Genomic DNA, 144179 nt, shown 5'->3' with positions numbered 1-144179 from the left:
CTTATCTTCGAAGAATGGTAGAAATTCTAGTGGTAGGAAGAGTGTTGGCTTACATCAAGTCGACCACTCCAATGAAATTGCCTCCGAGATGAAATCATTATCTCAAAGGTTTGATCAATTTTTGATTAACCAAAACTCGGCGAATCAAGTATCTTCCTTCCCTAACCATTCTCATCATGCATCTAATGAGACATGTATGACTTGTTCAAATGTTTTACATTCTACTTCTAATTGTCCCCATGGACATGTGCAAGGTGAGCATCATGAACAAGTAAATGCAACATTTGTGAATCAAGGGAACAATCCTTATGGAAATCACTATAATCCTAGTTGGAGAAATCACCTGAACTTCTCTTGGAAAAACCAAGGGGAGGGCTCAAACCCTTCCCAAGGTGGTTTTCAAGGAAAGTACATTCCACCTCCAATGCAAGGCCAAGGTTCCCAAGGTTTTAGATCATCATACCAATCATAAGGAAACCAGTTTTCAAATTCTCATTTTCCCAATCAATCATATTCCCAAGGAAATGTTAGAAGTCCCGCTTTGAAGAGAAAGTTTTGACTGCTCTAGGCACTTTAGAGGCAAACACTCAATTGCTTCATTCTCATTCTCAATCTATTGCAAAGCTAGAAACCCAAGTAGGGCAAATAGCTAGTACTTTAAATGCTAAAGAGAAAGGGAAAATGCCTTTGAATGCCCTACAAAAGCAACAATGTGTTGTGGAGACTCATTCTTCATCAGAAGGTCACACAATAGAGCATGTCAATGTGGTGACTACCTTGAGAAGTGGGAAGATTGTGGACAACTAAGTAGGTATGTCCAATGAAGAGAGTGAACCGGTGCAACCAAAAGTTGACACCCGTCCCATTTCATACCATATTCCTCCTTCATTGCATATGCATGATCTTTCAAATGAGAATGTGTTGAAAAGTGATTTTGAAAAGAAAGATTTACAAAATGATTTGAAAACTTCTTGTGTTGAAGAAACTTCAAAGAAAAATTCTGAAAAGGTTTTTGAACCAAATGCTCCATTTCCGAATGCCTTAAAAGGATCCATTTCAAATGACAAGCAAAAGGCCAAAGTAAATGAAATTATGGAAGTGTTTAGGCAAGTGAAAGTCAATCTTCCACTTTTGGATGCAATCAAGCAAATTCTGGCTGATGCCAAGTTCTTAAAAGACTTGTGCACCCAAAAGAGGAAGAATAAAAGCCAAGCACCTAGAAAAGTGGTCTTAACCGAGCAAGTAAGCTCAATTTTGCAGCATAACACTCTTCCAAAGTTTAAGGACCCCGGTTCACCTACTACTTCATGCATCATTGGTGATCATATCATTAATCGGGCTCTTTTTGACCTAAAAACAAGTGTTAATCTTCTTCTATACTCGGTATAAGTCAAATTAAGCTTAAGAGACTTGAAACTGACGTTGGTGGTTTTACAACTTGCCGACCGATCAATCAAAAAGCCAAGGGGTATCATTGAGGATGTCTTGATTAAAATTGATAAATTCTTCTTTCCCGTTGATTTCGTTGTCATTGACACGGAACCGGTTCCAAATCTTAAAAGCCAAATTCCCGTTATCCTTGGCTGTCCTTTCTTGGCAACCTCGAATGCCAACATTAATTGTAGGAAGGGGATAATGAAGATTTCATTTGGCCACATGAGGTAAAGTTGAATATTTTTAATCCAACCCCCAACTCATTTGACAAGCATGAAGAGATTAATGTTGCAGAAAAATGTTATGACCTTAAAAGTGAAGGAATTGAATTTTTGTGTGGGACCAAAGTTCCAAAAAGTCCATCTTCAAACTTGAAACTAAAGAAAGTTGTTTCAAAATCTTGTTTTAAAAGGGCGTGAAAGCCCAAAGATTGTCTTGACCAAGGACCGAAAACGTCTTTTGAGCTTAATCCAACAAGTTCCTTAAAGAACCATCTGTTGGGTGGAGTTCAAAGCACTTATCACCCCATTGAGGAGGGGGATGAACTATAAGATGTTTGATCTGGGCTAAAAGAGCCCAACGTCTTGCTAGAGACGTTAAAGACTAGCAAGACATTTCGTAGGGTGTCAAAACCTTATTCCTCTCTCATTTATATCTTTAATTTCATTTCTTACGAAGTTTAGATATTGGCTTTGGGTTCATATGCATTGTTAGGAACTGTGATTAGGATTGCATGCACTTTTATGTTGAAATTGAGCATTTTGCATAAGTTCGATTGATCTCAAAATGAGTTCGATCGAGCGAACTTCCCACCTGCATCCAAATCACTCTCTATCCAATAGTTCAAACAAAACCTGCATATTTCAGCTCTCTGTCGCATCTTTCGAACTTGTTCCTAGATTGATCTAAACCTTTTCGATCGATCCAACTTCATCTTGGATCGATCTGCAGTTCCAACACTTAGAAAAATTTCCAACCTGCATCCACCTGCATCCAGAAGCCTCTCTGTCTCATCGATCGAACATTTCTTCAATTCTATGCATTTTCGATCAATCGAAGGTATTCTGTGACCGATCTTGGGGAGATCGATCTTTGTTCTTTGTTTCTCAACCTTGACTTTGTTTTAATTTCTTAATTTCAAAAATTTCAAAATATTTTTATTTTTTATTTTTCAAAAATAATAATAATAATAATAATAAATAAATAAATAATTTAAATAAATAAATATTTTTTAAAAATCCTAAAAATATTTTTTTTTATTTTTATTTTATTTTACTTTTCAAAAATCACAAAAATACTTTGTCACTTAAGAGGAGAGATCGATGTCAATTCGATCGATCTGAGGATTCAGTTCGATCGATCGAACTGGCAAGGGAATGTTTTTAAAATCGATTTAGGGTCATTCGATCGATTCCACAAGAATCGATCTCAGACCCTCGTTCCCCCTTCACCGCTGCATCCCAACTCTTCTCCATCTCCAGCGAAACTCCGGTGAGCATCCCACGCGTCAAATCACTCTCTCTCCTCTCGGATCTTAATTCGAATCTCACCCCCTTCGCATCTCCACTTCTCTCTTGATTCCGGAGAGATCCGAACCTCACCTCTTTGATTCAAGCTTAGATTTGAGGCACACATGCTCTAAATGTTTGATCTAAGTTGTTTTCATGATGAATAGCTCCATTGATGAAGCTTTGAGCTCTTTATATATATGTGTGTATATATGTATATATGTTTTTGTATTTTTCATGATTTTGATTTGATTTTGGAGTTATGGGCCGAACCAAGTGACCCAATAGGTTGATTTGTTATGTTGATGGGCCCAAGACCATGTTCTTGAAGGCCCCATGCCATCCACGTCACAATTATGTGACTTTTCGAGTTTCACTTCACAGTTCGATCGATCGAACTTTTTATTCGATCGATCTATCATAGATCGTTCTCACTTATTCTTGATCGATCGAACTTGCATCGATCTCACATTTTTGTGATCGGAACTTCACAGATTTGCTTCACACATCTCACACACCATCTCTTGTGTTTCATGCTATCTCATACATGCCCAATGCCTGTGTTTTCCATATTGGATGCATTCCATACTTATATTGTCTAACATGCTTCACATCATGTCACTCAATTCTTGTCACTTATATAGATTCATATTCCTTATCTACGATTGTCTATCCTATTTGAAATACATGATTCTATAAATTGTATTTTAATTCTTTATACTGGTACTGACTCCCATTTTGTAAGTTTTGCTTTTATTTTGCAGGCCATGGCTAGGGTCAAGACTGTAGCTTACAGACACTATCACCATAGGGGCAGGCCGAGTTTGGATGACGAGGCCGGTCCATCTCATGGCCAGGAGCCCACTCCACCTCAGTCTCCCTTATCTGACACCAGATTGCACTCTTCAGCCGAGGCATCTTCTTCACAAGGTGACGCTGAGGCTGAGCAGATACCATCTCCACCACCATCGCTAGCTCAGCCAGCCCAGGAGTTAGACTGGCCATTACATAGATACTCACGTCTTCGAGTGGCGCATGAATTGGTCTTTGACATAGACTTCTTTTCCTAATCGGTGCTTACCCGGTCAGCATATGATGATATTTTTCGGAGGGGCATCTCAGCCATACTAGCCCCCGTCTCATACCCAGTGTACCCGAGGTTGGTCCGGATGTTCTTCCAGAACCTCTGGCCTGCCCTGAGTAACCTGGCGGAGCTGCGGACCACTATTGAAGGCTACCCGATCCGTATCACTGTGGACGCATTGTCCAGATCTTGCTAGTGTCCACACGTCTGCCCTCTAGAGCTACAGGACACTTATCCCACTCTTTACAGGCTATCATATGCAGACATGGCCATTTTACTCACAGGTCACTATGTCAGTGGCGAGACTTATGCCACCCGGACCTATCTTCCAGATGACCTGTGGTTTTTCGACTCTGTCTTGTTCCGTAACATCTTCATGGCTGGCCACAAGACACAGAGGCGCGGCGATTATCTGACAGCTTTGTACGCATTCTATACAGGGCATTGGTTATCTATCCCAGGGCTCATCTGGAGCGTCATGATGAAGCTATATGTCGACCACATCAGCAAAGCCAAGCCCAAAAGGGCAAAGTATCTCCTATTTGGCCACCTCATCACCCAGATTCTTCATAATCAATGCTATCCCTTCCAGCCACGAGAGCAGACTGAGTCTGTGGCCTGTTCTTTCAAGAAGAATGACTGGGATAAGAGCTATAACGCTCTTATCAAGAGTCTGCAGGATGATGTTGTAGAGGCCGCTGAGGATCTAGAGGCAGAGGAGCAGACGGCAGCAGCAGCAGTCCCAGCAGCGGACGATATACCAGTCGATCCGGCTGCCATACACATGGACCTTAATTTAAAGCAGCCTGTAGAGGCCCCAGAGCTGCACTTTCCAGTTGGGTCGCCTGTTCACGATGAGGAGCAGGCTCAAGATCATCATTCTCCCGCTCTAGCAGCACCTGAGGCTCCTGCTCACATACCCGACTTTGGAGAGCGACTTCAGACTTTGGAGGACGCCGTGGTATCTATCCGCGCAGAAACTGTCTCCATTAAAGCTGACATTGCTTCCCTCCGCACGGATGTCATGACCGTATTCAGAGATATATCCAGAGACATCCACGAAGTGCGATCTACCCGTCCTACTTCTTCTTTATGATTTCCATATTTTCTTACTCCTCCTCTATATCTATGATATTTGCATACTTTTGATATTGCTATATTATTTTTGCAGTCGTGTCTGTCGGCTTTGATATTGGATATACTGTACTTTATTTTTGGTTTATATATGTTTCTTTATGGATGTCCTATTTTCATATTCTTATATCTATCTGTTTGACTCCATCAGGTGCATCCCAATGACATCAGTGAGAGAGAGTCCTGCCCAAAATTTTCAGGTGCACCCTTATACCTCTCTCTATTTTCAGTTGCTATCCCATTTACACTTTCATGTCCACTGTGCACTGTTATTATCCCTTTTTGTTATCTGATGAGTTTTATCCAAGTACCAAAATATCAGGACCACAGTTAATCCCAAGTTTAGGGGGGGGGGGCTATGCCACCCACTTTGGATACTTCTGTCCTAGCCATTCTTTGCCTTAGTTGCATTGGTATACTCTTTCCCTTTTGTTCTCTTTGCACATTAAGGACACTGTGCCATTTAAGTTTGGGGGTAATGGTACTTTGCAGTGTTTGTTTTTAAATTCAAAATATTAAGCATGACTTGTGTATTTTTGAATTTTCTATGATTGGTCCATAACTAGCTATGATTTTGATCTTTTGAGGACTATATTGTTTAAAATTTAAAAATTGCTTGACTTGAGAGTAATACTCCTTGTATGCCTTGTGGATGCCATTTAGGAGTAAATTTTTCGAATGATTGATATCTTACTTGCATATGTGGTCCACATCATCCTGATTTTGTGATTGTTTTGAGATTCACTCTAGGATTCTACACTAGCATAGGCGCACACTAGCACTCATTTGTGGGGTACATGCTTTGTTGATTATTGAATTGGTTATATCCCAATTGAGCTAGTAGTGCATTGAAAGCTTTCATTCTTGATAAAGGTAGATAACAACCCATTTTCACTAAGTAGCCGGAATTCTATCCTCATCAAGCACTGAACTTCTCGAGCTGAAAGGTGGAGGGCCCAAACTCTAGGTTAATAATTGAACTTGCTAAAAAAAAAAAAAAAAAAAAAAATTACAAAAGCAATAAAAAAAGTTAGGACTTCTCCCAAAAGGTGAGAAGTGAGAAATGATTAGATGGAGATTGTTTTGATTTGTAACCTAGTTGATTTGAGCTTGTAAGTCCTTAGGAGTGTTTGAACACCTAGTGCCCTAAAGCCGTCTGGTTTGGGAGTCATTGACCTAACGCTCAACCTCATGAATCGCTAGAAAACTTAATAGATTAACACATTGCACTATGGTTCCATCTTTGATCTTATAAAATAAATAAATAAATAAATAAATAAAAATCGAGTGAAAAGAATAAGCGCACCTAAATGAATAAAGCTTTAATAAAAGGTCCACTTTTTGTCTTGATGATCGGTACTAGATTTGTGTGCTAGTTTGAGGGTAAAAATGTGATCATTTCTTTAGTTGGCTAAGATAGCAACATACTTGATGCCGATCTACTCAAAAAGGATTCTAGAGTTGTTTTGATTTTCATGATCATTTTCTTGATATGTGGAGGACCATACTTGCTTGCTTGATGTTGAAATTTTGGGAGATTGCTTGGAAATGGTTAAAAAATTGCATACTTGAGGTAATTTTCTCCCAATACTTGTTTGCAATATTGGTGCCTCTTTTGAAATAATGAGCTTAATGTTTGTGGGTATCATTTCAGGAAACCCTCACGAGACTTCACTCGTCCACTAGGGGTAACCTAGGGGTTTAAAAGGCTTGTTGCATATGCTAAATGTAATCGTGTTCCCTACGAAAGTGGCGTTATCCATTTATTGCTTTCTAGTTCATAGTTGTATAGGTGTTCATTTCATTCCTTTACTTTCTAGTTCATTGCTAGGGACTAGCAATATTTAAGTTTGGGAGTGTGATGAGCACTAAAAAGTGCATATTTATGCCCCTTAAGCTTAGGTGGGCTTAGGTATTCTAAAACCTTTATCTATCTTATTTTCCCGTTTTGTATTGATTTCGTGTTATTTCCATTTTCAGATACTTATCCCCAAAATAAGCTAACTCAGCCAAATAAGAGCATAATTGAAGTAATTCTAGGATGAATCAAAGAAATGAGCAAAGTAAAGCAAAAGGTGGAATTTCAGCAACTTCAATCGATCTCAAGAAAAGTTCGATTGATCCAACTTTCATCGATCTCAGCACTTCAAGATAGATCCAGGCCATGATGTCATTTTCAGAGATCCCAAAAGTTCGATCGATCTAACATCATTCTCTAATCGATTGAACTTTCTTGTCCTTATCCACATGCCAGATTTTATCCAGCTGTACCACCCTACCAACCACTTTTGTCCTTTTCCCAAAAATATCTTCAAAATATCTCAGAATGTTTTTATCTAAAAAGGCACCGCTATTGAGGATCGATCTATCTCCAATTCGATAGATCTCAGCCATGTTCGATCGATCTCACCACAAGTTCGATCTATCGAACTTCCTAAATCCTGAGAAAATTCCAAATTTCAGCTCATTAAAAGTTGTCTCATATCCAATCATTAGAGGATTATTGGTGTACGAGCCCAGCTTATTTGGGATGATTTTTGACCTACCTATATAAGGAATATGAGCCACTTTTTTGGGAGAGACTTGGAGACTATATACTTTTATACTTAGAGAGGAAAAAAAGGGGAGGAGGAGGCTAGAAACGCCATTGGAGGCTCTTCATCAAACAAGGAGCAGATTTCTTTCATGGAACTTACCCTTGAGGGTTGGAGGAAATCATCCATGAGTGGCTAGACATCCTCTTGAGGCTAGAGTTAGCCCTAAGCATGCTTTCTACTTCTTGATTTATGTATTTTTTAGAGGATTTGTATTGTGATACATGTTTTAACACTTTTATATATATAGATCTTGTTTATTCAATGATTTATATGGTTGAATGCTTCCAATTGATCATTTCAGTTTATCCATATGTCTATGTATGCTAGAATAGATATTCATGTGCTTGTCTCTATTTCTTGTATTGTTGATGCATGTCTATGTGTATTAATGCTATAGATCTAGGGATTGTCAAGACATGGGGCTTAATGGCATGTTCTTATGGTTTATTTGATGGTTCATACTCATTTCTTGATGGATTGTACCTCTCCCTTAGTTTAATTAGTTTAATTTCATGTCATTAGCTTAATTGTAGCGTAGTTGTAGTTTAGATGTTAAATGGGAGGACAATCCATGCTTGTTGTTTGATGTTCCATACTTATGAAAGCAAGTAACATATATCTCTAACCTTGTGATATGTTTGGTTGTGAGCTTAAAAAAGGGATTAATGGCTTAATTTGATATGTTGTGCTATTCACCATGTTGCTTAGACAATATATGCTTAATTTGTCATCCATGCTTATTGAAACAACCACACACACACTCTTTGTTGCAATACATGTTTTTTCCCTCATTAATCATTCATTAAGGGTGTAGAAAAGTATGCTTAGTGGTGATCTCTAAACCCCAAGATCTCTTTCTCTCTTTTATTCTCCTTATTGCATTATTGTTTTCTTTAGTTTAAATTGCATCTTAGTGTAATTCAACCACTAACCACTATTTTGATCACTCGACCTACTAACCCTAATCTTGATTCCTCAATCTAGTACGACCCACAATCCCTTGGGACGATCCCTACTTGTCCTAGCTATATTTTTAGTAAAAGGTAGTAGTGGCAATTCTAAATGTAAAACTTGGCCACATTCATCATAGCTCTACACTGCTATATCTTTTGGCAGTGTGCACAAACTTTGGGTCGGTGTGCGACGAAACCACCACTCAATGACACTCATAGTGCCCTGATAAAGACCTGCGAACTGTGTCCTCATCTCCCGCCTCATAGCCCTAAGAAAGAAGCGCTCGAAGAACAAATCTCTGAACTCGTTCTAGGTCATCAACTCAACATTGTGGACATTGGTCATATACCTTCACCAAATATCTGTATCCCCCATGAACAAAGAAACAGTCGAGGAAATCCTCAACATGTCTGTAGGTACCGCCATACTGTCCAACTTGCGAACTATAAGGTTTAACCAAGCTTCTGAGACTAACGGATCTGAACTCCCCGCAAATTGATCAATCTTGACCCTCTGTAGTCGCATAAAGTACTCTAGTGCCTCATTGACTATCGGTGCCGGTGCCGGTGCTGGTGCAGGAAACTATATCCCTGCCACCTGCCTGCGTATCAACTCCTGTAAGGATTCAGCAATCCCCTGATTGATTCCCTGAGCAACTCGCTCTTTGTAAGTCGGTGCCCGTAGTGGATTAGCATTCATGCCACGAACTAGAATCCTGGGCCTCCTCGGACCCCTCGTGAACTACGTGTCGGCCACCTGCTCCTCAGTGCCCTGACGTGAAGACTCTCCACATGTGACAACCATGGTGCTAAATGTACACAAGGAAAGAGGTCAACTATAACACAAGTTATTATGACCGAGTGCAACTCACACTATGAATGCACAAAACATGAAGCAAGACATGGTATGCAACATACAGTCATGCTAAAGCAATCAAAGAAAGCTGTGTATACAATTAAGCACTTAAGCAAATAAATATACATGTCAAACAAAGATGCTCTTAACCATATAGGCATATAAGCATAAAGACATGTCATACTACCAAACGTGAAATCAAGAAACACATAAACATGTTATAAAGCCAAAACATGTTATCAAAAGCATGTGAACATATCAAAGTAAATCAATAAAAGCATGATATGCACCCAAAATCTGTCGTCCTAAGGTGTTCAAACCTAGGAGCTCTGATACCACTTGTGACGGCCCAAGTTTTTCAACCTGGTGCGTCAATGATGAACCGAAAGTTAATCCGATAACGGATCCGAAATGCGGAAGCAAAAGATGAAACCATAGTCCTTTGAGATATAAACCATCTCCAAGACATCAATGTGACATTCCATGAGGTCACGGAAGTTAAAGAGAGCAAAAGAGGAAACTAGAGTTGAAACGAGCAAAATCTGATAATGAAGGGCAAAACAGTCAATTCATAATTAAAGAGAGAAACTTGACTCTAAACAAGTCAAATAAGGTGAATACAACCTAATCTAATCATTTCAAGACATTCTAAGAGGTTTTAAGAACATTGGCCAAGAATCCCACAAATTGCCCTTTCCCGGTTGAGGTGAAAACTGAACCTACCTCACTAAAACATGAATAACTTTCACTGCGTTTGGAATCTTAGAATGGCATGAGTACCATTGGAAATTTGATTCAAAATCCTTGAGTTTAGGCTCAAGAATCACCCCATTTGGATAAGGAACAAAGAAGTTATGTCCTTTCGAAGTTGGACCATCAGTGCTGAATTGAAATCTGGAAGTGCTGGTGCACAGGGGCTATTTCGGTTGACCGACTAAGAGTTTCGGTCAACTGAAACTCACAGAATGTTTTCCGAAGGTTGATTTTTACTGTTCATTTGGTCTCAAAAAGGGATTAGTCGACCGAGACGGAGTTTCGGCCGAAACTCCTCGGAATGCTGCTGAAAGCTCCTCCAAACATATAGAATTGCAATGGAACCTATGGGATTCATTCTACCCACATGCATAGATCAAAAATTGATTCATTTTAAGGAAGATTGAACATATGAACATGTCATTTACAAGAATTTCATGTGGCAAACCTCCAAAATGGTTAAAATACATTTTTAAAGAAAAGTTGGCACCTAATGGATACAAGTACTAATATAAACATGCTTGGCCCTTGGCCTCCATACATATATGCTTCTAATATCAAAAGTAAGTACTTAGGTATCATTACATATTAAGGTAGCTACATTAGCCTCAAAAATACCATACATCCATGGTATGCAAAAATATAACATCAAAAGAAAAGCATGTTAAACACTTGCATGTCAGTATACAAAAATGTTCCAAATTTCTCATTAGCCTCTAAGGATGATGAGCATCCAAGAACATAGTCTTCTTACCTGAAAAACAACCCAAACCATTAGGGTGAGTAATCAAGTTACTCGTAGGAAGAAACATATGCATATACCCTAAAGTTTCAATATCATTGCAAGATCAATATAGATGAATACAAGGGAGCATTCCACTTAACGTATAATGACCCGGTCATTTTCCTCCCTTTCTTTTTTCTCAAATTTTGTAGATAAATTTTATTCGTTTAAATTTCTTTTCTGAGTTCAGTTTCTCATCTCATAGTGTCGTCTCGAGTGCTCAGAAATGGTTTCTGAGACTCTTTCGTTTGGATTGACAACTTCTTTTGAGGACCGAGTCATTTCCACATTTTCACTTTTCGGACACTATTCACTTTTCGTCTTTTTCCCTATTTCGTCATTTTCTCTATTTCGTCTTTTCCCGTATGTCACTTTTCAGCATAACCTCACTTCTCATACTCGGAGTTAGTTTTTGACTTCACATATCTTCATTCTAAGTGGTTTCCATGAAATACGTATCTTTACTTTTGCAGAAAAGTACTCTGGTTACTCCCGGTGTCCATAGGGGCATGAATGCACAGTTTTTTGGAAACTTTTTCTTTTCTTGGGGTGTTTTTCATAAATATCTTTTGAAGATATTTTATTTCAGGGGTATCTAAGAAAATATGTTTGGAAGATATTTTCATTTTGGGTCATTAGTGTAGTTTTTACTTTTTAGAGGGGTCATTGTGCAATTAATGAAAGTTATTGCAAAAATACCTTGTCTGGAGCCTGGATCCTCGTACAGGATTTATTTTCACATTTCGTTGAGTCGTGTACTCCTATAATTTCCTTCTGGTCATTTTTCTCCAGTTTCGGAGTTTCTGAACCCGATTTGTGCTGAACTTGTTCGAGGCATATCTCTTTGTTCGGGACTCAGTTTTTGACGCCGTTTCTTCCATTGCTCATGTTTCTCATTTTGAATCTTTTTCATTCATGGAGTTTTTCCGTTTGAGCGCGTCTGCTCAAATTTCACTTTTCCAGACCAGGCGGGGCCCTTTCGGGGCACTTTTTGAGATTTTCTATAAATAGGGGACTTAAAGAAGAAAAATCAGATTTTCTTCTTCTTCTTCCTCTCTTGGCTGGCAGCCACAGATGCCCATGGGGCTGCCACCTTTTCTTCTTCTCCTCCACTTGATTTCTTTAGTGAAAAGTCTTCGGCCTTAACGTTTGTTGTTCCCCTCGACGTGCTCTACCTTTCACCCTTATTAGAACCCGTTTTTGGCCAAATTTTGAGTTCAGGTTTGAAGTCAAGTTGTTATTTTCATGGGGCTTCTTGGGGATTCTTGTTCATCGTGTTGTCCCCGACCAAACCCTTCGGTATCGTCTGATTCGGAGCACTTTTATTTCGGTGGGCCTTTGAGATTTTCATCTCAAATCGAGGTAAGGGGTGTTATAATTTTTTTCTTGTTATATAGCATGCTTGTGATGCTTATACAACTTGTTTATTTGCTTGGATATCAAATCTAGAGATTTTATTTAATTATTTTCTTGTATGAGATTTGATTTTCCCGTTTGCTCATAATTTGGTTTAAACATGTGACATGATAGAATATTACTCCATGATATGGTCATTGACATATATTAAATTTAGAGCATTTGGACAACTAATGAAGTTTTTATTTAATATTTATCTTAAGTGAAAGATTAATTCATGTGGCCTTAACTAGCTTGAAATCAATGTGTCTTAGCATATTATATTAGGCCCTAACATGCTCTTCAACATAGGTGAATTTGAGACTAATTGAAGGTGTTTTGAAATCTAGGGAATATTTAATTAATTGATTAATTAATTTATTCCATGTGTACTATTCACTTCATTTGAATTGCGACTTGATATTCTTGATATGTATGCCATATAGTTTCATATATATTAAATTTAAAATATTTGATTAGGTTTTGAAACCTTACATTTATTATTTTTCTAGTATTAAAGTTTAATACTCATGGCCGTATCTTGAATGGAATGTACTCGTATTGTGTCCTTAAATCTCGTCTTGGCATATTGTATAACACATATTAATTTGAGATCATTTAGATGAGTTTCAAAATTTAGAGATTTTAATTAAATGAGTTAATTAAAATCCATTCAATAGTCCCTTGTACTTGATTAATTTTCTAACCTTGTATTCATGATTTCCTTGACAAGTTCCTTCACGTGTATCAAATTGAGAATAATCGGATAAGTTTTGAAACTTATATTTAATTATTTCCTTTGTATGGGACTTAATTCACATGGTCGTATATTGTATGAAATGAACTTGAAACTTGACATTAGACTTGGCCTTGATATGATCCTTGACTTGCATTATAATCTTAACAATTTAATCCCTTAAGTAGATTAAATTACCTTACATGCTTCCATCGCGTTAATCATGTTTTGATATTGAACTAGTGTTAAACTTATGAATTGGACTTGTATTTCATGTACTTTCATCTTTTTATCAAGCATCGTGACTCCTTGTAACTAGGTTTTATTAATGTACTTAATGAACATGCACATTTGTCTTGGAATGGTTTAATTACACATGTGTTGCTTAGTAAGTAATTGAATCATATATCTTATACTTGTGGTATATTTACTTCAATGGATTTCTTATGCTATATATCTTGGCTCCAATCTATATAGATGCATACTATGATTTCTTGACATTTCACATGCCATTATAGTTGATGAATTTAGGGCATGACTTGTGTGTTCCTAAATCTTGGTTGTGCATGAAATGTGGTTAATGCATTTCTTGTATTTTGATACAATCTTGGTTGCACAACTTGTTGATTTTGGGACTTGGAATATCAATCAAGAATTGACATGGCTAGGACTTGGTTCTAGTACGGGGGAATGTCCTCCTACACTATAGTGCACACTAGGGGAAAGGTACCTATGGGTTAGTAGCCCTAAAGTGATCTCAAGAGTACGGTTTTAATCCGGGCGATATCCGATTTTTCCACATTGGTTGATTTCACTCTTTAAATTTCAAGTTGCTATTCCTTGAAGATTTAAACTTGTCGTGTATGTGAAATGCTCCAATCTTGTTACTTGCATAGATATTATGCCTTGTTCTCGACTTCATGTATTACTTCTATCGTGTTAATTAGAATGCTCCAATCATGTTAATTGCATTGATAATGTAATTCTTGTTAACTTATATCCATGTATACTTCTTATCTTGTTAAATTGGAATGTTCCAATCATTTAAATTGCCTTGACAATTTGATCCTTGTATTCTAGTATCTTCTTGTCGTGTTGTGTAGATTATTCCAAACCTTGCTTAACTGTATCGATAATGCAATTCATGGTGATCTATATTCAATCATCCTTTTTGTCGTGTTCTTTGGGTTATCCGAACCTTGATTCATTTCATACATGTATATGTATATATATGCCATGATTCATGTTGAACTATACTCGTGTAGCTTAGGATGATCCCTGAGTTTCACCTTGACATAGACGCTAGGTGGCATGATCCCTTTTGAACTGTTTCATGATAGTCTAAAAATCTCTAAAGAAATCGAGTCGATGCATGCTCATTCTCTACGAGTCAACTTATTTACTCACCTCGAAGTTACTGGGGATTTGTTCAGGTATGAAGACTTGGTTCGTGATGCTTGTCATTCATTACGATGGCTTATAGCTTCGAGTTTCCATTTCATGCAAGTGTTAGCACGAAATATCATTTGGTAGCCTTATATATCAAACTTGTATTCTTTGATTCCATTTATGTAATGTGTACATAAGTATACTCTTTTCATTGTATTCAACATGTATAATATGAGGCCAAGGGCCAAGCATATTTATATTTGCACTTGCACTCATTTGGTGCCACATTTTGTTTTGAAATATATTTTTATCAACCTTGGAGGTTCGGCATATCAAATTTTGTAAATGGAATGTAATGAGGCCGTAGGCCATTGTAACATGTTTAAAATGTCATATTACACTTGCGTGTATGTTCACATCATCACACAATAGCATATAATGTAAATTGATCATGCCATGGGGGATTCAAATAAGACTTAGGGTCTTTTCTTCATTTCAAGTGCATAACAGGCTCGTATGCACATTCTCGAGCCATTTCGGTCGACCGAAATACCAGTTCGGTCGATCAATTCTCCTTTGGTTTCAATTGTTCAGCAAAAACTCCAATTCTAGTAGTCTTTTTCACTGTAGAGGCTTATTTCGGTTGACCGGTTCTCTACTTCGGTCGACCGAAGCACCATTTTTTATCTCAAGCCATAAACCGGTCGGTCGGTTTGTTATTTCGGTCGACCGAACTGAAGGCTCATTTCCCTTCTTTTCTTGGCACACTTCGGTCGACCGAAGCTCCATTTTGGTCGACCGAAATAGAGCTGTCTTGTGTGTTTTGTTTGGTTTGTTGCCTAGACAGGTTAACTTCATTTCGTTCGTTCCCACTTAACCTTGTTGATCTTGTTCAAGCTATTTAATGGCGTACGTGGCCTAGTTTGAACTAGACTTTGTTCCCTTGGTTGTCATTGGTACCATAGGGTACCATTTAACCTTTTTATCCTGGTTTCTGCTTCCGGTTATTTCCTTGGGTTCCGTGACTTCATGGGAGGTCACATTTGCGTTTGAGAGATGATCTATACCTCTTAAGACTTTGGTTTATCTTTTGCTTTCGCACATACTTTCTTTGAGTTCCGTGACCTCATGGAGGGTCATCCTAGGGTCTTAGAGGTGTTTTGTGCCTTGGAAGACCATCGTTTTGTTTCTTGCTTCCGCATCTAGATCCGTTAACGGGTCAATCTTCGGTTCATCACTGACGTACTGGGTTGAATCAAAACCAGGGTCGTTACATAACGTCTATGTTCAAGGTGTTCTAAGGGATCATCTTAAGATAACTTAAATATTCCTTAGCTGTTCATATCAATATCAATGTACTTAACAATATCAATTCGCCAATAATCAAAATCACAAGTTACAATTAAGCATTGGTTGTCAACTTGGAATTTAATGCGAAATCAACTAGTGGAATACTTGGACATCATGTCTCGGACTAAACCAAGATCAAAATGGTTATTTCGGGCATTAACCCGCTAGGAAAACCACCCTAGTGCACACTATCTCAATTGGGGAGAACTCATACCTTCCGCACTAAAGCCAAACTTTAGCCATGTCATTGTAACAATGTCCCAAGAGAATCCAAAATATATCAAGTTCAAACTTATACATAGATAATAAGGCATATCAACCACCTTACAAGCACAAGTACTTTGAAACCACACAAACCATGTCTTAGGGTTCCAAATTTAGAATGGCATGCTAAATCACAAGTCATCATCATAATATTATGCACAATACAATACCACTAACTTATCAATTTCAATCATGCCTCAACAATAAGTTTTATACACTAAATATCAACATTTAAAGCAATAAGCTTCTATAATAATTACAATTTGTAGTCCACAAGAATATAGAATTATTATCTCAACAAATATAGCAATTCAAGTCAATGGAAACTACATATAACATTAATAATTCCATAAGAGTTCTATATCATCACTACATATGAAAATACAAGAATTTAGCATACTACTAAATTATATAATCCTTCTACACATGGTTTATACATATCATAGATGCTTAAATCCATAAACCCTAAGTCCAGATGTGAGGGTTTCCTATAATATGCAAGACTATCATATTAAAAGTATGTATACAATATATATTAAACCCCAAGGGTTATAAAACACTTAAAATATAAATATACTACCACCCCTACCTCAATAGAGAATTGAATCTCTATAATCCAAGCAACCAAGCTCAAAATGTAAAACAAGTTTAAGGTTAATGAAGAGGAGAGTGAGGAGAAACTTTTGTGTTCCAAAGTTTTAAGTCTAAGGTGAATGGAAGGAGGCCAAAAATGAAGTCAAAGCTATTAACCAAGCTTTTCTCCAATGGTGGCTAGGCTAAGGTTCTTGAAGAACATGTGAAATGAAAAAGATAAAGTGTGAAATGGTGAGTGGAAGGGCTAGAAATCCTCCATTCACTATGTGTTCTTACACTACCTCTCACACACACACAATGCAAGACTAAATCATGATCTTACACTTGTTACAAATCCAATGCTCCTTCCTAAGCTCAATCTTAAGCCTACATTTGTCAACCATCTAAGCTAACAAGTGCACCAATCCTAGGCCAACACGTGGGTGAATCTCCACCCTCCAAATGTCAAAAGATTACACATCCAAATCACTCCACCCCATTGCCAACAAGTGGCACCATAAGAATATGACACTTGTCACAATTTTTAAAAATTACAAAAAGGTCCTTTTTGAAAATATCTTCCTAAATAAATTGCAAAATGGTCCCTAAGATGAAAAATAATTACTTTAGGTAATTATACAAAAATCTCAAAAATAATAAATAATTACAAGAAAGTATGCACCCATGCCTTTTATGAAAAAGTAAATAATTAACATGTTTTTCTACAAAAGTAAAAATACAAACATCATGGAAATCAAATATCATGGATGCATGCAAAACCGGAATCAAACCCGAGCACAAAAGGTGAGGTTATGCAAGGAAAAATTGATAAACGGGAAAAAGACGAAATAAGGAAAAGACAAAATAAGAAAAAGACGAAAAGAAAAAAAATCACCGAAAAAAGAAAAGGACGAAAAAGACCGAGTCATTACATATTATATGCCTATGCTTTTAAATTGCTATGAAAAGTGATGTAGTAATTATGAAAATGAATGATTATATTTTATGCTTTATCAATTTAAGTTGTTGGATTTGCTAATTGAAAGTATGTAAAATGCCATGATTTAGAAAGTATGAGAATGTGATATTGTGTGGGAATTCATATTTTAAGCATTCTTGATTGATGTGGATGAAATGTAGGAAATTTCTATATTAGCATGGCATTGAAGGATTTGTATAGTTCATAATTTATCATTGGGAAAGTAAAAAGGGAAAAGTTTGTTTTAAAAACAAATGAAATTGTTTTTGGGGAAAAGTTTTTGAAAAATGTTGTGAAAACCCGGACGCCTAGGAGGCGCCTAGTGGTCCGTTGTGTTAGTGTGATCTAGAGGAGGGCTAGAGAGAGACTCTAGTGTGGTTGAGCTACCTAGGCCCAGACGATGATGGAGGTGCCATGTGGTCGGGGAAAGCTAGCTAACCCCTCCCTCGTGACGCCTTGGAGGTGCCTTAGGTCGGATTGCACTAACGGTTTGGAGGATTGAAATGGTGTCATTTTGGAAATGGGGAGTGACATTGCATGGCATGGCATTGCATTGGCATACAATGTACATTTGGTGGTTAGACGACTTAAGTATGCATTGTTGGTATTATCGTTGTTTTGCTTGTTTTTCCCGAGGCATGACCCCACTTACTTGTACTCTATTCCTTATATGGATTCACAAGGTCATAAGAAGTGTGTCTTAGACACTTCCTACTGAACTTATGCTCACCCCATTATTATTAACATTTTTCAGAATACGGAAGGAAAGTGGCGAACGAATCCTCCACAGGATTCGATGGGTTAATGGACTCTTTTGACATATTTTATAGCTATGATCTCTTTTTATTATTATTTCTATTACTATTTTTTTAAAAACCCTGGGATGACACGTATATTATGTATTGACACAAGAAAGGACTGTAGTGTCCTTAGTTGACTTTGGGTTTGTATAAGGACCCGGTTAGCGATTCGGATCCTCGGGCACAGAGTTATTATATTGTGACCCATTTTTTTCTCATCACAAACTACAAGTTAAACTTGTGGACTGGTTGATTCTCTTATTTGGATCTGAAGGCAAAGTTAAGGAATTTTGTAAAGATGACCCATTTTTTTCTCTTCACAAACTACAAGATAACTTGTACACTGGTTGATTCTCTTCTTTGGATGTGAAGGCAAAGTTAAGAAATTTTATAAAGATTTTCAAGCAACACATTCTCTACAACTGACTAATATTGGGTATGTTTTTTATTTTTTATTTTTGGAGTCTATTAAATGTTTTATCTGTTATTTTGCCCTAATAAAAGTTGGGTATAATATTTGCGATCGACTATTGATTCCAAATACTTGTATGAATTCATATTGTAAAATAAAGTAAAATATGGGATTTTGTATATATATTATTGTGTAGGCATGTTAGAATAGAGTTGGGATGAGGTAGTCTTGGAAATGGGGATTAATTATATTAACACGTTGGGATGTGCACTCAATATACTTTTTTGGATTATTCAATTCAAATTAGTTTTTCCTTTTTTGCTTTGCATAGTTATAAATGTCAGATTTTTTCGAAAAGATATGTGTATTAATTTGTATGTTGAAATATAAATTTCATTGCTCAGGCATGTTAGAACAGAGTTGGGATGTTGTACTCTTAAAGATTGGGATTATTCACATTGATATGTTGGGAAGTCCACTTCAAACACATTTTGGGAATATTCAATTCAAATCAATTATTCCCTTTTTTGCATTGTATAATTAAAAATTTTAGAATTTTTTTTGAAGAAATACATGTATCAATTCATATGTTGATATGAATTTAAAAAAAAAAAAAAAAAAAAAAAAAAAAAAAAAAAAAAAAAAAAAGAAGTTGATTTTGTATATATTTCATTACTCAGGCATGTTAGAATAGAGTTGGAATGTGGTAATCTTAGAGATGGGGATTATTCACATTAATATGTTGGGACGTCCACTTCATACATTTTTTGGGATCATTCAATTCAAATTAATTTTTCCTTTTTCTGCATTGTATAATTATACGTATTAGATTTTTTTTGAAGAGATACGTGTATCAATTCATATATTGAAATGAAATAAAAAAGAGGGGAGGGGAGGATTTTGTTTATATTGCATTGCTTAGGCATGTTAAAACTGAGTTGGGATATGGTAGTCTTAAAGATGGGGATTATCCAAACTGACATGTTGGGACGTCCACTTCATACACTTTTTAGGATTATTCAATTCAAATCAGTTCTTCCCTTTTTTGCGTTGTATAATTATAAATGTTAGATTTTTTTTTTTTTAAAGAGATACATGTATTAATTCATATGTTGAAATGAAGTTTAAAAAAAAAAAAGGGTAAAGTACAGCCACACCCCCTGAGGTTTGATAAAAGGATACTAAGAGGAAACTTACCTATTTTTTGGACAAAGATACCCCTTAAAAATTCAAAAATGGACAAAGACACCCCTTTACATGAAGAATTGACCAAATTACCCTTTGATCGTTTAGGGGACTTTTTTTAACTTTACGATTTAATAAATTTGACCAATCTACCCTCATGAAGAATTTATGCATAAAAAAAAACTTTATATTGTTCAATATTTTTTTTTTATTTTTTATTTTTATATATAAATGTCCCAACTTCTTAAAAATGTAGACGTCTAAAATGATTTTTAATCCAATACATATATTTCAAATAAATTATATTTTGTTATTACTTATTTTCTTTTTTATTTTTAAATTAAGATGCTTAATTCTTTCATCTAAAAAAATTAAACCAATCTTTTTTCCTTAAAAATAAAAAATATTGTACCAGTATAACTTTATGCATCTTAAATTATATATCAAATATTACGCATTTCCCAATATAAAAGAAAATAGGTACCAGTATAACTTTATGCATGCCTTTATTTTTATTTTTTTCCCCCTTTGTTTTATTATTTTTTTTCACTTTTATGTTGTGAAATGCATAATATTTGATATATAATTTAAGATGCATAAAGTTATACTGGTACAATATTTTTTATTTTTAAGGAAAAGAGATTGGTTTAATTTTTTTAGATGAAAGAATTAAGCATCTTAATTTAAAAATAAAAAAGAAAAAGAAAAAGAAAATAAGTAATAACAAAATATAATTTATTTGAAATATATGTATTGGATTAAAAATCATTTTAGACGTCTACATTTTTTAGAAGTTGGGACATTTATAAAGTAAATAACAAAAAAAAAAAAAAAGTTAAATTGTTCATGAGGGTAGATTGGTCCAATTTATTAAATTGTAAAGTTAAAAAAATCTCCTAAATGGTCAAAAGGTAATTTGGTCAAATTCTTATGTAAAAAGGTGTCTTTGTCCTTTTTTGAACCTTTAGGAGGTGTCTTTGTCCAAAAAATAGGTAAGTTTCATCTGAGTGTCCTTTTGCCAAATCTCAGGGGGTGTGATTGTACTTTATCCAAAAGAAAAAAACAAAAATGATTTTGCATATATTTCATTGGTGAGGCATGTTAGAACATAGTTGGGATGTTGCTGTCTTAGACATGAGGAATATTCACATTAACCCATTGGGACGTACGCTTCATATACTTATGGGGTTTATTCAATTCAAATCAGTTCTTCTCTTTTTTGTATTGTATAGTTATATATGTTATATTTTTTAAAGAGATGTTTTATATAGTTCATTACTGATACATGACCAAACTAAGTTGGGATGTGTAACTCTCAAGTGGTCGTTAGTGTTCCTATATTTTAAATTTAAGTTCTACCATTATCTTTTCTATTTTCCATTATATACCTGGAACAAGTTAGAAAGAGAATTGGATTTGGTTTGAATTTCATGGGTGACACATTATGTTACTTGAATTATGTTGTAGGTTCAAAATTTTATTCCTTTCGATGGAAGATGAAATGAGAAATATTTAAGACACAACAAATGCTCTAGTTATAGAGCCCCAAGTGAATAAATGGAAACCAAGGTTTACAATGGATTTTGATACGGAACAAGACGCATACGATTTTTATAATGTATATGGGGGTAGACTTGGATTTAGCATCCGGAAGGAGTGTTTTAATATTAGTCATAAAACTATGAAACTTTTAACGAGGTTGTTTACTTGTTGCAAGGAGGGTGATAGGAAGAAGGGTAGAAGGGACAAACATACAAAGACTTCGCGAGCTAAAACAAGAACTAGTTGTGGTGCACAAATGCATATTAAATATGATGAACCAAAGGGAAAGTACTTAGTTGATAAGTTTGTAAATAGTCACAACCATCCCTTGATAATTGATTAATGCACCTACATGATGTCGTCACAAAGATGTATTTCTAGCATCCAGGCCATTGATGTAGAGTTGGATTCAGATTCAGGAATTGTTGCTCGCAATTCATATGAGTTAATGGTAAGGCAAGCTAGTTGTAGAAAATCAGTTGGATACATTAAGTTGGACCAACAAAATTATATAAGGACCCGAAGACAAAATGAGCTTCAATATGGTGAGGTAGCATGGCTCACCAATTATTTTGTCAGTCATACTTGTGATGATCCTTCATTTTTCTATGTCTTACAGTTGGATGCTGAACAGTGATAACCAATATATTTTGGGCAGATCCTATAATGATAACTGATTATGGCCATTTTGGAGATGTTTTAACTTTCGACACTACTTATGAACTTATATATGGCAACCTTCCATTTGCATTGTTTTTCGGGGTCAATCAACACTGGGAGACGGCTGTGTTCGAGCAGCCCTTATGTATGATGAGACGGCAAATTCTTTTGTGTGGTTATTTGTGTAATGACCCAGTCATTTCCTTCCTTTCATTTTTCCTCAGAATTTCACGGATGAATTTTTTTCGTTAAAATTTCTTTTCTTAGTTCAGTTTCTCGTCATTTAGTGTCATCTTGAGTACTCGAAAATTGTTTCTGAGACTCTTTCCTTTGGATTGACAACTTCTTTTAAGGACCGAGTCATTTTCACATTTTTCGTTATTCGATACTATTCACTTTTCGTCCTTTTCCCTATTTTGTCTTTTCCCCGTTTGTCACTTTTTGGCATAACCTCACTTTTCATGCTCGGAGTTGGTTTCTAACTTCATGTATCTTCATTCTAAGTGGTTTCCACGAAAAACGTATCTTTACTTTTGTAAGACAGTACTCTAGTTGCTCCTAGTGTCCATAGGGGCATGGATGCATAGTTCTTTGGAAATATTATCTTTTCTTGGGGTATTTTTCATAAATATCTTTTGGAGATATTTTATTTCAGTGGTTTTTAAGAAAATATTTTTTGAAGATATTTTCATTCTGGGTCATTAGTGCATTTATCACTTTTTGGAGGAGCCATTATGCAATTAATGAAAGTTATTGCAAAATGCCTTATTTTGAGCCTGAATCCTCGTACGGGATTCATTTTCACTTTTCGTCGAGTTGTGTACTCTTAGAATATCCTTCTGATCGTTTTCCCCCAGTTTCAGGGTTTCTGGCCTAGTTGCCGCCGAACTTGGTCGGGGCATATCTCTCAGTTCGGGACTTAATTTTTGATGTTGTTTCTTCCGTTGTTCATATTTTCTCATTTTGGTTCTTTTTTGTTCACAGAGTTTTGTCCTTTGAGCGTGTCTACTCAAATTTCACTTTTTTGGACCCGGCGGGGCCCTTTCGGGGCACTTTTAGGGTTTTCCTATAAAAGGGGGGTGAGACATTTCATTTTTGACCTTCTTCTCTCTTCATGCACGACCAGCAGCTGCCATGGCAGCCCAAGGGGGGCTTCCACCCTTCTTCTCTCAATTAAACCTCTTTCCCTTTGTTATATAGTCATAGGGCCTTTGCGCTTTGTGTTTGTCTTGACGACGCACATCTTTCCCCCTTATTAGAACCCGTTTTTGGCCAAATTTTGAGTACAGGTTTGAGGTCAAGTTAGGATTTTGGTATGTCTTCCTTGAGGTTTATTGATCACGGCGTTGTCCCCGATCGCAAAGTATTGTCGGATTCGGAACCGTTTCATTTTGGTGACTTTTGATATTAACATCTCAAATTGAGGTAGGGGATGTCTTAGGTTCATATTTATGTTGTATTGATTGTTATATAAGCATATACAACTTGTAAGCATGCCTTGTTTAAGTTTTAGAATTTAATTTAATTATTTTCTATGTTTAGGATTTAATTCTCATGAAGGTGTGTACCTTAGAATTAAATTATGGCATGCTAGTAAATTAAGCCTTGGTATGTATATCAACATATATTAAATTGGGAGTATTTGAATAAGAAATGCAAATTTTATTTAATATTTATTTTTTGTGAAAGATTAATTCACGTAGTTGTAACAAGCATGAAATCAACTTGTAATGTGATATTAAAATAGGCCTTGGTATGTTCTTCAACCTACGTAAAATTGAGGATATTTGGAGTTATTTAGAAATCTAGAAAAAATTAATTAATGAGTTTAATTAATTTTATTTTAAGTGTTTTAATCCCTTGATTCGATATTTGATGTGATATATGTGAATACTATAATATGTCCCTTAACATATATTAATTTGAGATTATTTGGGATTGATTTGAAATCTAGAGAATTTAATTATTTTAGTTAATTAAATTCTATCTACTTGTTCCATGAATTTAACTGTCTTTGAAATTGTTTTTATGTTTAAATCAAGGAATTGGACTTAGCATGATATAGGATATCATTGTCTTGCATTACTTGTTTAAATATATCTTGTGTAGGTATATAACTTGTTATAATATTACAATTGTTTACCTTGAAAGCTAGTTACTAAATTGTAGCTTATTTAGTACTTGTGGTTTAGGATGGTAATTTGGTTCAATTATTGTAAAATATTCTTACTTTGAGTATAAATTGCATATTGAGGACATGAAATGTCATTTGCTATATAGACTTGAATTCTATGACATGGTTTGTATGGATTCACCTTACTTGTGCATGGAATGTGGTAACTTGCATTTGATTTTTGTATAAGTTTTGAACTTATTGATTTTGGAAAGCTTGTGAGGACATAATTTATGTAATGGCTAGGGTTTGACTCTAATACGTGGACAAGTGTCATTTAAGTCATAAGTGCGTACTAGGTGGTACCTCGTGGGTCGTAATTACCCGAAAATACTTGCTTGGTCTAGCGACCACATGTCCTAGTCTTTCCACTATTCGATTTCGCGTTTAATTTTAAGTTGTTAATCATGGATTTCTTGTAGCTTAAGAATTGATACTTGCTTTGGCTATTTGAATCTTGTTTAGTATACTTAAGCTTGTATACTTGTTCCGTGAGTTTAAAAAGCATTTAGTATACTTGTGTTCTGTAGTTGATATACGAGATTCCACATTAAATGTATACTTGTGTGAATATACTTAGACATTGCATGATTTGTCTTAATATGGTTTAGTATACTTGGAAATGTATGCTTATATATTGCATATCGTGTTTTAGTATCGTTTTGTATACTTGAGTATGTATACTTGTATGCTATTGTTCGTTTCAATTGCATGAGTAGCTTAGGATGATCCCTGAGTCTCACTTATGACATAGACGTTAGGTAACATGATCCTTGAATTGCTTCATGTAAATGTAATAACCTTGTAAAATGCTAGGTCGATGCATGCTCATTTTCTACGAGTAGCTTTATGTTACTCACCCCGAAGTTACTGGGGATTTGTTTCAGGTATGAAGACTTGGTTCATGATGCTCATCATACTTTGGATGACTTATAGCTTTTAAGTTTCCATTTTATGCAAATGTTAGCATGAAATGTCATTTTGTAGCCTTATATGTCAAAACTTGTATCTTTGATTCCATATATGTAATGTGTACATAAGTACACCTTTTGTAATGTATTTGACATGTATGAGATGTGGTCGGAGGCCAATGGCATGTATTTTGTATTCTAGGTAACTTTTGACTTCACGAAATATTATGAAAATATTGAAAATCACAAGCCATTGTTTCACCATGGTTGCATTGGGTGTAGGAATTCCATTTTTTGTCTTTCATAGGATCTCATTAATCATGTTTGAAGTGTGGCCAAGGGCCAAACGGTAATTTGAAATCATTTGTTAATTTTGGTTTTCAAATTTCCCATTTCGTGTTCATTTTCGCCTTTTTGATCGTTAGGGGGTCGGATTTTGCATCGGCGGTATTTTTAAGCCGTGGACCATTGTAGCACGTGCAAATAGGTAAGTAACGTTTGCGTGCATGATCGTTTTCAAAAAAAACCTCATCCTTGGTGATTTGAGCCTCATATGGACTCATTTTACATTTTTATTGCATAATCTGATTTTAAGGCATTTTGGGGTTTTCTTCTGAGAAATAAATTCTAGTCTTTATATGGTCACTTAGAAAACGTGATTTTAGGGGGGGTTTCTTCTTCATATTTTTCCAGAAAATGTCATCTTGGTACCGGAAATCCCTCGCAAAGTTCAGCTCTCAATTTTGTATTTTAGCAGCTTTTAAACCCTCATGACCACATTTCATGGAAGGGCATTTTGGGCATTTTACAGCAAGATTTTTCATTTTCTCTCATGTTGCTGAGTAGAAAATTTGATTCCGGGAGGGGTTTCTTCTTCGTGTTTTTCCAGAAAAATTCGTTTGGTAGCCAGTTTTTGATCTCAGATATGGACAGTCATTGTAGCATCTCTTGACCTCTTCTGATCTAGGGGCATTTTGGGTATTTTAAATAATGTTTTTTTCATTTCCTTTTACGTGGTCGGGTAGAAAGCTCAATTTTCGAGGGGGTTTCTTCTTCATGTTTTTCCATAAAAACTCGTTTTGACCTCCGTTTCAAGCCTCAGTTCTGGAAACTCATTCTTTTTTTTTTTTTTTTCTTTTTTTCTTGTTGTCAGCATGTGCATGCCATTGGGCGCCGCATGGGGTGCCGGTGGGCTCGCGCATGGGCGCCGGGCACGCCATGGCCTTCGTCGGGCCGCCGCGACGTCTCAACTTCAAACCGTCGTTTCTTCCTCGTTCGGACTCCAAATCGAGTGAAGTTTTTTTTTGAACTTGACTAATTTTTCGCTGTCTTTCCAACGGTATACTCGGTTGTACCCAGATCTTCCTGAATAATTACCAGTTTACCCTTTTTGCCTTAAGTGCTCGTTTTTCTTCGTCATGTCGTTTCTCTTTTGTCCAGACTCCGAATCATGCAATTCTTGAGTCCATCTTGATTAGTTTTTCGTTGTCTTTCCAGCGGCGTGCTTGGTGGCACCCGAATCCATAGTTTAAAAAAATACCATTTTGCCCCTGGGGGCTTATTTGTCATATTTTTTATCTTTTACTTCCACATCAGTTCGCATTGAGTTCCACGACCTCATGGAAGGTCACTTTGACTTCTTAGAGTCTTATTTTCTGTTTTTGCCTCCGCATTCGGATTCATTATCGGGTCAATCTTTGGTTCATCACATGACGCATTGGCTTGAAAAACCAAGGCCATCACAATTTGATACTTTTTTGAAAACGATGTCCGAAAAAACACCAAAGACAATTTTGACTGATCAAGATACAGCAATGGCGAAGGCTTTGATGCAGGTAAATTGAATTAAGATCTCTACTCCTTTTCATTTACTGAAAATACCTGTAATGCCTAATTGATACAATGAAGTAAAGAATGGACTGACAACCGTTAGTCAGTATATGAAAAAATGTTGATTATTCTAACCTATCCTTTACTGTGAATATGGTTGAAGTATGTATGTACACATAATGATTATATGGGGAAGTACATAAAACATGTAGTATAGTTGATTAATGATTTTAATAAGCCTCTATAAGCGAATGTATTTTCCAGTAGTTTGAGAAATTGAAAACAACCAATAATATGATAAAATAAGAATAAAATATATCTTTTATATGTGTTCTCCTACTATAGCTATAAATTGGTTGTTATATTTGATTAAATTTAAATGCATTTAATGGCCCGTACATGTTTTTAGAACAATGTTGGAGTTGGAAAATATTACACTGTTTTGGAATATTAAAATTTGGGGTTTAGGGTTTATTTTGAATGTCATGACTCAAACATGATTTTATGTTTTAGGTTATGCCTGGTACAAAACATCATCTATGTACGTGGCATCTAATGCAAAATGCACAAAAGCATGTTGGGTTCTTGTTTAAACGTGATGAACGCATCAAGAATGTGATATCTTAATTAATGTTCGGAATTGAGGGGGAGAAACAATTTATGTCAGAATGGGATTCAATACTAAGGGTGTATGATCTTGTTGGTAACACATGGCTTGACCATTTGTTTATGTGGTGTGCGGGAATGCGCATTACGCAATTGAGTGAAAGTTTCAATGCTCGCTTGAAATAGTACTTATCGAGGCAACTCATTCTTCCCGATTTCTTCACTCATTTTGATAGGCTATTGTCTGATAAGCATTAGAAGGAGAATAAAGCTGAGTACGGTTTGCTACAGAGGCTTCCGTAAGTTAAAACAAAGTGTGACATGTTAATTAAAGCGGGAGAGACGTACAAAAAATTTATATTTCAGCTTTTTCAGGAGAAGTTTTTAACAGCTTGTGTCAGTGATAATGTTAATAGTTGTAGTGACATGAATAACAATGGACAACGGGTTTATAAAGTAACCAGTTGTAATGGGATGCAACGTTGTGTGACTAGAACAGTTAAGGATGAATTATCTTGTTCATGTGGTAATTTTGAAATGAATGGATTTTTGTACAGTCATATTTTAAAAATCCTCAAAGATTACGTGAACATCACTGAATTGTCTTCTCGATATATATTAAGAAGGTGAACTAGGAAATCCAGAGATCGAAACTTGGATGAGATTCTTGCCCGTGAAGTGTTGATGGATCATAAACTTAAGGTAAGGCGACGACACATGACCTTTTGTCGTATTCTGACCGAAATATCTTCCATTACATTGGAAGACAATGAGGGATACAATGATTTATTAGTAAAAGCAATGAAATGGAAAAAATTTACCCAAAGAAGTTGTACTCGTACTTTGGCTGGCACTACAAAGGGTGGTAAAAAACAGAATAATAAGGAGATAAAAACACTGGAATAATCCCCATGGGCGACAAGACTAAAGATACATCTAAAGGACAAATGCGTAGGCGCAAATCGCCAACTGAGAAAAATGCCAAGAAGAAGACCAAGTGTATGAAACGAATAGTTGAGGTATTTACCAAAAGTTTTTACTTTACTTTTCAAATTGTACTTACATAATTATGGTTCTTGTTTTACATTGATGTTGTGGATTTAATTGTCATTTCTGGTTGTGCACTGAATCGAATAAATTCACAATTTTATTGTGTTTTAGAAAGCTAATGATAGCATGGTCTCCAGAGTGGCAGGTGGCAGTTGTAGTCAGACAATCCCCTCATATATATTAGTCCATGTTAGTATTGTTACAACTATATCATATCCGACAGTTTATTTTCATGACATTTGTGTAATTGGTTAGTTTTGTTTACAAGTTTACTGTAACCTAATTGAAGTACACAATATTTGTTGAAGGGCAATGAAAATCTAGCTGAATGTGTACATCATCAATGTTATATGTCACCACCGCCTATAATGCACAATAGGCAGGCTTTCCAACCTCCGTACAGCCCCGATATTCATTTTCCTCAACCCATTACTCCATTAAGTAACCAAGTAATTATGTTGAATCAATTGCATTGTATTAGTGGAACATGTTTTCTAGATTTAATTCCTATAATTTCTAATTAACACTATAAAATGTTACAGAGTTATATCGGTGATTCACACTTATTTTCATTTGAACTATTTAGTACTCTTTCTTCGTATAACGAATTATGCACGGTTAATTTGGGAAGTCAAATGGTATCCATTTAAAAAAAAATTGTCAGCCAAATCAATATTATTATCTATTATGAGTTATTTCTTATTTTATTTAACAATTCAAATTTATTTCCTTGGTCATAAATAAAGACACCTGATCCCAACCTCGGGTAATCGACTTTCATAGTAATGTCGCAGCTACCAAACTCAGAGATTAGTCGTCCAATTTAACAACAATTGTTCAAATATTGAGTAAGCAATGTTGATGTATTTTACTTTATCCATGTCCAATTCGTCTAATTCTCTACTACTGTATCGAAAAGATAATTTTAGCGTCTTCCTGCTTCTAAGTCTTCTTAGATCACGTTAAATTACTTTTCTCTAATGGGCTAAGAGTCCTTATCAGTTCACTAGCAAGTCTTCCAAGAAATTTTTTTATGCAACTTGCAATGAGGCAACATCCAAAGAGCAAGGCAAAAAGATCTTTCAAGAGCCTCTTATCACTAAAGCAAGGGAAAACTAATATAAGGGATAGGTGAATAAGGAAGGAAAGTTTTTAATAGTACAACCCAAATTTGAATCTTTTAAGTACAACATCTAAATTAAGAGATAACAGTAGGTTTGAATAAAAAAGCTTCTATTCTGACTCAAATTACTAAAAAGCAAATGGGCAACTATGCCTTCTGCTTAAATAATCTTATTATGAGAAGTACCTAGTCAAAAATATCCTAAAGAAATTGTTAAAATGTTAAGGACCTGTCATGATCATAGGACTTTAACAGAAGGTTTCATTATTATATAATGTCATTATTCTTAGGTTTTTATTTTCTGTTATTATTTAAAAATTGGAATAATATAAATTGTTTTTTAAGTTACCACAACTAATATATAATAATAATCACAATGCAAGCTTAAATATACAATAATAATCACATAATAACTAATAAATAACTAAATCAAAGCAAATAAAAAGTAAGGATCTTACAGGAACACTGGTGGAAACAACATCATTCTGAACGGCCTTTTGATCCATAATTAATCTCTCTCCCTACTGGGCATATCGAGGCTATAATACTAATTAAATAGCCCACTAATGGGTATATCCCATGTGTCGTCATCATTTAGAGGTGCATGTTATTGCTCACCAATTATGTCCATCTTTTCCAAAACAAATTGTTCCCCCTCACATGTGTAAATGGGGGAGGCAATGTTTTCCTTCATGCATGTCTCTTCATCATTTAGAGGTGCATGTTATTGCTCACCAATTGTGTCTCTCTCCTCCCCAACGAATTGTTCCCCCTCATATGTGTAAATACAGGAGGCAATGTTTTCCTTCACGCATGTCTCTTCTTCGTAGTCCGACGCGTCTTTCCCCTCAACAGAACCTTCCCCATCCCCATCACCCATGCCCTTCTCATTCTTCTTACCAAATACTCTTGGAATTTTCTGGGTACGATGCTACCTCAATAAAGACTCTAGTCTATAAAGCTTCTTTTTTAATTTCTTCGCATTCTACATTATTTCCATCTGAAGATCTTTGATGTAATGCTGCATAAAGAGACCATTGTATTCATTTTAAATTGACAAGAAAATGTATTAATAGTTCGTTAGCATAATTGAATGTATTTTTATCTCCAACATGGTGTCCAAACAACTATCATTGTCAGACTCAACCTGAGAAGGGGACAACCCATGTAGAGATGGGTCAACATTAGCATTCCTACAATATGGTCTTGCCCAAATTGTGGCCAAATTTTTTATGTTATAAAAACATAATTGGTCAATCTTCAATCATAACCAAATGTCATTCTCATATATTGAACTGCATGTTGGACAATTAAATATACATAATGCAAATTGTAGGTACAATGCAAATAAATAAATTTTATTAATACCTGACCGTGTCCATAACCTCCCATCTCATGTTCCCATCTTAATCATTCACATACAAGCTTCGTGTCCCAAAATCCAAGGCTTTGGGTATCTATAGTGTCACTTCACATCTCATTAAATAAAGAAGCTGATTTTCATTTAACAAAACATATGAGACGGGATTAATATTAGCAAATAATGTCAGTTATAAAATGAAGTACCTAATGTAAATATATCTATTAATTTATACCTGCAAGAAAATCACGCATCCAATGTACATTTGCTTCCCATCCCCATCTTCAGGGGTTTTCAACGATTTCACCAAAAAAGTATGCACATCGGTGCACCAATTGTAAGATGTAATTGCATTCACATCATCAACAACTTTCCACAAGCCTACTTGTGTATGATATCATCCATTCGGAGAGAGTATAGCTACACAAACAAATAGTACAAAGGCTCTCTTGAAATCTTTGCCAGCCTCCAAATTCTTTACCCTATCCATCAGTTGGTCCACATGCATTTCTTTATCATTGCGATACCCACCTTCGTCTACCCAATCAGAACCAAAATTTTTACAAATAGGCACTGGGATAATACCAGCAGATATGCCAAGAATGGACTGGACATCAATTGCATTAATGGGCAGATACACATTCTCCTCTTGAAGTCTAATCTGACATTTTTGCCCTTCAAAATTTTCTACCAAGTAATTGAAGAGTTTAGTTGACAAAAATGAACATTTCAGGTTCAGCATATTGCCAATATCAATATCCTCAACATTTTTCCTCTTTTCCTCGTTTATATTGGATACTACTTCAATGAACTTCGACAAAGAACATCTATGGCTCATTTTTCCTCTTTTCCTCATTCATATTGGATACTATTTCAATGAATTTCGACAAAGAGCATCTATGCCTCCCAACTTTTAATTTGAACTCTTCATTCTAAATCAAAAAATAAATTCTTATTAAGAATCAGGCATTATATATCTTCAAACAAAATCACATCTCATTTAAAGTATTACCTTCTTTTTTCGAATTTTTTCCTTCCCTGTCTTCTTACCCATTACAACCCTAAAAGATATGGTTTTTCAATTTGTAATAAGAGGTAAATTTAATATATATATATATATATATATATATATATATATATATATATATATATATATATATTATAGATTGCAATTACTCAACAGTATCCTGGCTAAAACATTTATCAATTACTCCAATCCTGAAACACAGTAGAAAGCAAAGAAGAAATAAGTTAAACAGCAATAATAGATTGCAATGTATGGAAATATTACAGTAAAAGCATCCTATATTTTTATAAAGATAATTTAAAAGTTCATAAGTGTGTGCTTATTATAGGAATTCATAAATACAATTAAAGATATGAGTGTGTGCATAAAATGTAAACATTGCCAAACAAGAATATTCCTTTAAGAAGAAAGCTAGTGAAGTGCAGAAATGCTGATAAAAATGAAGGGTTCAATTTTGATACACCGGGAATGTGAAAACTATTGCACAAAGCACATGTCGACCTAGAAATTAGAGATGGAGATCAATATAGTAATTGCCATGATTCACAACTCATTCCAAGTATAGTACTAACTTGTCAAATTGTATTTTAGTGGAATAAAAGCAACCTATGAATTCAAGGTGGTCTAACAGTTGAGGTTTCTCATATCATATTTATGTGCCATGAGACATAATGAAATGTGATCTTGAAAATCTAGATGACCCAGATAAATGAATTTTGGTGGTTTTTTTTATTTTATGATATGGCAACATACAAAACCTTTTTTTTTTTTTTTTTGTCTTTTTATAGGGAACTTGTCTTGGGTTTTATTTATTTTTATTCCGTCCTAATGCTGCCTTATATCAAAGATTCATTTATTTGAAGTATGTATCATCATGAAACAAAAAGGAATCTATATTAATGATATTAAAGGAAAGGTCAATGTAATATGAATATAGAAATAATAAGACAGCCTTTTCTTTAATTTGTGATCCAAAAACAGAAAACCTAATATCTTCCACCATAAAGATGATACATAAACTTCCTAACAAAAGGTTGTAAAACTAGAAGCCATGAAATAGAATATTACTTATGAATAATACTCCTCTTATCTCGGTAGACAATGTCAATATATTATGAAATATAATTCTCTATGACAGTATGATCATCTATGGTCAATTTACTAATACATTTTAGAGAGAGAAAAATCGATAATTTCTTGTCAAAATATATATACACACAGTTCTACGTATAATGGATTTTAGAGAGAGAAAAGTTGATGCTATACTACATTATAAGAGAGCACCATCAACAAGTAACACTTCCTCTTCCTCCTTCTAACAGGTATTTTCTCTCTCTAAAAAATATATATATATATGTACATGTATATGTATCTATATATCGACATGTATGCCCGTAACCTATCATTCCCTAATTTTTCCCGTATCTACATTGGATTTTGGGTTTGGTAGAAAAATCTGTTCGGATTAGGGCTTCTGATTGGGGATTTTGGGGATTGGAGAACTAATTCGAGAAAGATTCAATCTTTTTTGTTGCTGGTTTGATATGGGCTTCAAGATTGGGAACAAAATATAATAGATCGAAGCTTACTTTCTCTCTCTAAACGAAACCCTAACACCACTCACAAGACAAATTTTGATACAAATCATACCTTGTGGGTTTGATACGGCTTCAAGATTGGAAACAAATTCCTTAGGATCGAAGGCTTCTTCGGTTCATCCACCTTCAGTCGCTTCAAAATCGGGATTTTCGTCCACTTAGTATCGTTGTAGAAATGGAAGAGGAGAAGAACAACAGAATAGTGGAAGATGAGAAAAACAAATTATACTATACTACTGTATAAAACACTTTGTCTGTATACACTACTAATACGTATTTAGTAAAAACAGATTTACTCACTTTTTTGTCTTTTATTACTAACTGATGTGGTAAAATCCTATAACACATCACTCACCGGTTGGGACATATTCCTTGTGACGCCAGAGAGGATTTTAATCCGAATTGAAGAATGATGTTATATCATTGGATTACTTGGGGGACATAAATATTAGATTTTCTATTTTATTTTTGTAAGTTTTTAACCACACATTTGTTTACTAAAGGGCTTTCTGTATATATGTGGGGACATAAATATTAGATTTTCTATTTTACTTTTGTAAGTTTTTACACACACATTTGTTGTAATGACCCGGTTATTTTCCTTCTTTTCCTTTTCTCAGATTTTCACGGATATTTTTTTTCCGTTGATCTTTTCCTTTCTGAGTTCGGTTTCTCGTCACTTAGTGTCATCTTGAGTGCTCAGAAATGGTTTCCGATACTCTTTCATTTGGATTGATGACTTCCTTTGAGGACCAAGTCATTTCACATTTTGACTTTTGTGACAGTATTCACTTTTCGTCTTTTTCTTGGTTATCACTTTGTTGGCACGACCTCACTTTTCATGTTCGGATTTGATTTCAGTTTTGCATACATCCACGATATTTAAATTCCATACTATGTGTATTTTTACTTTTGTAGAAAAGCATGCTAGTTGCGTACTTTCTTCCTTAGGGGTGTGGATGCACACTTCTTTGAAATTTTTCTTTCTTTTGGGGTCATTTGTGTAATTACTGTACAGTAATTATTTTTTGTCTGAGGGACCATTTAACAATTTAATTTGGAAGATATTTTCAAAAATGACCTTTTTGCAATTTTTGAAAAATGTGACAAGTGTCATCATACTCTCATTGGTCCACTTGTTGACATTTGTGTGGGGACACTTTGATGCCCTGGATGATGACATGTGGAGGGTAGAGATTCAATCACTTGTTGGTCTAGGATTGGTGCACTTGTTGGCCTTGATGGTTGACAAGTGTAAGCTTGAGATTAAGCCTAGAATGGATGCTTAGATGAGTGACAAGTGTATGCTCCAAATTAAGTCTTGCAATTATTTTTGGGTTACTTTGGAATTATGGTTTGAAAGAAGGGTTTTTGTGCAATTGACCAAACTTGTGTGTGTTGACTTTGGTGTAAGACCACATAGTGAGTGGAGGATTTCTATTTCTTCCACTCACATTCTTTCACACTTGATTTTATTATTTCCCTCTCTTGTAAAGAAAACCCTAGCCTCCATGGATGGAGCTTGAAGCCTTAGGCCTTGACTTTGATTTTTGAGAGCCTTCCATTGATTTCTAAGCTTGACCTTGGGAATACTTTTTGCTCCCCTCATCCTCCTCTTCATAACCCTTGAAGGGTTTGCCATTTTGTGTTGATTTGCCTTGGATTCTAGAGAGAAACTTCTCTAGTGAGGTATGGGGTGTTATAATTTACTTTCCAAGTGGTTTTACTTGCTTTTGTATGAAATACAAGTTGTATGCATGTTTTATATCAATTTGAGAAATTAATGATATATCATAACTTGCATATAACTCATTTTAGACTTGATATATGGCATGGCCATGACTTGATCTTTGTTGTATATTAAATTGGGATGATTTAAATGAGTTTTCAAATCTAGAAATTAAATGAATTTAATTTGATTTAAATTCTAGTAAATTGTGTTTTGCTGGTATGACCATGACTTAGTCCTTGTTATATATTAATTTGGGATTGTTTGAACAACTTTTGAAAATTAGAGATTTAATTAATTTAAATTAATTAAATTCTATATAATGATGTCTTGCTTATTTTGTTCTTTTGATTAGATATATGTAATGAGCATGCTATGTTGTTTAACATATAATAATTTGAGGTTATTTGAAATTGATTTGAAATTTAGAGAATTTAATTATTTTTGTTTAATTAAATTCTATCTAATAGCTCCATGGATCTAAGTGTGTTTTAGAAATTATTTCTATGTTTAAATCATGGACTTGGACTTGTTATATATTCACTTGGTTATGTTTTAAGTATAGGATAACATTGTTGTTATATTTATATTCATGAGAGTATGTTTTCTTTATGGAATATATTGTTGCCTTGTGTAATGAGTTGCACACCTTGTATTTGACATCTTTCATGCCATAGTAGTTGTGGACTTAGATCATGTATTGTATGTGTTTCCAAATTTTGTTGTGCGTGGTAGATAGTTGATTATCATATATATACATGTTGTTATATACGTTGTAGCACAACTTGTTGATTTTGGAAACTTGGGGATGTCGTTGTTTGACTACGGTTAGGACATAGTTCTAGTACGGGGGATTGTCCTCCTATAGTCTAGTGCGCACATAGGGCGGTTACCCGTGGGCCAATAACCCTAAAGTAACTATGGTGTCGGTCTGATTCGGCGTGATGTCCAAGTATCCACCTTGTTTGATTTCGCATTTCATTTCAAGTTGATAACTATATGATATTGTAACTTGTTGTTCCTTATTTGATTTCCTATTTTAAGTTACAAGATGTTAACTTTGAGAAATTGTGCTTGATGCGTTGTATTGGAAGTTCCAATGTTAGTTAAATTGCATCGATATGATGAATTGTGTTTTAAATGTTCAAATATAGCTTAGGAATGAACCTATAGATTCATTTGGAACATAGACGTTAGGTGGCATGACCCACTTTGTTGTTTTCATATTTTAGATTTCAAGTGGATGGCTTTGAGAATCTATAACTTGTTGCTTCGTATAACATGCTTCTATGTTGTTTGGAATTGTATGAAGGATGTGAATTATGCTAGAAATGATCTAAGATAGCTTAGGATGCTCCCTGAGTCTCACCTTTGACATAGACGTTAGGTGGCATGATCCTTTTGAATTGTTTCAAGTTAATGTAAAAATCTTTAAAGAAATCGAGTCTATGCATGTTCATTCTCTACGAGTAAACTTGTTTACTCACCCCGAAGTTAATGGGGGTTTCGATCAGGTACGAAGACTTGGTTCGTGATGTTCATCATTGCTTGGATAATTGTAGATTTGAAGGTTTTAGTTCTTGTAAGGGTTGGCTTGAAATGCCACTTGTAGCATTATTTGTCAAAACTTGTATCTTTGATTCTATAAATATAATGTGTACATAAGTACACCTTTGATATTGTATTTGACGTGTATGAGATGAGACCGGAGGCCAATGACATGTATTTTTTTTTTTCCAATGTAATTTTCGACTTCATGAAATATTATGAAAATATTGAAAATTGTTAAGTTAATGTTTCGCCATGGGTGCATCGGGTGTGGGAATTCCATTTTCATTCTTTCATAGGGTCACATTAATCATGCATGAAGTATAGCCAAGGGCCAAACGGTAAATTGAAACCATTTTATGATTTTAAGTTTCAAAATTTTCATTTTAAGTTCATTTTCACCTTTTTGGCCGTTGGGGGGTCGGATTTTGCATCGACGGTATTTTTAAGTCATGGATTATTGTAGCGCATCCTAATAGGTATGTTACGTCTATGTGTATGGTCGTTTCTGTGAAAAAACCTTTCATTGGTGAAATGAGCCTTCTATGGACTCATTTCACATTTTTGTTGAAAATTTTGGCTTAAGAGCATTTTAGGGATTTCCTTTGGGAAATAATTTCTGGTCTTGACTTTGTCACATAGAAAATGTGATTTTAGGGGGAGTTTCTTCACGACATTTTTCCAAAAAATGTCATCTTGACTTCAAAAACCGCGTTCCAAACTCATTTTTCTGCATTTTTACTATTTTTACAACATTTTTTGGGTTCTGCCCAAGTTGAACCGGTTCATGAATGTTGAACCAGTTCAAGAATGCTAAACCGGTTCAAGTCCTCCAGAGTTTTCAGTTTTGGACTTCCGACTTCAATCTGACGTAACTTCTTCGTTTTAACTCCAAATTGGTCTGTTCTTGAGTCTAAATTGACCGCGTCGAAATAAGCTTTCCAATGGTACCAAATTCAGCTTCATATTTTTTTCTTAGCTCAAGATATCCTCATTTTAGTGAGAGGGTGTCGGATTTGGTTCGAATCGGGATAGGGTTCATTCGGGATTTCTCTTCCTTTGGCCTTAGGACTTCATGTGAAGTTACCAAAGGATGTTTTTAGATGTTTTTGATCTCATCTGACTTGTTGGAAGTCAAATTCCTTCCTCTTAGGGTAAAATGATCATTTTACCCTTGGTCCTTCTTTTGGTAGGGTTTTGATACCCTTATCTTTGTTTTTCTTCCGTTGAGCCTCGAAACTCTTTGAAAGTCCATTCTTGTGTCCTAGGGATAACGTACATCTCTTTAGACTTGTTTTCGTTTTGGTTCCGCATTCTGGATCTGCTTCGGGTCATCACAAGACACACTAGGTTAAAAAAATTCAAGGTCGTCACAGGTAGTATCAGAGCTCATAGGTTCGAAAACCTTAGGACGACGGGTTTTGGGTGCATATCATGCTTGTGTTGCCATGGTATATGTGTTTATATGCTTCATGATAACATATTTTGGTTTGATAACATGTTTATGTGCTTACGTGCTATATGTGGTATGCTATTTGTTTAGCCTATTTTGATTTTATGGTAAAGAGTATGACATATGATGTATACTAGATTTGATTTGTATATGCATGATTGTTTTGCATATTTGACTGGACTTGGGATTAGTCACAGGATGTTTGAGTCAAGGTTAAGTTGCTTGGTGAGTTGGCACTTAGTGCGATGGTTGGTGTGTTTAGTTTTGTTTAGGTACTCTTCTTTGAGGTTGTTGGTGATTGTCCACATAGTTTTGTGGTAGTTTAGGTCATTGTTGGCCTAACGTTGGCTTGGGATAGGTGGAAAGTCACCTTTTGTTTGGGCTCTTGTGAGTTGAGTCGTTAAGCGTAGCCTTAGAGATTTTGGATCGATTGTGGATTTGTTGGTTTTAGGCCATGATGAGGTTATAGACCTCTTAGGATCCTTGGTTGTTCGGGATTGTTCCTCTGAGATTGCAATTTCGTGGGTAGGTACGTTGGTGGACAGGTGCATGGCACTGTCATGTTACCATACTGGCTAGCTACGAGCGCAGTTTGGATGGAATCAGCGTTGGTTTTTGTTCCGATAGGCGTAGTCCTTTTGGTTGGCGATGATGTGAGTTTTGTTTTGAGTGTCTAGTGTTGAGACGGTAATTGATGGTCATTTTGGGGATGATTTAGGAGATCGATTTGATTGTTTGATTTTATGGCTAGAGTAACCATTTTGTTTGAGTTATCCTTGCGTGATGATGCTTTTGGGATCAAGTCAATTGATTGATGTCTTAGGTAGAGAGAGCATTGCACTGTTAGTGTCACTTGTAGTGTCACCTCTAGATTCGGAGATGGATTGTTAGAGTCTTACTATTGTGGTAAGGGCTCATGTTTGTTTTGAGATAGGTTGTTGTCGCAGTGGTTTTTGGAGTCAGTTTATGGCTAGGACTGGCCTTTCCTTTTACCTGGACACTCTTGGACATGATGTCTATAGAGTTCATTATTGCATTATTTTTGTTTTCTGCAGTTTCATTTATTACCATGTTAGTAGTATGATGTAGGATATTATGATGCATGAGTAGGTGGAGGTGTGTCCACATTTGCTTTCTTGTTGTGTGGCATTAGCATGCCTTCTTTATATGCTTAGAGATGCTATGTTGGTACTGTACTTTAGTGACATGATTTTGTGCTTACGTGGAGACGTGCTGCATATACCCTTGATTTCATCTATGTGAGTAGATTCGCCTTCATAGTTGTTGCATTTCCTTATTATTTGCATGACTTCCATGTTAGTTATCCCTTTTTGTTCCCTTTTCGTATTTGTCATGTTGACACTTGTGGGAGAATAGGGTTTTCTCCTTCTTTCTTGGTTCGAGTAAGGGATTTCACAAGGAGTGAGTCTCTTCTCTTCATTACATTGTGCACAATCTTGGCGTTGGTTGGTCCGTGAGGATCACCATTGTTGTCTTGAGTCCTTGGTAAGGATTTAGTTGATTTTGGTCGACTTACTTCCATGTAGGGGGTGAACCTTGTTGTCTTTTGTTTCAAAGACAGAGTCGTGATGTTGTCCTTAGAACTGGTGGTTCCCTTTCTTTCGTGTCTTCCCTTGGGGAGTTTTACCGTGGTTGTTGTCGGGTTGTGGTGCTCAGAGTGAGTGGATTGGTGTGAGATCATTTACGGGGACTTGTGTCCATATCATTGAGGATTTGTTTGATTCGTGAGGTGAGCTCGAGGCTCTTTTGAGGATGTATTTTGGAGACTTGCTTTGGTTTTGAAGACCTAGAAGTGGTTGACTCTTAGGAGAGTTTTTGGAGGATTGCTGTTGGATATGGCTTGTTTGTGGAGTTTTCTCGTCTTAGTTATAACTAGGCGTGGTTTTGAGGAATCGTAGTTCTAGTAGTTGTTTATAGATCGATGAAAATTGAGGAATTTTGATTTAGCTTGGTGTTGCCAAGCACGGTTTCGAGAGATTCATTTTGTGACCTTGATAGTCGGGATTTTGATGTGTGTGCCACACGATGGACTTGTTTTTCGAGGATTTAGTTATCTGTGATAGGGATTTTGATCCGATGTTTGATTACAATGAGTAGTCTAGTAGTTGATCTATTTCAGGATGATATCTATGATTTTGGAGACGCTGTTTTGCTTATCAGGCTTGGGATTCATGATCAAGGTCATTGATAATGGTGTTTTGCAATGTAGGAATACGTTGCTGGCTCTACTTGCACTGAGGATTTAAGGCCTTAAGCATAGCGATGCCTATAACATTGTTGTCAGAGTTTTGGGATTGGACAGAATGGTCCAGCCGGACATCTTTGGACCATATCTCAACTCTCACAAAATGTTGGTCTCTCCCCAATTGGTCTTCATCAAATGCATGCATGGAACAGAGCTGAAATTAAAAAATGGATTCCCTCCATCTTTGATGACCCTATTCTCAAGCTATTAAATCAAATAAAAAATGCAAAAAATCAAAATTTTTTTTTTTTTTTTTTTATGGAAATACTACAAAAATGCTATTGCAGTGAACCATAACCTTGTTAATCGAGTAGTATAGGTGCTGATCCTATTTGTCCTAGATGCGGTCGTGATGTGAATCCACCGTTCCATCTATTTCTCTTGTCCTACATCAATTGCTTTTTGGAAATTGTTTCCATTCCGCTTTGATTTTTATCTTTTCAACCTGATTTTATTTTTTTTAGTTATTACTCACATGTTTATTTTTTTTAGTTATTACTCACACGCATATGCTTCCATGAAAACACTCAAACCCTGACCTTTCTTTAAAAAATAGGCTGTCTGGTTATTGGTCACTTTGGAAATCAAGAAAATGCATTGGTTTTCAATAGGGAGGCGGTGGGATTATTGTCAAATTGCGAATCGAGCTGTCTCTCTATTTTGGGAATTTTAGCATGCAGTAATGTGGACGCTTCTTTTGCAGCGTCATCATCATTAGGTGGGGGTGGTGCGGTCTTTCATGAACCCTTGGGAAATATCATCAAGGTTTATTGTGTTTAACCCCTTCCTAGCTAAATATGCTACTGTAGCTGAGGCGGTTTGCCTTCAGAAACTATCCCTCACCCCCACCAAATGAAAAGAAAATATAGATGAAAACAACAATTATAAATTTTAAAAAAATAATAAAAATGAAAACAGAGAAGGAAAATGATATTAAAATTGCACTTTCTATTTATTTTTTTCTTCAAAAATTAAATGAAACTGACCTGAAAATTCATTCACTCCAAATTGTCTTAAAATTTACACTTGCACTCCACTCTTAAAGGGTGGTTGTTCCATTTCTTTCATTAAGAAAAACAAATGAAACGCAAGAATACTTTTTGTAGAGTTCAATGAACAAAACGAAACAAAAAACAAAGACTGCAAAGAATCCCCAAAAAATCACTATTATTGAAATATTTACAAAGAACAACAGTGAAAAATTGGCCTGGTTAGATGACTAGTACAAGCATTTGACCTTGCAATATATTCTGCTTCCCAACCTTTGTTTTCCTTCTTGTAAAAGGATTATCAGGATCAATCTTTTCTAGGTTCTGCGGCAGGTGAAAGAAAGGCAAGAAATTTCAGACAGTATTATGGTCAAGTGCCTTAAATCTTGATGGGATTAACACTAGAGCTTCTGAAATGGTCTCAAGACAGTAAAAGCTCTCAGACGATTATCCCCTCTTCTCTAAAATCTTCTTTGAAACATTTGTGACAGGAAAGAGGCTTATCTGATAAACGGGATAAAACCAGTGACCCAGTATAACATTTAGGAGCTGAATGTCTCTGTAAGAGGTGCTAATTCAGACATGGGTTGGTTGGTATCTTCCATGATAGAAGTCAGCATTTGGTGCCTCTTTAGCTCCTGGGCTTTCCTTCTGTTGGTTTCCAAAACGATAAGGAGGGCAGTTATGTCAGCAGGGCTAACTCCACCAACTCTGCTGGCCTGACCAACTGTTTGAGGCCTGACCTGGAAAAATAAAAAATAAATAAAGTGAGAATAAAACAGCTAAGTGGTCGATATCCATATCTTTGCAGTGTTATACTGCAAAACTAAGACATAAAGCACGTGTACAAGCGGACACCCAGTTCTTACTTGTATTAAAAAAAAAAAAAAAGGAGGATTCTAATATTTTACCAGTCCAAGAAGCACTTTTTAACCAAGAAACCTCATTGGGTGATATTAACACTACCTTCTCTCTCCTCTTTCTCTCTTTATCCGTATCCCCATATTCCATGTGAGTCAGTTGACTTCGATTAGACCAGACCAACCCAGAGAGGAAAACGCCCACGAGGGCACCACCAGATGTTGTAGATGAACCTACTAAAGACGAAGGTGAGTATATCATAGGCTCATAGCTAATGGCACCATGGGCTAGCCCATACACCCACTGCACGAGTGGAATACTATACTAATTAGTCGAGTACAAAGGCCAACCTGAGAGCGAGGGAAGCAAGCTAGGAATAGGCTGAGAGTTACGCTTCAAAGGCCAAGTCCTGGACGTCTCACAGAGCGACTCTCAACAAGGACATTGAGACTGAAAAAAAAAAAAAAAAAAAAAAAATTCTTTTTTGGCTTAATCCGCCTTAAATAAAGATCAAGGAGTACACTTGCACTCCAGCTATTTAAATCCAAGTTTGATTCTAATTAGATCCTTAGCGCAAGCACTAAGTAAGCAAGCTACTTTATGTAATGTAAAAACAATTTGCAAGGAGGAGGGCAATCAAAACAAAGGAGATTTTACTTAATCAGGTCCAACTGATCACCACGTCTGTTCCACAGGTCCTCACTCAATCATACAAAAGAATTAGCAAAAATGTTGTCAGTGCACCAGTGCATACTTATCCGTACTGGTGCATTATTAAAGTAATTCCAACGATTTTCTTTCATTTTTACAATAAGTAACACTTTTTAGTGCACAAGAATTGCTAAAAAAAATTGGTAACCTTTGCCTTGATTTGAATGCTCATTTAGCACAGAGAGTATGCCAAAACTTGTGAATGGACCTCGAAATATAGTATTAAAGTGAATTCCATAATTTTCTTTCACTTTTACAAGATGTGGCACTTTAGGCCTGTTTGGCAGCCACAGTTGCTTTGTGCTTTTACTTTGATTCGAAGCAGAAGTAATGTTTTTGCTTTTAGAGTGTGTTAAACACTATTTAGAAGCTTGTTTGGTAACGTAAATTTGTTACTATTCAAAATCATGAGATAGAGAGAGAGTGCAGACATCTGTATATCATATATATTGCTTAACCCTAAGCCTACATAGGCTTATATAAAGATACAAGACTAACCTAATAACACAAGGGCCCTACCAACTATATGTAATTACATAATGACCCAACATAAGTGTGTGTGTGTGTGTATATATATATATATATAAACATTCTAACACTCCCCCTCAAGCTAGAGAATATATATCAAATAATCCTAGCTTGGAACAGATAGTCCTTAACTAATTATGACCCAATGCTTTGGTAAACATATCAGCTAATTGATCTTCAAACTTCACGAATGGAGTAGAGATGCTCCCACGTAATATTTTTTCTCGAATAAAGTGACAATCAACTTCAATAGGCTTGGTCCTCTCATGAAACACAAGATTTGATGCAATGTGAACTGCTGCTTGATTATCACAGAACGGAGTAGGAGCTTTAACTGTCAACCCAAGTTCTTTTAGAAAATGCTGTATCCATGTCAACTCACTAGTGGTATGGGCCATTGCCCTGTACTCAGCTTCAGCACTAGATCGAGCTACCACCGTTTGCTTTTTACTTCTCCATGTAACAAGATTTCCTCCTACAAATGTGCAGTATCCTGTAGTAGATCTCTTATCTGAAGGAGAACCAGCCTAGTCAGCATCTGTAAAACCTTCCACCTTGAGATGATCATTTAATTTATATAGTAACCCAAAACTTGGAGCTTGCTTGAGATATCGAATAATTCGAAGAACAACAATCCAATGTGGCATTCTAAGAGCTCCTATGAACTGACTTACAACACTAACTGCATATGAAATATCAGGTTGAGTGATAGTGAGATAAATTAATTTCCCAACAAGGTGACAAAATCTGCCCGGGTCATTAAATAAATCACCCTCATCAGACACAAGTTTTGCATTTGAATCTATAGGAGCATCAACCGGACGACCACCCAACATACATGTTTCTTTTAATAAGCCTAACACATATTTTCGTTGAGATAAACTTATACCCTTCTTGGATCTAGCAACTTCAATACCCAAGAAATACCTAAGTTTTCCCAAGTCTCTAGTGTGGAATCGATGTTGCAGAAACAACTTCAACTTAGCAATGCCTTCAAAATCATCACCTGTTATCACAATATCATCTACATACACCACAAGAAAAATGAAGCCAGCTTTAGTGCGCTGGTTAAATACCGAATGATCGGTCTGACATCTGTTAAATCCAAATTTAATGCCGCCTCAGAGAATTTTCCAAATCAAGCCCGTGGAGATTGTTTCAATCCATACAGGGCTTTTTTAAGGCGACAAACAGTGTGACGATACTCCCCCTGAGCAACAAACCCAGGTGGTTGCTCCATATAAACATCTTCTGCTAAGTCACCATGCAAAAAGGCTTTTTTAACGTCTAACTGAAACAGAGGCCAATGTCGATTAGCAGCAAGAGAAATCAAAACACGAATAGAAGAAATCTTAGCAACAGGGGCAAACGTCTCATCATAGTCAACACCATAAGTCTGGGTATAACCTTTGGCAACAAGACGTGCTTTTAAACGCTCAACGGAGCCATCTGGAATATACTTCACAGTATATATACCCAACGACAACCAACAGGTTTAGCACCTGGAGGTAATAGAACAAGATCCCACGTGCCATTCTGATGCAAAGCATCCATTTCATCTTGCATTGCTTTCCTCCATCCCGAATCAGACAAAGCAGCTTGCACAGTCTTAGGAACAAATGTGGTAGGCAACTGAGATGAAAAACATGAGAAGAATGGCGATAAGGAATTATAAGAGACATAATGGGCAATGGGATGATTAGTGACACAAGATCGAGTACCTTTACGAAGTGCAATAGGCAAGGAATCAGACACAGCAGATGGTGTTGGATCCAAAGACTCTGAAGACGACTGAGGAGGCATGACAGCAGACAGCTTCGGTCTTCGAGTACACCTGTAACGGGGCAGTCGAAGGAGATTTAGGTTGAAGAGAAAGTGAGGGAAGAGGAACCTCAGGAAGAGGCGACTCAAGAGTGATATCAAGAAGTGAATCAGTATCTGAAAAATATGGGGTGGACTCACAAAAAGTTACATCAGCGCTAATAAAGTACCGTTGAGAAACAGGACTATAGCAGCGATAACCTTTATGAAAACTAGAGTATCCAAGAAATACACACTTTGTGGCACGTGGGTCTAGTTTATCAAAACCAGGACCAAGATTGTGGACATAACATACACATCCAAAAACTCTAGGAGTAAGAGAAAACAAGGGAGAATCAGGAAATAAAATAGAATGGGGAGATTTGCCATCTAATACAGAGGATGGCATACAGTTAATAAGATGACAGGCAGTAAGAACAGCATCACCCTAAAACGTTTAGGCATACGCATGTGAAACAAAAGAGCATAAGTAACTTCTAATAGGTGTCAATTCTTAAGTTCTGCAACTCCATTTTGTTGAGGAGTATAAACACATGAATTTTGATGAATAATTCCTTTATCACTCAGATATGTATTAAAGGGGGCTGAAGAATATTCCTTAGCATTATCAGAACGTAGAACATGAATTGGGCATCCAAACTGAGTTTTGATTTCTTTTCGAAATTTTGACAAATTAAAAATAACTCCGAACGATCTTTTATTAGAAATAACCAAGTTAGGCGAGAATAATCATCCACAAATGTCACAAAATAATGAAATTTATTGATTGAAGAATGCTTTATTGGACCCATACATCTAAATGAACCAAATGAAAAGGACTAGAGACACGATTATTAACCTTAAACATGAAAGACACGCGATGGTGCTTGCTAAGTTGACAAACTTCACATGACAAGGACTTCAAATGACTAAGACTAAAAACTTGACGCTGCAAAACTTGAAGTGAGGGGTGACCAAGACGACAGTGCCACTGGAATGGAGACAGAGAAGACTGAAGAGCCATATGATAAGGTGCAAAATCAAAGTAATATAAGCTACCAGCTTCATGCCCTGTTCCAATCTTCTTCTTCGTGTTGAGATCCTGAAACACACAAGTAGGATAAAATGTAACAGAGCACTGGAGAGATTTAGTAAACTTACTGATATAGACATTAAATTAAAGGGAAACTGAGGAATCACTAAGTTGAGTTGTCCCCAAACCTGAAACTTTAGTGGTTGAACCATTAGCAAGAGTAACACTTTGAGAAGGAGGTACATAATTAAAGTCAGATAGAATAGAAGAACATCCAGTCATATGTTTGGATGCTCCAGTGTCTATAATCTAAGGACTGCGAGTGGAAGACAATAGACATGTGGGTGCAATACCTGACTGGGCAAAGGTAGCCGTGGAAGACGAATTAGATGCTTGCTGATAAGACAAAAACTGAGTATACTCATCGCGTGGAACAGTGACCGTATCTGATTCAGCTACGTGGTGAGATCCAGAAGAAACATCATTCTTAGAGGAAACTTGATTTGCATAACTAGATGGTTTGCCATGAAGGTCCCATAAAAAATTCACAGTATGATTAGACAAGCCACAATGAGTACATTTTCGTGATTCCCTGCCACGGCCACGTCCTCCCCGTGAATCACAACCACCACGTGTGGAATGTCCCCCACGACTTTCACAGTAAGCAGTATGTTCACCCTTTGAAACTAGCAATGCTAAACGCTCACCACTCTGCCCATTATTCAAATTTGAGTTGCCACTTGCAAGTGTAGCGCGCTGAAGTCGAGAAAACACATCAGCAAGAGATGGAAGTTGGGACTGCCCATAATCTGCGCACGAAGAGGCTCATATGTTGACGACAAACCAGTAAGAAAACGAACAACATTAAAGTCCTCGCGTTGTTGTTACATACTTCGAACATCAGAAGTACTGGGCTGATACATATTTAACTCCTCACATACTACCATAACTTTTGAATAATACTATTCTATACTGTGATTACCCTGTTCAAGATTGAAGTACTGCTTACAAAGCTCATAAACACGGGTGATATTACCTGTCCCAAAATACAGTTGCTTCAACCTCTCCCATATCTCCTTGGCAATATCCAAATAAAGTAAAGTTGAACTGATTTGGGGTTCAATATTGGTTAACATCACAGAGATAATCTGAGCATCTTCCTTTTCCCATGCATCAAAAGAAGCATCAATGTCCTTTAGTTCATCTTTAGTTAGATGACTACCAAGACCTTTACCTTTGAGAAAAATGGCAAACGATTTAGCCCACAATATGTAATTGTTCCCATTGAGTTTAACATAAGTCATGGGAGAATTAAAACTTGATGTGGGAGAAAGCAAATCTGAATTGGACGACTTGTTGAACCCACCAAAACAAATAGGCCGAATCTAGGCAAACTGTAATGACCCGGTCATTTTCTTCCTTTCCTTTTTCTTAGATTTTCACGGATATTTTTTTTCCGTTGATCTTTTCCTTTCTGAGTTCAGTTTCTCGTCACTTAGTGTCGTCTCGAGTGTTCAGAAATAGTTTCTGAGACTCTTTTCTTTGAATTGACAACTTCCTTTGAGGACCGAGTCATTTCCATATTTTCATTTTTCGGACACTATTCACTTTTCGTCCTTTTCCCTATTCTGTCTTTTCCCCGTTTGTCACTTTGTTGGCATAATCTCACTTCTTGTGCTTGGAGTTGGTTTTTGACTTCACGTATCTTTATTCTAAGTGGTTTTCACGAAATACGTATTTTTATTTTTGCAAAAAGTACTCTGATTGCTCCCGGTGTCTATAGGGGCATGGATGCACAGTTCTTCAGAAACATTTCCATTTCTTGGGGTGTTTTTCGTAAATATCTTTTGAAGATATTTTATTTCAGGGGTTTTTAAGAAAATATTTTTGGAAGATATTTCCATTCTGGGCCAGTTGTGCAGTTTTCACTTTCTGAAGGGGCCATTGTGCAATTAATGAAAGTTGTTGCTAAATGCCTTGCTTTGAGCCTAGATCCTCGTACATGATTCATTTTCACTTTTCATCAAGTCGCGTACTCATAGAATTTCCTTCTCGTTGTTTTTCTCCAGTTTCAGGGTTTCTGGCCACGGTTGCCGCCAAACTTGTTCTGGGCATATCTTTCTGGTCGGGACTCGGTTTTTGACGCCGTTCGTTCCATTGTTCATCTTTTCTCATTTCGGTTCTTTTTCGTTCACAATGTTTTGCCATTTGAGCGCGTCTGCTCAAATTCCACTTTTCCGGACCCGGCGGGGCTCGTGCGGGACACTTTAAGGGTTTTTCTATAAATAGGAGGTCTTAAGAAGAAAAATCAGATTTTTTTCTCTCTCCTCTCTCTTGGCCGGCAGCCATGGCAGCCAAGGGGCTGCCACCCTTCTCTCTTCTTTTCCGGCCACTTCCCTTAGGTAAAAAGGTGTAGTGCCTCAGTATTTTATGCTCTCCTTGCCATGCTCTACCTTTCTCCCTTATTAGAATCCGTTTTTGGCCATTTCTTGAGTTCGGGTTTGAACTCAAGTTGTGATTTTGATGGGGCTTCCTTGGGGGTTATGTTCATCGTGTTGTCTCCGACAAAACCTAGAAGTTACGTCGGATTCGGAGCGGTTTCGTTTTGGTGGGGATTTGAGATTTCATCTCAAATGGAGGTAGGGGGTGTTACAATTTCATATTTTGTTGTCTTGCGTGTTTTTGATGCTTATACAACTTGTATACATGCTTTTGTTCATAATCTAGAATTGAATTTAATTATTTTCTATGGTTAAGGTTTAATTCTCATGATGGTATTCAACTTAGAATTAAATTGTGGCATGATAGGAAATTAAGTTTTTATGTGTTTGTTAACATATATTAAATTAGGATAATTTGAATAAGAATTGCACTTTTTATTTAATAATTATCTTTGTGAAAGTTTAATTCTCATGGATGTGCCTTGCATGAAATTAACTTGTGATATACTATTAAATTAAGTTTTGGCATGTTCTTTAACATACTTTAATTTGAGAACATTTGGATGAGTTTGAAAATCTAGAGACTTTAATTAAGAGAATTAATTAAAATCTATTTTTATGGTTCCATTGGTCTAATTAGGATTTTGAATGAATATATATAATGACCATGCTATGTCCTTTAGCATACATTAAATTGAGGCCATTTGGAAATGATTTGAAATCTAGAGAATTTAATTATTTTTATTTGATTAAATTCTATCTTGTTGTTCCATGGATTTAATTTTGTTGTAGAAGTTGTTTCTATGTATAAATCATGGATTTGAACTTTTGTGTATTCACATAGTTGTGTTTTGAGCATTGGATAACATTGTTGTTATATTTATACTCATGAGAACATGTTTTCTTTATGGAATATATTATTGCCTTGTGTAATGATTTGCACACTTTGTAATTGACATTATGTATGTCATTTTAGAATTGAAACTCTAAGGCATGGATTGTGTGGTTTCAACCTACTTGTGCATGGAATGTGTTTTCATGCATTATATAAATTATGTATAAGTTGTGAACTTATTTGGTTTATTTTGGAATCTTGGGACATTGTTATTACAAGTGACTTGGCTAGAGTTTAGCTCTAGTGCAGGAGGTATGAGTTCTCCCCAATTGAGATAGTGCGCACTAGGGTGATCTTCCCAGCGGGTTAATGCCCGGAATAACCATTTTGTTCTTGGTTTAGTCCGAGACGTGATGTCCAAGTCTTCCACTATTTGATTTCGCATTTAATTCCAAGTTGACAATCATGTTTAATTGTGACTTGTGGTTTTGGCTATTGGCGATTTGATGTTGTTAAGTACATCCATACTAAATTGTTATATTTAGTTGTTTTCACACTTTTAGATTTCAAGTTGATAACTTAGAGAATCTATGTATTGATGTGTGGTTTTAGAAATTCTAATTGTACTAAATTGTTATATTTAGTTGTTATTGCATTTTAGATTTCAAGATGGTAACTTTGAGAATCTATGTCTTGATGCTTAGTATAGCATGCACCTATGTTGTTGAAATTGCATAAAGGATGTGTTAAGGTAGCTTAGGATGCTCCCTGAGTCTCACCTTTGACATAGACGTTAGGTGGTATGACCCTTTTGAACTATTTCATGATAGGCTAAAAATCTGTAAGAAATCGAGTCGATGCATGCTCATTCTCTACGAGTAAACTTGTTTACTCACCCCGAAGTTACTGGGGGATTTGTTCAGGTATAGGATTCAAGATTTGGAGATTGCACTTGCCTTGGGTGGTTTAGAGATTTGAAATTTCTTTTAAAGCATTCTTGTTCACATGCAAATGTTAGCATGTTTAAGTTTCACTTTTAGCGTTGAAATACTTAGTTAGGTGCAATTTTGTCATTTTTGTCTTATAACATGTAAAGTGTACTTGGATACACTATTTGGAACCTAATTGATATGTATGACATGAGGCCAAGGGCTACAAGCTTTTAAGTTCAAGTGTATGCATTTAAATTCTAAGTTTTGCCTTTGAATTGTAATTTTTCTAACTTCGAGGTTTGGCATGTCAAATCTTCTAAATGTGATATAATGAGGCCGCAGGCCATTCTAATATGTTTAAAATGTCATATTACACTTGCGTGTATGCTCACATCATCACACACTTGCATACAATTCAATTTGATCATACCATGAGGGATTCAAATAAAGCTTAGGGGCTTCCTCTTCATGTTGGTGCATAGCAGGTTCATTTTCACATTTTTAACCTGTTTCGGTCGACCAATGCTCTTTGGTTTTCAATTGAACAGTAAAAGTCCAATTCCAGTAGCCAAATTCGAGTTTCAGGTCCATTTCGGTCGACCGATGGTTCATTTCGGTCGATCGAAGTGATTTTTCTTCACCTTCAGGATTTTAGGAGAGTTTTTGGTCATTTCGGTCGACTGAAATGGCTATTTCAGTCGACCTAAATAGCTTCCATACACAGCACTCTTCAGTTTTGTTTCAGCACTGTTGTTCCGACTTTAAACGGCCATATCTCCTTCATTTCTAACCCAAATGGGGTAATTCTTGAGTCTAAACTCAAGGATTTTGAGTCAGCTTTCCAATGGTACCTATGCCATTCTCAGATTCCAATCACAGTGGGAGTTATTCATGTTTTAGTAAAGTAGGGTCAGTTTTTACTTAAACCGGGAAAGGGCATTTTGTAGGATTCTTGTCCAATGTTCTTGGAACCTCTTGGAATGTTGTGAAATGACTAGATTAGGTTGTCTTCACCTTGTTTGACTTGTTTAGAGTCAAGTTTCTCTTCTTAATTGTGAATTGACCATTTTGCCCCTTGGTTAATGGATTTTGCCCATTTTGACCTCTGTTTCCGCTTTCGTTTCATTTGAGTTCCGTGACTTCATGGAAGGTCACATTGGTGTCTTGGGGATAATTTATATCTCTGTAGACTTTGGTTTTATCTTTTGCTTCCGCATTTCGAATCCGTTATCAGATCAACTTTCAGTTCATCACTGATGCACCGGGTTGAAAAACTTGGGCCGTCACACAAACGGTCCAGATCTGGGCAAACGGGCCGGATCTAAGCAAACGGTCCAGATCTGGGCAAACGGGTCGGATCTAAGCAAACAGTCCAGACCTGGGCAAACGGGTAGGATCTAAGCAAACGGGTCGGATCTCTGCTATCCCGATTTTAGTAAACCAGGGTTGGAATACATAATCATTTAGCCAAACACGGTTCTTCTTCTTCACAACTTCACAAACACCAGGGAACAACACAGCGGAGGCGACGGCGACCCAGTCACAAGCAACAGCCGGATCAATAAGCAGCGACCGCACCGAATCAGAACCTCTGCAAATAACGATGGTAGATGTCGGCAAGCTCGCTGACAACCAAAGTGGCAATGACGACGATGAACGAGGCTTCAGATCTGACGACAACGAACGAGGAGCTCTTAATCCTACCAGCGACGACGAACGAGGTAAAGATACCAACACCAAAATTGTGATTCCGATCTTATACAAGAACAACACAATTACAGTATCCCACACCCATGTATTCGTATTGCTCTGATACCATGTTCAAAATCATGAGATAGAGAAAGAGAGAGAGAGAGTGCAGACATCTATATATCATATATATTATTTAACCCTAAGCCTACATAGTGTCACGCCCCGCCTATGGAGGTTGTGCCACGCAGGCGACACGCAGATGCTGAGGAGGACGCTGTATGGCAACTGCATGGCAAGTGGAGTTTCTAGAGTCTTCCGGAGTAGTCTAGAGTTGTGTAAAAGATTCTAGATATGTGTAGAAATGTGTAGAAGTGTGTGGAAGGTTCTAGAGTTCTCCAGAGTTGTGTGGAGTAGTATGGAGAATTCTAGAATGTTGTAGATACTAGTAGATAAATATGGAAGTGTGAAGAGGGTGGGAGAAGATTCTAGATAATCAATCTCCACCGTTGGTTAGAATGCATCCTAGCCGTCCATTAGGGATGGGGATGCCTATAAATAGAGGTAGGACTTCATTTTGTAGGGAACAAGTCCTAGAGTGAGTCTTGAGAGCCTTGTAGAGAGCTTGAGTGTTAGCCTTGTACAAAGCATTCTTTAAAGTAATAGAAGTGTTTTTTCCTTGCCAACTTAAGTGCCTTAGTTGTGTGTGAGTGTGCAAGCCAAGTGAGGAGAAGGCGAAGGCAACTACAACACTAGTAAGCGCACGAGGGGAGTGTGTTGCCTAAGGTGTGCACGGGAGTTAGGCTGACCAAGTACTTGCGAGAGTGGAAGCAACGTCTTGGTGCCGCACGGGAGCAGCTAGAGTGGTGCTGAAACTCTAAGCTCGTGACAGTTAGTATCAGAGCAGGTTCGTCAAGGGAGCTTTGTTGGAGTAGACATGGCTAGCGGAGGAGACCACCAAGTCCACGTCTTGGAGCAGAGCTTGGAGGAAAAGCTTGCCACACACTTGGTCTACACGGAGACCAAGTTTAATAGGCTCAAGAGAAAGATGGCAGAGCTCTACGAGCTGATTGATGGCATCGCTAACAAGGCACAAAAGAAGGAAAGGGACTTGCATGATCTGGTAGACGACTTGCGCGTGGAGATTGCCGAGTGCAAGAAGGAGTTCTCCCAGGCGCGCGAGGTCATGGTGAAGCCAAGGAAGAAGAAAGCGCCAGAGCCCAAGGAGTATGATGGGGCAAGGAATGCGCGCCAGATTGATAACTTCTTCTGGCACATGGAGCGGTACTTCGAGTGCATGGAGATTGAGGATGATGAGGAGAAGGTGCAGACAGGCACCATGTACCTCACGGACACTGCCGCTCTATGGTGGAGGCAGCGCTTCACCGGTAGAGGCGCAAGAGTAGTTGACACATAGGAGGAGTTCAAGAGGCAGCTCAAGAGGTAGTTCTATCCCGAGTGCGTTGAGGACCTCGCCATGATCAACCTAAGGCGCCTGAAGCAGAAGGGCAGCATAAGGGAGTATGTGAAGGAGTACTCCAACTTGATGCTGGAGATCCTAGAGATGCCGGAGCGGCAACGCGTGTGCTTGTTCATTGATGGGTTGCAGTCTTGGGTAGCCACAGAGCTGAGGAGGGAGCCTAGAGACTTGGCATCCGCAATGGCTATAGCGGAGCGCCTTGAAGACTTTAGGCGCGATGACAAGAGGGCCACGTCTCCCAGGAGGGACCACGGCAAAGGTGGGGGAGACCGTCACTTCAAGAAAAGGGGCTCGCCCAAGTCAAGTGATGATGAGCACAGCGATGAAGAGAGACGCCCACGCCATGATAAGGGCAAGGACCATGGAGAGAGGTCTAAGGCTAGTGGCAAAGGGGAGCGCCGCGATAAGGGCAAGTGGGAGCCGAAGTGCTACTTGTGTGAAGGGCCGCACATATTGCGACATTGCCCCAACAAGAAGACCATGAGCGCCCTTATGAAGGATAAGGGCAAGGGCAAGGGCAAGGTGGACGATGCGGGCAGCGATGAAGATAGGTGCATGGGGGCTATGCAGATGCTGAATAGCATGGCGCATGACACCAAGAAGGAGGGCAAGGCAAAGAAGGTAGCTGGGGTGCGCTATGTGGATGCGCAGGTTGGTGGCAAAGCCATGCAAGCGTTGGTGGACAAGGGCGCCACACACAACTTCATTACCCCAGAAGAGGCGCAACGACTTGGCTTGGAGATGCGCAAGACGGAGGGATGGATCAAGGCCGTCAACTCCGAGGAGGCACGCGTGAGTAGAGTGTGCAAAGAGGTGGAGCTATGCATGCAAGGATGGAAGGGCAAGGCCGACTTCCAAGTTGCGGAGATGGACGACCATGACATGGTGCTGGGGCTGGAGTTCATGGACAGGAACAATGCCGCACCACTACCATGCCTTGGTGCATTGATGATACTTGGAGGTGAAGAAGGCAAGGCCGCATGCATGGTGCCGCTCATGGGTAGGAAGGAGAGTCCAGAGGTGGCAGTTAACACGATGGAGCTCGTGAGGACTTCACATCTCCCGAAGGGCGCTCGTACGTTTGGGCCAAGGACATATGCGCAAGTGCTGATGACCTGCGAGAGGCTGGGTCAGCTGAAGAAACCGTGACGAGGGCGTCACAAAAATGGGTGGGGGAGAATATCACGCCCCGCCTATAGAGGTTGTGCCACGCAGGCGACACGCAGACGCTGAGGAGGACGCTGTATGGCAACTGCATGGCAAATGGAGTTTCTAGAGTCTTCCGGAGTAGTCTAGAGTTGTGTGGAAGATTCTAGATATGTGTAGAAATGTGTAGAAGTGTGTGGAAGGTTCTAGAGTTCTCCAGAGTTGTGTGGAGTAGTATGGAGAATTCTAGAATGTTGTAGATACTAGTAGATAAATATGGAAGTGTGAAGAAGGTGGGAGAAGATTCTAGATAATCAATCTCCACCGTTGGTTAGAATGCATCCTAGCCGTCCATTAAGGATGGGGATGCCTATAAATAGAGGTAGGACTTCATTTTGTAGGGAACAAGTCCTAGAGTGAGTCATGAGAGCCTTGTAGAGAGCTTGAGTGTTAGCCTTGTACAAAGCATTCTTTGAAGTAATAGAAGTGTTCTTTCCTTGCCAACTTAAGTGCCTTAGTTGTGTATGAGTGTGCAAGCCAAGTGAGGAGAGAGCGAAGGCAACTACAACACTAGTAAGCGCACGAGGGGAGTGTGTTGGCTAAGGTGTGCACGGGAGTTAGGCTGACCAAGTACTTGCGAGAGTGGAAGCAACGTCTTGGTGCCGCACGGGAGCAGCTAGAGTGGTGCTGAAACTCTAAGCCCGTGACAATAGGCTTATATAAAGATACAAGACTAACCTAATAACACAAGGGCCCTACCAACTATATGTAATTATATAATGACCCAACATAAGTATATATATATATATATATATATATATATATATATAAACATTCTAGCAGTTACAAGATTTTTAGAAGCAAAAACATGAAAGCATGTTTGGTAAAAAAAGTTGCAGGTTTGAAAATTTGAATGGTTAGTTAAAAATGTTATTTTAGGAAAAAATAAAAAATAAAAATAAATTATGAACCGTGCTTTGCTACAAACAAAAGCATCATTTTGATGCTTCCGATTTTGACCTTAATTTTGGAAGCGCTTCGGTACTATTCAAAAGCACAACAAATATTATCACACATGTTTCGCGCCTTTGCTTCGTTACAGTACACTAGCAAAAACAAAAAACACGAATCAAAAACACTAGCCAAACAGACCCTTAGTACACGAACGTGACAATTTTACTTCACAACTCCACCACTTGTACTTCACAACTGTGACACTTTTACTACCAAAAAGAAAAAAAGAAAAAGAGTTTTGAGTGCACCAGTGCACCGGTAAGGTTTTTTATTTTAACTTCTACCGTAACTAGTGGGCAGTATCCAAGCACATCTGTGCACTGCCTTTTATTTTTTATTTTTTGACTTCTAGTGAGTTGAGTTGGCCTTTAGGCAGAGCACATGCACTTCTTAAATTAGTTTAGGAGTAGTGATAACTGATAACCCCTTCAATTGCTTATATACATCAATTTGGTCTTCACACAGATTTATTTATTTATTTATTTATTTTTGATAAGTAAAATTGTATAAAAGTGCTCAAAAGGGTAGCGGAACCCAAAAGAAATACACAAGGCCACAAAGGACCTCTAAGCCTTCAAAGAGGCCAAAAAATGGGTCTTCACACAGATTTATGAAGTCCGGATAGAATTAATCTGTCCTTCACATAGATTTATGAAGTCTGCTTCTCCAACAAGAATTTATCTGTTTCCATTACAATTTTGGGTCGAAGCAAATGATTTCAAGCAATCAAAAATCCTACCAACAACACAGTGGTGGCGGCCACCAGAGGTCTCATTCAATGTCACTACAGTGGTAGGCGGTGGTGAGACAGCCAACCACCGATTATCTCTTCTCCATCCACCATCTCCCACCTCCATCTGTGATCCTCAATTTCAAAAAGCCAAAAAACAAAAAGAACTTGATCATATACCAGAATAACTCCCTAACCCTATATCTTGATCAATTGAGAGAGATAAATAGGAAATTGTTGAGTTTAATTGACGATAGAAGTGAAGGGTCAAAGGAAATTGTTGAGTTTAGTTGTAATTGAAGTGATTGTTTTCCCTTCCAATTCCACTGGTCAGTGGTGGTTTTGCGTAAAACTGGGTTTGTAGTGTTATACTGAATAAACATGCATATATATATATATATGCATGTTTTGTATATAATAAATCTCACGATGTTTTAGTAGAAATTAAGAAAAATATGTGGTGGGAGAGCTGGAAAAGAGAGAGAGCGTCTAGAGATAGAGATGATGGTGGAGATAAGGGGCGGCAGAGAGAGATGGAGTGGCAGTGGCGATGGTGGTGGAGGGGATGGTGGAGAGATAGAAAGAGGGGTACAGTTAACTTAATTGGGATCTATTTCTCTCTAGAAAAAAGGAATTTATTACAAAAGCTGCTGAGGACACTTTGGACCAAAAGAGTAGATATTAATGTATTGCTAGTTACTTTTAAGTGACTTTTTCACCCAATAGTTTTTGATGTTTGTTGTGTTTTGAATTATGCCAAAATAACTTGTCAAAAATAGAATTGTCCCATATTTCAATGTGTTTAAGTTCATTATCTTAGATTATTGTTATTGTTGTTGTTATTGTCGTCGTTGTTTTTTCTGTTGATTTAATAAGAACCCATATAATAAATTTATTGAGAGAATAGACAAGGAAAACACATGATATGTTTTGGCCAATAACAGTAGTTGGCCCTGGATTTGAAGTCCTAGGTTCAATCATCAATGCCTTGTTTGCAGTCCCCTTGAGTTTAAATGGCTCTGTCCACTTTCTATATAGCATTTGGTCTAGAGATCTAACATTTTGAATGGATGAGTAGGAAAATTAATATATCTTGGGCTGTGATCAATTTTTATGTTCCCTACACACAAGAAGGTTGCTTCAATGCTTCATTGTGAAATTCAGGGGGCGGGCCTTAACGCAACAATAAGGTTGCTTCATTGTGACTTGGAGACTCGGGTTCAAAACTGGAAATAGCATCACTGAATGCGGAGGTGAGGCTGCAAACATCTAAACCTTCCTAGACCAATGACGGGAGTTTCGGGCACTAGGCTTGCCCTTCAATTACAAAATTGAAAATTTTTAGCATCATGCTTGAGATGGTTGCCATTTATCAAAATAGTTTCATTTAAGATGATGAATTATGCATCAGAATGCAATGTAGCAAGGCCATCCAAATTCAAGGAGACATGCAAAGTTGAAATAAAATTTAGAGGTCTCTTGCTCTTCTCAACTCAGCAAAGTTTATGCATTGTGTTGAATGTAATATGTTATTCGATGAAATGATCATGATATATAAGATCTTCCTTTTGCACAATGGCTCAAGGGGATTTTTGTCATCACGGAGAAAATTCTACACTGAATAATTCTATTAATTAATTAGATATGCCTATATTCATTATTAGAACATAAATTATAGATGACTCAGGCAATAAAATTTGGAAGTTCAATGTGACAGCTTATAACAATCAAACAAAATACAAACATAAGACCAACCATAACTTATGAACATCTTAAAGCTATTTTTTCTTTTTCAACAAACAATTGACAGATATTTTAACTAATTAAGCATATATTAACTAAGTGTATTATTTTATGTAATACGGGTCATGTAACAGCCCACTCCACCACATGGTATGAAATTGTCCGCTTTAGGCCTAAGCCGACGTGGTTTTGTTCTTGTGTTTTACCCCAAAATGCCTCGTACCATTTGGAAATAGCACTAGTACATTTAAGCTCTTCACCTTCACCGTTCCCAAGGGATGCGAGATTGTGCACCCGTAGCCTGCCAGTGCCCCCCCCCCCCCTACACACACAACCCAAAGGGGCCAACATCCTTGTTGACCACTTTCGGCTCTGATAGCACTTATAACAACCCACTCCACAACATGGTATGATATTGTCCACTTTGGGCTCAAACCCTCATGATTTTGCTCATGGATTTTACCCAAAAGGCCTCATACCATTTGGAGATAGCACTAGGACATATATACTTCCCCTTTCCACACCCAAGCAATGTGGGATCCTGCCAACATGGTAGCTTGCTAGTGCCTCAAACTGCCCACAAGGTCGGCACAAACCAACCCCCCCTCTCCAAAGAGGCCCAACATCCATGTCGGCGCAATTCCGGCTGGGTCAGGCTTTGGTACCATTTGTAATAGCTTACTCCACCAAATGGTACGATATTGTTTGCTTTTGGCTCGAGCCCGCACAATTTTGTTTTTGGGTTTTACCCCAAATGGCCTCATACTAAGGACTTCACCTTCACTTTACCCAGGCAATGTGGGATTGTGCATTCGTAGCCTACCTGGTAGCCATACAGTGCCTCACACCCACAAGTTTGCCACGATTACCCCCTTGTAGGGGTCAACGTCCTCGTTGCCACACATTCGGCCGGGTTCCGGCTCTGATACCATTTGTAATAGCCTACTCCACCACATGGTATGATATTGTCCGCTTTAGGCCCGAGCCCACACGATTTTGCTCTTGGGTTTTACCCAAAAGGCCTTATGCCATTTGGATATAACAATAGCACATACATACTTCTCCTTTCCACACCCAGGCAATGTGGTATCATGCACCCGTAAAGTCGCCACAATCCAGCCCGTAAGAGGCCCAACGTCCCCGTCTTGAAATGATGACATCAAGCATTCAGGAAAGTATCTCTCTCTCTCTATCTCTCTCTCTCTCACACACACACACACAGAGTTAGTGTCATCCTGACACACTCTCTCTCTCTCTCACACACAGTGTCACCATGATACACTAATCCTTCAATTAATTCTTTTGATTCCAACAACATTTACTGAAGAAAAAAAAAAAAAAATCAAAAATAAATTTGTCCTACTTACCTTGGACAGCTTCTCACGTGCTTCAAGGGACAAATTTGTCATCGCATAGTAATCCAAATCTTTTGGGAGTGGTCTATGTTGCTGGTGAACCATCTACAAGAGAATCAAGGACAAAAACTGAAAAATGAGACATGTTTCAATAATCATATCTGTGAAATGCTCAATGAATAAACCACACCCATGAATGTCAAATAAAATATGACATTCCAAATGCATATGTGATTCACACAGTATCGTTGATTGCACACTGACATGTTCAAAACAGAAAGGTAAAAATAAAATCAAAAATAAAAAAACATATCACGACCATATATTAGAAGTAATAACTAATTTGACTCATTAATGTTGATGATTATATTGATTTTTAACCTGTTGGAGTTGGTTCTGCTGGCGCACAATAAAGCCCTCGTACTTGATATCAATCTCCACACATTCTTTCTCCACCCTAGACAGGAGTTCATTTCCAAAGCCATGTTTATCAAGAACGTGATATTGGATGTGCGGTTTCTTAAGAATACTCTCTAGCGTTGAAGAGTCCTTCACTGGCTGACCAGACAAAAGAGTAACATCAGCGGCCAAATCTCCACCTGGAAGTAAACACCAGAGAATCACTAGGTTTCATATATAAATATTAAAAATCGGTGTGCAATTCATTTTACCTCTAATAAGTCAAATTACTTAACATAAGAAGATATGGCATTTGAAAGTCGATCTTAAAGTGACCATATATTACTGCTAAGATTTGTTTAAAAAAAAGAAACATCTGAATCAAAAGGGACTGACATATATGTTACATGAATTGCATCCCTAGTTGGTACATACGTTTATTGTAAGCGTATGTATGAATTGTAAATATTGCCCGTTTTCTGCCCAACACAAAAAGATCATAATTTATGTCTTTTTGTCTCCAATCGTATAATACTCAGCTATTCATCTACTGTCTAAGAAATGGTCATCTAATATGAAATTTAGATTGCCCCCGGCTTCCTAACTCTATTGTCAATTGCATTCTGTTCAAACATTGAATCGCCTAAATAACTGTGTTATCTTTCAGTCTACATATTCTCTCATTCCCTCACCGCAACCGTAAACCCATATTCTCTTACTGGAGTGGTGACCTATGGAAAAAATTGCACTCCTCCAACTAATAGATGGATAAAGCCATGAACATCTACAATGGGGAAGAAGAAGTGCCAATCGACCCCGAGGATGTGAAGTAGTCTGTCTCTACACTCCTGTCCGCCCAAAGACACAAGGACTCAAGCTCCTCTCTCTCTCTCTACAATTACATACATGTAATTATAGTATATAATTTTCACATAGCTGCATGATGTATTTTAGTGATCACGAGTTGTGGAATGGCTTTCGAGATCATTGGGAGGAGCCAAGAAGTGAAACAGCAAAGGGAAATATAAATTATATATAAAGTTTCCTTACAAAGTTCATGTAACAGAGCAAATGTAGACATCAGGCTCATTGCAAATCAGTCAAAGGTTCCTGATTGCAGAATTTATCCAAAATATTGCAAAAATGAGTTAATGATTAATTACTCTGATGAATATAAATATCATATATAAACTTTTCTCTGGCATAAGAGTAGAAAAATAATACATAGCTGAATTTTTGGTCCCGAAATTTAACTGGAAAACGTATTACACATGAATATATCTGCATTCATACTTTTCCGATTCCATTTGTATGCCGAAAATTTTAATGTCTTACTCAACCATAATCAAATTATAATCGTATGTATTTGAACATGTATTTTCTCCATATCGTATGTTATTAACTATGATTGCGTCCATCAGTTGCATATGAGCAGAAGTCCTGGTTTTAGATATAAAAAATCCAAATCTTAGGATATTGTAACACAGTTAAAAATTTGTTGACTTGTATGTCTGACGACATGGTGCTCCATTTATGTTCTCAACAATACAGACACTTTGTCATGTCTACAAGGGGTACTTTACATTTTTTAGTATGTATGTGAAAAAAAAAAAAAAAAAACACTGGCAGAATTAAACAAGTGCACCTTATTCTACAAGTGAAGGAAACTTTGGCCTTATTTTAATTCTCTGTTGCGAAATACATTATTCTATTTGGATCAAGACCCCCTTAGCTGGATAAGATGTATTTCAATTTATCGGCTGTAAAATGCTGTCCAGAAATGGGGTACACTGGTTTTGGTCCACAATAAAGGGTGGCTTATTTGAGTCTGTTTGCTCTTACTTTGGTTGTCCATACTCTTTAGAACATATCATTTAACAAACCTTGAGATGATTATCTTCCTGAGTTTTCGCAATCAATCATCAGAGTACAACTAATAGAGGACAGCAAGTGGAACAAAATATTAAATTTTATGTGCATAGATACTACCCCTCTAAATTTGGAGTATCTCCTACATTTTTTCCATTGGAATATGCTAACTATAAAATCTAATCCTTAACACAGAAAGGGAAGAGGCCAACCTGAAATTCTGACAGTTTTCAGTCGTTTTTTTTCCTCCGAAATTCGAGCTTGTTTATCCTGGAATATTTTCCAGCGTCTATCATCTATCAATCCAATTTCACGCCCCAGAGGTGTGAGACGGCTATCAGCATTGTCGGATCGAAGTAGTAAACGATGTTCTGAGCGGCTAAGAGGAATAAAAAAGATGTGAAACTGCTAACTGTTGGATAACGAGAACAAAGACAATAACTGAATAAACTGTAATGCTATCATGAGGCTGACTTCATGATAGTTGTCATGAGCTCTCTTTTAAATTATCACATTTTGACCACAAAAAATAGTGCACAAGTTAGATCATCACATAGCCAATATTAAAATGATCTCACAGTAAATAAAATAAAATAAAATCACCTCAAAATACCATTAAATATAAGTTTGGTGTTAGCTTTAATGAATTTTTATACGAAATTTTGATTGTATGATCTCTATTGGAAGATATATATTGTTTCCCTTGATTTTAGGGATCTGATTGATTTCTGACTATTGTAAATTAGAACAAGATTGTAGGACAGATTGATTGCAGTAAAATAGGATAGATTGATTGCTTTAAATTAGGAACAGATTTGTAGGAAGATTTTTTATTCTTTTCCTTGTATAGCTTTCTCTCTTTCCTATATATACTTGTACAAGATGTTAATATATGAAGCAGAATATTTTACACAGAAAATTTCTACATGATCTCCAAAAAATCCTCTTTTAAATGGTTGGATGCATGTTTCAATATATGTATATGATCATGACAAAAAAGACAGAAAGCTCATGACAACTACCACGAGGTATGGAATTATTTGTTTGAGTAATGCTACCATGAGGTCCTCATGGTAGCATTACTCAAACAAATAATTCTTTCCCTGATTTAAAATTTAAGAAACAAAATGATTATCATCTGAGACAAACTCAAACAAAAGCTAGTTAGGTACTATACCGTAAATTTTACACCTCTGTTTACAAACACACACGCACACACACAACAACAATAATCTGTACATTTAGAGAAAGAAACACAGAATCTTTGGGTTGCCAAGATATTAACAGTTTAACAAGAAGTGCAAATCTCTCATATACATAGGAAAATGTAAAAGAGTGGACTTCCTGTAGTAATAGATAGGTCAAAATCTGAGACATTCTAGTATATCACAGAGACGGTAGCCGAAAAAGCTAAGTGCTTGAAGGGAGAACTCATGTCAAGAGCTGATAGAGAGGGGTTGATTAAGTGTGTTCTGAGATGCAGAACCGATGCGAAAACTCTCTCTTTTATTGGCGCCCGATAGGTAGGCTATTCCTTACCAACATACTCTCAACAGAATCATTTTAGATTGGGGTCCATTATAAATGAGTCTACAAGTATAAATTATGCATGGAGCATCATTTCAAGATTTACGAATTAACAAGTTACTGACTTTAAAATATCATTTGTAGTGATGATTTGCTTCTTCCATGGCCCCATTGCAGATATGAACTTGTCTCCATGGGGACATAAACACACTCAAAGTCAAACTTAATAAGAACTTAGATATATCAGCATCTAATTATGCCCTCAGAAATATTGGTTTCACAAATTTTTAAAGAAAATCATTATTTACTTTTAGTACTATATGTCAGTACTTGCAGAATGAGGAGGTCACATTCTAAAAAGGTGACGAACAACTTGCCACAATGAAATAATGGTTATTTTCTATCTTGAAACAAACAAGCATTTTAATTTTGAATATGCAAAGATGACGTGCAGTTAGTGCCCTTGGTGAAATCCACCATTACCGATTTAGATTCTTATTTTCAATATTTAAAGTTGGTAGTATTGTGTTGGTCACGTAAATACAAAGGTGGATGGATAGTGAAATAGCAGCAAAAGGCATATATATTGTTATCCTGGTTTATCAAGGGCTTGCATTATGTGATAATGTTTTTTTTTTTTTTTTTTTTTTTTTTTTTTTTTTTTTGATAAGTAGAGATTGTAGAAACAGCGTTCAAAAGGGGAACGCGCCTCTCAAAAGATACACAAGGCCAAAAAGATTGCATTATGTGATAGTGTTTGCATAACGACCATGATATGGCAATGTAAACTACCATAGTTTCACACAGAGAGGATGATGATACATAAAATAAATGGCGTAGAATAGAAGATGGAGAATTATATTTATTTCAACTCCTATACTTTCATAATCTTGATGCAAGAAGAAACATAAATGCAAAAGTAATTGTGAATGGAACATGCTTTCCGCAAGAATATGAATGGAACCTCATTGCACTGTTCATCAATTTTTTTTAAGTAAAACGATACCTCAATTTTCTTAAAAACTTGTATAAATCTTATATCATACTTTTATCACCGTAATAGTATGAAAAACAAATCCCATGATATCAGTATTTAAGCAATAAATTGCTCCTTATTACCTTGTCAACATGCGATAAGGCTCTCGGAGGTCTTTGGTAACTAGATCATCAATCAGAGTCCCTATATAACTGCTTTCCCTCTCGAGAACAATCAAAGGTTTACCCTCTGAATGCCTGGCAGCATTAATTCCAGATATGATTCCCTACATTAACAGATAAACTGAGACAAATCTCTGCCAGGTACACATATAGCCACAATAATTTTTTAATAGAAACAACTTATTTTTCAACCGTTGGAAGCCACAAAATTATATTTTCTTTGTGCAACTAATAAAACAATCAATATCAAGATGAAGGAAGAATAAATATTCATCTGGAAGAGAAACGAAAAAAGGCAGAATTAATCATGTTCTAAATATGAAACCTGTGCAGCAGCTTCTTCATAGCCTGTTGTTCCATTTATCTGACCAGAGAAGAAAAGTCCTTCAATTTTCTTTGTCATAAGAGACCTAAAGCACTGATGAGCAGGCAGAAAGTCATACTCCACAGCATAAGCAGGCCTCAGCATTGAACAGTTTTCAAGTCCAGGTAAAGTTCTCAAAAGTGGTAACTGTAGTCTCTCAGGTAAACCAGTCGAGAACCCCTGGAAGTACAGAAAGGTTATAATTTAAATGTAAAATGTTATAAAGAAGTATTAGATTTCAATGTATATGATAAAAAAAAAAGGTATATCTGTACTTCCTTGTCTCTTGTTTGATCAGATAAGTGGGCTACATCAAAGCACTGTTCTTACAACTAACCCCTCGCCCCCAACCCACTTTCTCTCTTCTCCCAAAATATCAACACCAAGAAAATTAGGGAAAAAGAAAAGGCAGCAAATCTAGCAATGCATCCGTTTTAATGGAATTAGCAGATTTCAGTTTAGAAATGCTTATAGACACTTGATGGAATTCGCATCAATAACAGTTTCTGTGAGTCTTTTATTCCCACTAATTTCAGCAATTTAAGTATTCGACATGCAGTTATATTTTCATCGATATTATCATCTAGCTTTTCAACAGTTATGCCGACTTCTGCATTACATTTTCATTACTCTTCTTTTCTCTTTCTTTTTAAACTTTTGTTTTTACTGATATGAAAATCACAAGGCGTCGTTTCTTGGTGCAACAGTGAAAACAAGGACCGAAAAGCATGAAAAATCAAGAGTCTAAGAGCATCCACTTAGTGCAAAACAAGGTCACAAATTATAACTGTCTCCAGTACATCCCTTCCCTACCCAAGACCTAATATTGGCAATTTGTTAATAAAAAATTAATAATATCATATTTTGTTAACATAAGAAAATAGCATGGTGGGGATTCAAAGCTACACCCCAAGGATACAGCCAGACTAAAAGCCAGAACACTATTTCATCCAAAGTAATAATTTTATTAACTTTTTAGGAGAGTGATAACAAGTTTGATCTGAAAGTAGTACGCTGCTCAACATATAAAATTTCTGATGCATTAAAATAGTCAGAGGACAGCATAAACATTAGAATATTTTGTCCAAACATTAACTTTCTACATTTTTTCTAATCAATAGGAGGGAATTTAATACTGTTGTCAATTTGAAGTAATATTCTTCTCATTATTTACCTTTTTAGCAGAAATGCGTATATTGCGATGGATGTCCAGAAAGACAAGTTAGGAAAGAATTAGAAGTGAACACATCCATGAGATGGTTGAAGTAGCACCAATTGAAGAAAAAATAATAGAAAATCGATTAAGATTGTTCCAACATAATGTAAATAAAACCACTAAGTTTGCCGGTTAGGAAAAGCAACATCGTCGACATTGAGGGTGACGCTAGGGGAAGGGGAGACCAAAGTAGAGCAGAGTTAGTAAGAAAGGATAATAAAACAGGTGGTTTGACTGAGGCTATAGCTCAAATGGAAAATTAGGATTCATATAATTGACCCCAAGGAGTTTGGAAAAAGGATTTGTTGAGCTGTGAGTTAAATTATTTATTTACTAGCTTTATGTGGTCGCATTTTAATAAAATAATAAGAATTTAAAATTGGTCAAAAGGAACAAAAAAGACCTAATCACCCTCTCTAGGTCAGTTTTGATATATGTGAAACTTACCTTGCATATGCCACTCTCAGTAGCAACTTAAAACCGTTGGAACTTCTAACAGAGGACTGCAAGATCTGACATGCATTATTAAAAAGGGAGAGTGGACTTGGGTGGGATACTCAATGGCAGATTATGGATGCTACATGAAAATGGGATAGAGCTATATAATGCATTATCAAGACATGGAAATAGCCAAGTGTTTTTGTAAATTCTTGTTAGAGATTGAATTATGAGAGAATCTTCAGGACTGTAATAGTGAAAAGATGTTACTTTGGCAGTGTGTAATTTATGAAGATTGAAACATGAGAATCTTCAGGACTGTAATAGTGAAAAGATGTTATTTTGGCACTGTGTAATTTATGATTGCAGTATTAGCTTTCTATTAAATTTGTGTGCACTGTTCACAGCCATGCTAGACTATTTTAGGTTGAAATGACGGTTATATACAGTAAGGAATTATTTTGAGCTCAAACAAACTTCAGAATATAGCTACCACGCAATGTGTTGCTCTGTAAAAATATAAGAATCTTCAAAACTATTTTACCTCATAAATTCTATTCTTGAAATCACATTTGCTGCAATCTTAAGTAAACTTGCTTTTGGTTTTTGATAAGGATACCTGATTTTGCAAAAAAAGAATTCCCCGGAAGTCAAAGCAAACACGCAACCATTACCCACAACATGCCCCTAATGGGGCTCAAACTCTCAACCTCCCCTTTGGTGAGGAGAGATCATATCATCTGGGGAGGTCCGGTGGTTACCTATTCTGCTATTGTGACAAGCAAAACTAAAATTTTCAAGTTATTAAGGATTTTACAAAATTTTAGGGAATGCTTCAAGCCTTCAAGGCTTCTAACAGTCTAATTACCAGAAAGATTTTGTTTTACATAAAGTGCACGAAATTGAAATGATGCAGCTATTTTAACTTCGTTTAGATCTGTTTCTGGATGTTTGAGAATCAAGTTTTTATTTTTTATTTTTACAAGTCTTTTGCGCTCAAGAGGGGAGTGCTCCCAAGAAAACAAAAAAAGGCCAAACAAGACCGGCTATAATCTCAAACTATCACCAAAATCCACAGGTTCCCCACAGATGTACAATTTCACCCATTGACCCAAAAAAAAAAAATAAAGAAATCAAAATAAAGTATTTGAAAGACCATATAGGAGTCTCTTTGCCAGCAAAGGATGTCATATTTCTCTCGTGCCACAAGCTCCTCCATAAACAAAGGGGAGTGGCCCTAGCTCACCTATCCACCATAGAACCAAGTTTTTATTTGAACACCACAATAAGAAATTCGCGAAGTCTTTTTGTTGCTATTTTGAATCTTTTTTTTTTTTTTTTTTTCCTTCCTTGGTACTCACACACCCATGAAGTGTGAAAATGTGGATTCGAATACTGAGAGCAGCCACTTTGTGCAAAAAAATGCCAAAAGTTAGGTCTTCAAGTCTGCCCCTCCCAACACCCTTTGGTAGCAGAACCACACTGGATAATGACCCTTTTAGTATTTTGAATCTAGCTTCTGGAAAGGAAAAATAGGATGATTTTCATAAAGTAATGAATTTACAAAAATTTCTAAACCACAGAAGTCTAAGCTGTCACAGTAAAGGCAAAACAGTAAGCGGTTCTAAAATGTATTTTAAACAATAATAAATGTAGCTTATTTTGGAAATTAAAATTCCAGAAAGATATATCGGCCTTTGAAAATCGAAATTTTACTTCACACAAAAAAGAATCATAAATAGAAAGTGATGAATTTTAATAGCTGATGCTTCATGCGGGCAGAGCTGGAAATCTGAATTTTATGATGAATTTTTTTTTTTCTTTTATAAGTAAAATTAAATAAAAGCACTCAAAAGGGGAGCGAATCCCAATAAAGAACACAAGGCCACAAAGGACCTAAGCCTTCAAAGAGGCCACAAAATCAATAATCTCCTCTAAAGATCTATAATCTCTCCCTGAAACCCAACAAAAAAGAGTGGAAAGAATAGAAAATTTAAGAACAGAAATCGACATCTCCTGTCCTTCAAAATATCTCCTATTCCTCTCGAGCCATAAACACCACCACACACACAGAGGCGTAGCCCTCCAAGCATCCCGAATGACAGCTCCCACAGAGCATCCACTCCAGGCCTCAATCAACCCTCTCACGGAACAAGGCATAACCCATGGAAACCCAAACAATCTAATCATCAAATCCTTGCAAGCTCTAGCAATGGTGCAATGTAAAAGAAGATGATCCACCGTCTCCTCATCACGAAGACACATATAGCAACGATTAACCACCACCTGATTTCTCCTCCCCAAGTTATCCTAGGTTAAAATCTTTCCCAGGACAGAGGACCATGCAAAAAAGGCCACCTTAAGAGGAGCCTTTGAGCGCCAAACAGACTTCCAAGGAAAGTAATCCCTAGGATCATTCGTGAGGCACCTGAAAAAGGACCTAACCTCAAAACGCCCCTTAGAGTTATCAGCCCAAGTCCAACCATCAGAATCCTCAGCCACAATCCTCTGGCGATACAACAGCTCCAAGAAACGAATAGCTTCCTCAATCTCCCAGTCCCGAAGCAATCACCTGAAACGAACATCCCACACCAGTCTCCCATTATCAAGATGATAACAGTTGACCACCATGGCCTGCCTATCTATAGCAATCCTGAAGAGCTGAGGAAAAACAAGAGCGAGAGGAATATCTCCACACCAAATATCCTCCCAAAAACTAACCCTCCTACCATCCCTGAGTCGAAAACGGATATGTTTGAAAAAATCAACCCACCCCTTCCGAATAACCTTCCAAACCCCCACTCCCCGAGGCTCACGCACATCCAGGGAACCTACTCTCCCCAAACCGACTCGCCACAACCCTCCTCCAAAGCCAGTCTCTCTCCACTCCAAACCTCCACAGTCATTTCCCAAGGAGAGCCTTATTAAAAGGCACCAATCTTCTAAGGCCCAAACCTCCATTCCGAATGGGTCTGCAAACTAGCTCCCATTGAGCCAAATGGAACTTGAATTCATCCCCTCCACCCCCCCCCCCCCCCCCCCCCCCCCCCCAAAACAGAAAATTACGCTGTAATTTCTCTATCCTCTCTGCTACAGAAGAGGGAATCTGAAAAAGGGAGATAAAATAAGTTGGAAGGCATGAGAGAGTGCTCTTAATCAAAATGACCCGACCTCCCTTAGAGAAGTACTGCTTCTTCCAACCAGCCAATCTCCTCTCAAATCTATCAACCACAGGATCCCAAACCCCCACACACCTCGAAGGGGCTCCCAGAGGCAACCCTAAGGAAGAGATGGGAAAAGAGCCAGTACGGCAACCAAGAATATCAGCAAAAGTCTCAATCTCAGGGACCTCCCCCACTGGCACCAGAACGCTCTTACCAACATTCACCTTGAGGCCAGAAACAACTTGGAACCAAATCAGAACACACCGCTAATAACGAAGCTGGGACACATTCGCATCACAAAGAACTAACGTGTCATCTGCAAACATCAAATGGGATATCTCCAACTGGGAAGCAACATCCCTGCCCACCCGAAAACCACTCAAAAATCCGAGCTCAACTGCCCTACTCATCAATCCATTGAGGGCCTCCATGACAAACAGGAACAAGAAAGGGGAGAGCGGATCCCCCTGTCTCAAGCCCCTCGAGCTATTGAAAAAACCTTTAGGAGCACCATTCACAAGAATCGAAGAGTGAGCACTAGAAATACAAAAATGGATCCATCTCCTCCACCGATCACCAAACCCCATCCTCTCCATCAGGTAAAGAAGGAAGCTCTAACTCACATGATCATACGCCTTCTTAATGTCTAACTTACATAAAACACCCGGGACCCCACTACGCAATCTGGAATCCACACACTCACTAGCAATGAGAACTGAATCCAAAATCTGACGACCTCCCACAAAAGTGTTCTGAGAATCAGAAAAGACACCATCCAGAACTTTCCTCAACCTAGAAGCAAGGACCTTGGCAATCAATTTGTAAATACACCCCACCAAACTAATAGGCCGAAAATCCTTAACATCTAACACCCCTCCCTCTTTCGGAATAAGAGCAATAAAAGTGGCATTCAGACTCTTCTCAAAAGAGCCTTGACCATGGAAAGCATGAAAAGTGCCCACCACCTCCCCTCTAACCACCTCCCAGCACTCCAGAAGGAATCTCATGGTGAACCCATTTGGACCCGGAGCTTTGTTCCCATTACAACTCTTCAAAGCAATCAGAATCTCCTCTTCAGAGAAAGGCTACTCCAGAACCGCGCACTCCTCGCTTGAAATAGAGGCAAACTGAAGCCCATCAAGTAAAGGCCTCCACCCAATAGTCTCTGTGAACAAATTCTCATAGAACTCTGAAATGCCCTTGCAAATCTCCTCCTCCTAACAAAATAACTCCCCCTCCACCCGAATCCGCCCAATATGATTGCCCCTTCTATGAGCATTGGCTAATCTATGGAAAAATTTTGTGTTCCTATCCCCCTCCATAAGCCACAAAGCCCTAGACTTTTGCCTCCATGAGATCTCCTCCATGATTGCAATCTCAGCAAATTCCGCCTGACACTCCACCCTCCTAGCCTTCAAGGAATCCACCAACTCCCTTTGCCCTTCAATCCAATCAATATCAGCAATCTAAGCAAGAACCCGATTCTTTCTCCACACAATATTCCCGAAAACCTCTTTGTTCCAAATTTTGATATTATCCTTCAAAAGACGCAAATTTCCTACAAGCAAATGACTTGGGGTGCCAGTCACCCTGAACCCCTCCCACCAAAGACGGACCCTCCCCAGAAAACCCTCTGCCTACAGCCACATATTCTCGAATCTGAAAGGAGAACGTCTACTGCGCAATCCACCACAATCCAACATCAACGGAACATGGTCAGAGATAGGGAGAGCCAAAGTAGTTTGCACAACATCAGAAAACTTCTCCTCCCACTCCCTGGACACAAGGAATCTATCAAGCCGAGAGAGAGTAGGGGGAGAGCGGCCACTAGACCAAGTAAAAGGCCCTCCCTCTAAAGGCAAATCCAGCAGCCCAAACTCATCAATGAACACCGAAAAGGACTCCATATCTGACGTCCACCTCCCCGCGTCAACCTCTCAAAAGGAGATCGAACAACATTGAAATCCCCTCCAACACACCACGGCAACGGCCATCTTCTTCTAACCTCCCTAACTCCTCTCAAAGCAAAAAGCAAGCTCTGTCTTCAGTAGGCCCATAAACACCAGAAAAGACCTAATGAACATCATCCTCCACCAAAGAGAAAACGCACGAAACAAAGAATTTCCCAACCTGAGAATCCACCTTATTCACCCATCTGTTATCCCACATGATCAGGATGCCACCTGAAGAACCAATAGCATCCAAGGCAAACCACTCCACAAATCAACCTCCCTAAAGGCTCCGCACCATCCTATCCGACATCGATGCAAGCTTGGTTTCTTGCAAACATACCACATGACCTCCCCCAACACGAATAACCGACTTCACCACTTTCCTTCTGACGGGGTCATTGAGCCCCCGGACATTCCATGAAATAATTCGTAGCTTCATAGGGAAACAATTGAGTCAGCAAGCCCTTCCCTCCTTCCACTATCCCTCTCCCTGGATCCCCTATTCCTCCTTCCATACGTGATAACCTCAGTGGGACTCTGAACCACCCTCGCTCCCACCCCATCAGGCACCCTACTCCTACCTCCCACCCTTTCCTTAATTTGAGAGTTGAGAACATCTTGAAACAAACACATTGCCTCATCCACCCTACCTTCGAACGACACTCCCAAAAGAGAGCCCACATCCAAACCCTTTTCCCTCAACCACTCCTCTTCCACTCCTTCAACATCCGTAGAACCACTCCCTCAATCTCCCTCCGAGCGGACAACAGCTAAAGGGACAGCCAAGTTCACAGCCTGCTCCAAATCCTCCCACTGAGCCAAACTCAAATCACCATAAAGGGAAGAGCCTGCAGTTTCCTCCCAATCGTCAAGGACAGAAGAAGAATGAGAACACCCAGTCCGCTGCGATTCAATCACCTCCTCAGACACCCTCCCCTTGATTCACACTGAAAGCTTTTCAAAGCCAAAAAATCTCGTAATTCCTTCAACAGAACAATGGCAGACACATCATTAACCTTAATCTTCACGTCACGTCCAATGCACACCGTGACTTCCTCACCAAACTCCTCCCTAGGCCGAGAGAAACCCAATCTGTTCACTAGCGGTTCATTCACCGAATTCCCCTCTACAATCGGGGCCAAAGGGACAGAAACAGTGGCCATCCCTCCTTCCTCCAACCTCGAGCATCTCATCGACCCCCCAATGGAAAGAGAAGAAGGAGAAAAAAATGGAATGAGAGGAGAATTTACAGAAAACAAACAAGACTTACTCGGATCAGAATCCGAGTGAACAGACGACACCCACTTCTGTTTATCCTTTCTCGTCCATCTTTTACGAAGAGCAGGAAGAACGACCTTCTTGGCCAGCCGATGACGCTGCACGGGGACCTTCAGTCGCCGATCATCTCTAGAACCCATACAAGATGAACCAGGAACCTGTGATGCATTTCCTTTCACCGAGGAAGAAAAAGGCCCAAACGTGTTTCCCAAACAAAACCCAGAGCAAGAAGGAGTTGTTCCCGACCCACTCTTCAACCCAAAAAGAATTGTGCACAACCCACTCTTCAGCCCAGAAGATCCACCAACCGAACCATTTAAAAGTGGATGGGCAACTGACCCACCAGCCGATCCACAAGAGGTTAGCCCATGATTGCCAAAACCCGGAGGCCCAGTGACAGGCTTTTCATTGCCTAAAGACCCCTCAACCGGCCCACCAAAAGATAGAGCTTGACAGACCACCAAAGCCCCTTTCCCCGTCCCAGCAACAGGCCCCTCAACACAAGTGGGCTTCGGAGCGAAAAGTCTTTTAAAGCTCTCCGAATTCTGGATCCACATCGCATCCCTCCATTCCATCCATTTCTTGAGCTCAGACATCCACTTTTTCCCCATAGATCTCAATTTCAGCCATTCTTTTTCCTTGAGCAAATGCGACCCATCTCCTTCTTCTAAACAATCTGTCGTCAGAACAAGCTTGGGATGTTTCTCCTCCCAAACAACCACCTTACGTTCATCATGGACAAACACAAAGAGAGGGCAAGCCCGACCATCCGACACAGCAATACAAACTCTTTCAGCATCAATAGCTTCATTGGCATCCGCCCACACAAACCCACCACATAAATCACCGACCGTCACAAACAAGGCATGACACCATAGGTGAAGAGGGAGACCATAGATCGTCACTTTCTTCAACCCCTTCTCCTTTAAGACCTCCTTCTCCTTCAAGACCTCTGAGCAACCGACCCTAAAACTCCAAGCATCCACTCGTAAAGTGGCCCTCCCCCAATCACGGCGACCCTCTTTAAGCACCCAAGTTGCCTCCGCCGCAGAGGGAAGCCGAAAAAGAAGCAAAGAATCTGGCAAAGACGAGACCGTCACACCAGCGGAGATCCTCCAAGCTCGCGATGCCCAAGCAGCGATTTGATCCCCATCACCCACTTCTTTATCGAACTTTCCGACCAAGCATGATCAAAGATTTTCTCTCCTCCTACCAACCGAGTCGTCATCCAAGAAAATCGAGGGCCCTCTGTACGGAATCGCAGATCTCACAGAACCACCTTGGAACAAACGAGGCAACCAATCAACCTCCAAGAACGAACACATGACAAAGAAAACCAACAAGACAAGAAACCCACTAAAACCAACCAACAGGAACCTTTTCCTTTTATAATGAAATTATACTATAAAACTAGGAATCTTGTATATAATATTTTGAATACACTATAAACTAGGGATTTAGGCTTTCCTGTGTTAGGATCACTACGAGATGTCCTCATAACAGTAACAAAGTTGAGCAGTAATCACCAATTGATCCCAGTAAGGCAATAAGTGGCACGAGAACACAAATTGAGATGAAGATGCATTAAAGTCTCCGTAATTCAAAAAAACTTACTAAATCAACAGGGAATTAAATCATTGGCAATTAGAAAAAGAGCAATCATATGTTGCATTTTCTTCAAAAGCACCTTTACTCATATAATCATATTACAATGAAAATTGCAAGGAAAAGCAGTAATAAAATTCCATCAAACCTGTACATAGAGGTCAGGCACATTCCGACCCTCCGGTTCAAGGAAAATTTGATGAGATTCTTTATCTTTAAATCTTACAATCTGAAACAAGATGGTCAACTCTATTAGAGAAATTGTCTGAAAGAATATGGTATTGATATTATCATAACAAAGTTATTTTCACAAGTTACAACACCGCCAATTTTTTCCCTAAATAACAAAAATGATTTTTGCCTCCAACATTTTGAATTGTTTTTATTTTTTTTCTGCAAGAAACAAAAAACAAAGTGGGTCAATGGACTTCCACAAACCAGACTTCACATCTTCGCATGGAGTATATGTTAACTTTAAGAGATAATCAAATCAAAGAATAAAGTATAAGAAAAAGAGAAGAAAGAGGATGAGAGAAAAAGAGAGAGAGATGGGGAAAAAGAGAGAAAATGAAAGAATACTTTCATCCTTCCACCACATTATATTTATAATAATAAGTTTTAGAAATTACACATAAGCCCCAACATTATATAAGTAATAACAAATAAGCCCCTGACAACACTCCCACTCAAGCTGGTGCAAAAATATCTATCATGACCAGCTTGACTAACATATTTTGCAAGCAAGTCTTGCTCACACCCTTAATCAAAACATCAGCAACCTGATCATGTGTGTTGACGTATGGAATACAAATTAGCCCAAGACGAAACTTTTCCTTGATGAAGTACCGATCGACTTCAATGTGCTTTGTCCTGTCATATTGAACTGGATTATGGGCAATGCTAATAACAGCCTTGTTGCCACAATACAACTTCATTGACTCACGAATAGGATAACCCAACTCAGCCAACATCGTTCGTAGCCATAACAACTCACAAACTCCATGTGCCATGGATCTGAACTCAGCCTCTACACTAGATCTACCTACTACAAACTATTTCTTGCTTCTCCATGAAACAATATTACCTCCAACAAATGTGCAATATCCTAAAGTAGATCGTCGATCTGCCACAGACCCTGCCCAATCAGCATCAGTATAGGCTTCAACACGCAAGTGGCCATGACGGCCAAACAATATCCCCTTACTAGGTGAACCCTTGAGGTAGCGAAGAACATGATAAGTTGCCTCAAGGTGAGGTATATGTGGAGCATGCATAAACTGACTAATCACACTAACAGCGTAGACAATATTTGGGCGCATAAGAGATAGGTAAATCAGTCTCCCAACCAATCACTGAAATCTCCCCACATCGTCTAATGCGTCTCCATCTACATCATTAAGCCTATGGTTCTGCTCTATAGAAATATCAATAGGTCTAGCTCTAAGCCTACCTGTTTCAACCAACAAATATAATACATACTTTCGTTCAGAAATGAACACCCCTTTCTTCGATATGCACACCTCGATGCCAAGAAAGTATCTCCATGATCCAAGGTCTTTAACCTCGAATTCTGTCCCCAAAAATGACTTCATTCGATGAATATCTTCTAGATCATTTCCAATGATAACAATATCATCAACTTATACAATAAGGGCAGTGGTGCAACCCTGGTGCTTCTTGATGATGAGAGTATGATCTGCCCGACTCTATGTGTACCATACTCTTTTCACAGCAGTGCTGAACCTCTCAAACCAAGCACGTGGCGACTACTTTAACCTATACAAGGCTTTATTTAGTTTGCACACTAAATTTTGACTATTGGCAAGCTTAAACCCTGGTGGCATAGTGTAAGGAGATATGATAGCCACGATTTATGGGATTTATGGGATGATTTACCATATTAACAGAGATTTGATTATGCCATAGAATATGCTAAAATATACTTTAGAATATATTGTGATTTGATTTAGATTTGATTTAGTTTCCTTTCTTGAAAATATGGGAGCATGTGCTCTATTTATCTATAAATACTAGAGCTGTGAATGAGTGATTTATCTCATTCAAGTCTTTAAATATTATTACATATCATTCAAGCCTTAACACAATTCTCTCATTTTTCTTCTTTTTATATTTCTACTCATGGTCTGAAGAGACATTGTTGATTCTTCCATCTACATGTTTATGGTATGAGGAAACATTGTTGATTCTTCCATCTACATGTTTATAGCTCTAGTATCATTCAAGCATTCTTTTTATGGTCTAAGGAGACATTGTTGATTCTTCCATTTACATGTTTTAAACATGTGTATGAAGGAAAATGGTCTGAGGAGACATTGTTGGTTGTTTACAGTCCGAGGAGACATGGTTGGTTGTTTATGGTCTAAGGAGACATTATTGATTGTTTATGGTGTGAGGAGACTTTTGTGAAATGGTCTAAGGAGACATTATTGGTTGTTTACGATCTGAGGAGATATGATTGGTTGTTTATGGTCTGAGGAGACATTGTTGATTGTTTATGGTCTGAGGAGACATTGTTGATTTGTTGATCGACACTTCATTTGAGAGAAGATCATCTTTGGTCAAATTTCCAATCCATTTGTCACAAGCGCTCAGCAACTTACAGACATTCTAATAAAGGGCGTCAGCAAGATTATGTTTGAGAATGCATTGTCCAAGTTGGGCATTTCAGATATCCATGCACCAACTTTAGGGGGAGTGTTAGCAGATATGATAACCACGATTTATGGGACGACTTACCATATTAGCAGAGATTTAATTATGCCATAGAATAGGCTAAAATATGCCATAGAATATGCTTTAGAATGTATTATGATTTGATTTAGATTTGATTTAGTTTCCTTTCTTGTACTATGGGCATGTGCTCTATTTATCTATAAATACTAGAACTGTGAATGAGTGATTTATCTCATTTAAATCTTTACATATTATTACATATCATTCAAGCCTTTACACAATTCTCTCATTTTTCTTCTTTTTATATTTCTACTTATAATCATATACACCTCTTCCTCCAAGTCACCATGAAGGATGTAACGGCCAATTCAAATTAGTTGCCAAAGAAAGAAGACACGTATAGAGTTCATATTGGCAACTAGAGCAAATGTTTCCAAATAATCAATCCCATGGGTCTAAGTGAAGCCCTTTGCAACTAACCGGGCTTCATATCTCTCAATTGTTTCGTCTGCATGATACTTTATTGTATAGACCCATTTGCAGTGTACTGGTTTCTTACCCCTAGGTAATGGAACAATATCCCAAGTACCATTCTTCTTAAGGGCCTTCATCTCTTCAAGCATGGCTTCCTTCCATAGAGTTGACTCAAAGAATCTGAAACACTAGAAGGAACAGATACAAAGGAGATACACGAAGTGAAAGCACGATATGTTGGAGATGAGGCATAATAGGATACAAAGTAAGATATGGGATGTTTCATACAACTACGAACACCCTTGCGATAGGCAATAAGGCCATCAAGATCAACAGGAATACTATTGGGAAAAGAATCAGGAGTATCAATGTCAATTGAGGAATTACTTGGATCGAGGGAGACTTCTTGGTCCCAAGGTGAGTCAATGACTTGTTTTTCCATCCTAGTGTAGACAATTGGCTGCTTTCCCTGCTGCAAATCATTAGCGGTAGGAGGACCAAACATAGGCACCTTAGTAAGAAGCTCCCCCTGAATGGGAACAGGCAAAGGAAGGGGGCATTCCCTCTGAATGGACGACGGATTCTCTACCTGTTCAGTAGTCTTCCCCTATAGAGAATCCCGAACAATGGAAAAAAAATAAAAAAAATAAAAAAAAAAAAAGGAACAGAGTCAAAGAATGTAACATCCATGGAGCCAAAGCGACGATGAGTGGTAAGGTTATAACACCGATACCCTTTCTAAGTGGAGGAGTATCCAAGAAAGACACATCGGATTGCCTTAGGGTCCATTTTGTCCTTGCGATGATGAATGAGAACATAACAAACACAACCAAACACTTTCGGAGGGACAGTGAACAAGGCAGTGTGATAGTGTAGGGCAGAGAAGGGGAATTGATAACCAAGAACCTTAGAAGGCATGCGATTGATAAGGAATGTAGCTGTTAAGGTTGCAGCACAATAACTTTTAGGCACTCCCATCCCAATTGGAGAGGTAATATGACAGTGTTTTCTTTTAGCTACATCGTTTGTTGTGGTGTATCAACACAGGAGGTTTAATGGACAACCCCGTTATCAGCAAAAAAAAAAAGGCAAGACCACCATACATAAACTCTCTTCCATTATCAGATCGAAGGATTTTGAGGGGACAACCAAACTGAGTACATATAATCCTATGAAAGGCTTTAAAAATGGAATGAACTTCATCTTTGGTTTTTGTAATACCCCTAATTTTCAGAGTATTTAACTTATTAATTTAATTGCATTTTAATTGTCTTATTTGGCTAATTGTTGATTATGTAATGGCTATTTCATTTAAATTGGTAAATTCGATTATGTTAGATTATTTAATGTTTACTTGTCATTATTTGTTTATGTGCAATTTGCTTGTTTAATTAATTAGTTTATTTTATTTTTACTTTTACTCATGGATTGGGCTTGGAGTTATTTGACCCAAAGAAATGGGTTTGGGCTTATTAGAGAAGGCCTAGTTAGGTTATATAGAATTATGGCCATGGGAAGGTGTATATATATATATATATATATTTATATGTGTAAGTGGTTAATATATATATATATCCACCTACTATATACTTATATATTTATATATAGTAGGTGGATATTGTTTTGGTAAGTTAATCTGTTTTGGGAATAATAATAATAATAGTAGTAATGGTATTAGTATTATTATTATTATTTTTAGGGTAAAATGCAAAAAAAAAACCCTAAACTATTAGGGTATTTTTAGGGTAAAATGCAAAAAAAAAACCCTAAACTATTAGGGTATTGCAACTAACCCCCTGAACTACAAACCCCCCCCCCCCCCCCCCCCCCCAAAAAAAAAAAAAAAAACCCTATGCATTTGTTGCAATTTACTCCGTAAGTCAACATTTTGGTACCAGAAATGCCAAAAGACCATTGTACCCTAAATAAAACAACACAGTTTAAGGCTAAGGAAATCTGTAGGCACCTGCCAACGAACCCAGAACCGGTGCCGACAAACCCAGTCCCTTTCCCGTATACATATATGCATATATGTATTTATATATATATATATATATCTTTTCCCGTATACAAATATGCATATATGTATTTATATATATATATATACGATGAACCCAGAAACGGAGCCGACGAACCCAGTCCCTTTCCCGTATACATATATGCATATATGTATATATATATATATATATATCTTTTCCCGTATGCATATATGTATTTACCTTACATATATATATATATATATATATATATATATATATATATACCTTACAATTGAGAAAGAAAGAGATTGGGTGAGAGTTTTAGAGAGGGATATTTGTACTGCGATCAAATCCATGCCTGCAACAAGAATTCTTGGTCGCCGAATATGTAGGCATGGCTGAAGCGGAGGGCAATTACGGCCATCACGGAGCAAAAGCGTCACGAACGAAGATATCGATTAGCTGAAAACTGGGTTTGATTCGCCAGAGATGGATCAAAGGTCTCTATTTCTAAACCCACTCCATCTCTCTAAATTAGCATCAAATAATTCCTCCCATTACTGAATCGATAAACCCTCTCTCTCTCTAAATAATTCCTCCAACTCCGGCGACGGCAAGAACTTCGAAGAGGTGGAAAATCATTCAACGGGAGATTTGCTTTTTGTTGACGAAATCCATAGACCTCCAATCCGACGCGAAAGATGTGGCAACGACCGTTGAAGCCTAGGGTTTGAAAAGCCATTTCCTGTAAAAGTAACTTCACTATATGATCAGGAAAAAAATTTTAAAAATCCACCATGTGTCTGTAATTCCGTTCCTTCAATCATCATAATCTTTTACAACAAACTCACATCCTGATTCAAATCAACCCTAAGATCATTGTTCTTCGCCAAACTCAAGACCGATTCCTTGCTTGTAATTTATAGATTCGTTCTCAGCGTATGATGTCGTCAATGGAAAAAGACAATGTCAATTACAAAAATCACCGTCAATGGAGAGAGACCCATAACGCACCAAATCCGATCAACCCCAATTTACAACCTGTTTTAAATTGGAACACATTTTGATATTCTGATGGTATTACTCTACACTTTTCCCTCATCTCTTCCAATTTCTTGTCAGATTTGTACGAGCATTATTGTCCATTAAAATTAATTCCTATATCAGGTGTCACACGCGCTCAAATTAGAGACGTTTTTGGCCGGATTATTGCCGGAGGGGGCAATCTGCAACAAATTTGACTAGTTCAGGGGGTTTTATGCATTTTTTGTAGTATAGGGGGTTGTTTGCATGTTTACCAATAGTTCAGGGGGGTTTTTTGCATTTTACCCTTATTTTTATCTTAGTTGGTCTTAGATTAGGATTTGTAGGTTACTATATATAGATGTGGTAGTCAGAAGAAGAGGGTTTTACATATACGTGAGTTACAAAAGAGAGAAGAGATCTAGAGAGAGAAAGAGAGAGAGAGAGAGAAAAGAGGAAGAAGAAGGTGACCAGAATAGCTTAGAGGTCGCTAGAACTAGAGAAGAAGGTCGGAGAGTTTATATAGTTGATTTTCAATCCGAAAATCATAAGGCAGGTTCATTATCTATCTCTTCCCCGTTGAATCTATGATCTCTCCATCCCATGCTAGACTTAAGGAATTAAATCAGAGAATTAAATGGATCAATTAATTGCTATGGATGAATTGAAATGAAGGATTTTATGTTTATATATGTTTATTCTTCAACTAGATGAATTCTTTGATTGATGCATAAAACTTGTTTTAAATTGTTGGATCTAGTGTATATTGGTTGTATAAATCATTGGTGATCACATGGGACTTAGAAACCATGTTTTAGAACCCGAATCGTGGATTTACAGGCCAAAAATGGACCTGCAGATTCTATCCAGCGACTCTGTGCTTGAGCACAAAGGGTTGTGCTCGAGCAATGGGGTTTGTGCTCGAGCATAGGGGGATTATGCTCGAGCTCTAGAAACTGTTTTCTCCAAAAGTTTTCCGAATGACCCCGTTTTAAGTGTAATTAATCCCAAACATGTTTATAAGTATTGAGTACAGTGATATAGGTCTAAAATATATATTTTGGTAATAAACCCTCATGTTTTGATGTTAGATGGAAAAGTTTAAATTAATTAAAAAAATATGATTTAATCTTTCGTATTATTTAATTTGTGTAATTAAATATAATTGTTGAATACATTATTATAATCCTTGTTGTTGATATACTTATGATCTACGAGCATGATACATGGCTGTAATTAGCCATGTAATTATTTGTTATCATTGTTAAATATGAGTAGTTAGTATTATGATTTTTAAATCATGCTTCTATCATATCTTTTGTTCTAGACTTGAACTATTATGGATTATAATTGTTGTGTTATTGATATATAACTATGATGAGATTTATTCTTGTATGTGATGTGATCATTGAGATAGCTAATAAGCTAAGCTTCTTGATATTTTATACCATTGTTAGATATGGTTTTGTTGGATTGATGTGTAGGTGGGCTGGCTATTAAGTCATGACACTCTACTTGTGTCGTTGTTAGATATGACATTTATTTATTAATGTTGTATATATATATATATGTGAGCCATGATAAAAGCTTGAGGTCTCGGGATCTATGGTTAGGACTGAGGCGTATATTGCCAGATTAGGAGATGTGTGTACCCTGGTAGAAGGGACCCTGTATATGTATGTATCGATTATGTAGCTATAGCATGAGTTTAGTTAAGGATGTATTAATTGTCGGTTCTCTGATCGGGTCATAGTAGAAGGAACTTGTTTGTGGGTCTGACCCACCATTTATTTTTCAGGTCCTCGGCAGTACCGGTCTTAGAGTTGTTCGTGCAGATCAGAGATCTCGTTCATCTTCACTCTTCCGTATTATTGATGTAGGATGTTATTTCAGATTTCTTTTATTTCTCAAACTTAGTAATTATTTATTAATTCAATTATGGGATTTTTATTAGGGGTCCTTGATATACGGATTCCCAAGTTGTACTTTGGAGGTTTATGAATTACTGGATTTAGTTGGACTATTGGTATCAAAGGTTTTATTAAGAATTTATTACTTAGTTTTCCTTTCAGCATTATTATTTATTTTATTATATTCCTCTTGTATTCTGTGTTCGTTTATTACCTGATTACCTGGCCATCCCACACTCGGAAATTCGGGGGTATCACAGTTTTCATAAGATAAAGCCAAGTATATCGACTAAAGTCATCAACAAACACAAAAAAGTAACGAAAACCAAGTAATGAAGTAGTAGATTCAGGACCCCACACATCAAAATGAACAAGTTGCAAAGGAGTTGTACCACTAACGATTTGCAACATAATAAGAAGTTGGCCTCGCGTTCAGCAAATACAAGTCATTGTCCTCACATCCACTTCCAATCGTCTTCCCCGTATCCAAGTCCTGAAACACACAATGAGGTGGAAAAAAGGTTACACTACAATTCAAGCCTTTTCTAATGTAACTGACAAAAAGGAGGTTATTGGTAAACTTTGGGACATGAAGAACAGAGGATAAGGTAAGATTAGGAGAGGAAGAAACAGTGCCCTTTCCTACAATGGAGGTGAAGGTGCCATCAGCCACTCTAACCTTATCCTTACCAGAACATAAACTGTATGAAGAAAAATCAGATAACAAACCAGTCATGTGATCAATGGCTCCTGAATCAAGGATCCAAGGAGGCCCACCAGATAATGTGAAAACTTGATGTGCCAAATGAGAGGTACCTGTCTGGGCGAAGTTAGAGGTGGAAATTGAGGCATTTTGAGCTAGTAGATTTCGAAAAGCAACAAGTTCAGCCCCGGACAAAGAACTCAGTGGCCCTGAGGAGACATGACGAGTAGAAGTAGTCTCACGCTCTGCAGTATGTGCCGTATATAACCCCTAAATGGACTAGGCCTTGGCCTAGCATTCGAATGTGCAGGAGCTGGAGTAGGGCGACCGTGTAGATTCTAGCATGTTTCCCTCGTATGGCGCCCACAGCGATCACACCTCAACTTGCTCTTGTCATCCTGCTTCCCTCCTTTTGGAGGATTGGGCTTGTTCCATTGTTGTGTGGCAAGAGAAAATCTCTCAGACAATGGTACTTCTAACTCAGGCTTAGTGTATACAGGTGCAAACATAGCCTTTATTCTACTCTCCTCAGCTTGGATATACGAAAACACATCTTTAACAAAAGTAGGGGTTGGATACCTGCCCAACACTTGTACCCTAGCATGCTCGTATCTCGGATGCAGACCACCCAAGAACTCATACATTCGATTCCTTTCTACCATAGCACAAAATGCTTTAACATCAGCTACACACACAGGTATGTAGTTTTGGTAGTGATCTAACTCTTCCTATTTACTACATATGTGTGGTAATATGTAGCAAGAGTTTGGTCTTCCTGCTTGAATCTTGAAATCTGTTGTTGGAGTTCATACAGTTTTGCAAAATTACTAACCGAGGAATACGTCTCTTCTACAGCCTGCCATAGCTGTTTTCACAAACAGAAACCCTTTGTTGATGTGTGGCTGCATTGACTGCAACCACCACCTCATAACTAGTGCATTATTTGTACTCCACTCTTTGAACTCAGGATCACTCTTGGAGGGATACATGACAGTCCCTTCAATATGGTCGATCATCCTACGACCAGTGATATGCATACGAGCAGATTGAGCCCACTCCATATTGTTCGTCTCATCCAACCTAACAGTCGTAATACGAAGGCCTGGATGGTGATCACCACTACCTCCTAATACTGGAGTCAAACTTGGGGAAGACCCAACTTCTTTTGAAGTCACATCTAAGCCAGACATTTTATCAAACAGTTTATGGGTATTAATCCTTAGAAACAAAAACAGCAACAAAATACGTAGAGAACCACCTCTCTAACATACAAAATTCAACTAGAAAGATTACCATCTTCTAAGATGCATAAAAAAACGACCACACAATCACCACACAAACCTAGAAAGCAACAAAGTAGACCATACCAGAATCGCTAATAATGAAGAAAAAGCCGTTGTTGCAGAACCTCGCAAACACGGAAAAAAACACCAATTGAGACTGCAATAGATCAAAAACAGGTCCAAAACCTACTTCCTTGCAAACAAATCCCATCTTGGAATCTCTTCAAAACCCTTCACACCCGCCAGGGTTTACACAAACTTGCCCTAGAGTTTTAACTACACACCTAGAGCTTTACAGACCATGCTCTGATACCATGTTGACTTTAAAAGATAATCAAATCAAAGAGTAAAGTATACGAAGAAGAAAAAGAGAATAAAGAGGATGAGAGAAAAAGATAAGAGAGATGGAGAAAGAGAGAAAGAATGAAAGAATACTTTAATCCTTTCACCACATTATATTTATAATAACAAGTTTCAGAAAGTACACATAAGCCCCAACATTATATAAGTAATAACAAATAAGCCCCTGACAACAGTATAAACAAGTCAACTTTGACCATAGGTCCTTAACCTTTTTTCTACAACTAAATGACTACCGAAAAATTCAATAGGACAAGTTTTCAAAGATTCTGGAATGTTATTGGTAATGATGTGTGTGCAACTGTCAAACATTTTTTTAATCATCCAAAGCTCTCCAAAGGTATGAACTCCTCATTTATTCCTATAGTCCCTAAGGAGAAGAAAGCTATTCAGGATATAGACTTTAGACCTATCTCTCTATGCAACACCACTACAAGATTGTCAACAAAACTATGGCAATAGACTGTCTCTCGTTATCCCTAATTTGGTGAGTTGTGAACAATCTGCTTTCATTAAGGGCAAAAGGATTCATGACAACATGATTATGGCTCAAGAGTTGATCAGAAGTTTTAATGGAGCTGCAAATCCCTCTCTAGCTATTAAAACTGATTTGAATAAGGCTTATGATTGAGTCTTGGCAGTTCTTATTTAATCTCCTTCAAACTTTTGGGTTTGGAATAGATGGATTTCTTGGGTGAAAGAATGTTTGGCAACCTCTTGGTTCTCCGTGCTTATTAATGGCTCATCTAAAGGCTTCTTTCAACCTGGTTGAGAGTTAAGGCAGGGTTGTCCATTAACACCTCTGCTTTTTACTCTTGTAACTGAATATCACCATTGGCTGAAGCTGAAGTTGGTGCTGGGACCCTGACCTATTTAAAGCCGTGAAAAGAATGACCTCTAACCTCTGTCACCTGTTGTATGCTGATGACTTACTTATGATTGCTAAAGCCGATATTTGCTCTGCTATGACTATTAAGAGAGTGCTTGCTGAGTTTGCAGTCTCTTCTGGATTGCAGCTGATTTGCAGAAGTCCACTATCTTTTTTTCCAACGCAATGAAAAGGAAACGAAGTCTGCCTAGGATTCTGCAGTTCAGAGAAGGTATTGCCTAAGTCCAAGGATAACATTTATCTGAAGTCATGTAGAAAGGTTCTTGAGGACTGTTAAAAGACTGTTGCAGTGGATCCTATGAATGCTGATGCTATTATTGGAGAAGAGAATGCTAGAGGGAAGTTTGAGGTTGCTCTTTCTAACGACAAAATTATTTTATATCAAAGGCAAGGACTACATGGATTAAGGATCGGGACAGATGCTCTAAATTATTTTTTCAGAAGATCAAGGAAAACAGATCTCGGAATAATCTCACTGTTTTAGAAAATGCAGATTGTGTGCTGGTCACAAACCCTGTAGGCATTCAAGAGATGTTTGTTAAACATTTCCAAGATTCATTTTCTAATGAATATGATGTCAGAGATCCTCCCAAGGCTGAGAATATCAGAAGAGTCCTTGGCCCTGAGGATGTTGCTCTTTTGGAGGCTAATGTTAGTAGGGATGAGATCAAAGCTACTTTATTCAGTATGGGAGCTGATAGAGCTCCTGGTCCTGATGGCTTCACAACAAGATTTTTTCCAACAATATTGGAGTATCGTGGGTAATTATCTTATTGCTGCTGTCCAGTATTTCTTCAATCATCCAGTGATGGGTAGAGGTCTGAACAGCAACTTTATTACTCGTATTCCTAAGAAGAAACAGGCTGTTAAGGTTGGTGATTTCAGACCTATATCTATATGCAATGTGGTGTATAAGGTAATCATAAAGATCCTACCAAATAGACTGGCTCTGGTTCTTGAAAAATTAGTGGGGAAGGAGCAGAATGCCTTCATCAAAGGCAGGAAAATTCAAGATAACATTAGCTTAGCTCAAGAATTGTTGAGAGGTTTTGGTGCTAAGCCTACTATAGCCTGGAAAGTGGACCTAAGAAAGGCTTATGACTCAGTTCAATGGTCTTTTCTTCTTCAACTTCTTCAGTTTTTTGAGTTTCGTTCTACGTGGATTGGTTGGGTTAAAGAATGTATTTCCTCTGTTTGGTTCTCTATCCTAGTCAATGGTAGTCCATTTGGGTTTTTCCAGCCTTCCAAAGGTCTCAAACAAGGATGTCCATTATCTCCCCATTTATTTACCCTTGTGACAGTACCTCTCAGGTGTGTTTGAAGCTAATATCAAGAAAGGGAATTTGGTGACCTCTGAAGCTGCGATTTCTATTTCTCACCAATTCTTTGCTGATGACCTTCTAGTGGTGGTTAGAGCTAACCTAATGACCTTCTAGTGGTGGTTAGAGCTAACCTAGCATCTGTTTTTGCTCTCAAGAAGATTATGAGGCATTTTGAATCTGTTTCTGGGCTCTCTGTGAGTAGGGAAAAATCAAAGATATTTCTGACTAGATTAGTGAAGAGGAAAGCTACTTTTCTAAGAATTCTGGGATGCAAGTTGGGGAATCTTCCTTTTACCTACCTGGGCCTGCCTATTTCTGATAAAGGGCTGAAAAGGTGGATTGTTTGAGTCTTATGGATCAGGTAGTGGCTGCTACTACTAGATGGAGTAGTTTGAATATCTCAATGGCGGGAAGGGTAGAGCTGGTGAGGGCGGTTATTATCTCTCTTGTTCACTATTGGACATCAGTTTATTCTATCCCAGCCTCTGTGGTTAACTTCATTGAGAGAATAATGAGGAATTTTATTTGGGGTCATGATGAGAACACTCATAAGCTTCATGGATTGAACTGGGGAAAGCTAGCTGCTCCAAAAGTGGAAGGAGGCTTTGGTGTGAGAAGAATTGGTGATGTGGACAGAGCCTCCAAATGTGTTTTGGCATGGGATTTTTTGTTGTCCAAAGATAGAATCTGGGTTTCTTGGTTTAAGAATTGTTATTTGAAGAGGTCCTCTTTCTGCCATGTCGTGCCAAGGGATTCTTACTCATCTATCTGGAAGATCATAGTATCTGTTAAAGATATTGTGCAACAGAATTGTAGATACAAAATTGGGGATGGCCAAAGTGTTCAAATATTTTTAGATCCTTGGTGTGGTGGCCAGTTTATGAATGAGAAGTTCCAGTCTTGAATTCTGAGCTCTCTCTCTAGGGACAAATGCATTACACTGAGTAAATTTATTGTGGGACAGCAGTGGGATGTGTCCAAGTTTGATGCAAATACTGATGACATTATTCAGTATGTCCAGGGGATTACAATTCATGGGGGGAGGGATCAATTGTTGTGGCAGTCTAGACAGTTTACTTTCAAGGAAGCTTGGGAGTCATGCAGAATGAGAAGACCTGAGGTATTCTGGTACTCCTTATGCTGGAGTGGTGGAAGGCCTAGATGGTCTACTCACACTGCCCTAGTTTTGTTTGATGCTGTCTTAACTAACTCCTGTCTACAGAGGAGAGGGATTTCTCTGGCGTCTATGTGTTTTGTGTGTAAAAATCATGTGAAGACCACTGATCATCTATTTTGCTGTTGTGACTATGCTTGGCATATTTGGTCTAATTTGTCTGGTCTATTCAAATGCTCCATTCAGAGATGTGACTCAATACTGGACTTGGCACAGTTTTTCTTTCACAATTTTTCAGAGAGCTGCAGAAACAAATTGTTCAGACTGCTATTTACAGCTACTTTATACTTCCTTTGGTGTGAGAGGAATGGTAGATTGCATAGTGACAGATTCAAGCAACCTTGGGAATTAGTGAAATGTATAGTTTGGGAAGTGCTGGATATCTTTGGGGTATGCCTCCAGGATATTAGTTGATATTTTTGTTGAGATGGTTCTTTGTGTGTTGAGTTAGGGTAAGCCCTCTCTCTTCACCTTTTCCTTTTTCTCATTGTCTTTTTGCTCCCTGTTGTTAGGGGTTTGTTTTTTGGTGTGAGGGTATGCCCTCTCCTATTCATATATACCAAATTGTTTATTTATTTATCAAACTTTCCTCCATTTAGGAAAAAAAAAAAAAAAAAGAAGTCGCGCTCAATCTCGCACATGCAAGGAAACGTGTTGAAATGAATCACCCAAATGATAAGTTCACACAAAAAGACTTCATTCATGATAGCCTTGAAGAGATTGTTAAATTTCATGATTCATTCACTTTCATTGTGTCAAATAGGGATGTCAGGTGCCATAGTAATTTTTGGGAGATAATTTCGACACTTTTAGGAGCAAATTTAAATTTTTCTTTTGCATGTTGTCCACTAACTGGTAGGAAATTTGAGGTTATTAAGCAAGGTCTAGGAAAATTGGTAAGTTTCCTTGTTAGAGTGTACCTAGACACTTGGAACTTGCTATTGCCTATAATGGAGTATGCTTGTACTAATTTGAGAAATCAATTTACCAAAAGTTGTTCTTTCAAATTATTAATAGTCCATTTCCATGCCAGTCCATTGATCAGGTTCCTTCACCTTCATATATATATTTTGATGTAGAATAGTTGGCTCATGAGTATATGAGCATACATGATCACCGCAAATAAGGGAGGCTGAAACGGTAAGGAGATCTGGTGTAGTTGCCAACAATAGAAGATATTATTCTCCATTGCAAGATTTAAGGAGGATTCAGAAAATAATTAAGAGGATTTGATGTAGTTGCCAACAATAGAAGATATTATTCTCCATTATAAGATTTAAGGACGATTCTGCTCTATCAAATCTCAGATTTCCCTTTTACAGCATATGCTCTTTTTTTTCCTAGTTACTCTTATATATATATATATATATATATATATATATATATATATAATAAGTACGGTTGTACTAGAAAGCATTCAAAAGGGGAACGCGGCCCAAAAAGGCAAAAACAACACAAAAGCCACAAGGGACCTAAAGACCCAAGGAACTTTAAAAACCAACTATCTCCTCTATAGATGTACAATATCTACCCATAACCCAACAAAAGAGTGCTAATGAAAATAGATTTTAAATTTCCAATCGAAGATTCCTCTCCTTCAAAGGATCTTTCGTTCCTCTCCCTCCAAGTGCACCACCAAAGGCATAAGGGTGCCACCCTCCAAAAGTCACGGGTGTGGGATCCCACATAGCACCCTCCCACATATCAATCAAGCCTCTCGCGGACCTAGGCATGACTGATGACCCACTGAACTCCAAAGAGACCAAACAAAAGACTCCAACAATTGTGAGCCTCAGGACAATGCAAAAGAAGATGATCAACAGACTCTCCATTGCACTTACACATGCAGCACCAATTAGATCTATCTTATCCTCCTCAGGTGTGAAATCTTAGGATCTATTAGAATTTGTGTCTCAAATTCCTATTCTAATTATATTTCTATTTAAGAAGTTGTATTCTCTTTGGTAATTTCTAGTTTGGCAAGTTTTGGCATCTAAGAAATCGTAATCCTTGTCCAACAAGGAATTGGGTTTGGAACTCTATAAATAGATACATAGGCTTTAGGTTGAGGCTTATGAGATTGAGAGATGTAGTCTCATGAGGGAGTTGATGGGTAGAGGTAGTATGCGGGTTGGTAGAGTAGGAAAAATACCGATGACGCTGGTAGCAAGGAGATAGGCTCGTGGAGTGGTACATGGTGAAAAAACATGTACGTGGTGTTGGTACTCTATTGTTGTAATATCTCTACGAATCATAGTGGAATCTCTTCTCATCCATGGAAGTAAGCCGGTTTCCGCTGAACCATGTATATCTTGTGTTTGTGTGTGATTGCTTTGTTGGCTTTAATTAGATCTTTGTGTTCCTACATTTCCGCTGCCCCAACAAGATCTTATTAGGTCTTTTAACCATGCTTAGTGACTTTTAATCATGATTAGTGACATTTAATCGTGCTTAGTGAGTTAATTGCTTTTATTGGGGCATCAATGTGATTAAACTTGTAAGGAAGAGTTTTGGAATTTTGTGAAAGTTGGCTGGTGGATCCAAGTGGCAGTCTTTAATAACTTAGTTGACACTTGTTTCCCTCATGCCACCACAGGACATGTTTTGTTCCTAGCTATCACACATGTTGCTGCTTTCTCTTCTATTTCATGAAAACACTTGAACCAAGACAGAAAGGAAAACAGCAGAGGGGAAAGCAAGAGAGCTCCATCAGTGAGGGTTTAGTGAGAGAAAGAAGGAAGGAAAGGAAGAAGAGGAATAGGGGCTGAATTGTACAATTCATCATCAAATCTTCTTCATCTTCATTTTGTCATCCACGGGTAGGGTTTTATAGCTTGAGTTGCTTGGAGTGGTTTTATTCCTAAATTCCTTGGTTGAGCCATGAAAGTATCTGTTTTAAATTGCTACATGTGTTTTGCCCAAATTGATAATCAACTCATGTTATTGTTCATCCTTACTTGAGACCCTTGTTCCATTTTTGTTGAGAAACAATTATGTCCTTTGTATATATGTGTTTTAGTATACAAATGTTAAATATTTTCAGTGAAACTTGCTTCCTTGTGCCTTTAAACCTCTTTGAAGCTCCTGTTATGGTCTATTCCTACTGCAATGTTAGCTCACCCTAACATTTCAGGTACCAAGGAGCCATTGGAGAACTCTGGAGTTGCTAGACTTGATTTGTTTGGAGATGGTCCTGTTTTGTGCACTTAAAGTGTTTGATGAAATGCCATGCACGTGTTGGTTGAGTATCTTGAGATAGTTGGGGTTGGATTTGTACCAGATATTATAACGCATGTTTCCTATGTAATTGACTTGTGTTCTGCGGTGGGTTGTATGTGGAATTATATGTTGGAATGCAGGCAGTTATGGGCATAACAAGAGAACTGAGAATAGGACGGTCAACTGTTGTAGTGCGTAGAGTCAATTATATCCGCATTCCAGTAGCCTTTGTCCCTCAGTTTTGTTTCCACTTGTAGCTGTTGCACCCATTGTACACTTTAGACCTATTTTATTCACTGCCTATGGTTTTGGGTCTTGACAAAAGAGGTATCAGAGCTGTTACCCAGCCGGAAATGTGGTGGTAGTGACGATGTAGACGGGTGTGAGTGGGTGAGTGAATAGCACTGGCTAGCTACCAATTGTAGACGGGTCTGCGTGGGCGGAGGACGTGCATTGGCTAGCTACCGCAAGGGATTATACTGAGTAGCAGGTGGCGGACATTGGCTTGCTACCACAACGTTTACAAAGTGTGTAGGCAGGTGACTGGCACTGGCTAGCTACCGCAACGGCTTACAGGTCACGCTATCTCACATCGCCTGGGGATGGTAGAGGCAAGGGCCATATGTGTACGAAACAAGTTCAGTTCTAAATTTTGTGGACGAAATTTATTTAAGGGGAGGAGGATGTGATATCTTAGGATTTTATTAGGTCTTTTAATCGTGCTTAGTGATTCTTAGTTGTGCTTGGTGACTTTTAATCATGATTGGGGACTTTTAACCATGATTGGTGACTTTTAATTACACTTAGTGACTTTAAATAGTGCTTAGTGACATTTAATTGTGCTTAGTGAGTTAACTGCTTTTATTGGGCCATTAGTGTGATTAAACTTGTTAGTCAGGGAGAGTTTTGGAATTTCGCGAAAGTTGGCGGGTGGGATCCAAGTGGCAGCCTTTTCACACCTGTTTCCCTCATGCCACCATAGGACACGTTTTGTTCACAGCTATTTCACTTGTTGCTGCCTTCTCTTCTATTAGATGAACACGTGAACCAAGACAGGAAAGAAAACAGCAAAGGGGAACGCAATAGAGCTCCAGCAGTGGGGGTTTAGTGAGAGAAAGAAGAAGGAAAGGAAAGGAATAAGAGGAATAGAGGCTTAATTGTACAATTCATCATCAAATCTTCTTCATCTTCATTTTGTCATCCATGGATAGGGTTCTCTATAGCTTGAGTTGCTTAGAGTGGTTTAATTCCTAAATTCCTTGGTTGAGCCATAAAAGTATCTGTTTTAAATTGCGCTACATGTGTTTTGCCCAAATTGATCATCAACTCATGTTGTTGTTCATCCTTTCTTGAGGCCCTTGTTCCATTTTTGTTGAGAAACAATTATGTCTTTTGTATATATATGTTTTATTATACAAATGTTAAATATTATCTGTGAAACTTACTTCCATGTGCCTTTAAACCTCTTTGAAGCTCCTGTTATGGTCTATTCCTACTGGGATGTTAGCTCACCTATCATTTTCAGGTACCAAGGAGCCATTGGAGAACTCTGTAGTTGCTAGACTTGATTTTATTGGAGATGGTCCTGTTTTGTGTACTTAAAATGTTTGATGAAATGCCATCCTTTCTTGAGGCCCTTGTTCCATTTTTTGTTGAGAAACAATTATGTCTTTTGTATATATATGTTTTATTAGACAAATGTTAAATATTTTCTGTGAAACTTACTTCCATGTGCCTTTAAACCTCTTTGAAGCTCCTGTTATGGTCTATTCCTACTGGGATGTTAGCTCACCCTATCATTTTCAGGTACCAAGGAGCCATTGGAGAACTCTGGAGTTGCTAGACTTGATTTTTTTGGAAATGGTCCTGTTTTGTGTACTTAAAATGTTTGCTGAAATGCCATGTACATGTTGTTCGATTATCTTGAGGTAGTTGGGGTTGGATTTGTATCAGATATTATAAGGCATGTTTCCTATGTGATTGACTTGTGTCCTGTGATGGGTTGTGTGTGGAATTATATGTTGAAATGCAGGCTATTATGGGCATAATAAGAGAACTGAGAATAGGACAGTCCATTGTTGTAGTGCGTAGAGTCAATTATATCTTCATTCCAGTAGCCTTTGTTCCTCGGTTTTGTTCTCCACTTGTAGCTGATGTGCACCCATTGTACGCTATAAACCTCAGTTTACTCGGGTTTTGGGTCGTGACATCAGGTTTATCAAGTGTTGGAATCTTTCCCCAAACCACAGTTCATGCAAAAAAAAAAGGCCACCTTGAGAGGGGCCTTAGAGCACCATACCGCCTTCCACGGGAATGCATGCCCTGGAAGATCAGAAAGGCATCGAAACAAAGAAATCACATCAAATTTTCCCCGAGGAGAAGGCACCCAAACAAGAGAATCCGGACCTCCACCATCAAACTCCTGTAGATAAAGCTGCTCCAAAAAACAAGAAAAACTTAAATGCTCCTGGTGTAGTGATGACATGGTATCACACACTAATTAAATATTAACAAAGTGACATGGTGTCCGTCTTTAATTAGTGTGTGATACCATGTCATCACTACACCAAGAGCATTTAACATGATTCTTGAGTTTAAATTATTCTAAACTCAAAGTTCTTTAAATTATTCTACAATTCACCTCGTCAACTGGCTCTCCTAACCTCAAAGTTCTTTAAATTATTCTACATTTCACCTCCTCAAATTGTTTTACGAATCTTGAGTTTCCTAGCTATTACAAAGCTTGAGGCCGCTTTAAACATATATCCCTTCCACCACTACCCAAGCTCTGTCCACAAAAGCCTCCTCTTAAGCCACAGATTCTCTAGTCTAAAGGGGCCCTACCCGTATCTAATCCTCCCTATCGAGGACAATCAGTATATAGTCCAAAGCTGATCCATGAAGAGATGATTGGGAAACATGGGAAAATAATTTCCTACCACTCCCATGAAACCAAGAATCTAATGATCCTTGACATCACAGGTGATTCCTTAGTGTTAACCCATGTGAACTGTTCCCTTTCCAATTCCGAAAGTTCATGAGCCTAAATAAAGACAGTGAACTCTCTTATAGCTGTAAAAATCCCCCCACAATCCAATACAGAAACATACAAAAACAAAAATACACACAAGCACATATATTATAACTAAAAGGAGATGCGTAAAATCCCAAAAAACTCAACAATAAGTACACGCATGCGTGTGCCGGCACATGCACAAACACACACACTAAAAGGAGAAGTATAAATATTGCATCCCATACCATACCATCAGGCTCTGGAGAAAATGCCTATTTATGAAATTAATTTGAGTGAAGCTTCAATCAAAAATTAAGAATAAGACTACAATTGAAAACAATAACATACCTTGTCTTCAATTGAAGGGCAGTATCTGGGTCCTTTAGCTTCAACCCATCCGCCATAAGTGGGAGTTTCATGCAAGTTCTCTTTAATTAGCTGGTGAGTGCTCTTTGTGGTACGTGTAAGGTAGCAGCACATCTGTTCTCTTTCAACATGGTAATCAGGATCGAAGCTAAACCAACCAACCTGTTTATCATGAACTTGCATTCAGAACACAATTCTCAAATTAGATGGATTATCTTTCACTGCTAAAAGAAAGGACATAGTGTATATTTCCTAGTAGTTTCATTTAGTATTCAGGTTCAAATTTAGAACATTTTGTCAGGACCTTGAATTCTGTGAGAGATAGAAGTTAATTTGCTAAATCCACAAGGCATCATTTTTTTTTTTTTTTTTTTTTTTTTTTTGACAATTAAATCCACAAGGCATCATTGAACATGCCAAGCAAATAAATAGGCAATATGTCTACCTACATAGCCAATTGACTTGCACCTTTGCCTAAATTGCTGGTGCTAAGAGCTGTCCTGCACTCTTTTCTTTATCACTGGGTGTTTGGATTCAATACCATGGGACTGCGTAACCAGGCTAGAGAAGAAATTCAAACAATTTTTGTGGAGTGGCAAATTGGAGCTAGGAAGATTGCTCTTAGTTGGCCTGCCCTTTACTGGAAATTTTGTAGACCTAGAGTGGCAGTTATTGTCTCCATCATTATGCACAACAAGAATCTCTCTTCTGTCAACTTGAAAAAGAGAGGTTTCTATGGTCCTGCGGTTTGTCATAATCGTTTCAAGGATGAGGATTCAAATGATCACCTGTTTTGTACATGCTCTTATGCTAAGGAGGTGTGGCAAGCTGCATCTGATATGCTGCACATTCAATGATTGAGATTTCAATCTGTGTATCATCTTGTGGATTGGTTTACTCGACAATCTCAGGGGCAAGGTTACAAGTCTAACATCTTCAAGGTGTATTTTCGTGCTATATTTGGAAGATATGGATGGAAAGAAATGCTTCTCTCCATTATGGGATTAAAGATAATGCTTCTGCTGCTGCCAATGCAATTGTTTGGGAAGTGCTTCACTTCTTCTCCTTAAATCTTTCTGACTTGCTAGCTGTTTTTTAACATTGCTCAGTAAGGTTTTCATGGTTTTGTTCGGCCTTTATTAGAACTGGGCATTTTCCATTTCAGATTTGTAATGGAAGGTATCCTCTCTTTCTATCTCTTGTACTTTACATTTTTTTTAATTTATAAAATTACCTCATTCAGGAAAAAATAAATAAATAAATAAATTTGCTGGTACTGATTGATGACATGTATACCGTGAACTCAATCTCTCTGGAGTGGCAAATCATAAAGCATGATATAATAATTGCATCATTTGGTAATTAAATCTTCTAAAGCTACTTATAAGATTAAATGGAAGGACCTCTTTATCTCCATGTTGGGGCTCCAATCTAGAGAAATCTACGGTGCGACAGTCCACACGCGCAGGAGTGCCAGTTTTTAATCGGTCAATTTCAAATCCAAGCTGCTGCAAGTTTTCAGTAAGACCGTGTGACGCTGACTCACCGGCTCTTCCTGCTGGCATAGAAGTTTTACCAACCCAAATTTTCCCACTCATAAAGGTGCCCGTTGTGAGAATAACTGAAGGTGCATAAAAGTTCATCCCGAAGAATGTGCAAACACCTTCCACATTGTCATTGTTTCCACATAAAATATCCGTCACCATTGCCTCTCTAATGGAGAGGTTTGACGTGCTGAAAATAGAAATCTGCTAGTTAGAAGATAATGCAAAAAATTTAAAAAAAAACTTTTTTTCTTTTCTTTATTCGGTTTCTTTTCTTTCTTTTTTTCTTTATTCGGTTTCTAATGAAAAACAAGGAAATTAAACTGAAAAGGGGAAAAGAAGAAGAAGATAAAACTTAAAAAATCAGCATAAAGTGACTTTGCCCCCCTCAAAAAATACCCAAACATATAGATTTGGTAAGCGTAGTAGTTTTCAACTGAAAATTGAAAGCTCAACCATTTTTTTATTTTTCTTTCTAATATTTCTGTCCTTCTGAATTCACCAAATAAGGTACCCCCTCAAAATATACCCAAACAAAAAGATTTGGTAAATTTAATAGTTTTCAACTGAAAATTGAAAGCTCAACCTTTTTATTTTCTTCTTCTTTCTCGTATTCCTGTCATTCCAAATTCACCAAATAAGGTTTAGGAACTCACTCCTCAACTCTTAGTCTTATCTCCAACAATAAACCTCATGGCCTCACCCCAACATATTCCTGTAAGCCAACGTACGGAGCCCAAAATTTCAAAGGGGGAAAAAGAGAGGAGGGGAGAGTAAGGAAAAGTGGAACCCCATAGATCTCAAACCAACTAAAAGTGCAAAAAGGGTTTTCCCGCAAGGCCATACAGTGTTAAAATAATAATAAAAAAGTAAAAAAGTGGGGGGAGAGGAGGGAAGGAAAGTAACTGTTTTCCAATTGCCACATAGATTACCTTAAAAGTTCTTTCATTATTATTTTTAAGTTCGTGTGTCGATAATAGATAATTCCAGAAGTTACTGAAATTCAGAAAGTTATAAACTGGAAAAATGAAAGCAGGTAACAGAATTCTTTTCTAAAACTAGAACAAGCGTTGAATTCATTTGACAATGCTCGACGAGAAAAAAGATCATATCAATAATCCATGCAATCCTGCTTGGATTACATAAACAATCATTATGGTTAGCACATTCCCAAGACATAATGGATAGACCTAAATGCGTAGGACCACGATCAGCAATTAGTTAACCTTTAGACCTAAATATAGCATTGCAAAATCAGGATTGAAGGGTTAAATGTAGACATATTTACTTTTAAAAAAAAAAAAAATCAATACAAGTTATGATACGGCAGAAGTTTATAATGCTAATAACTTGCATTGACTTTTTCTTTTTCTTCACTTTGAAAAAATCAATTCAAGTTATTACTTTATTTAGAAAAGTTAAGTATATAAACTTGCCTTTCCACAATACTTCTCATTTGCATAGCATATTCCCTCTTATCAGTTTGTGCACGCAATGCCCTAACAGCAGGGCCTCTCGAGATATTGAGGACACGCTTTTGTAAGTAACACCTAAAGTGTGAAAGATGATAACAACTATTAAAAAAAATTGCAAGGCTCAATTAAGAAAAATTAATCGTAGAAGAAGATGTTAATAGCTGTAGAGCATAAATACATCAAATTGTGAAACATAATACAATTGATTATCAAAATAAAATTGCATCAGACTATAATATGAAACATAAAGCAACAAAATAAGATTTACCAGTGATGCAGAGCAAGTGGAAGAGGACATTCTTCAAACAGTTGACCATCCTAAGAAGAGAGACTGAGATTGAATTAATTGGGGCAGATGATGATGTGATCAGATTGCGTGATTGTTAATGGTTTTAAGTCATTTATTTAAGTCTTAAATCTGCCTTTATTTCCTGTTTAATGTTTGCCTTAAGCTCTAGTTAGGATAATTTTTGTCATTCTGGTTCTATTTTGCAAATCATGTGCCTTTTAAGTGAGTCGTGTGACCATTTAAGGACTGTGGTCTTTTTTAGCATCTTTATTCTGCTAGACAGAATAGTAGCTCTTAGATTGTATTTATATGAAGGGTTAGGATTGAATCTTTGCTAGGGCATCCCTTGTGGCTTCTAAAAGAGTGTTCCAAGTTGAATTCAGTAGCTTTTTGGTATTATCAATTTATTCAGCCTGCTATAGCAGCTTTGTACCACTCCCTTTCTTTTGGGATTGAGTTGTGGGTGTTTAAGCTATTCTCTAGATTGATCTAGCTCTCTGTTTTTCCCTTCTTACAGATTTGTTCTCTCTTTCATAAGCTCATTTCATTAACCAGTTAAAATCTTGAACAATATGTATTTTATTGGCAAATTTTGTATAAAACTAGAATTTGTATGCTTAACTCTAGCCTTGTTTATGTTCTAAAAGTTATATAAGTTAGTCAGTTCAGTGACCTTTGTCTAAGGGTGAATCGGTAACTTCAAAACTTCAACAAGGTCACAAAGTTAAACTTGACTCTCAAATTATGCTCTCGCAAAATTAGGGTTCATATAAATTAACCTAATTCATCTAACATGTTAGGTTTCTAAATTACATATTTTGATTCTTAAAAGTATGTTTTAAAATGCATAAACCTGTTTTGGAAACTCAAATTCTGATTGAACTAGGACAACAAATTTGATTGATAGAAGGATTAATCGAGTTCAATTGATCAGCCCTGAGTCTAAATTAACAGAAACCTATGGGAAGGCAATTTCAAAATAAAACTCAAAACACTTTTAAAACCCAATCCTTCCGTGATTCAATGTTCTATATAAACACCATAAGTTTTCAGAAAACCTATCATATGCATATAAAAGGATAAATTGAACATTAAAAGCAGTGTGAGAATGTCAGAGTGCATTTTAGAAATTTAACTGCTATAGTTTTCTTCAATTTGCATTTACAATCACACAATTAGATGGTCAGTGATATTTGTTAGAATATTTTGGGTCATTATGTAATTACATATAGTTGGTAGGGTCATTGTGTAATTAGCTGAGACCTGTACTCTATATAAGCCACTGTAGTAGGCTTAGGGTTTGATATGTATGAAATACACATTATGTATCCACTGTGTTCTCTCTCTCTCTCTCTCTCTCTAGTCGCAACATGGTATCAGAGCAGTACGAAACAATGGGAAAACTAAGATTATGGTTGTGATTGCATCTGTGGTGTTCTTCTACAAATCAGAATCGAGATCGAAGTTGATTCTGTTCTTCGCGACAGGTTTGGCCGTCGTTCTGTTCGAGCCGGAGGTTTGAAGCTGTCGGAGGTTTGAAGCTTCTTGTCTGTCGTTCTCAAATCTGAAGCCCTTCATTTTGTAGGCCGAGGCTGCCTTGGCTGTCGCAAGTTGCAGAGGTTGCATCATCGCAAACCCTCTCTGCTTGGTTGTTAAATTGCCGCTTGTGTTGGGTTGCCGTGGTCACCGTTGCATGGGCTAGGGTGTGTACTAGCCTTGATTCTTCATTACGAACCTTGGGTGATTGGAGTTTATGGTCGGTGGCATAGATCTGGTTCTTGCCGGCGCTGATTGTGAAGGACAAGAGTGGTGTTTGGCTGCAGGCGTGAAGTTATTCCAACCTTGGATTACTAAAACCGGAATAGCAGAGAACTGGTTTTGATTTGGCCCGTTTGTCCAGATCCAAACCCAGTTGCCCCAGATCCGGCCCGTTTGCCCAGATCCGGCCCGTTTTCCCAGATCCGGCCCATTTGCCCAGATCCGGCCCGCCTGCCCAGATCCGGATTCAATCTTTTTTTTCCCCAGGTTTGGTTTTCTTCTCTGTTTGTCCTTCTCCATGGCTGCTGCCGGTTCTGACCTGTTTTCTTTTACTTCTTTCAATCCTCCCATGACTTCTGTCAAGCTCAATGGCAAGAACTATATTTTATGGGCCAAGTCCGTAGCTATTTTTCTGAAAGCCAAAGGCTTTGGCTCTCATTTGGTTAAGGATAAGCCTAAAGAAACCTGATATTTCATATGCACTTAGTGTTGTAAGTCAGTTCATGGGAGCTCCTAGAATGCCACATTGGGTTGTTGTTCTTCGGATTATCCGATATCTCAAGCAAGCTCCAGGTTTTGGGTTACTATATAAATCAAATGGTCATCTCAGGGTTTTTCAGATGCTGACTGGGCTGGTTCTCCTTTAGACAGGCGATCTACTACAGGCTACTGCACATTTGTAGGAGGAAATCTTGTTACATGGAAAAGTAAAAAGCAAACAGTGGTAGCTCGATCTAGTGCTGAAGCTGAGTACAGGGCAATGGCGTATACAACTAGTGAGTTGACTTGGATACAACATTTTCTAAAAGAACTTGGGTTGACAGTTGAAACTCCTACTGCATTGTTCTGTGATAATCAAGCAGCTGTTCACATTGCATCAAATCCTGTGTTTCATGAGAGGACCAAACATATTGAAGTTGATTGTCACTTCATTCGAGGAAAAATATTAAGTGGGAGCATCTCTACTCCATTTGTGAAGTCTGAAGATCAGTTAGCTGATACGTTTACCAAAGCATTGGGTCATAATCGGTTAAGGACTATCTGTTCCAAGCTGGGATTATTTGATATATACTCTCCAGCTTGAGGGAGAGTGTTAGAATATTTTGGGTCATTATGTAATTACATATAGTTGGTAGGGTCATTGTGTAATTAGCTGAGACCTGTACTCTATATAAGCCACTGTAGTAGGCTTAGGGTTTGATATGTATGAAATACACATTATGTATCCACTCTGTTCTCTCTCTCTCTCTCTCTCTCTCTCTAGTCGCAACAATATTGAATGGTAATCAATTAATCATAAGGAGCTCTAAAGGATTTTAACACCAAAAGCAACTTTGTTTTCTTGTATGTGTAGGTGAACAATCTTTGTTGAATATGCATACCAATATTTTATTAAACTTTAATACAAAATATTTGGGTCACTACATTGGGTTTCTTTGTTACCAGAAAATAAACAAAAATGGAATTGGTTTCTTTAATTTATTGGGAGACTACACGAACTACATGAGATCATTTCATCTTCTTCTTTTTCTATCAAAAAATAAAATAAAATCCAGATTGTTCTCTCCATAAATGCATCTTGACTATTCAGTTTCCCTCTGTCTCACAATGTGTTTAATAAATGTTGGAGTTCTCATTCAATTTATAAAGTTAGTTCTCTTGCACTGCAAAGGAACCAGTGATTGAGCCGCACTAGCATCAATAAATTTTTAATATAAAAAATACTACACTTTTACTGCTTCCATCTCTCTTCTTTTTCTTGTTTGATGTTAATGTTCATTTTCCTGCCTTTTGGAGTCATACATCTCTGGGTGGATAAATCTGAGGTTGATTAATGCCTCTCCTCTCACATAAAAGGAGCATCATAACTTTTTAAAGGGCATTTATAAAGTGTTGGTCCCGTTTATCAATGGTGCCATGGGTAGACAGGATTAAACCTAGCATTCAACACTATTTTCACAAAGTTGCTGCCTTCAGACTTGAAACTTGCTGCCTTCAGACTTGAAACCTCATTATCAACCATTGCAGCCCAAACCATTATTGCTATTTTTAGCAATACTCCCAAGGGGGAACTGAAACTTGTGAGAAAGGTTTGCTTCTTACTTTCAAAGAACTAAAGATTATTCTCAAAGGTGAGTTTCCTGTTGTACTAATCCACAACGATATGGGTCATTGCTTGGTGCAATCGTAAAGCCGCTTGACAAGCCAAGAATGCAAGTCCGAGCCTCAATGCAGTTACTTTGCGGAAAATATTAGGAAAGGTTAGGTTTATCTCCAGTCTTCTCTTCCCAGCATCCTGCTTATGTCCTATATGCAATTTTTGTACTAGACAACAATATGTATCAATTACTTTTTTTTTTTTTTTGATAAGTAAAAATTTTATAAAAAATCGCTCAAAAGGGGAGCGGATCCCAAAGAGACACAAAGGCCAAAAAAAGCCTCAAGCCTTCAAAGAGGCCAAAAAAGAAACAATCTCCTCTAAAGATCTATAATCTCTTCCTGAAACCCAACAAAAAAGAGTGGAAATAATAGAGAACTTAAGCAAAGTGACAGGCTTCTCCTTTCCATCAAAATATCTCCAATTTCTCTCCAGCCAAATGCACCACCAAATACAAAGAGGAGTAGCCCTCCAGGCATCACGAATGAGAGCCCCAACTGAGAAGCCTCTCCAAGCCTCAATCAACCCTCTAGTGGAACAAGGCATAGCCCAGGGAACTCCAAACAAACCAAACATCAAAACGCAGCAATCTCTGGCCATACTGCAGTGCAACAAAAGATGATCAACTGTCTCCTCATCGCGCAAGCACAAGTAACAACGGTTAACCACCACCTGATTCCTCCTCCTCAAATTATCCTGAGTTAAATTTTTTCCCAAAACAGAAGTCCAAGCAAAGAAGGCCACTTTGAGGGGGGCCTTAGAACGCCAAACGGACTTCCAAGGGAAGGGGCCCCGAGCATCAACTGAAAGGCACCTGAAAAAAGACCTAACCTCGAACCAACCCTGAGAATTAGGAACCCAAAGCCAACCATCCGAATCCCCAACTGTGATCACCTGGCTATACAAAACCTCCAACAAACGAGAAACGTCCTCTATCTCCCAATCCTGAAAATGCCTCCTAAACTGAACATCCCAAGTCAGTCTCCCGTTAACAAGATGATAACAGTCAACCACCATGGCCTATCTATGAGAAGCAATCCTGAAGAGCTGAGGGAAAGAGAGAGCAAGAGAAAGCTCCCCACAACAAACATCCTCCCAAAATCTAATCCTCCTACCATCCCTGATCCGAAAACGAACATGATTGCGAAAATCCTCCCACCCCTTCCGAATGAAGGTCCAAACCCCCACCCCCCTAGGGCCATGCACCTCAAGAGAACTCCACCCTCCACTGCTCTCCCCAAATTTGCAAGCGATAACTCTCCTCCAAAGCCAATGACTCTCAACCCCAAACCTCCAAAGCCATTTCCCAAGGAGAGCCTTATTGAAAGGCAATAACCTCCTAAGCCCTAAACCTTCACAACGAAATGGACGGCACACCTACTCCCAACGAACCAGATGGTACTTGAACTCCCCCCCCCCCCCCCCCCCCCCCCCAAACACCAAAAAGAAAATTGCACTGCAACCTTTTAATTCTCTCAGCCACAGAAGAAGGAATCTGAAAGAGAGAGATAAAATAAGTAGGGAGGGTAGAAAGGGTGCTCTTGATCAGAGTGACCCTCCCTCCCTTAGAGAGATACTGCTTCTTCAACCCGCAAGTCTCCTGTCAAATCTATCCACAACCAGGTCCCAGCACCCCACACATCTCGAAGGGGCTCCCAGAGGCAACCCTAAGTAAGAAATGGGGAAAGAGCCAATACGACATCCAAGAATCTAAGCAAACATCTCGATCTCAGGGACCTCCCCAACCGGAACCAAAACGTTTTTTCCTACATTCACCTTAAGCCCAGAAACAACTTGGAACCAATTCAAAACACATTGCAAATACCTCAGTTGGGACGCATCAGCATCACAAAGAACTAAAGTATCATCCGCAAACATCAAGTGTGAAATTTCTTACTGACTAGCCACATCTCTGCCCACCCGAAAACCTCTCAAAAACCCCAACTCAACAGCCTTCTTTAACAATCTACTAAGAGCCTCCATCACAAAAAGGAAAAGGAAAGGAGAAAGCGGATCCCCCTGTCTCAATCCCCTCGAACTAGAGAAAAACCCCGACGGAGCACCATTCACAAGGACAGAGAAACGAGCGCTAGAGATACAAAAATGGATCCATCTCCTCCATCGCTCACCAAACCCCATCCTCTCCAATAAGTAAAGGAGGAAATTCCAATTAACATGATCGTACGCCTTCTCTATATCCAGTTTGCACAAAACACCTGGAACCCCACTGCTCAATCTGGAGTCGACACACTCGCTAGCAATAAGAACTGAATCCAAAATCTGACGGCCTCCCACAAAAGCATTATGAGAATCAGAAATAACACCATCCATAACCTTCCTCAACCTGGAAGCTAAGACTTTTGTAATCAACTTTTAAAAGCAACCCACCAAGCTAATAGGGAGAAAATCCCTACCATCCAACGCCCCTCCCTTTTTCGGAATAAGAGCAATAAAAGTGGCATTCAAACTTTTCTCAAAAGAGCCCCGAGAATGAAAGGCGTGGAAAGAACCCATCACCTCCTCTCGAACCACCTCCCAGCACTCCAAGAGGAATCTCATAAAAAATCCATTGGGACCTGGGGCTTTATCCCCATTACAACTCTTCAAAGCGGTCAAAACTTCCTCCTCAGAAAATGGCTCCTCCAAAACAGAGCACTCCTCACTCAAAATAGAATCAAAATGAAGCCCTGCAAGAAGAGGTCGCCAACCAGAAGGTTCAATGAACAACTTCGAAAAAAACTCAGCAAAACCTTTACAAATCTCCTCCTCCTTACAAAACACCTCCCCATCCACCCAAATCCTCCCAATATGATTGCCCCTTCTATGAGCATTGGCAAGTCTATGAAAAAACTTCGTGTTATTGTCACCTTCCTTGAGCCACAACGCTCTAGACTTCTGCCTCCACGAAATCTCCTCCATGATAGCAATCTCAGCAAACTCTGCCTAACACTCCACCCTCCTAAGCTTCAAAGAATCCGCCAAAATACCCTGACCCTCCATCCTATCAATATCAGCAATCTCAGAAAAAACCGGGTTCTTCTTCCAAACCAGATTTCCAAAAACCTCTTTATTCCAGACTTTAAGATCAATCTTCAAAAGACGTAGCTTACCTGCGAGAGAATGACTAGGGGTGCCAACCACACCATAGCCCAACCACCAAGAACAGACTTGCTCCAGAAAACGGTCAACCCGAAGCCACATATTCTCAAATTTGAAAGGGATTTGTCTACTACACCAGCCACCACAATCTAACTGCAACGGAACATGATCAGAAACAGGGCGAGCTAAAGTGGCCTGAACCACCTCAGAGAACTTCTCCTCCCAATCACTCGAAACTAGGAATCTGTCAAGTCGAGAGAGGGTAGGAGGAGAGCGACCACTAGACCAAGTAAAGGGCCCACCCACCAAAGGCAAATCAAACAAACAGAAACCATCAATGAACTCCGAGAAGGCCTCTATGTCGATCGTCCACCTACCACCTGTCGACCTTTCAAAAGGAGAACGAACGACATTGAAGTCCCCACCAATGCACCAAGGAAGCGACCATCTCCTTTGAACCTCCCCCAGCTCCTCCCAAAGCAAATGACGCTCACAATCTTTTGTAGGTCCATAAACACCCGAAAAAACCCAACGAAAACCATCCTCCAACAAAGAGAGAACACAAGAAACGGAGAAAAGCCCAACCTGAGAGTCCATCAAAGAGACCCACCAGTTATCCCACATAATAAGGATACCACCCGAAGAACCAATCGCATCCAAAGCAATCCATTCCACAAATCTTCCCCCCCACAAGCTTCGCACAACCAAGTTCGTCATTGAAGCAATTTTGGTTTCTTGAAGACACACAACATGCCCACCCCCTTTTCGAATCACCGACTTCACAACTTTCCTTCTAACCGGGTCATTGAGCCCCCGGACATTCCATGAAAGAATTCGTAGCTTCATAGGGAAACTTCTGAGTTGACTGCCTCACCCCTCCCACCCCTACCCCTCTCCCTCAACCCCTTATTCCTCCTCTCATAAATGACAAGAGTAGAGGGGCTCGGAGCATCCTTCTCAACAATCCCCACCGGGAGACTTCCCGAAGTCCCCCTATAACCCCTACTATCAACAATCTGAGAGTTAAGAACATCCAAAAACAAATTTGTCGCCTCCTCCAACCTACCTTCGAAAGAAACTCCCAAAAGGGAACCAATCTCAATTCCCTTTTCCCTCACCCACTCCTCCTCCAAAAAAGCCCCACCTGCCTCACAGCCAGCCCCCACCTCAAACTCTCCATTCGGTCGAACAATAGCCAAAGGGGCAACAAAATCACAATCAGTCTCCTCATCATTCCACTGACCCATCCCCAAATCCCCATAAAGAGAAGAACACGACCCATCCTCCCTATCCTTAAGAAACGAAGAAGGAGAGCAGCAGGCCAGAGGAGTCCCAAACACTTCTTCAGACCCAGTCGGCTCATTATGGAGACCTTTCAAGGCCAGATGAGCCCGCAACTCCTTAAGAAACATAGAAGCAGAAACATCATCAAGACAAATCTGAACATCTTTCCCAACACAAACAGTGACACGGTCACCCTTTCGAACCACAGACTTCGGATGACTCCTCCCATCCACCTGATTACACCCAAGAAAACCTTCCAATCCACATTCCAAGCCATCCTCAAAAACTGAGGAAAGGTTCCTGGAGATGGAAGAAACAGACCCCTTCAACTTCTCCAAGGACTTCCTCAACACTCCTGAAGAAGGAGAAGGGGGGACCAGAAGGGGGATCAAACTGTGAGAAGTTTTGCAATGGATCAGACTTACCCGGATCACAGTCAGCAGAGGGAACCCACTTTTGTTTCTCCTTCCGAGTCCACCTTCGTCAGAATGTAGGGAGAGAAATCCTCTTAGCTTTCAGACGATGCCCTTACGGTGGCTTCTTGACACGCCGTCCACCTTTGAGAAGAGGTGAAACCAACTGCTGTGATGATGGACCAACAACAGAAGAGAGAGGTCCAAAACGATTGGCCATCTCAAGTCCAGAACGTGGTAACTTAGGCCCAACCGGCTCAGAAAATGGCCCAACCAAAATCTCATGACCCAGCCTAGTAGAAAGACCAACCGAGCAATCAGCTTCTTTAAAATGGCCCGCCTTAACACTTCCACTACCACGCAACAATGGTTCAGGCATATTGCAAATAGTAGGCCCAGAATTGTGGTCCTTCACAGCCCTCACCCCATTCGCTGCCCAACAGATCGCCCATCAGCACTTGAGCCCAACTTAACATTACACGCCCACCGATTTGAATTCAACTTGGATACAGCTGTATTCCAATTTGAACGGATAACATTCCTGCGCCAACCAGGTGTTGGTTTGCCTTATCTCACCCTCCCACGCGTTGAAAGTGCGTGAAACCCACCTCGTTGAAAGTTCCTGCTCCAACTTTGCATCAACGCCTGATAGCCAAGACCTCCACCCCTCTGAAAATTCCAACCACCATCCGACGAACGAGAAGAGATTTCCTTCCTACGTTGAGTGAACAAACGTCTGAAGAACACTGTGTTTCGATCCCAAAGCTTATCCCTCCACTCCTTCCATCTCTAAAACTCATCCATCCCCTTATCTCCCAAGGAAACCCATCTCATCCACTCCACCTCCTTCAACAGGTGAGAGCCATCACCCCCTTGAAGACTATCCGTCGTCGGAACAAGTTGTGGAGGCAATTCCTCCCAAACAGCCACCTTAAAGCAAAGACAATCATCATGAACAAAAATGAAAGGCGGGCAAACACGGCCAACTGCCACCGTGAGACGAACTCTTTCAGTGTCAAGGGACTCATCGGCATCCACCCAAATGAAACCTCCACACAAATCACCCACCGTCGCAAAGAAAGCATGGCTCCAAAGGTGAAGAGGGAGGCCAAACAACATCACTCTCTTCAGCCCTTGCTCTTTCAACACCTCCGAACACCTCGCCCTAAAACTCCATGGATCTACTCGAAGGGTGGCCTTCCCCCAGTCACGTCGTCCCTCCTTAAACACTCTCTCTGCCTTCGCCAAATAAGGAAACCGGAAGAGGAACAAAGAGTCCGGCAGAGGCAACACAACCACAGCCGGCAATACCTTCCAAGCTCGTGAGGCCTAAGCTGCAATCTGGGCTCGATCACCAACTTCTTTGTCAAATTTCCCCACCAACTTAAGTTTTTTTTAAAATGTACCAACAGAATATGAAACATTTAATATTCAAAAATCATGTGAACGTGGGATAAATCACTGCAGCATAGCATGTAACACGCCCTCCCCCCACCCACACACACACACACACACACACAAACAATCTTTTTCAGATCAGATGAGCTATAAATTTTACAAAACAGAGCAAAACAAAAAGAAAACATAATCTAAAAACTACTTTGTTTTTCATTGTTCTTTAAAGATTCTCAAATGTTCCAATTTGCACATTCGAGCATATGGGGTAGATTTGTTGAGTGGGAGATCACTGATGTGGTAGGGCCCGCGCCGGGGGGGGGGGGGGGGGGGGGGATTGTATCGTGCTTTGGGAAAAGAGATGCGTTTTGAAGATTGATGTGTGGAAAGGAAAATCTTCTATCTCTCTTTTGTTTTCTTTGAAGGAGGATGGGTCTCATTGGGGTTTTTAAGGTTTCTTGGCCTGTGGGAGATGTGGAGAGGAGAGACTTGGAGGGGGAGTTGGAGGTTGCTAGGGGGAGATGGTCGGTGCCGTGGTGGATGGTGACTTTAATGTTGTCAGGGTTCTTTTTGAGAGATCCACGGGGAGTAGAAGGATGCCTGCAATGATGGAGTTCTCGGATTTCTTCGAAACTCATCGTCTCCTTGACCTTCCGATGGAGGGAGCTAGGTTCACATGGTCAAGTGGGCGCCAGTCCCCTACCTTGTCCCGATTAGATAGGTTCTTGACTTCTGGGAATTTGGAGAAGAAATTTCTTGATATGGTCTAGGTGGCTTTGGCTTGACCGGCCTCATATCATATTCCCATCCTTCTTGATTGTGGTGGTTTAAGGAGAGGAAGAACCCCATTCTGGTGGGTTCGAATTTGGTAGAATGGCTATGTGACCAGAGGAAGCCAAGCTTCCAGTTGGCAAGCAAGCTCTGGTTTTTGAAGGGGGGTATCAAGAAGTGGAATAAGTCTTCAGAAGCTTGGAATGGTGAAAAAACAGAATTCATATGGAATTATCGAAACTGGATCAAGAGGAGAGGGAAGGGGGTCTCTCTGATATGGAAGCTTGCAGGAGGGATGAATGCAAGGGCGAGTTCAAGGAAATAGCTAAGATGGAGGAGACATGGAGGAAGAAATCTAAAGCTCTTTGGTTGAAGGAAGGGGACCAAAACACGAAGTTCTTTCATCGGCTCACAAACTCTCACAGGCGAGGCAACCTCATTGGCAGGATTCGTATCAATGGGTGTCTATTAACTAGGGAGGAGGGCATTCAGAGGGGAATTGTTTCTTACTATCAGCAATTGTACTCTGAAACTGCTAGTTGGAGACACCTGCTAGGTGGGCTGGAGTTTGCGGGTATCTCAGAGGAGGATAGGGAGTGATTGAGAGGCCTTTAGGGGAAGAGGAGGTGGTTGAGATGATGCAAGCAAAATTCAATTCTCCTTTCTCTTGCTTTTTTTTGTTCTCTATTTCGTTTCAATATTGCTGTGAAGACGATTTAATCATATCCTCTTGGTAAGGCGGCATCATGAGAAGTTGTGTGGGGGAACTTGTAGATTTTGTTGATAGTTTGATACTATAGTCGGCCGTGTTTGGCTTTTTTGTTGTTTTCTTGGGAGAGATCCCCTCTTGAGTGCCTTTAAATGGAACTTTTCTTATCCCCCCCCCCCCCCCCCCACACACAAAAAAAAAAAAAAAAAACATATAATTAAACCATCAACCACGTCTTTTCTGAGCTGTATTGGGACCCACAAAATTGTAAATGAGATCCACCAATCCTTGCTCCCAAAACAGGAAAAGTGCAGATCATAATTAAGCTTGATGTTGGCATAATATGGTAATAGCAGTAAAATGACATTTCACAGCAACTTCCCAAGTTTTTTAAATTAGGATGTCAATTATCATCTTTTTCAAAATTCACACTTCAGTTAGCAAGAAACAATTATATTTTTACGTCTCACCCCAATGAATAAGCAAGAAACTTTGTGCAAAAAGATATTACCTATCAGCAACCTTTCCAATTTCACCACCAAGTGCATCCGCTTCATGTACCAGTTGTGACTTTGCAGGTCCACCCACTGCTGGATTGCAAGGCTGTATTAAACTGTTCTTAGTATAAAAAATATTCTCCATAACTATAACGCATCTTTGACACTAAATATATCTCCATTGACCAAAGAATCAGAGATAGAGTTGTAGTTCTAATGAGAGAAATGTTCTTAATATAATAAATAGAACTCAAATTATATTTAAAATTGGAAGCAAATATCATGTTCCTAAGGTGTAGCATATGGCAACTAAATACACGGATTGTGCTCGTTGTGGGACTTACCCAACACCTTATGGAAAGAGTTGATGACAACCGTGCACCACGTGTCCGCGTTGTATTGGGAATAAGGAAGAAAGAAAATGGGGATATAGGGAAAAGATCAGTGAAGGCCAAATAAATAAGAATCAAAACCATTATAAACTTTTTGTTTCGCGACCATCTAACAACTGCAACAGCTGCAAGGGATTATCAAGGAAGGGTTGGTTTGTAAAATTGTGGTTTGAAAGGCAAGCAAAGTGAGACCATAACTTAAATTGTTTTTTCCACTCATTTCAAAATATCCCATAACTTGCATTAGACAGTACATCAGATTTAAGTTTCTTGAATAATTTGGTTAGAGATCCAACAAAAAATAGTATATACACATCAAGTCAGTGACCCAGTGGAAAGAAAATAGTCCTCTTGGGATCCGAAGGAAGATGCCATTTCTAGGGTTTCAGCATGTGGAAGACAGGTCTTTCATCATGGAGGAGGGTAACACCTCCTCCCAGTTGCCGCAGGGAGCGTCTTTTGTCCCTACATGATCTCCCACACGTACCGCATGGCGGAGTCTTTGAGAATTCTACCAGACCATCATTTGTGAATCTTGAGTTTCGTGAAGGGCACAAAGATCTGGATAAGATTCAGATCGCGGATGAGGATGTGGTTGTCAATGTTGAGTACTGGAAGTACTCGATAATAGGTTATGTCATGGACAATAAGCAATTTTTCCAAGACACTTAAGAGTTTTATCATTGCAGATGGGGCACTGATCTGAAGGTAATGTCACTCAGAGATGGATTCTCTCTCTTTAGGTTTCAGTTCATGGAGGCTTTGGAGAAGGTTCTTCAGCATGTTCACACTTTTGAGGGAAGACCAATTATAATCAAGAAGTGGAACAAGAATGTCAATCTCTAGAGGGTCTTATTGGGATCGGTTCCTATTTGGATTAATTTATATGGGTTGCCAATGCATTGTAGCAATAAGAGGGTGGTACCTAAGGTCTGATCAGTTTTTTCTAGACTTTTGTTTCTTGATTGTTAGAACAGTTATATGTAAATAGGTATTTATGTTGGGGTCATATTGTAATTAGACATAGGGTTTGTGGCCATTATGTAAATAGGCCTTTCTCGTATTGTATATATATTTGTGTTATGTGTAAGGGTTTTGATATATATAAAGAAAAGGGGCTGCGCCTCTCTCTCTCTCAGCCATCTACTCTCTCATTCTACTATCTCTCTCTCTATAATCTATAAATTTAACATGGTATCAGAGCGTAGATCCGGCCATTGACATTGCTACCGCGGTGCTAGGGTGTGTACTAGCTCGTGAAGGGATCGCTGTTTGTCGTCGATCCGGCCACTCTTGGACGTTTTTTTTTTTTTTTTTTTTCTTTTTTTTTTCCTTCATCGACGACCATTCCTGGACTGTTGGCGAGGAGTTTGCAGTGTGAAGATCTCTCCGTTTGCTGACGCCAGTGTTTGTTGTGTGTAGTCGCCGTTGTGACTGATTTTGTGGTCGGTGGCTTCGTTTGGAACTCAATGTGGTTCGGTGCCGCAGCAGAGAGCTTTGCAGCAGCTTTGCTGTCTTCCCTTAGCCGTTAATTGATTTGTGGTTGGGGCTTCACCTTGTGGAGGTCTCGGATCCTTGTTTGTTTGTTGACGGCAGCAGATTGTGGTCCTCACTGGCGCTGATTGCGAAGAAGAAGGGTAGTGTTTGGTTGCAGGCATGAGGTTATCCCAGATCAGGTTAGGCTATCCAGATCCAGGTTCACTTAAACCGGTTTTATAGAGATCCGGTTCAGATCCGGTCTGTTTTTTATCCGGCCCGTTTTCAGATCCGGTCCGTTTTCAGATCCGGCCCGTTTTCATATCCGGGTCTGGTTCAACCCTTTTCCTAGATCCGGCTGTTTTTTTTTTTTTTCTGTTCCTCTCGGGACAGATTCGGCATCAGCGGCTTCAACTTGGGCCAGATAAGTATTTTTTTTTTTCAGTTTACATATAAATTTACAGCGGCTACTTCTATTGTTCATGGCATGGATTTGGATTCCTCAACTGTTTCTTCTGAGTCTACTGGAATTAAAACTCCTGCAACATATGATCATGTCGGGCTGCAAATTACAACTATGAAATTAAGTAATTCAAATTACTTACTATGGGCTCAAGCAGTGAAGACCTATTTAGGCGCCCGACGAAAGCTGAAGTTTATTACACAAGCTCCTCCACCTCAAACATCCACACCATCCACAACATATGATGATTGGGAAGCTGATAACTATATGGTTATGTCCTGGTTGTGGAACAGTATGGAACCTTCCATTGCATCCACTTTTATGTTTGTCACCACTGCAAAGAGAATATGGGATGCAGTTAAAGAAACCTACTCTATGGACACAAATGTCTCTCGCATATACTCCCTGTATGAGAAGATGTTCCATTCTCATCAATCTGACCCCTATGGTCAAGGCATCGGTGAGTATTACAGTACTTTCAAAAGCTTGCTAGATGGGCAAATCAGGTAGTGTCTTCTTCTGACATTGCTGGGTCTCATCCTTCTCCTGACCACCACCACCCACCTGCTCAAAACTCTGTACTGCCATCATCTGCACCTATTAGTGACAGTGTGATACTCTCACGAGCTAAGTTCAGTGCCTTGGTCAACCGGACGCATCCCCACTCTACTGATACGGTTAACTTTGCGCAATCAGGTAATATTGCCTGCTTGTCTGATTTACAGACTTCAACCTCCCCTTGGGTTATTGACTCTGTCACTCTGGGGCGTCTACCCATCTCACAGGTGATGAATCTCTATTTTCTAATTTTCAGAAGTCTCGTTTCTCATCCTTTGTTACTTTGGCTGATGGTAGAACATGTTCCATTATTGGCCAGGGAACAATTAAACTAACCCAATCCATTTCTTTATCCTCTGTGCAATTGGTTCCAAAATTTCCTTTTAATTTATTATCTGTCAGTAAACTGACTCAAGCACTCAATTGTTTTGTCACTTTTTATCCTTCGTTTTGTATCTTTCAGGACCTCAACACGAAGACGACGATTGGTGGGGGAACTAACAGAATTGGCCTATACTATTTGGATTGCACACCTTCCACTAGTGGTGTTGCTTTACATTCCCAGGTGTCTGTATACCAGTGGCATTATCGGTTAGGTCATCCCTCGTTGCGGTACTTGAAGTCTGCATTACCTTTCCTTGAGTCAGTGTCTACTTTAAATTGTGAGTCTTGTCAGTTGGGTAAGCACCATAGAGTGTCTTTCCCTCCTCATATTGTTAATCGTCGGTCTTCTTTATTTGAATTGGTGCATACGGACATTTGGGGTCCTACTCGTCAAACTAGTCAATCAAGTTTTTCTTATTTTGTTACCTTTGTTGATGACTATTCAAGGATGACTTGGTTGTTTTTTTTTTTTTTCCCTAAATAAAGGATGATGACTTGGTTGTTTTTAATGAAAGACCGTTCTGAACTTTTTCCCATATTTCAATTATTTTTAAAAGAAATTGAAGTTCAATTTGGTTGTGTTATACGAACTTTACAATCTGATAATGCTATGGAATATGTCAAAGGTGCTATTTCTACCTTTTGCGACTCTCGTGGCATCTTGCATCAAACTTCTTGGTCTTATACTCCCCAACAAAATGGTGTAGCCAAACGGAAAAATTGGCATTTAATTGAAATAGCTCGGACATTGATGATCCATATGCATCTTCCAAAGGCATTTTGGGGAGATGTTGTTTTAATTGCTTGTTATTTAATTAATCGTATGCCATCTTCTGTTCTTAATTGGAAATGTCCTTATTCCCTTGTTTTTCCTACCCGACCATTATTTGCATTACCGCCTCATGTTTTTGGGTGTGTGCGCTTTGCTCACATATTACGCCCTGGCACTGATAAATTGTCTCCTCGTGCCATTAAGTGTGTCTTTATTGGGTACTCTCGGACTCAAAAGGGTTATAAATGTTGGGATCCTAGCACTCATCGTGCTTTTGTGTGCATGGACGTTACCTTTTTTGAGGACACTCCTTATTTTTCTTCACATGGTTCGTCTTTAGATACCGAGTTCTGGCTTCCATTGCCTGTTGTGTCACACTCATCAGCCTATGTCCCACCACGACCACCTCCAGTAACACCGCCACCTCAAGTGCCACCACCACTTCAAGTGTACAGTCGACGATCACAGCTAGCCCCCCCCGCCCCCCCCCCCCCCAAATTGTCTACTTCTATTGAGGCTCCTGTTGCTGCTGATGATCTTCCTATTGCCTTACGCAAAGGTATTCGATCTTGTGTTACTGCACATCCTATTTCTAACTTTGTCTCATATACTCATGTTTCACCCACTTTCTCTTGTTTTTTATCCACACTGTTTACTATACTTGTTCCCAAGACTTTGCAGGATGCTCTTTCTCATCCTGGTTGGCAACAAGCCATGATCGATGAAATGGATACTCTTCATCATAATGGGACATGGAATCTTGTTCCCTTACCTCCTGGTTCCAAACCGGTTGGTTGTAAGTGGGTCTACACTGTCAAATATCTCCACGATGGTTCTATTGAGCGTTTGAAAGCTCATCTTGTTGCAAAGGGGTACACCCAAACTTATGGTGTTGATTATGATGAGACTTTTTCCCCTGTTGTAAAGATTTCTTCTATCCGGTCCTTATTTCCATTGCTGCAAATCGTAACTGGCCGTTGTTTCAATTAGATGTGAAAAATGCTTTCTTACCTGGCGACTTAGTTGAAGAAGTCTATATGGAGCAACCACCTGGGTTTGTTGCTCAAGGGGAGTATCGTCATACCGTTTGTCGCCTTAGGAAGGCCCTGTATGGATTGAAGCAATCTTCAAGGGCTTGGTTTGGAAAGTTCTCTGCGACACCATTAGCATTTGGTCTTAAGAGATGTCAGACAGACCATTCGGTGTTTCATCAGCACACTAAACCTGGTTTCATTTTCCTTGTGGTATATGTAGATGACATTGTGATCACAGGTAATGATTCTGAAGGTATTGTTAAATTGAAGTTGTTTCTTCAAAATCAGATATTTCTTGGGTATTGAAGTTAATAGATCCAAGGAAGGTATAAGTTTATCTCAAAGGAAATATGTGTTGGATTTATTAGAAGAAACAGGTATGTTGGGTGGTCGTCCTATTGATGCTCTTATGGATCCAAATACAAAACTCTTATCAGATGAGGGTGATCTATTTGATGATCCTGGCAGATATCGACGACTTGTTGGGAAATTAATTTATCTCACTATCACTCGACCGGATATCTCATATGCAGTTAGTGTTGTAAGTCAGTTCATGGGATCTCCTAGGATGCCACATTGAAATGCAGTTCTTCGAATTATCCGATAACTCAAGCAAGCTCCAGGTGTTGGGTTGCTATATAAACCAAATGGACATCTTAGGGTAGAAGGTTTCACAGATGCTGACTGGGCTGGTTCTCCCTCAGATAGGAGATCTACTACAGGCTACTGCACATTTGTTAGTGGAAATCACATGGAAAAGTAAAAAGCAAACAGTGGTAGCACGGTCCAGCGCTGAAGCAGAGTACAGGGCGATGGCCCATACCTCTAGTGAGTTAACGTGGATACAACACTTTCTTGAGGAACTTAGGTTAATAGTCAAGACTCCTATTCCATTGTTCTGTGATAACCAAGCAGCTGTTCATATTGCATCCAATCCGGTATTTCATGAAAGAACCAAGCATATTGAAGTTGATTGTCACTTCACCCGAGAGAAAATATTGAGCAAGAACATCTCTACTCCATTTGTGAAGTCAGAAGATCAATTAGCTGATATGTTTACTAAGGCTCTTGGTCATAATCGGTTAAAAACAATTTGTTCCAAGCTGGGACTATATGATATATATTCTCCAGAGGGAGAGTGTTAGAACAGTTATATGTAAATAGGTATTTATGTTGGGGTCATATTGTAATTAGACAAAGGGTTTGTGGCCGTTATGTAAATAGGCCTTTCTCGTATTGTATATGTATTTGTGTTATGTGAAAGGGTTTTGATATATATAAAGAAAACGGGTTGCGCCTCTCTCTCTCTCAGCCATTTGTAAAGTGAAGGTGGAGTATTTAGAAGCCTCAAGTTTGTACATATTGCAAACGGATTGATCATCTTGTTGAGAAATGCCCTAAAAAGTATTTGGATTCGAAAAGAAAGTTGAAGGCAGATGGGTGGTCAAAAGTAAAGGAAAGCTTTCGGCAGTAGAGGACTTGCGATCTGCCCATTAGGAGATGAATTGAGGGTAGTGTAAAGGAGGATGATTTGGTGAGTACTAATTAGAACCCTTTTAATTTGTTGGTTGTGCCCAAGGACGATGGTGCAGTGGCTAGGGAGGGGAATTTTCCAGAGGGGCTGAGTAATAAGGTTGATAGGGATCCTGTTGAAGAAGGCAATAAGGATGCAACCTTAGTATGTGCAACTTCTGACACTATATTGAGATACTCTCGTGAGAGAGATATGCATGGAGTGAGGAGGATATTTCTAAGTCTCCAGTCTTTGTAGCTTCTGAGGAGAGTGTTCATATAGTATCTCCTAAGGAGGGCAGTGAGAAAATTAAGTTGAAGAAAAGTTCCATGAAAGGTGACGATTCACTGCAAGTTGATAAAGGCAAAGGGGCAATGCTCCTGAGTGATAAGTGCAAAAAACTTGTTATTTTATACTTAATAATAAATGATTAATTAATATTTTTTAGTAGATAAATGTTTTTATCCTTGCTTTTCATGTTTTGTAGGGGTTGATTTCAGAATAAGAAGAAAAGAGACAAAAATAGCAAGTTTATGAGATTATACGATCAGTGAAATTCAAATTTGACTTTCCATCACATGAAGTCAAAGATCAGACCAAATTGGAAAGCAGCAAGATTTTAGGAAGATTTTATTTTATTTTATTTTATTTCACTTCTATAATTAGAATTTTCTCCTCCCAATCGTTCCATTCAAACTCTACAAATAGGGACATATGTAGAGGAGGTGAATGTACATTATTAGTGAGATAAAATAATGAAAGTTAGAGAGAATTTTTGTCTTCAATTTATTTCTTATAATTTTTGTTATGAAAATTGTTTTTATTTCTTTATTTTGTTTTCTTATTATGCTAACTTAAACATTCCTTCTCAAGGGAGTGATGAAGCCACCATGGCTGAAATATAAGTAAATTTAGTTTAATTCTTTTATGAAATTTTCTCTTTAGAGCATTATTTTACTCTTCTATTCTGTGTTCCTATTTTAATAAAAAAATTAGAAAGAGGATTCTTCGTGTTTGCCAATTAATGGTAATTCAGAGAATGCCTATTTCTATTTACCAAAGATATATCAGATTAAGTAAAATATATTCTCAAGCAATTATTATTTCACACTATTATTTTTCTTCATCTTTCCAAGCTATAATTGGACTGGTGGAGTGATTTGTTTACAATAGGAAAATTTACATACACAGAAATATACAAATTTATTTATAGTAAGCTGTGGTGGTGGATTCTTTCATTGAGATTTTTCTTATTATTTGATTAGGAATTTATTTCATCTTATTTATTTAATTTATTTTTAGTTTATTAGTAATAAATCATTAAATTGTTTTAAAAGTTATTCTTCCTTAACTTTTGGTTTTAATTTTGATTCGTGAGTTTAAATCATGTATGGTTCGACCCTGCTTATTCTATACCATCTTTAATTTAGTTTTTGCAGGTTGTTCTTATTTTTGCACGAAGTGTAGAAAAACAACGACAGAATCCATAAATCTACACCCGTCACTGAGAAAGTGTCTAGATGTAGAGGTGGGGGCAATGCTCCTTCAGTTCTCAAGGATTTGTAGCTGGGATGTTCGGGGCCTTAACAGGACCAGAACGCAGAGGGATGGTAGGAATTTTTTCCCGAGTTACGGATCAATTTTATTTGTTTGGTAGAAACTAAGTTAAGCAGAATAATTTTGCTAAGGTTTCAAGCAGAGTTTGTAGTGCTTGGGACTGGATTAATAATTTTGCTAAGGTTTCTGGTTTTGTGTTTTATTTGTCTCCTATTTATGCTTTGAACACTGTGTATGACAGAAGGCAATTGTGAAGGGATTTGAAACAATATGCTTCTGTTGTGGATAGTGCCTGGGTGGCTCATGGAGACTGGAATGTGGTGAGGTATCGTAGGGAAAAGATTGGTGGGAAGAAGTTGCCTCAATCTATTCTTGATGAGCTTAATAGTTGCATTGCTGATGTGGGGTTGATGGATGTTCAGACTAAGAATGCTGCATGGTCTGGGCGTAACAGAAGACAGTTGAGGAGGATGATTTATGCGCCTTACAAATGAAGAATTGCTTTTGTCTCAAAAAGCAAGGGTCTCATGGTTGAAGGATTATGACAGATGTTCAGATATCTTTTATCAGCAGATGTTGCAACATAGAAATGTGAATTTTATCAGCATCCTGCGCCATTATACTTCTCGAAATCAGGGATTTTCAATTTTGTCAGGAACGTAACATCAGAGAAGAAGCAGAGATCTGAGTAATCTGTTCCTTCATAAGCATCGATCTCCCGAATAGATTTCACTAATAATAGTGGAATCAATGGAGCAGAGTCAAAAGGGATTCTGACTTTTTAGTTAGGTAAATACTGATATACACCCGAATCCTTCATTTTCACGAAGGTTATGCCAGTTGGGCTAATGACCCATATATGTGTGTATATTTCTGAGTTATTTTGAGTTAGGTGATTAGAATTAATTAAGCTTCTAAAAGTGGCAAATTATCCTAATGTTTTCTTAAAGGATGGTTGACTTTTATAAAAACTTGTTTGGGAATTTGGGAGAACAGAATAATTTTGATTTGATGCAGCCAAGTTCTTTCTCCTGTCAATCTCAGTTGCTTGAAGCTACTGTCACTAGAGCTGAGAATAAGTCCTTGTTATGGGCTCTCTCCTGATAAAGCTCCTGGTCCTGATGGATTTCCAGCTATATTTTATTTATCAAATGTCTTGGGGTATTGTGGGTGAGGATGTGTGTAGGATGGTTCAGTATTTCTTTAGTCATGCCAAGATGTATAAAGGTATTAATAGTGCCTTTTATCTCTTTGATCCCTAAGAAGACTGGTGCCACCAAGTTGCGAGATTTCAGGCCATTAGCTCTTTAGTCATGCCAAGATTTCTAAAGGTATTAATAATGTCTGTATCTCTTTGATCCCTAAGAAGATTGGTGCCACTAAGTTGCGAGATTTCAGGCCATTATCTCTTTGTAACATGCCGTAAAAAATCATCACAAGGATTTTGGCTAACACATTAGCTGGTATAATCCCTTCTCTGGTTGGTCAGGACCAGAGAAGCTTTTATTAGATGGAGGAAGATTCAAGACAATATAGTTATGGCTCATGAGCTGGTTAGAGGGTTCAATACTTCTAGGCATGTTTCAGTAGCTTTGAAGGTTGATTTGACCAAGGCTTATGACCCAGTTTCTTGGGTTTTTCTGCTTCAAATTCTTCAGAAGTTCTGGTTTGGGGATAATTGGATCAAGTGGATTAGTGAATGTTTGAATTCAGCTTGGTTTTCTGTTCTTATAACAGGATTTCCTTTTTGATAAGTATTCTTATAACTGGATCTCCTAAAAGTTTTTTCAAACCTGGCAGAGGTCTAAGGCGGGTTGTCCTATTTCTCATCTGCTTTTCACATTAATTGGGGAGTATTTTTCTACTTTGATGGAAAAGGAAGTGAGGAATGGTGGGAGCAATCCTTCTCAAGAAGCTCTGAGAGTTGATTCTAACCTTACTTATTTGCTTTTTGCAGCTGACTTAATGATAGTTACAGATGGAAACAGTAGAGGTTCTTTGAATGTGGAGAAAGTGCTAGAATCTTATCAGAATGTTACAGGGTTAGCTGCTAACAAGGATAAATCTTCTTTTTTTCCCCGTTAAGGCAGTTAGAAGAAAGAGGAATAATTTGAGTATTTTCCAGTTCAAAGAGGGTAGTTTCCAATCAAGTACCTTGGCTTGCCTCTACTTATCAAAAAAAAAAGTATCTTGGCTTGCCTCTGTACTGTGTGGGGTTGAAATCACGTGCGTTTAGCCGTTGTTCGATAATATTGATGCCAGATTAATGTTGTGGTCCAATAGAAGGCTGTCTTTGGCTGGAGGGGCTGAATTGATCAAGTCTATAATTACACCTTCTGTTGCTCATTGGTGTGCTGTGTTTTCATCTGACTGCAGATGTCCTTATATTGATCCAAAGAAAGATGAAAAGATTTATGTGGGGTGGCAATGACATGGTCAGAAAGTTCCATTATTTGAGTTGGAAGATGGTGTGTAGGCCTAAAGCTGAAGGAGGGTTTGGCATCAGGAATTTTTGTGATATTCAAAGAGCTTTTACCTGTCCTATGGTTTAGCATATGTTGCATAGGAAGGATAATCTATGGATAGCATGGTTTTTAATAGAGATATGCTAGGAATTCTTCCTATTGCCTGGCTATTTCTTCTCCTACTCATTCTGTTGCTGTCAGTGAGAGATACTATGTTGCAGCATGTGAATTTTAGAATCTGCTCTGGATCAGCATTCAGCATGTTCAATGATGCTTGGTGTGGAGGCCAAAAATTATTGCTGAGGTTTGGTCAGAGGTGAGTTAGACAGTTTCATTTCTCTAGAGAAGCTACTCTGAATACTGTCATTTGTAATGGTGCTTGGTCATTAGACTTTTTGGGTGCTGATATGAAAAATGTGAAGTACTATATTACTTTTATTTCTATTGTTCAAGGTACTGATACTTTGTTGTGGGATAATGGTCTTTTTTCTTTCAAAAAGGCTTGGCATGGTTGCAATTAGGTTTCTTACAGTCTCCTGTTTTTTTTTTATAAGTAAAGATTGTACAAAGAAGCATTCAAAAGGGGAACGCATCCCTCAGAAAATACACAAGGCCTAATAGGGCCTCTAAACTCTCAGAGAGTCCAAAAAATCAACTATCTTCTCCATGGATTTACAATATCTCCCTATAACCCAACAAAAAAGAGTGTTTATAATAGAGAATTTGAACTCCCCCATAGGAGTCTCCTTTCCTTCGAAGGACTTCCTATTTCTTTCAAGCCATAAACACCACCAAATGCAAAGAGGCGTAACCCTCCAAAAATCACAGACTTGGGCCCCCACTATTCAACCTCGCCAAGCCTCAATCAAATTTCTAGGGACCTGGGCATAACCCATTGAACCCTAAACAAACTCAACAATAAGACCCAGCAATCCCAAGCCATGGGGCAATGCAAAAGAAGGTGATCAATCGTTTTCCCATCTCTCACCAGTTGACCACAACCTATCTTCTCCTTCTTAAGTTGTCCTGGGCTAAGATTTTCCCCAACACCGAAGTCCATGCAAAAAAAGCCACTTTGAGAGGGGCCTTGGATCTCCAAATAGCCTTCCATGGGAAAGACTCCCCATGGGCTTCCGTAATAAACCTGTAGAAAAACCGAACACCAAAACAACCCTGGGAAGAAGGAACCCACACCGATGAGTTAGAAACATCGCCGGTAAACTCCTGTCTATAGACCATTTCCAACAGACCAGTGGCATCCTCGATCTCCCAATCCGGAAAGTGACTCAAGAAACGAATGTCCCAAACAGTTCTCCCACTATCAAGACAATAGCAGTCAATCACAAAAGCATGTCTGTCCACAGCAATCCTAACAAGCTTGGGAAAAGTGAAGGCCAGAGAATGATCACCACACCAAATATCCTCCCAAAAGTGGATCCTCCTCCCATCCCCCACCCGAAATCTAATGTGTTTTGAGAATTCATCCCACCCTTTCCGGATGGACTTCTAAACCCCAACACCATGAGGGATAGTCACCTCCCTAGAACACCAACCATCTCTCTCCTCCCCGAATCTGCTCGCAACCACCCTTCTCCAATGTCTATGCCTCTCCACCCCAAATCTCCACAGCCACTTGCCCAAAAAGGCCTTATTAAAAGGTACCAATCTTCTAATACCCAGACCACCAAAACCAATTGGAAGACTCGACAAAGTACTCTCCATCAAAGTGACTCTCCCACCTTTTGAAAGATACTGCATCTTCAACCCAGCCAACCTCCTCTCAAACCTTTCCACAACAAGGTCCCAATATCCCACTCGCCTCAATGGCACCCCAAGCGGCAACCCCAAATAAGAAATAGGAAAAGAGCCAATGCTGCAACCCAGAATGTCAACAAGAGTAATCTCCGGAACCTCCCCCAACAGCAACGAAGACACTTTTACCCACATTCACCTTTAAGCCGGAAATGACTTGAAACCATGTCAAAAGACAACTCAAGTACCTCATCTAAGACTCATCCGTGTCACAAAAAACCAAAGTGTCATCTGCAAACATCAAATGGGATATCTCCAACTGACTAGAAACGTCTCTGCCCATCCGAAAACCTCGCAAGAAGCCCAAATCCACAATCCTTCTTATCAATCTACTGAGGGCTTCCATCACAACGAGGAACAAAAAGGGATGTCTCAAGCCCCTCGAACTACTAAAGAATCCCGTCGGAGAGCTGTTCACAAGGACTGAGAAACGAACACTAAAAATACAAAACTCGATCCATCTCCTCCATCTCTCATCAAATCCCATCCTCTCCAACAAATAGAGAAGGAAGCTCCAACTAACATGATTGTAAGCCTTCTCAATGTCCAGCTTGCATAAAACGCCTGGGATCCCACTGCATAGTCTGTTGGAATTAAAGTAGACCAGGGACTAACTTCACTGCTTGTTTAGCTTTACAAGACAATTTGCCATCTTTTTGTAATCTTCAGAAAAGGGGTTTACAGATGCTTCTATTTTTGTTAATTGTTTCCAGAGTGATGATTCTAGAGATCATATCTTTTTTGGTCGTCCGTTTGCTAGAGATGTTTGACAGTGGTTTAGTTCTCTCTTCAATTTGAACATGTCTGGTTTATCTTTTGATTCCTTTGTGGAGTGGTGTATTAAGAAGTTTGCTACTGATACATACATAGCTAATCTTAGCAGAATGGTTTTTTCAGCTGGTTTATAGGCTATTTGGAATGAGAGAAATGTTAGATTGCATCAAGGGGTTCAGAGGTCTGCTGTTGAGACTGAACTCACTTGGTTTCAGATTTTGGATGCTGCTGGTCTTTCTCTTCATGATGTGGTGCATGCTACTTGCTAGATTGGGCTTAGCTTCTGTTTTCTCTTGTTTTCATATGTACTGGAACTGGTCTTATTCTTTTTTATGGTTGTTGTCATTTGTTGTCAGGGAATGCCCTCACTGTTAAACTCTTGTACCAATTCTTCCTCTCTTTAACATTATACCCACACCTGCTCATAAAAAATAATAATAATTTGGTCAGAATGAAAGCTTCCTCATTCATGGAGTTGACAGATTTCAATATACATGACCTGATTTGGGATGGATTATTGGCGCGACATACAGCAAGGAGTTGCTCCGACGTAAAAATTGAATTAGTTCAAGTTTTGGTTCATGATTTATCTTCAAGCAAGATTAAAGATTTCACAAGAGACTAGAGAGCTCAGAAAATTTATTCAAAGGGATTCTTTGTAATTAACAAAAGCTTACTGTGCTATGATCAAGTATGGAAAGAAGTACGAAAAGATGGAAGGCTTCATTAGGGTTCTTAATTGATCATGGTAAATTGTTTCGGACTCGACGGCAAGTTTTCTTCAACGAGGAGGGTTTGATGCAAATAATTAATGATGATTTGGAATGTGTACAGAAAAAAAAGTCAAAGGTCATTCTTGTTTTTTGGAATCAAGTAATTAAGTGTTAGAATTACTGAGAGTTTCCTTAGGAAAGTGGTTAAAATGTTATTAATGCTATGTGGGGATTGTAACAGTCATTTTATGATAAGTCAAGAGTCATTAGTAGTTAATTAATATAATTTTGAAATATTATAAGTTTATAGACTATACCTCAGGCTTTCCCCAGATTTCCCTTCAGAAATCTAGGCTCCAACGTTGATTGGAGTAGCCATACCCTAATCTTCTGTTTGGTTCAAGAAGACTTGGTAATTCCAAAGTTTAATTACTTAGTACCCAAAAACAAGAATGACTCTTTGACTTTTTCAAGATACACTCCAAAGCACCATTAATTATTTGCATCAGTTACCGAGGAAGGGTTGGTTTGTAAATTTTCGGTTTGAATAGCAAGCCAAGTGAGTACATAACTCAGAATATAATTTTTTTTTCCAATGATTTCAGTAGATCCCATCAATTCGACTTCTAGAAATTTAATCTCCCACACAAACAACCAAAAGAGAGGAGAGAAATATGTTAGGTGACTTCCAAGCAGCCAATGAAGTTAAAACAACAGAAATAAAGAAAGAAAAGAAAGGAAGAAAAAAAACTAGATTTATATATAATTATCATTCATAAAATTTTATTAATAACAACTAAGAAATTACTTAATGACAATAAATAAAGTTCAATATATTAACCTGCCAAGCAATTCGATCAATGTTTAGTGTGAGAAGAAGTGTTTTTGCTCCTAAACGAGCAGATGCAAGGGCAGCTTCACAGCCTGCATGTCCACCTCCTACCACTATGACATCATATATTTCGTCAACCGTTTTAGCATTAAAATTCCAGTCTGCACAATTGTGGAATCTTCAGTCATAATAGTGATTTGAAATATTCACATTACGAAAGTAACAGTCTCACCAACTCCCAAGACTTGTTAATGTTGAAGATACCAAAAAGATATAAACATATCAAAGCCAACAACAATAATCTAGAATCACATATGTAAAGAGATCATAGAGAAGTCCAATATGTATAAGCCACCTTAGACAAAGATTTAAAATGACCTTCCATTATGCAAAATGATTAATATTCTGTATGATAATTGAATAAAAAAATTCCTCTAGAATATTCCAACTAACTTCATGCTCGTGCCTGACGTCAGGTTAGTTTTCATGCATCAAGATGAAATTTTGAAGTTAAGATGCATAAGTTTAAGAAACGGGAGTATGTAGGATAATGTTAACTTTGTAGGTTATAAATACATAAAAGTCTTTTTTTCCCAACAAAGAAGAGCATATTTTCATGAGAGAAAGCAAGATAATAAGTCACCTATGAACTCAAAAGCTCTACGAAGGGCAGCAAATGGATAGAGCACTAATTAATAGCTCAGCCTCAATTCAGTGAAGAGCTTGTCCAACTATATATATATATATATATATATATATATATATATATATATTTGGAAGTTAAAGTAATTACGCACACACCCTACCTCCACATGGTCCCCGACCTCCCCTTTGGAAAGGAAGGGGTGATACCGCTGGGCCAATTGGTCCTTTGGTTGTCCAACTATAATTTGCTGAGCTTGAGCATGAACAAAAGCTTGTTAGGAATTTACCCGAACCCAGCCCCAGTTTTAGATCAACGAGGCTCGAGAATGCAGCACTACTCAATAATTTATTGCTAGGATAGCCCATAGCCTGATCGCACTCACATTAGGGAGAGGAAGGAGAAAATGCTGACTCGCTAGCACTTGAGTGAGATAGAGGACTCCCCAAGCAAGTAAAGGATTTTACATTGTTCTTGTCTGTGAAATCCAACCTCAACACCATATCATCATCATCATCATTATATTGATTACATTGACGTTGCTCTTGCTTTTTCGTTTCATCTGTACATGCTCAATGGCCTTGCAAATCCAATGGAAAAGTGTCTCCTCAAAATTGAAAGCCTTAAACCAACAATCCGTCCTGTGAGATTAAAGGACCAACCTTTAAAACTCTCACAAACTAATACTTATTTGTGGTTTCTATGTCCATTAAAGCTTTCATGACCTTGCCGTCCTCCTCCACATTGACATACCACATCCCTTAGATCTTCTTCTTACTCTTCCTCTTAGTATCTCATGGCATGCTGCTCAACACCCATATGTTTTTTTTTTTTCGATAAGTAAGATTTCATTAAAGGCGCCTAAAAGGGGAGCGCTCCCAAAGAAAACAGAAATCATTCACAACGACGCTATAACTTTAAGCTATCCACAAAATTCAAAAAACACCTATATGTTCACATACATATGTCACTCTCCACACTACATGATAACGAATACTCCTCTTTGCCCTTCTTCACTATAGTATTCTTCTTTTTTATCTCAACAATCTTGCACTATGTGAGAAGCATCACATAAGAACCACTTCACCTCATGCTATCCCCTGTCACAACGATTGCCCCTCTCATTGGACTTAGACCATTGCCCATGGTCCTTGCCCTATCATGATTTGGTGCATGTCATCATCATTGCTCTCGTCATATTTTGTTTTCCAAGAGACGGCTTTCTTATGCCTCCAATCTCCCCATCTTTGTCACACTTTCTTGTAAACATCAGCCTATTCTCTATTTTAAAGTGATCTAGTTGCTCTGTTATAGTCATGGCATATGCCAAGTTTAGCAGCTCATGTCTCATCAACTCTATTGCCACCAAGGTTGCAACCCATTGATGAAAATCATAAATGTTTTTTTTTTTTATAAGTAAAGATGTATTAGAAAGCGTTCAAAAGTAAAGATGTGTTATCGATTAGTCATTCATGAGATCTCCAACATTTGAGTATTCCTTGACACACTCATTCGCATACCCCTTTTACTTAAGGTGCCTCAAGTTGATCATCATCAAATGCACCACTCTCACTGTATAACTGCAATTTGATTCTTATCTTAAATTTAGCCCAAGTCTTGATTGCTCATGCGCCCCACCTATCAAGAGTTGTCTCCACCATAGTGCAGCAATGTATGTGAGTTACACTATTATTGTTTGTGTATTCTATTCATCATCATCCATCCAGAATCAGTTGTCTATCTAGCAACATCCCTCGCCCATCTTACTGCTCAGGCTTTGGCACCTTAATTTTCAAAGTGGCAGCAAACTCTCTTTTTTTAGACAAGTCCTCTCTGCACTTTGCAAGCTCCTACTTGCAAGGTTGTTCTCTTTACCAAAATCAAACCTTTGGACCATTTTTCCCCAAGGGCGTGTCATAGTCAAATGAACCCACCTAGTTTTCTTTGGAGTCTTGGAAAATCGAGCATCTAGTTGCTCTCTCAATAAGATTAATACTTTCTATATTGCTTTCATCCTTTCATCAAGGCTGCCCTTTCCGTCACAAATGAACCCCTAAGGCTTGTCACTGACCCCTTTCAAGTCCATGAAAGGGTGGTCAGACTCCCTGCCTACCCCAAAGCATGTCATGTCGTCTCCTTTGACAAAGTCTCCTGTATGCAGCAATCTTTAATTTCTAAGCTTTTCTTGCAGTAAAACCTACTCTTATATGTCAATGGTACTCTAGCAGAACCTACGCGTAACCAAGGTGTTGGTCCCTGCTCATCAAATACTTGTCCACCTAAACCCATGTGGTTTTGGTAGTTGTCGTCACCCTCAAATGGCATGCACACTCACACATTCTTGTCTGCAAAAAACATTTGTATCCAATCCAAGCATTAATGCTAAAGATACCCTAAGGACATTCTCACTCACACCGAGCTACTCGGTTGTTGCAAATGGAAATCCTTACCTAATTGCGGGCACCTTCCTACACAATGGACAGCTAAGATCAAAGGGGATGAGGCTCCTAAACATCCCACATACTTGAGGAAAAACACTAGAATCCCTTCCAAATATCTTATATATTTCTATATTCTACAAATATCTCCTCAATTCCATAAAAATTTCATATAAATCAACACAATTAAATATAAGAAACGACATGCAATGGTTCAGTAAGAGTGTGACGCTTACAGGGCCTAATCTTCGTAACTTGGACAATGAGAAACACAATGGTAAAGATGAATACGTTCTGTACTTATATGTTGTTTTTGAGTTAAAAACGGAATATATCCATAATTAATCATTAAAATTCATTTTTTTTTTTTCTCACTTCTCTCAGCAACTAAAAGGACCATATCAGATTTTTCAGGTCACTACAAACATGCTCGATAAAATGCTTGAGAGAAATAACAAAAAGAAGAGCTACAATTATCGTACCCGTAGAGCTGGAAGCAACGGTCGAGAAGCGCTGACGCGAGTAAGCAGTGAAGAAACTGATGCTCCGGCAAAAGTTACGGCGGCGGAGAGTGAGGTCTTGACGCTTGGGAAGAAGTCGAAAGGAGCGAGTGAAGAACGGAACAGCGAGAGGAAAGGGGCTGGAAATTCGAGAGGAATGAAGAGCCACAGAGGCCATAGAAGAAGAGGTTCGAAAAGAATATTTCAACATTCGGTTGTTAAAGAACAGCCATTAGTTGAAGATGAAGAGTGTACTGAGAAGAAGAGAGCATAACTGCGAATGCGGCGTCTCTGGCTTAGTAAAGAAAGGCTCGTGTCTAAAATATACACTGTTCGGGGAAGCCACCGTTTTGCTCATAGGATTTGGGGCGCCCGTTTTGCATTCCACCCGTGTGCCATTTTTTTTTTTGTTTTTTCGTTTATTAAAATGCAATGACTGAAATACCCCGTGCACATACACACGCGTATAAAATAGTGTAAAAATAAAAATAAAAATACCGAAGTTGGTCCGCCGCCATCTGCACTAAAAAAAGCCATCATTGCTATCTCCACCAAAAAAACCACCAACCACCATAGGAGCCACTGCCGCCACTACCACCACCATAATTATTTTCCTCCATCTTTGTGTGTGTGTGTTTCCATGTACAGTGAATGGCCGATCCCCACCACAGCCGACCACTAACAGCCCCCATCTGGCTAACCACCACCACATCCAGATTGTTTGCTGCAAATCTGTAGGATTTAAGGGCCGTGTGACTTGTGAGATTTAGGTATGACTAAATTGAGATAATTGAGACTATATTGATTGTTGGGTTATCTTTAATCTTGCTTTCAAATATGAGATTCTGGGTTTAATCTTGCTTTCAAGAGCGGCGACGAGGATAGCAGTTTCGACAATGGCGATGAACAATGCCGACGAACAAAGTCTGAACGGTGGGCAATAAGGAATCCAGCGATGGTTCAGTTTGATTTCGAGAGATGGAAGCTGCAAGTTCCGGTGACAAATACCAGCAACGGCGAGCAAGAACGGAGTGAAAGGCGATGCTTCCAGCGACGGGCAGCGATTGTAAGGGTAGCGATTCGGGTTAAAGCAGAATAATCAATCAAAGCCACTCACAATTTGTCAGTGGACGATTTTTGTGGATCGTTCATCTCCGATTACCTTCGCACTTGGTCTAAATTGTGAATTCAATTGGATGATTTTAGATCAGTGCATAAATTTGGGAAGATTGCATCCAAGTCAATATACTTGGATGAAATTCACTCTCTGCAAATTAACATGTGTGTCTATAATTTGATTCAAATTCTTTGCTAGCATATCTATATATGTTATTTGGAAAGATTGCATTTCTCATATTGGTTCAGCCAAGGTCTGTTAATGATCTTTCTTACCATAATCTAAGTTTGACTGCCACGAAGATTCCAACGGACTGGAAAGTTTGACTGATGCCCTACTGCTTCAAACAGAAGTTGGATTTCTTCCCTAGATAATTAAGCAAAAAGGATAGAAAGAAGAAGTTGCAAGGCATCAAGACAGGTAAAATTTGGATCATTTTGAGGAGTTCTTTGAATGGCCTAAACTCATACCTGGACACATAAATAGGAGGGAGCCCAACCACCCGCAACGAGCCGGCTTCATGCACCAATCAATTCTACTAATTACGTGCTCTCTCGCGCCAACACAACAGAGATAAACCCTGCTTAGAGTGACAGTTGTACGCCCTTGAAAATGGCCAATGTGTATTTTGCGTGCATCTTACTTGGTTGCGTCTGCTGTCCTATCTTATTGCTGGCCCTTTCTTTTGCAATGTGTGGGGGTTTAACCCGAGCAAGATGCCTGCTATAACCCAAGGTACCTAGAAGTGTTGGAGTTAGGTCATAACCTTTTCCCAACTCACTGATGGCATAACTGGGGGTTTACTTCTTGAGAGCTGTCAAAGATGGGAAAAATAACTGCAATGGGGCTGCCTCGTTGAGCATATGTTGTTGTTTCGGCCACGTTCGAGACACTTTGAAGAGCCTATAATTGGATTGGTTGAGCCGAGGTCTGTAAATGCATATAATATACGCAGTTCACACACATGTATATATAATGAAGAAGATGAGGGTATTTTGGGAATTTCATTTAATTTGTAGTAACATCATCATATTCCATCCTTGACTAAAGTTTACTCTAACATAAGGGGAGGTTCACGTAGGATATTTTCATTTTTAAGGGAGATTCGAGTAAATTCTCAAATTACAGGGGAAGTTTATGTAATTATGACAAACCATAGGGAAGGTTTGTGTAAATTACCCTCTCTTTTTCGTGGCAACTAATGCTTATGTGGGAACTTAAACTCTGCATCTTCCGAAATGCTCGTGTGTTTTTTTCCTGATAAACAAACAGAAACCAATACACAAAGATACCCACACAACACTACTTATTCATACATATCTCTTCCTGCCATGCCAAATAAACAATGTCATATAGGATAAAAATCAAGATTGAATCCTCAACAACATGGTTTCTAGAAAGCTTTGTCACCGCATGGGTCACCTTGTTTCTATGTCGCCTGTGATACCCCTCGATTTCAAAACACGGGTTGATCAGGTCCGCACAACACCGAGAGATAATCAAACAATTAAGGTAATAAACAAACACGGATTACAAAAGATAAATAAATAATAAATAATAAAACTAAAAGGAAACTAATATTAAATTCTCTAAAATAATATCCTAATAAAATAATCCTTTAAATACTCTGATACTAATAATCCTCAAGATTACAACTCGGGAATCCATAATGTAGACCCCTAATAAAATCCCAACTAAAACAATAACTAAAATAAATAACTAAATCCAAAGTCTGAAAGCATAAAGTAGAATCCTATGTAGATAATCGGAAGAGTGATGAAGAATGGTCTATGTTCTACATGAACAATCTCTACACCCGACGAACATTTGAAAAATAATAATGAGTCAGGCCCACGAACAAGTTCAACTCTACTATATCCCAAATAGAGACCCGATACACATATACATCCTAGTCAACTCATACAATAACCACATAGTCCGTATATATATAGATACACACTAAAGGACTCTCACTGGACTATAGGGCAGCCTCAACTGGATAATAGACAACATGCAAAACGCACACATAGTAGGTATGAGAACCATGATCTACGAGGGCACACAACTATCCACTATATCCAGCTATGCATCCCAAGCAATATACACTCCCTAACCATTAATCCTGAAAACTCAAGCTCATATCATGGCCCATATATATATATATATATATATATATATATATATATATATATATCTTATCTAAAATATAAAATAAACTATCTGCCATAATCTTTCAATGGCATATCATCCACATGGTTCCGTGACCTGACATGAATAGATGAGACTTAACTTATTAGCTAGTCCATCCATAATATGCCCCCATATCCTAATAATGGTGCATTAATCTATAACCACATCCAAACAAAGGTTTCCAATCCAAATAATTATGTAAGTATGTATATACATTAAATAATCCAGAAATAAAACATGATATAACCTATACAGATATCTATTGCATATAATTAAGCAATATAAACAATTTAACTAGCATGCAGTTAACTTACATCTCAATTAAATTGTATAAATCTCCTTAATCATGATTAAAATCATTTAAATAATCTTTTGTAATTGTTAAACAATTTAAATCCAAATAATCATCCATTTAAACAACTCATAAGTTATTTCAAATTTCATAATATCCAAATCCTTAGCATATTTAAGTAATTTATGCATTTTGGGAATTTTCCAAGTCCAATTAGCCTATTTAAATTAATTAAAATATAATAAAACAATTTCTGGGAATTTAAAACATCAATCCAATCTTCGAAACTAACTAAGTTGAGAAGAAGTTGACTCAGTTTCTAATTGAGTCGGCTCGTTCTCAAATGAGTCGGCTTCTTCACCAATCAAGTCATCTCGGTTTCAACTAAGTCGACTCGTTTAGCAACTAAGCCAACTTAGTTGGAACTAAGTCAACTCGTTCTTGCTGCGAGTCATCTTCTCTAACTCTGGCGATTTCTGCTTGCTTCAATTTCCTCCGTTAAGGGTCCTATGTGTCTGTACTAACTCCCGTACGATCCTAAATATTTATTTTAAACCATTATGCATTAATATAACGAATTAAAACAAGTTTTCATGCATCAAAGTTCAAAATCAAACAAACATATACACATAAACAAATACACTATTTTTTATCCATTTAAGCATGCAAACATAGTCGATTTTAATGTTTAATTATTTTAGAATTGTCCTAGGCATGTATAAAACACGTAATCAAATGAGAAGAGTTAGAAGAAGAACTTGCCTTAAGGTTTTCAAATTGAAAACCCGAATCTCCTTCTCTAGTTCTTTCTCTACTTTCTGGCGACCCTTGGGTTGCCTTCAATGCCTTCTGCTACTTGCGTCCTAGCCCACAAGACAACCCTCTCTCCTCTCCTCTTGGTTCGATCTCTTTCTTCCTCACGTGGCGTTTCTTCCTCTCTAAAAGTCTCTGTATCTCACCTCTAAATCTGCCTCTATAATATGCATGTAAAACCCTTCTACAGATCCATAATACACATATATATAAAGACTATCTAACCCTACTCCTAATCCTACCCCAACTCTTCTACCTTAAGGGAAAAAAAAAGGAAAAAGGAAAATAAAACATATATAGTAATAATAATATTAACTATACTAACATTCGTATATACATATATACCTTAATATATATATATATATATATATATATATATATATATATATATATATATATATATATATGTGATGGCCTTGGTTTTTAGGCCAGTGCGTCAGTGATGAACTAAAAGGATGATCCGATAACGGATTCGAAATGCAAAAGAGAAAACGGAAAACAAGACTCTAAGAAGTCAAAGTAACCTTCCATGAGGTCGTGGAACTCAATAAAAACTGATGCGGAAGTAAAAGGTTGAAAATATGATAAATAAGCCCCAGGGGCAAAATAGTCATTTTACATAGAAATGACATCCCTAGAATGTAAATTATTCTCGAGACACATCCATGACTTTCTGTGAAGTCACGGAACTCAAAAGAAAGTAGCAGAAGTGAATTACAAGAAAACCGGACAAAAATAGCCCCAAGGGCAAAATTGTCATTTTTGAAAAAATATAAAATCAGGTGCTACCGAGTACACCACTGGGAAGACAGCAAAAAATTAATCAAGTTAGACTCAAGAATCACTTGATTCAGAGTCCGGATGGAAGAGAAAAGTCAAAACAAAGTTTTGACGTCGCCGTGGCCGTGAATAGTAACCTGGGCAAAATGCTGAAGTTCGTGTGCCATTTTGAGATACTAAACGATGTTTTCTGGAAAAATATGAAGAAGAAACTCCCCTCAAAATTGAGTTTTCTACGTGACTTGAGAGAGAATTAAAAAAAAAAAAACTCACTTTAAAATGCCCAAAATGCCCCTCCATGAAATCTGGTCATGAAGGCCAAAAAGCTGCTACAATTGAAAACAGAAAGCTAAACTTCCCAAGGGATTTCCGATACCAAGATGACATTTTCTGGAAAAACACAAAGAATAAACCCCCCCTAAAATCACATTTTCTAAGCGACCATGTCGAAAAAAGAAAATAAAACTGATGTGAAAAGTCTAGAATGCCCCTTGATTAGATTATGCAACAACGAGAAGAAGGTTTGCCCGAAAACGACCATACACATAAACGAAACTTACCTATTAGGATGTGCTACAATAGTCCACGGCTTAAAAATACCACCGATGCAAAATTTGACCCCCCAACGGCCAAAAGGACGAAAATGCACATGAAATGGAAATTTTGAAATTTAAAATTTACAAATGATTTCAAATTACCATTTGGCCCTTGGCCAGACTTCATGCATGATTAATGAGACCTATTGGAGGTGCCGAAACACAATTTGCACCACCCGATTTGAAAATGAATCCTTAAATGCTCGGTTTCTACTATTTTAGCCCAAAAATGCAATATGTGAATTAAAATGCAAAAATGAAAACTAAATGGTGTTTGGCCCTTGGCCACACCTCACATATGGCAAATGAATGCTAAAAGATGAATTTCATACAAAATGCACACACCGGTGCGAGAATAACATATCAAAACCCTAGTTTTCATACTTTTCTCATTAAAGGAAAAATTCAACATTTATGGATTTCAAATAAAGTTTTAGCCCTTGGCCACAAATTATATACATGAAATGAGAATCAAAAAGTGTGCTTAGGCACACATTACAAGTTTAGAATCAAATATAAACATTTGACAAATAAGGTTACAAATGGCATTTCAAGCCAACCTTTACAAAATAGAACCTTCAAGTCCACTAATCGCTCAAGCATAATGAAAATCTCAACCTTGATTCCTGTACCTGAAATATGCCCCAGTAACTTTGGGGTGAGCAATATAAAGCTAATCGTAGGAAATGAGCATGCATCGACCTACATTTTATAATTTTATCACCTTAAGGTGAAACATGTTAAAAGGGCTCATGCCACCTAACGTCTATGTTAAGGGTGAGATTCAGGGAGCATCCTAAGTTACCCTAGATCATTTCTAGCATAAATCACATCATTCATGCAATTCAAATAACATAGAAATATGCTATACAAAGCAACAAGATGTAGATTCTCAAAGTTATCAACTTGAAATCTAAAGTGCAAAAACAACGAGAGTGGGTCATTCCACCAACGTCTATGTTCCAAATGAATCTATAAGATCATTCCTAAGCTACATTTGAACATTTATAACATAGATGTACTTAACAACATCAAAACCTACAATGATTCATTAGAAATCATAAAACATGAATGTACTTAACAACATTAAAGGCATGCTATGATTCATTCAAAATCATAATGCATAAATGTACTTAACAACATTAAAGGCGTGCTATGATTCATTTAAAATCATAATGCATAAATGTACTTAACAACATTAAATCGCCAATAACCAAAACCATAAGTCACAATTAAACATTGGTTGTCAACTTGGAATTGAATGCGAAAACAAATAGTGGAAGACTTTGACATCACATCTCGGACTAAACCAAGAACAAAATGGTTATTCCGGGCATTAACCCGCTGGGAAGACCACCCTAGTTCGCACTGTCTTAATGGGGAGAACTCATACCTCTCGCACTAGAGCTAAACTCTAGGCATATCACAATAACAATGTCCCAAGACTCCAAAATAAATAAGTTAACAACTTATATACGAAATATATATATACAACACAAAACTACATTCTATGCACAAGTAGGTTGAAACACAATACATGCTCTAAATTCACAACTACTATAGGATGATAATGTCGAATCTTCAGAGCGCGATTCGTTACGCGCTATAATAACATCACATGTCGAATCTTCAGTGTGCGATTCATTACACGCTATAATAATATAATTCAACATTGAAACATAATCGCATAATTCCATTACAAGTCTAAAATCATGCTTCAAACATAATATCAATATTAAACACATGATTTAATCAATAATGCAATAGAAACAGAAATTAATTATATAACCTAATTAATTTCTCTAAGTTTCACATCTCAATCAAATGAACCCTAATTAACACATGTTAAACAACATAACCTATTCATTACATGAATTAAATCAAAAGCTTACTTTGGTCATTGGATCAATAGGATGAAATTTAATTAAAACATGATAATTAAATCCCTAAATTCTAAAACAACATCAAATGGTCCCAAATTAATATATGCTAGTATACAAGTCCTAGTCCTCACAAATACCAAGTCAAAAACTTAATTAAACCAATGAAACCTTTAAATAGATTTTAATTAGAGATTTTAATTAAAATCTCTAGATTTTCATACTTATCCAAATGCTCTCAAATTAAAGTATGTTAAAGTACATGCCAAAACTTAATTAATAGTCTATCACAAGTTAATTCCATGCAAGGTACGTCCATGATAATTAAACTTTTACAAAAGATAATTATTAAAAAAAAGTACAATTCTTATTCAATTAATCCCAATTTAATATATGTTAACAAACATATCAAAAGCATTTATCATCATGCCACAATTCAATTCTAAGCAATATACATCCTTGTAAATTAAATTTCATATAAAGAAATAAATATTACTAATTTTCTAAATTTGATACAAGGCATGCAAATAAGTTGTATAATCATGGGAAACACTCAATACAGCACATATATAATCCTAAAACATTCCCTACCTCAATTTGAGATGGAGATCTCAAAAGCCACCAAAATGAAACGGCTCCGAATCTGACAATACTTCGGGGTTTTGTCGGGGACAACGCCGTGAACATTAAACTCCAAAGAGGACCTACTAAAATCCTAACTTGACCTCAAACCCAAACTCAAAATTTGGCCAAAAACGGATTCTAATAAGAGGGAAAGATACGCGTAGTCAAGACAAACACAAAATTCAAAGGCACTATGACTTTATAACAAAGGGAAGGAGGTTTAAATGAGAGGAGAAGGGTGGCAGCCCCCTTGGGCTGCCATGGAAGCTTCAGGTCGTGCATGAAGAGAGGAGAAAGTGAGTTTTCAATTTTATAACCCCCTATTTATAGTAAAACCCTAAAAGTGCCCCGAAAGGGCCTCGTCGGGTCCGGAAAAGTGAAATTTGAGCAGAAGTGCTCAAATGGCAAAAATTCGTGAATAAAAAAGATTCAAAATAAGAAAATATGAACAACGGAAGAAATGGCGTTGAAAACTGAGTTCCGAGCAGAGAGATATGCCCCGAACAAGTTCAGTAGCAACCGGGGCCAAAAACCCTGAAACTGGAGAAAAATGATCAGAACGAAATTCTAAGATACACAACTTGATGAAATGTGAAAATGAATCCCGTACGAGGATCCAGGCTCAAAACGAGGCATTTTTGTAATAACTTTTATTAATTGCACAATGACCCCTCTAAAAAGTAAAAACTGCACTAATGACCCAGAATGAAAATATCTTCCAAAAATATTTTCTTAAAAACCGCTGAAATAAAATATCTTCAAACGAGAAGCACCCCAAGAAAAGAAAAAGATTCTGAAAAACTATGCATCCATGCCCCTACGGACACCGGGAGTAACCAGAGTACTTTACTGCAAAAGTAAAGATACGTATTTTGTGGAAACCACTTAGGATGAAGGTACGTGAAGTCGAAAACCAACTCTGAGTATGAAAAGTGGGGTTGTGCCAAAAAGTGACAAATGGGGAAAAGACAAAATAGGGAAAATGACGAAAAGTACATAGTGTCCGAAAAATGAAAATGTGGAAATGACGCGGTCCTCAAAGGAAGTTCTCAATCCAAAGAAAAGAGTCTCAGAAATCATTCCAGAGCACTCGAGATGACACTAAGTGACAAGAAACTGAATTCAAAAAAGAAAGGATCAACGGAAAAAAAAAAAAAAAATTATCCGTGAAAATCTGAGAGAAAGAAGGAAAATGATCGGGTTATTACAACATATATATATATACACACACATATACTAAAATGCACGGGTAATTATCCATACCCATCAAGACTTCTTGTCGAAGTAGTCCTTGTGACCCATTTGGTTGGTCTATTGCTATTATCCAAATCCAATTCATTTTAAAATAAAAATAAAATAACAAATAAAGCATGTAATCCTAGCAATTAAATACAAATAAATACACAACATTTAAACAAGCCATTTCAAACAAACAATTAATTAAAATACATAATTTGAAACCCATAATTAATTTAAACAAACAAATCAAATAAATACATAAACAATTAGCCACGTAATCAAATAACTAATTTAAAAAGCAATAAAATAAATAATTAAATCCCAATTATATCCTTTGAAAATTAGGGTTATTACATTCTTCCCCCCTAACAAAAGGAATTTCATCATCGGAATTCGCCCTTACCTTATTCTATAATTTTCTAAAACTGTGAGCGAATTTCGTCCTCCCGTTCCTAAGTAGACTCAGCCTCAATATGATGGTTCGACGGGACACGCACAAGAGGTATAACCTTGTTGCGAAGTACTTGATCCCTAGGGTCTATAATACGACACGATGGCTCCACATGTGTTGCATCTGGTTGCAACTCAATCTCACCAACATCGATATGCTGATAACGATCCTCATATGGTTGAAATTTCTGCAACATGGAAACATGAAAAACATTGTGGACATGATGTAAATGGTCCGGAAGTGCTAACCAATAAGCTACAGCTCCCACTCCATCCGTAGTTATAAAGGACTGACAAAACGCGATGACAACTTCCCTTTCTTCTGAAAGCGCATTACTCCCTTTATAGGAGACACTTTGAGTAAAACTTGATCTCCAACCTAAAATTCCAATGCATGAGTACGACGATCTACTTAACTCTTCTTCCTACTCTAAATAGTGCGCATACGATCCTTAATAAGAGCGATCTTCTCAGAGGTATCATTAATGAACTCAGGACCTAAAAATCTGCTCTCTCCAACCTCCAACCAATAAACAGGAGATCTACATGGTCGACCATATAACTCCTCAAATGATGTCATACCAATAGTCTTCTGAAAGCTATTGTTGTATGCAAACTCCATAAGTGGCAAATAATCCTTCCAATGGCTCTTAAAGTCAAGGACACAAGAACGCAGCATATCCTCTATGATTTGATTAACCCTCTCGGTCTGTCCATCAGTCTGAGGATGATAAGCAGTACTAAGATGCAACTCTATATCCAAAGCTTGCCGAAAACTCTTCCAAAATCCTGTTACAAAGCTCGAATCCTTATCCGATATAATGGATAACAGTATGCCGTGTAACTTCACAATCTTCGTAATCTAAAGTCTCACCGACTGTTCTGAAGTGAAATTAGTGCGAATAGGCAAGAAATGAGCTAATTTAGTCAACCTATCAACGATGACCCAAATGGAATTGTGATTCTTATTTGAATTAGGCAATCCCTCCATAAAATCAATAGAATTGGTCTCCCATTTCCACTGGGGTATAGGTAGTGGCTGCAAAGAACCTAGTGGTCTTTGATGATCAATCTTAACCATCTAGCAAGTACTACACTGAAAGACAACAATAACAATGTCCTTCTTTATACCTACCCACCAAAACTGCCATTTCATATCCTGATAAATCTTTTCTCTACCTGGATGGATAGAAAACTCAGATTTGTGAACCTTAGTCATCATATCCTTCCTCAAATCATCAGTAGAAGGTACTACTAAACACCTCTTGTACCTTAAGCCTCCATCAGTCCCAACATAATAAAATGGAACATCTCCAGAAGTTAACTCTATCAATGCACTACTGATCAGCGAGTTATACTTTAAGTACCTTGTGAATGATAAACGGTGCAACTACCATACATGCCATAAAAGCATCATACATCTCATCAATTGTCTTTAAAGTATCCCACTCAGTAGTGAATAATGCAGAAAGACTAGCAAAGGGTTGGCGACTGAGTGCGTCTGCCACCACATTCGCTTTCCCTGGATGGTAATGTATAGAGAAATGATAGTCTTTCTAAAATTCTAAGCATCTACGTTGTCTTATATTCAACTCCTACTGAGTGAACAAATACTACAAGCTCTTATGATCACTAAATAGTCTAAAAGACTCTCCCAACAGATAATGCCTTCAAATGCATAAGGCAAAGACCATAGTATAATTAAGCTCATGAGGTTAAGCTTACGAGACCCATAAGAAACTGGTCACTCCTCCTGCATAAAAACACACCCAAGACCTTGCAAAGAAGCGTATGTGTATACAAGAAACTCTATCCCGCTCTATGGTATAGCCAGAATAGGTACAAAAGTCAACTTGTTCTTTAGCTCATCAAAAGCTTTCTGACAGTGTTCCTCCCATACAAACGATATACCCTTTTTAGTCAGATGTGTGAGTGGTTTTGCTATATCTGAGAATCCCTGGATGAACCTACGATAGTATCCTGCCAATCCCAGAAAACTTCAAATCTCTGAAGGTGAAGTGGGTTGTCCCCACTCTAACACTACTGAAACCTTGGCTGAATCTATCACTATCCCTTTTTCTGACACCACGTGACCCAGAAACTTTACTTTTCGCTGCCAAAAGTCACACTTCTCAAACTTGGCATATAACTGTTGTTCACAAAGCGTTTGCAACACTGTGAGAAGATGTCTAGCATAATCATCCTCTGACTTAGAATAAACCAAAATATAATAAATGAATATGATAACAAACTGATCTAAGTAAGCCCTGAAAACCCTATTCATCAAATCCATAAAGACTGCTGGTGTGTTAGTCAACCCAAAAGGCATGACGCGGAACTCATTAGAGCCATATCTAATGAGAAACACTGTCTTAGGAACATCTTGCTCGCTAACCCAAAGTTAATGATATCTAGAATGCAAATCAATCTTGGAAAAATAAGTAGCTCCCCTCAATTGATAAAAAAGATCATCGATCCTGAGCAAAGAATACTTGTTATGAATAGTAACCTTGTTCAACTCCCTATAATCTATACACAGGAGAAGTGAACCGTTCTTTTTCTTCACAAACAAAATTGGAGCTCTCCAAGGTGAAGTACTCCTGTGAATGAAACCTTGACTAAGTTATTATTGAATTTGATCCCTCGGCTCTTGTATTTCCACTGGTGTTGTAATGACCCGGTCATTTTCCTTCTTTTCTTTTTCTCAGATTTTCATGGATATTTTTTTTTTTCCATTGATCTTTTCCTTTCTGAGTTCGGTTTCTCATCACTTAGTGTCGTCTTGAGTGCTCGGGGATGGTTTTCGAGATTCTTTTCCTTGGATTGACGACTTCCTTTGAGGACTGAGTCATTTTCACATTTTCACTTTTGTGACACTATTCACTTTTCGTCTTTTTCTCGGTTATCACTTTGTTGGCACAACCTCACTTTTCGTGTTCGGATTTGATTCGAATTTTGCATGCATCCACGACATTTAAATTCCATGCTATGTGTATTTTTACTTTTGTAGAAAATCATACTAGTTGTGATCTTTCTTCCTTAGGGGTGTGGATGCACACTTCTTTGGAATTTTTCATAATTTTGGGTCATTTATGTGATTAATGTAAAGTAATTATTTTTTGTCTTAGGGACCATTTTGTAATTTTATTTAGAAGATATTTTCAAAAAGGACCTTTTTGTAATTTTTGGAAAGTATGATAAGTGTCACCCTCTCATTCGTCCACTTGTTGACATTTGTGTGGAAACACTTTAATGCCTTGGATGATGGCATGTGGAGGGTGGAGATTCACCCACTTGTTGGCTTAGGATAGGTGCACTTGTTGGCTTGGATAGTTGACAAGTGTAGGCATGAGATTAAGCCTAGGAAGGAGCCTTGGATTTGTGACAAGTGTAGGCTCACAATTTAGTCTTGTAATTATTTTTGGGCCACTTTGGAATTATGTTGTTAAGGAGGGTTTTTGTGCAATTGACCAAAACTTGTGTGTGTTAACCTTAGTGTAAGACCACATAGTGAGTGAAGGATTTCTATTTCCTCCACTCACATTCTTTCTCACTTAATTTCTATCTCTTCCCTCTCTTGTAAAGAAAACCTAGCCACCATTAGAGAAGTTTAAAGCCTTAAGCTTTGACCTTAATTTTGAGGGCCTTCCACTCACCTTAGACCATGAAGCTTGAAACACTTTTTGTTCCCCCATCCTCCTCTACATAACCCTTGAAGGGTTTGCCATTTTGTGTTGATTTGCCTTGGATTCTAGAGAGACTCTTCTCTAGTGAGGTAGGGGGTGTTATAATTTATTTTATAAGTGATTTTACTTGCTTTTGTATGAAATATAAGTTTATTGTATGCCTCTTGTTAATTTAAGAAATTAATGATGTATCATAGCTTGTATATAACTCATTTTAGACTTGATATATGGCATGGCTATGACTTGATCTTTGTTGTATGTTAATTTGGGGTGATTTAAATGAGTTTTCAAATCTAGAGATTAAATGAATTTAATTTGATTTAAATTCTAGTAAATTGTGTTTTGCTTGTATTCCATTTTAGACTTGATATATGGTATGACCATAACTTAGTGCTTGGTATATATTAATTTGGGATCATTTGAACAACTTTTGAAAATTAAAGATTTAATTAATTTAAATTAATTAAATTCTACATGATGATGTCTTGCTCATTTTGCTCTTTTGATTTGATATATGTAATGGGCATGCTATGTTGTTTAACATATAATAATTTGAGGTTATTTGAAATTGATTTAAAATCTAGAGAATTTAATTATTTTTGTTTAATTAAATTCTATCTAATGGCTCCATGGATCTATTTGTGTTTTAGAAGTTGTTTGATGAGCACTGAAAAGTGCGCATTTAAACCCGTTAAGCTTAAGCATTCTAGTACCTTTATCTATCTTACTTTGCCGTTTTAGACTTATTACGTGTTATTTATATTTTCAGGCACTAATCCCAAAATTGAGCTAACTCAGCCAAATAAGAGCTTAATTGAAGTAATCCTGAGATAAACCAAAGGAGGGAGCAAAGTGGAGAAAGAAAGGAGCAAAAAGGAATCAAGTTGTGCAGCTGAAAAGTTCGATCGATCCAACTTAGAGTTCGATCGATCGAACATCTATGATCGATCACAGTACTTCTCGATAGATCTAACCTTGGCCTTTACTGAAATTCCAAGTTTGATCGATCGAACATCACCTTCGATCGATCGAACCCTATTTTGTCCTATTCAAATGATTGATT

At 38.1% G+C, this 144179-nt stretch overlaps 1 protein-coding gene across 3 annotated transcripts; it reads right to left on the bottom strand.

Moving 5' to 3' along the window:
- Positions 1 to 42059: 42059 nt before the first annotated feature.
- Positions 42060 to 129782, bottom strand: LOC132303161 (uncharacterized). 3 transcript variants are annotated; one of them, XM_059800308.1, is made up of 13 exons: positions 129432 to 129776; positions 125878 to 126029; positions 111138 to 111229; positions 98712 to 98825; positions 97135 to 97465; positions 95714 to 95893; positions 75468 to 75548; positions 65628 to 65846; positions 65264 to 65406; positions 62830 to 62996; positions 60731 to 60948; positions 60362 to 60454; positions 42060 to 42794 (listed from the first exon to the last, which is right to left on the bottom strand). In XM_059800308.1, the coding sequence occupies exons 1-13, from the start codon at positions 129658 to 129660 to the stop codon at positions 42594 to 42596; spliced, it is 2220 nt and encodes a 739-aa protein (XP_059656291.1). In that variant the 5' UTR covers positions 129661 to 129776; the 3' UTR covers positions 42060 to 42593. The 3 variants fall into 3 exon arrangements, with proteins under 3 accessions (XP_059656291.1, XP_059656289.1, XP_059656290.1); XM_059800306.1 differs by lacking the exon at positions 42060 to 42794 and adding an exon at positions 46715 to 47053 and having other exon boundaries at positions 129432 to 129781; XM_059800307.1 differs by lacking the exons at positions 42060 to 42794; positions 75468 to 75548 and adding an exon at positions 46715 to 47053 and having other exon boundaries at positions 129432 to 129782.
- Positions 129783 to 144179: the final 14397 nt, after the last annotated feature.

The sequence above is a fragment of the Cornus florida genome, unplaced genomic scaffold (assembly GCF_030987335.1).
Source record: "Cornus florida cultivar Cherokee Brave unplaced genomic scaffold, ASM3098733v1 CherokeeBrave_3.0.0_Hap2_Chr04, whole genome shotgun sequence".
In the NCBI taxonomy this organism is placed as follows: Eukaryota; Viridiplantae; Streptophyta; class Magnoliopsida; order Cornales; family Cornaceae; genus Cornus; species Cornus florida.
Note: the sequence above shows the minus strand (reverse complement) of the source record. Positions and strands in the feature narration are given on the sequence as shown.

Excerpts from the sequence above, each read along its gene's own strand:
- LOC132303161 (XM_059800306.1), bottom strand. The coding sequence starts at position 129,660 with ATGTTGAAATATTCTTTTCGAACCTCTTCTTCTATGGCCTCTGTGGCT. Across the intron at positions 126,030-129,431 it reads CGTTGCTTCCAGCTCTACGG|ACTGGAATTTTAATGCTAAA; the intron begins GTACGATAATTG and ends ACAATTGTGCAG. Across the intron at positions 98,826-111,137 it reads ATTGGAAAGGTTGCTGATAG|GTGTTACTTACAAAAGCGTG; the intron begins GTAATATCTTTT and ends TTCACACTTTAG.